At 46.8% G+C, this 108,818-nt stretch overlaps 26 protein-coding genes across 26 annotated transcripts; 12 read left to right on the forward strand and 14 right to left on the reverse strand.

The window, feature by feature from the left end:
• Positions 1-5,109: 5,109 nt before the first annotated feature.
• N7458_008737 (uncharacterized protein) lies at positions 5,110-6,159 on the reverse strand (the record flags this gene model as incomplete). The annotated part of the gene is made up of 3 exons (XM_056912119.1): positions 5,110-5,319; positions 5,413-5,451; positions 5,950-6,159. Coding segments are annotated over 3 exons (459 nt in total), but the record flags the coding sequence as incomplete, so codon positions are not given.
• A 1,250-nt stretch (positions 6,160-7,409) lies between these two features.
• On the reverse strand, positions 7,410-8,985 carry N7458_008738 (T6SS phospholipase effector Tle1-like catalytic domain-containing protein; the record flags this gene model as incomplete). Its single annotated transcript, XM_056912120.1, has 4 exons — positions 7,410-7,753; positions 7,830-8,308; positions 8,350-8,749; positions 8,805-8,985. 4 exons carry the CDS (start codon positions 8,983-8,985, stop codon positions 7,410-7,412), a joined length of 1,404 nt encoding a protein of 467 aa, XP_056760969.1.
• Positions 8,986-10,058: 1,073 nt separating this feature from the next.
• On the forward strand, positions 10,059-15,105 carry N7458_008739 (peroxidase/cytochrome P450 family protein; the record flags this gene model as incomplete). Its single annotated transcript, XM_056912121.1, has 14 exons — positions 10,059-10,149; positions 10,208-10,809; positions 10,873-11,037; positions 11,096-11,204; positions 11,260-11,349; positions 11,401-11,743; positions 11,794-12,485; positions 12,536-12,624; positions 12,686-12,747; positions 12,809-13,285; positions 13,344-13,851; positions 13,930-14,178; positions 14,225-14,501; positions 14,561-15,105. 14 exons carry the CDS (start codon positions 10,059-10,061, stop codon positions 15,103-15,105), a joined length of 4,299 nt encoding a protein of 1,432 aa, XP_056760970.1.
• Positions 15,106-26,020: 10,915 nt separating this feature from the next.
• N7458_008740 (uncharacterized protein) lies at positions 26,021-27,625 on the forward strand (the record flags this gene model as incomplete). Its single annotated transcript, XM_056912122.1, has 4 exons — positions 26,021-26,197; positions 26,225-26,251; positions 26,324-27,373; positions 27,431-27,625. The coding sequence occupies 4 exons, from the start codon at positions 26,021-26,023 to the stop codon at positions 27,623-27,625; spliced, it is 1,449 nt and encodes a 482-aa protein (XP_056760971.1).
• A 19,539-nt stretch (positions 27,626-47,164) lies between these two features.
• Positions 47,165-47,686, reverse strand: N7458_008741 (nuclear transport factor 2 family protein; the record flags this gene model as incomplete). Its single annotated transcript, XM_056912123.1, has 1 exon — positions 47,165-47,686. One exon carries the CDS (start codon positions 47,684-47,686, stop codon positions 47,165-47,167), a length of 522 nt encoding a protein of 173 aa, XP_056760972.1.
• Positions 47,687-48,852: 1,166 nt separating this feature from the next.
• On the reverse strand, positions 48,853-49,368 carry N7458_008742 (uncharacterized protein; the record flags this gene model as incomplete). The annotated part of the gene is made up of 1 exon (XM_056912124.1): positions 48,853-49,368. One exon carries the CDS (start codon positions 49,366-49,368, stop codon positions 48,853-48,855), a length of 516 nt encoding a protein of 171 aa, XP_056760973.1.
• A 1,572-nt stretch (positions 49,369-50,940) lies between these two features.
• Positions 50,941-51,534, reverse strand: N7458_008743 (GNAT family N-acetyltransferase; the record flags this gene model as incomplete). The annotated part of the gene is made up of 1 exon (XM_056912125.1): positions 50,941-51,534. The coding sequence occupies one exon, from the start codon at positions 51,532-51,534 to the stop codon at positions 50,941-50,943; it is 594 nt and encodes a 197-aa protein (XP_056760974.1).
• Positions 51,535-55,024: 3,490 nt separating this feature from the next.
• On the forward strand, positions 55,025-56,398 carry N7458_008744 (uncharacterized protein; the record flags this gene model as incomplete). Its single annotated transcript, XM_056912126.1, has 1 exon — positions 55,025-56,398. One exon carries the CDS (start codon positions 55,025-55,027, stop codon positions 56,396-56,398), a length of 1,374 nt encoding a protein of 457 aa, XP_056760975.1.
• A 3,005-nt stretch (positions 56,399-59,403) lies between these two features.
• Positions 59,404-61,128, reverse strand: N7458_008745 (sugar porter family MFS transporter; the record flags this gene model as incomplete). The annotated part of the gene is made up of 3 exons (XM_056912127.1): positions 59,404-59,760; positions 59,811-60,924; positions 61,034-61,128. The coding sequence occupies 3 exons, from the start codon at positions 61,126-61,128 to the stop codon at positions 59,404-59,406; spliced, it is 1,566 nt and encodes a 521-aa protein (XP_056760976.1).
• A 1,277-nt stretch (positions 61,129-62,405) lies between these two features.
• On the reverse strand, positions 62,406-62,732 carry N7458_008746 (uncharacterized protein; the record flags this gene model as incomplete). Its single annotated transcript, XM_056912128.1, has 1 exon — positions 62,406-62,732. The coding sequence occupies one exon, from the start codon at positions 62,730-62,732 to the stop codon at positions 62,406-62,408; it is 327 nt and encodes a 108-aa protein (XP_056760977.1).
• A 3,562-nt stretch (positions 62,733-66,294) lies between these two features.
• Positions 66,295-66,969, forward strand: N7458_008747 (uncharacterized protein; the record flags this gene model as incomplete). Its single annotated transcript, XM_056912129.1, has 1 exon — positions 66,295-66,969. The coding sequence occupies one exon, from the start codon at positions 66,295-66,297 to the stop codon at positions 66,967-66,969; it is 675 nt and encodes a 224-aa protein (XP_056760978.1).
• Positions 66,970-68,349: 1,380 nt separating this feature from the next.
• N7458_008748 (uncharacterized protein) lies at positions 68,350-68,844 on the forward strand (the record flags this gene model as incomplete). Its single annotated transcript, XM_056912130.1, has 1 exon — positions 68,350-68,844. One exon carries the CDS (start codon positions 68,350-68,352, stop codon positions 68,842-68,844), a length of 495 nt encoding a protein of 164 aa, XP_056760979.1.
• A 30-nt stretch (positions 68,845-68,874) lies between these two features.
• Positions 68,875-69,822, forward strand: N7458_008749 (uncharacterized protein; the record flags this gene model as incomplete). The annotated part of the gene is made up of 3 exons (XM_056912131.1): positions 68,875-69,271; positions 69,490-69,629; positions 69,694-69,822. The coding sequence occupies 3 exons, from the start codon at positions 68,875-68,877 to the stop codon at positions 69,820-69,822; spliced, it is 666 nt and encodes a 221-aa protein (XP_056760980.1).
• Positions 69,823-70,288: 466 nt separating this feature from the next.
• On the forward strand, positions 70,289-71,107 carry N7458_008750 (peroxiredoxin family protein; the record flags this gene model as incomplete). Its single annotated transcript, XM_056912132.1, has 5 exons — positions 70,289-70,338; positions 70,430-70,542; positions 70,631-70,794; positions 70,857-71,003; positions 71,072-71,107. 5 exons carry the CDS (start codon positions 70,289-70,291, stop codon positions 71,105-71,107), a joined length of 510 nt encoding a protein of 169 aa, XP_056760981.1.
• Positions 71,108-71,453: 346 nt separating this feature from the next.
• On the reverse strand, positions 71,454-72,887 carry N7458_008751 (uncharacterized protein; the record flags this gene model as incomplete). Its single annotated transcript, XM_056912133.1, has 1 exon — positions 71,454-72,887. One exon carries the CDS (start codon positions 72,885-72,887, stop codon positions 71,454-71,456), a length of 1,434 nt encoding a protein of 477 aa, XP_056760982.1.
• A 1,767-nt stretch (positions 72,888-74,654) lies between these two features.
• On the forward strand, positions 74,655-75,827 carry N7458_008752 (sugar phosphate isomerase/epimerase family protein; the record flags this gene model as incomplete). Its single annotated transcript, XM_056912134.1, has 1 exon — positions 74,655-75,827. One exon carries the CDS (start codon positions 74,655-74,657, stop codon positions 75,825-75,827), a length of 1,173 nt encoding a protein of 390 aa, XP_056760983.1.
• A 656-nt stretch (positions 75,828-76,483) lies between these two features.
• Positions 76,484-78,231, forward strand: N7458_008753 (FAD-dependent oxidoreductase; the record flags this gene model as incomplete). Its single annotated transcript, XM_056912135.1, has 6 exons — positions 76,484-76,635; positions 76,693-76,850; positions 76,908-77,366; positions 77,423-77,546; positions 77,598-77,909; positions 77,970-78,231. 6 exons carry the CDS (start codon positions 76,484-76,486, stop codon positions 78,229-78,231), a joined length of 1,467 nt encoding a protein of 488 aa, XP_056760984.1.
• A 411-nt stretch (positions 78,232-78,642) lies between these two features.
• Positions 78,643-79,644, reverse strand: N7458_008754 (NAD(P)-dependent alcohol dehydrogenase; the record flags this gene model as incomplete). Its single annotated transcript, XM_056912136.1, has 1 exon — positions 78,643-79,644. The coding sequence occupies one exon, from the start codon at positions 79,642-79,644 to the stop codon at positions 78,643-78,645; it is 1,002 nt and encodes a 333-aa protein (XP_056760985.1).
• A 1,084-nt stretch (positions 79,645-80,728) lies between these two features.
• Positions 80,729-82,516, forward strand: N7458_008755 (putative MFS transporter; the record flags this gene model as incomplete). Its single annotated transcript, XM_056912137.1, has 6 exons — positions 80,729-80,894; positions 80,952-80,977; positions 81,032-81,317; positions 81,365-81,779; positions 81,836-82,303; positions 82,357-82,516. The coding sequence occupies 6 exons, from the start codon at positions 80,729-80,731 to the stop codon at positions 82,514-82,516; spliced, it is 1,521 nt and encodes a 506-aa protein (XP_056760986.1).
• Positions 82,517-83,121: 605 nt separating this feature from the next.
• Positions 83,122-84,793, forward strand: N7458_008756 (MFS transporter; the record flags this gene model as incomplete). The annotated part of the gene is made up of 4 exons (XM_056912138.1): positions 83,122-83,338; positions 83,389-83,742; positions 83,817-84,087; positions 84,142-84,793. 4 exons carry the CDS (start codon positions 83,122-83,124, stop codon positions 84,791-84,793), a joined length of 1,494 nt encoding a protein of 497 aa, XP_056760987.1.
• A 261-nt stretch (positions 84,794-85,054) lies between these two features.
• Positions 85,055-87,854, reverse strand: N7458_008757 (Zn(II)2Cys6 transcription factor; the record flags this gene model as incomplete). Its single annotated transcript, XM_056912139.1, has 4 exons — positions 85,055-86,056; positions 86,128-87,540; positions 87,608-87,635; positions 87,706-87,854. 4 exons carry the CDS (start codon positions 87,852-87,854, stop codon positions 85,055-85,057), a joined length of 2,592 nt encoding a protein of 863 aa, XP_056760988.1.
• A 254-nt stretch (positions 87,855-88,108) lies between these two features.
• N7458_008758 (uncharacterized protein) lies at positions 88,109-89,538 on the reverse strand (the record flags this gene model as incomplete). The annotated part of the gene is made up of 2 exons (XM_056912140.1): positions 88,109-88,940; positions 88,976-89,538. The coding sequence occupies 2 exons, from the start codon at positions 89,536-89,538 to the stop codon at positions 88,109-88,111; spliced, it is 1,395 nt and encodes a 464-aa protein (XP_056760989.1).
• A 764-nt stretch (positions 89,539-90,302) lies between these two features.
• N7458_008759 (uncharacterized protein) lies at positions 90,303-91,799 on the reverse strand (the record flags this gene model as incomplete). The annotated part of the gene is made up of 6 exons (XM_056912141.1): positions 90,303-90,728; positions 90,806-90,919; positions 90,981-91,075; positions 91,150-91,289; positions 91,378-91,604; positions 91,662-91,799. The coding sequence occupies 6 exons, from the start codon at positions 91,797-91,799 to the stop codon at positions 90,303-90,305; spliced, it is 1,140 nt and encodes a 379-aa protein (XP_056760990.1).
• Positions 91,800-95,899: 4,100 nt separating this feature from the next.
• N7458_008760 (uncharacterized protein) lies at positions 95,900-97,768 on the forward strand (the record flags this gene model as incomplete). The annotated part of the gene is made up of 3 exons (XM_056912142.1): positions 95,900-95,933; positions 96,037-97,255; positions 97,279-97,768. The coding sequence occupies 3 exons, from the start codon at positions 95,900-95,902 to the stop codon at positions 97,766-97,768; spliced, it is 1,743 nt and encodes a 580-aa protein (XP_056760991.1).
• A 422-nt stretch (positions 97,769-98,190) lies between these two features.
• On the reverse strand, positions 98,191-99,600 carry N7458_008761 (uncharacterized protein; the record flags this gene model as incomplete). The annotated part of the gene is made up of 3 exons (XM_056912143.1): positions 98,191-98,721; positions 98,750-98,914; positions 98,971-99,600. 3 exons carry the CDS (start codon positions 99,598-99,600, stop codon positions 98,191-98,193), a joined length of 1,326 nt encoding a protein of 441 aa, XP_056760992.1.
• Positions 99,601-100,861: 1,261 nt separating this feature from the next.
• On the reverse strand, positions 100,862-102,211 carry N7458_008762 (putative C2H2 finger domain protein; the record flags this gene model as incomplete). The annotated part of the gene is made up of 3 exons (XM_056912144.1): positions 100,862-100,996; positions 101,062-101,400; positions 101,459-102,211. The coding sequence occupies 3 exons, from the start codon at positions 102,209-102,211 to the stop codon at positions 100,862-100,864; spliced, it is 1,227 nt and encodes a 408-aa protein (XP_056760993.1).
• Between the last annotated feature and the right edge of the window lie 6,607 nt (positions 102,212-108,818).

A 108,818-nucleotide genomic window follows, 5' to 3' on the forward strand; every position in this document is an offset into this window, starting at 1 on the left:
TTAGCAATCTAATCTACTAATTAGTAGTTGAATATATTAATAAGTAGTAGTTTGGAGAGAGGGCAAAGCGATTTATACGCTGTTATCTTGATAGTATCCCCTACTACGATAAGCTTACTTCCTCGCGCGTGGAAGGAGCCTATACAAAGATTAAGAAGGAACTTCGGAGCTTAACCGGCGATATTCTTGTAGTAATACAGGGAGTCTCTCGAGTCGTTTCCTATATAAATTAGCAGGCTTTCTACTTAATCTAATCCTAAATCCATCGATACCTAGTCTCCTTTCAAGTCCTATTATTACGTGATCTCCTTAGCCAGATCTCTTATAACGCAATTCGAAAGGTCAAAATCGCCTAGGATCAATATCTCCGTATAGGGAAGGCACTACCCCCTTGCACTAATTACTAATCGCGCTTAATTAGTATCCTATATAATTATATGATTAAAGATCTCTTCGAAAAGGGTAATCCTCTTCTCTAATCTTACTTTAACTAACAACACTAGCTACACCTTCTAAATCTTCGGACGAATCAGGCAAATCAGGCAAATCAGGCAAATCAGGCAAATCAGGCAAATCAGGTAAATCAGGCAAATCGGAAGGCAGGAAGAGGGCTTCGTATCAAAGAACCGAATCGTGTAAAAGGGATTAGGCGGCCGAAGTTACTAGAGACTGTTAAGCGTTTTCAAAGATAGGGAGGAAAGTATATCACCGGTCGGAACTCTAGGGTAAAGAGAAGCAGAAATACCTACGTTTCTATAGATAAAACCATAGGAATTGTGGTACTACTGCCTTCAAAGAGGCCCGATATATCGACAAGGTAAATGCCTTCGAACTGGGAGAAGAAACTTAGGCAAGGGGGTGGCGCGCGCGGTCGCAAGGCAAAGAGATTAGTGCTGGTAGAAAAGGATAGGGAGAGACAGGCAAGGCAGATTAGTAAGTAGCGATTTGGCCAGAAACCTAAGGTATAGATAGGTTATATGATTAGCCTAGTAGGATAGATTTTAAATTCGATTTGTGTGGGTCATGTGATCTCTTGTGTATGAATAGCCTTAGGAAGGAGAGGATAGGTAGTCACGTGGTTATATGAGTATCCTAGCAGGAAGAAGATAGAAGGGAAGGGGGGGATTCTATGTGTAAATAAGAAGAGATACGTAGTTGAATTCGTATTAAACCGTTCTGACGGCCTTGGCAGGAATCAGGCAATAATGCAGAAATCAGGCCGAAATCAGGCCGAAATCAGGCCGAAATCAGGCCTCAGGGTGTGCCGCTAGTTTTCCCAGGGGGTATGAACAGCATTACCCTTTAAATATAGCTTATACAGACAAAGATTTAAGCCCTACGTATCGTTATTTCGGATAACGCAGACTCTCTTTTAAATACATGTGGGCGAGTCTTCAAGGATAGTTTGGGCCTACTTTGTCTCTGGTATATCATGAAGAATATTGAGACTCGAGTTCGGCCGTTGATTTTAAAAAAATTACTCCTATAGGGCCTTCCTAATCAGGAAGTTTAGACGAAAACTATCTAATTATAGCGAAATGCGAAGGCTAAATTCATATAGATTGTCCTAGAAGGGATAGAAGATAGGATAGAAGCTAGGAAGGCCTCTTTTCTAGAAGACCTAAGCGATCCTATCTACTAATCGGCTATTGAATATATCGAAAAGTAGTGGTTTAGAGAGAGGGTAAAGCGCTTTATACGCTGTTATCTTAATGGAATTCTCTATTACGATAAGCTTACTTCTTTACGCGTGGAAGGTGCCTATACAAAGATTAAGAAGGAACTTCGGAGCTCAACCGGCGATATTCTTGTAGTAATAGAGGGAGTCTCTCGAGTCGTTTCTTATACAAATTCGTAGGCTTTTTACTTAATTTAATCCTAAATCTATCGCAAGCCTGTCTCTCTTCAAGTCCTATTATTCTACGATATTCTTGGCCAGGTTTCAACTAGCGCAATTCGAAAGGTATATAATACCTAGGGTGAATATCTTCGAGCAGATAAGCTACTACCCCCTTGTACCTAATACTAATCGCGCTCACTTGGTCTTCTATGCAATTATGTGATTAAAGATCTCTTCGAAAAGGGCAATCCTCTTCTCTAATCTTATTTCGACTAACAACACTAGCTACGCCTACTAAATCTTCGGTATAATCAGGCAATCGTTAGGACTAATCAGGCAATCATAAGGACCAATCAGGCAATCATAAGGACTAATCAGGCAATCACAAGGACCAATCAGGCAATTATAAGGACTAATCAGGCAATCGCAAGGGCAAGAGGAAGGGCAGGAGGAAGGCTTCGTATTAAGGAACCGAATCGGGTTAAGGGTATTGGCCGGCCGAAGTTGCTAGAGACTGTTAAGCGTTTTCAAAGATAGGGGGGAAAGCATATCACCGGTCGGAACTCTGGGGTAAAGAGAAGCAGAAATACCTACGTTTCCATGGATAAAACCATAGGAATCGTGGTACCACTGCCTTCAAAGAGGCCTAACACATCGACAAGGCGAATGCCTTCTAACTGGGAGAAGAAACTTCGGCAAGGGCGTGGGGCTCGCGGTCGTAAGGCAAAGAGATTGATGATGGAAGAAAAGGAATTAGAGAGACGGGCAAGGGCGATTAGTAAGTGGCGATTTGGCCAGAAACCTAAGGCTTAATAGGTTATGTGACTAGCCTAGTAGGTAGAAGATAGAAGGGTAGGGGGAAGGGGGACGGGGGATTTAGTGTGTGAATAAAAAGAGATGCGTGGTTGAATTCGTATTAAACCGTTCTGACGGCCTTGGCAGAAATCAGGCGATACGGCAGAAATCAGGCCGAAATCAGGCCTCGGGGTGTGCCGCAAGTTTTCAGGGGAGGTGCCAACAGCGTCACCCTAGATTAAAACAACCGAAATACTCGCTAATAGACTCATAAAACGCCTACCTAGCGAAAAACACCACGCTTTTGTTAAGTAGCTATATATAGAAGTATCCCTATTATATTAGGTAATTACCTACCTTTCCTTTCGTCTTATTTAGCTCTTACTTTGCTCTTACCTATTATCTTATATCGAGAGCTAAGGGGGTATATCGGTATATATAGCCTATAGGCTAGATATATATCTTGAATCCTACCTACTTACTAAGTATTCCTATCTTGCTTACCGCTAGGAAAACCTAATCTTGTTTATCTCTAGATTCTAATCCTAGATTCTGATCTTTAACGATCGTGTTAATATTACCCGACTAGGTAAAGGAATATTCAACACTCCAAAATGACCTCGAATATTCTTGATTTCCTTATGTGATATTTACTATATTCCTTATGTTATAAATTGCACTCTGTTTCCTAGTTAGAATGAACAAGTTTGACATCTTTTTTATCCTAGGAAGAATCACCGGATATAGTAGACCATCTGAATCAACCTTCCACTGCTTGATTCTTCTGTCTGATTAGTCGATTGTGATCTATCCTGATTCGTCTCTCTTCTATAATCGTGGTACTAAGATTAGTGCGCACGAACGAATTCTACCAAGGTTTTATGCACTATACGCAATTCTAATAGAGTCTCTATTCTAATAAGCCCTCTTAGACTGCTCCCTAATAGTCTCTTAGGATCGTACGATCCTATTCTTTATAGATAGTAGTAGGTACGAGGGAAAGGTAGGCGTATTAGCCGTAGCCCCGCGTAAGGGCGTCTTTAAACGACATTACCTTAGAACTACCGACGAGTTAATAGTATACGTTGCCGAGCTTAACGGTATTAAAATAGCGGTTACTAAATTCGTTTACTAACTAAGGAACTAAAGGCTAGCAAGAAGCCTAGTAAAAATAGTTATTTTCTCCGATAGCTAGGCCTCTATCTAAGCAGTACAAAATCCTAAGCGATCGTCGGGCTAGTACGTACTCTAGTAAATTTATGACTTCGTCTAGGCCCTTCGATCGAAATAGGTATATTATTAGCAAACGCCTACGTCCGACACGATTCCCGTCGAGATCCGTTAGATCCCTATATACGTAGGCGTTCCTAGTAATAAAACTACTAATATTAAAGCAAAGTTAGCAGTAACCGGAGGTATAGAGAACGGAGCGGATTAACCGACTGCTAGTAATTCGGCGTCTAGTAGGTCTTCTAGCGATCGTGTCCTTCTAGCATCGACCGCGAAGCGCCGTGTGCGGTAGCGTATTAAGGAGAGATAGGTATAAGAGTAGGCGAAGGAGATAACTAGCAAGCCGAACTAGCGGTTAGTGAAGGCTCTAGATAAGAAGGTACTTTAGCTATTCGAATCTCTATCGAAGCTATATACCTCGATTCTGATTTAGATACGATTAATATATATTGTATTAACTACTTCTTATTCAAGATTAAGGCGGTCGAATTAGATTAGTGTTACTATAGAGAAGGGTCTTAAATACTAAGATACGTCTTAATATAGTGCCCGTTATACGCTAATCTAAGGAAGATCTTCCTTAACAAGGTTAGGGCCACTGACCTTAGGGATTCGACAGATTACGATACAATTATATCGCACTCGTAGGCCACCCGCTACGTAGCCGAATTCATGTTACAAACAGGCCTCCTAGGATAGTTCCGATACGTCGAAATCGAACCAGAACCAACAGGCGACGAAAACAACGAGCCAGGAAGACTAGCAGGTACAGGTAGTGAAGACGATAGGTAGGAGGAACGCCAAACCCACGGCCGACGGAGAGGTCGTGGACGAATACATCTACCACGCTAACACGTCAGTTAGCGACGAACGCCACTAATCGAGAACGAAGCAGGAGGATGTGGATGCCGAAAAAGAGGGAAAGCAGAGATGGAGATACAGAGGAGGCAGCAGGCCACTCTAAGGGTGAATCGAGGGATATATCGTGGGATTAAGGGCATTGCGGGCGTTTTGATACTGTTTTCGGGCTGATTTTATATGGCAAGACGCCTTTTTCCTATGTATTTACTGTTTCATGCGCGGGTCTGGCGTTCGGAATACTCTTGCTTCCGCCGGAGAAAGCGCCTGCATAGCCATTACGCCACTAGTTAGGCTGCATCAGGTTAATAGAGTGTTGTTTGATTGATTGATTGATTGTACCGGTTCCTGATATGAGCGAAGTAGAGCACTCCAAATCGGCTCACGAAGTCGCGACTATTCGTATAGTGTTCGATATACCGTATCACCTTGCTCCTTAGGGCTAACTCTCCTCTAGAGTTAGCTGACCTAAGCGCGGACGCCCGAGTGTATAGGTTATTGAAGTGGTTTGCTGCACTAGTAAATGTGTACACTTCTAGTTGATTAAGAAGATTATGCGGTACTTCATCGAGAAGCCAGTCAATAACTAGCTCACCCTAGATTCCTCCGTAGCTGTGAAGAATAATGACCACTTTCTTATACTTGTCGTCCAAGAGGGCTTATTTAATCACCGGGTAAGCCTATCGAACATCTTCTACTAGATAGGTAAAGTCGCGCTCGATCAAGTACTAGATCAAATCAAACACGATCCCTTAGCTGCTATGAAAGACGAATTAGTTAGAGTGTGTTCACTTATGTTAGGCGTATCGAGCTCACGTAGGATTGTGAACGCCAACGACCTCTCGACCAAAAGATTTAAGCTAGTTGATCGATGTTATCTTAAAGGCAACGTCACCTACCTAGAAATTTATTAGTTAGCGAAAATAACACTCCATAAGAGAGTCCTGGATAAGTCGAGGGATTATGATTAATGTAAATAATGTCGTACTCACCTAGCCGCTACCCTATTAATAAAGACCCAGTATTCATTAGTGGGAGCTAAAGGGCGTTTGACAGATTGGGAGATTAGAAGTCTGTTCCTCCTATTCAGGTACGTGCAGATCACAAAATTTACCAATATACCACACATGAAATAGGTGACAAACGTTATAATTGGCAACATTACACCAAAAAAGAAGGGAGATTATGAAACCGAGCTAGCCGATAATAAGTGCTATGTGAATAACTAGTATGATAAGGTTCTCGCGGGTACCCCTAAGCTCGTTTCGGCTGCTTAGCCGCGATAGTCTCAGCGGGAGGAGAATCCTAGGGGCATACCTAAAGCAGCGAAAGCCGAGAAGGAAATCGTCCCACAGCAGGTTCATTAGAGAAGTAGTATAGCGAAGTGGGTGATTCTCACTACTGCCGATCTGGGAGGGTCGGAATTGGAGGAGCATTATGTGGGAAAATGCGATTGTGGAGTTGTCTGATTGTTGTAGCGTAGGGCGTTGTCCTTGCGGCGAAATATTTACAGATTCGATAATTAGTTTTCCTCACTCGTGAAATGGAACAACGAAAGTGTACGCCAGATCTGGAATACTATCTAAAGTCTCGAATGCTCCGGGGCTCACATAGCCCGTGATGTATGAAATCCAGATTTGCATCGATCTGCATACCATGACCTTGCAAGACAATGATATCTCAGCACCGACGTCTCGCAAGACCTCTTCCTTGAATTGGATAGTGGAATACATGGTAGAGTATGACCGCGTGCGGATCATGGAGAGTTTGGCGCTGTACGTTCATAAGGATGGCATTTGTCAACACAGTTCCCCGGAGAACCATGGGTCGAGGACGACTCAAGGTAGCGCCCGCAGCAGATTTTTTCGCTGGTGACGCACCACGTCGGTAGCTGTCGACGCCTGTCATATCTCATATCCGAAAGCATCTGGCTACGGTCCATGGATTCTGCTGCATTACCAATCATACAAGGGATGGTACAATACGTACTTTGTACAGTAGTATCGCGTTCAATCGCCGGGAAAGCCGGGGAGAAACCGTGGAATGACATTCATCGCCACGGATTCGTCACTACTTCCAATTGAGAATTCGCCATTGGTTAAAATGTGCGACACGAGTGTCTCCACAGACAGCTGGTCCATGTAACATGCAGCTGTCGATAGCTATGTCAAGTGGATCTTGGCGGCCCGTCGGTTCGGCCCTTGCGCTTCCGTTGCAGACCCGGGCGGTTCGGCTTCTTAGGAATGAGCCGTAGGAATTCTAATGTCGGCAATTCTATAGGCTGAGAACTCGGCTCTGATAACATCTTCTGGGGTTTCTTTGTCCGTCGCGCTTGCCGTAATTACTAGCTAATCAAAAGGGTGTTTGTTGCTTGTCTTTGTGGTGCCCAGGTCCCTAGCAGGGGATGCCACCATGTCTGATCGCAGATCAGTGCAACCTAAGGCTTCGAATCCATTGTCTACTATGTGTGCTTTAAAGTTATCTTTGAAGTGACAGACGCAGTAATATTTCATGTAATCAATCAGTTCACGCAGCTATTAGTACTATAATAATACCTATTGACGCAGCGAATCCATTCCACCTTTACATTCTTTGCGCCCGTGTTAGCAATTTGCTTCCTTTGGGTCCTACCAAACATCTGAGTGAGAGATTCCTTAGAAGACCGTTTTCGACACTCAGCCATGGTTCAGCGAGTTGTCTTGGCTGGAACTGGCATTGCATTGCGGAGAGCACTCTTGGTGTCATCTGCAGCGCTGTCTTTGGAGGCGTTTGACGCTTGATTAGATAGTCTGTTGCGCAGTTTGCTCCAGGTGTAGGTGATGTTCGCGACGTTGGGCAAATTGGGGTTGTCTCCGCCTCTGGGAGGAATAGACTCCTTGTCCAGAATGCCCGCTTGAATCATCTCCTTGACACTTGGATCGATGACAGCATCACTGGGCAAGTCCCGTGGTGCTCCCAAGTTTGGAGGCAGACGACGCGGGATCCATTTGCCATTCTCCAGCTCAAGGCGGGTGAAAATTGGCAGGATTTCTGCGGATGGTATTTTGTTAGCTGTCTAGACCCAATTGAAAAAGAAGGAAAAAGAGCAAGAAAATGGAAATCATACCAAGGATCCACCAAAGTAGAACCATAATGAAAGGGGTACCATGACCGAATCGGAGGGTATCATGGGGTTGATTGGTCTTCCTCCGAAGTGAGAACGCATCAGTGCCAGGTTCCTCCTTTCCGGGGAATGCGTTTTCAGCTTTCGATACGTCGTCCACATTCAGAGTCTGGAATTGCAATTTACTCTCCGACCCCTCGAGGTTGAGCACCTCTTGAAGCATCCAGTTCAATACCGAGTCGGAAAGTAAATGCTTTTGGCCCTTTTCGAGTCCATAACCACCGCCGATGTCGCAGTGGTTACCGGCAAACCAGACCTCTTTAAGGTCAACAGGTGGGCCATTCGGATCAATGTGGAATAGAGCTGGCTTAAACTTCAGCCTTCTCTCATGGATGGCCACGGCATGCCGGATGTATCGTGCTGGTGGGTTTGCAATGACCTTGTAGGATTTGCGGAAAAGCGGAATTTCAAATTGACCCACACTGTTGACACAGTCGAAGAGGCCAAGGAAGTGGATTCCAACATTTGGCCGGCAAAAGTCTTGTTGAAATTCAACATGTAAGCCTTTAGCTTGTCATCCTTTTCAGTCTGAGGATCATTGCCACGAGATTGTTGGAAGTCGCTGAATGTATCCCAAGCAAATTGGACCATTTCCTCGTTTCCCTTCGATAGGAGACCAAGATCATGTATCATCTCAGCGAGGAACCGGGCCGTATAGGCGCCACGAGAAAAACCGAAAATGTAGATGTGGTCTCCCGGTTGATAGTAACGCATGACGAAGTGGTAGCCCGCCAAAACATGCTGCTGGAAAGAGGTACCAACTGCCTGGTCGACTGTATTGATGATACTTGACTTGACTTTGGGCAATATCTTCCCGCGTGTCGCACTGTTACCTTGACCTTTGATGTAGGTACCAATCCCCGCTGCCCAAGTGCTTAGCTAAAAGGATACGAACAAAAGACTGAGTGGGAAACTCACGTTGGTAATAATGGAATTGACCTTCCTTGTGTCGATCAAGCATCTGGTAGATCTTCACAATATTGGTGTCTGACTCATTGCCCTGAAAGTGGTTCCCGGTGCCATCAAAGCAAAGAATAATCCGGCGTGGGCCAGATGAAGCATTGGTAGAATTTTCAGTTTCGTCGGTTGCGTGAGGCATAGTGGGCAAGTATGGGCTTCAATACTGTGCCAAGTTGGACTTTGGTATTTGAACGAGAAGAGATCTTGGAAAAGGGTAAATTACAAATACTAGAGAGATAAAGGGAAGCCATTCCATCCAGTATATATGATTTGCCCGAGAAAGAAGTCTCTGACCATGCATATGTGCACAAGCTTTGCATGACGCCTAAAGACATGACGACAGGCCCCATTTGGTGATATTTTTACCTTTTTGCGCACCATCATTCCGTTTCCAGCTATGTGAACCTTAATGATCAAGCGTTGAAAGAGCAACACAATCTGCTATGATCCGTGCATTATCAGCTAGATTGAAAAGTTGAAATAGAACAACAGTGCCAGGGGTCGATGATCCTAGGAAACGCGGAACTTTCACATGGCGGGCTGCGAATGTGACATAATAGTCAAAAAATCAAGACTTGGGATTTTTGCAGCTCAAATCGTCTGTTCGAGACCTTTATAAGACGTAACGTCGTTGATATCACTGGCCTGTTGCATCCCTGCGTTTGCAACCCTCGAATCTTGATCAGCACCATGGTTGAGCCCTCCAATGTTTGTCCATGGGCTATGAGATCATCGATAATCCCTTTGGAGTAGTCTGGTAGGTGGATGATGAAGCTCAACACGAGTGAATAATGCTTAATTTTGTAACATCTGGTCTTCTATTGGCTTGGTAGTTAGCATGTGGAGTTCGCTTTGGACACTGGTACTATGTAGCATCAGAACGCAAGCATCGTCCCCAGGCTGTTATCGCTAGGAAAAGCCGCAACTGTTTATCGTCGACCAGACGAGGATTTTCCTGAATATTGCCAGAAAGGAAATGCCGCTGCGACCCAATGTTGGTGATGTCTTGGATCCATGACCAAATGCATCATTGTACGTCGAGGTAGAAAGATATCTACAGTCACCATGAACATACTTAAAGTTACAACCTATGTCCATTTTAAAAAAGAACTTTTCAATTCAAATTATTGAAAGGCTCTTGAGCACCTTTGATTCTTCCAACTCTCTGTTAATAATTGCCACTTGACATACCCTATCACAATCTCCCCCAAAATGGGACTTAGCGAGGCTATCTCCAAGGCATCCCCAGGATCCTCTTGGAACCCTCTGAACTGGGCTCCAAGTCTACCTTCTCCATCCAAGAGTGAGTATATGATATCATCGAAACACGGGACCGGCCTATGCTAACTCGTGAATTGAAGTTTCGCTTCCTGGAGTCTCTTCCCTTCCTGGATTGTCCTCGATCCCCGGGGCCTCTCTCTTCGGAACCAAGGATCAAGCCTGGTTTAAATCAATGCTCACAAAGTTTGGTCTCAGTGGAGTTTTGGCTACGGTTTTCAGTTTCTTCCTTTATGCCGCTTACTTGAAGTTCGTCAAGAAGGATGACAAGGGCGCCCTGGACTTGCTCAAGGACAAGGTTTCCGAATATGTCAACAAAATCCCTGGAATCGGCATGCTTAGAAAGGTCCCTCTCCTGGAAAAGCTCATACCGTCACCTGAAAGTTTGATATATGTGCCTAAAGGGACACAGTCAGCTTTGAGTAGTATTTCTGGAATCGCACCTGGCATAGCTTCGAAGCTCAACCCGGCCAAATGGAAGAATTTTAACAAGAAAAAGATCGCCGAGCAAGAGGATGATGAGAATTATCAGGCAGGAGAGCCGTACGGTGATCCTACTGCCATGGCTACGGGAATCGCCACTGATCTGAAGTCTATGGGACTCAAGGGTGGGTTCAAGGACCTTCGCACACTCTTTGAGGTGGCCAAGACCAAGGGAAAGCCTATCAATGATCGGGATATGACTGTAAGTACAAGTGTTGGAAGATACAAATGGGGTGATGAACATGATGCTCACCATTTATTATAGATGGAGAAGATGATTGCAATTGCGGCGTCATTGCCCCGTACCTCTAAGGCGCGAGGCAAACTTACTAGAATTATTATCGACACCCTGTGGAAGAGCTTGCAGCACCCTCCTTTGAGTTATATGGGCAATAAATTCCAGTACCGAACCCCAGACGGAAGCTACAATGTAAGTTGGCTATTCTATTAAGTTTCTATGAGTAGATTCATTAATAGCTATGATACAGAACCCCCTTCAACCTGACCTGGGTAAGGCTGGAAGCCCATATGCGAGAACAGTCCCCAAGATGAAGTACCTGCATGGTGTTCCCCCTGACCCTGGTCTTCTGTTTGACTGTAAGTTATTTCTCCTACCATCGAATTTTTTTATAGCCACGCTGACATCTCCAAGTGCTCATGGCTCGTAGCGATGATACCTTCAAGGAGAACCCAGCTGGTATCTCATCCGTTCTATTCTACCATGCGACGATCATTATTCATGGTAAGAATCAAGGACAATAGCCGTAAGTTCGGCGTTTACTGACATTTATAGATTGCTTCCGGACCAACCGTGTTGATCCTAGTATCTCGGACACCTCTTCTTACCTTGACCTCGCCCCCTTGTACGGTTCAAATCTCAAGGACCAGCTGAGCATTCGGACCATGCAGCGTGGTCTACTCAAACCGGATTCTTTTGCTGAGAAGCGTCTCCTTGGACAGCCTCCTGGTGTCAATGTGATGCTTGTCATGTACAGCCGTTTCCACAACTATGTTGCAGATGTTCTCCTGAACATCAATGAAAATGGTCGCTTCACTTTGAGACCTACCAAAACGGAAGAGGACAAAAAGGCAGCTCTCGCACAGCAAGATGAGGACATCTTCCAGACTGCTAGACTGTATGAATATTCCTCAAACGCAAAGCTTCTAGTACTGACCATGGATTTAGTGTTACCAATGGTCTCTACATTAACATCTCTTTGCACGACTACCTTCGTGGCCTCACCAACACCCACCACTCTGCCAGTGATTGGACCCTTGACCCCCGTATTGAGGTGGGCAGAATGTTTGACCCCGAGGGTGTCCCGCGCGGCATCGGCAACCAGGTCTCTGCTGAATTCAACCTCCTGTACCGTTTCCACTCTGTCATCTCTCAACGCGATGAAAAGTGGACAAACCAATTCATGCAGAAGATTTTCCCGCACAAGCCACTCGATCAGCTCACCCCTCAAGACTTTGTTGAGGGTCTTTTGCGCTTTGAGCAGAGCATTCCCGAAGACCCAGCAGAGCGCACCTTTGATGGGTTGAAGCGTGGTGCGAATGGCAGCTTTGACGACGCTGAGCTTGTTAATATTATGAAGGAGAGTATGGAAGACCCTGCGGGTCTATTCAACGCCCGAATGGTTCCCAAGGCCCTCCGGATGATTGAAATCAGTGGCATTATGACTTCCAGAAAGTGGAACCTCGCGTCTTTGAATGAGATGCGTAGCTTCTTTGGACTCAAGCGCCACGACACGTTTGAGGATATCAACCCCGACCCTCAAATTGCTGACCTCATGCGCAAGCTCTACGACCACCCTGACATGGTTGAAATGTATCCTGGTCTGTTCCTTGAGGATGGAAAGCCCCGCATGGACCCTGGTAAGCAAATTTCATCCACAACCGTTGATATCTGATAATTAATGGGTTAGGTTGTGGCGGTTGCCCTCCATACACTGTTGGTCGCGCTGTTTTCAGTGATGCTGTCAGTTTGGTGCGATCTGACCGATTCCTAACTGTGGTAAATGACCGTGGATCGAACATAAGACACCCAGAGAAAAAAGTGCTAAAAATGGCTATAGGACTACACCCCTTCAAATCTCACAGCATGGGGATACCAGGAAGTCCAGCAGGATTATGATATGTAAGTACTATTGCTTCCTATCTGTACCCACAAAATTTATTGACGTTTCCTTTACCCACAGCCTTGGAGGATCGATGTTTTGGAAGTTATTCCAGCGTGCATTCCCCGGCTGGTTCCCTTACAACTCGTTGCACTGCACACAGCCAATGTTCACTCGCAAGATGAACGAGCAGATTGCACGTGAAATCGGAACTATTGACCAGTACACTTTTCAGGACCCATCGCCTCCACTTACTCCCAACGTAGCCACCAAGTACTCCGCCGTGACTAAGATTCTGAGTGACCAGAAGAACTTCCGCGTCATCTGGGCCAAGAACCTCAACGACATGACCCCTGGCAAGAAGTACGACTCTTACATGCTGGGTGGTGATGCTGCTGCGAATACAGCTCAGAGAAACTTGGTCAAGGAAATCATGTTTAGCCCGCCTGAGTTTATGCAGCTGCTTTCTCAAACATCGATGCATGTTGGCAAGGAGCTCTTGGATGATGAGACTCTCAGCCTCGGCAAAGATTTGAACCAGCTTGATATTATCCGGGAGTAAGTCATCCTTTATCGCCAGTATCTTTTGAAAATGTGATTACTGATATGCCTGTAGCATTGCTATTCCTCTGAATACCCGTATCATGGCCGATCTTTTCTGCTTGGACTTGAAGACCGATGAGAACAAGGGAGGTAGTCTAAACTCTACTGAGCTTTATACGTACCTTATGGGTGTTCGCACTTTTGGCTTCAACAACTTCGATCCTGCTCTGGCATTGCGGCGCAGAAAGGATGCCCATGAAGGGTCTAAGGTTCTGACTGAGACCACCCTCAAGGTTATCTCGGGTGGATCAAACCCAGTTGGCGACGCCCAAGGAATCGTATCCAAAGCCACTGGAGCCATTACCGGGGCTGTGACTAGCATCACGTCAAAGATCCCCTTCGTCGGTGGCCTTTTCAGCAAGGCCAGCAAGAAAGCTGAAGCAAAAGCAAAGACTGGATCTTTGAGGTGGTATGGCCAGAATGTCGTCAAGGAACTTATCTCCGCTGGAAAGTCTCCAGAGGAAGCTGCCGACATTTGCTGGTTGACTGCTGTCGCTGGCGTTGGTGCGCCAATTGGAATGGTTTGTGCCCACTCTACTTCCCCTTGGTTCTATCTTTGCATGGAAACAACTTGTCTCTAACATGGTAATCTCCTCTAGTTTGCCGACGTCTTGAACTATTTCCTACAAGAGGAGAACTCGCAGCACTGGGAGGCAATCCAAAATTTGTCTTCAAGCTCGGATCCCGAGTCTGCTGACAAGGAGCTACGGAAATACGTTCTTGAGGCCCAGAGACTTACCAGCAATCAGCGGGACATCCGTGCCTGTGTCAGCGAGACCACCGTTGATGGAAAGACTTACAAGCCTGGTGATGTGGTTATTGCTCTATTTGTAGGGATACCAAGTCCGGTAAATGGATAACTGAAACAAATGCTGACTATTATACTCCGAGTAGGGCCCCGCATGCAGGGACACTGATGCCATCCCTGAGCCGGATCAGTTCAAGCTTGACCGGCCGGAGAGCGCCTACATCCACTTAGGCTACGGGCCTCACGCCTGTCTCGGGCGCGAAATTGCCATTACCTTCATCAGCTCCCTTGTCAAGTTGTGCGGCAGTCTGAAGCACCTTCGCCCCGCTCCTGGTAAAATGGGAGCTCTGAAGCAGATTCAGATCAACGGCGACAGGGCGTATCTCAACGACAGCTGGTCATACTTGACCACCGACCCAACGAGTAAGTTTTGCTCCTATGCGACTACCCAGAGTAGAACTGATACTAACATATTCTTGTAGCCTGGAAGGTTCACTTCGATGGCGTGGGAAAAGGCGTATTCCGCGCTCCTAAGCTCGCTGCTGCTGTTGCCAGTGACATCAACTACAATGCTCTGAAGAAGCAGCAGGACGAGTTTATCAAGAACAAACTCTCCAAGCTCATGCCCAACGGCCCTGATGCGTCGCAGTACGCTAATGGCACTGCTGACCCCACCAAGCCAGCGACGTACAGTGAAGCCGTTGGTGCAACTGTCCCTGTGCCCAATGGGGGTCCCCCAACCAATGCCGTTGATCAGCAAAGCAGCATGCCAGGCTATCAAGGCCTTCCGGATGGTCAACCGCAACAGCAAACTTCCATCAAAGAAAACCCCGGCCTTTTGAACCGAGCCATCAGTGACTTTGGTGAAATTAACCAGAAGACAATAGGCACTGCTCACGAACTCGCCCACGGCTTCGTCAACAGCGTGCCCGGAGGAAGCTCGGTTTCACAGTTGACTCACGGAATTGCCCAAGGCTTCATCCCTAGTTCCGATGGTGCTTCTGGCAGTGCAAGCGAGCAGATATAATAGTCGAATGTGGGAGGGGTGTCTCATATGTGACCAGGGAAGCAAATGCAAACTAGATCTCGCGGGATCAATGCAATTTCGGATCGTTAGGGCGATTTCAGGCTCCTATACCATTGAAAATGACTCTGGGCTCTTCTTATCTCGAGCATCCAACTTGGAGCTCGAGCTCACTGAAACCCGCTCTGATTCCTTCTATTTTACTTTACAGAAATGAAAATAAATACCTTGAAAGGTAATGATCCTCGCCTTTGATGACAACTCTCTATATACTGACCTAAAATTTGCCCCAAGATGATGCCTCGGCAGTTCCAAAGCTCGACATGGGAGGTTATAGTCCTTGTTCAAAGTTGAATCCATACCTCCATAGGAAGGAGGACATGAGAGCCAATAGTTGGGGTACCAGATATTCAACAGAACCTAATGTATCGTCGCAGAGTCTTTATGTGATGATACAGTAAAAACCAATCACAGCCAACACAACGTCACTGAGATCATTAATATATTCATAAGATTAATCAATACGATCTTAATGATATCAAATCAACAAGAAACCAATTATAAGATTGTTCAGTACGATCTATATAATCTATGTTGATACCATGTGACCATAATAAGGTTCCCCGGATCTCAATGGAAACTTTATCATCCAAACGGCCAAACAGAACCAAAAGCTACATGATCTCATAAAACTTTACAAAAACCAATTGATTTCATACAGTAAATCATTTGGATATAATCAAATCACTCATATAATATGCGATCTATATCATCACGACGGTCAATTACATCGTACAATTAAGCAACCACTAATCAAACAGCTACTACATAAGATCACTATGTATCTAGACCTATCTAGAACGATTATATGTAAGAAACAAGTTTAATAAGTTTGTATAAAATATTGATTATAAGTATGCCCTGCTTTCTCTACGAAGATCTGATTATTATGTAGAATATGTAACAAGAGATTCAATATAATTAACCAAGCTTTAGTCCTACCTTACTTTTCTCTCATATTATCTTTATGATTCTAAGCCGAATTGATTTTATTCTTCCTATTCAATCAAGGAAGAAGATCGATCTATCTTATTCAATCTTCTTCGTTTCTACCTACGCAGCATACAAGCTTGCTCATAAGATGTTTAATTGTTTGATTTTGGTCTTTACTAAGCTATAGACGCCTTGCTATTCCATGCCCTATTAGGGTATCATTAGCTTCATAATTATGGTTAGGATTTCTTACCCAGATTTCCCATTAATTAGTATTAAGAAGCTTCTTTGCATAAAGGCGGAATAGGCAGTTCATCCGTCTAGTACTTGTCTTCCGGCGTTTTGCCCCTTCTAGGGCATCAATATAATCATAGAATACACCGCGTCTCTGTATACAGTCACTAAAATCGATACTTTCAACAACTATCTCCAGAAGGAGATTGAAACTAAACATGCGGAGGCCGCGAAGTGGCGTATGGAAATCAGTAGACCTCCGCAATGAGCTGTGATCAACACAGGGAAGACATCGCGAGAATGCAAAGGGAATACGAAGAAGCTCTAGCGAAAGTGTTGTGATGAAATAGAAGAGAGCATAGCACAAATGCCGTGGCGACTCTGGCAATCTAGTCACCAAGCTGTACGCGCGAGAGCCGAATGGAGAGGATCCATGTCGAAGTCCAGTCTCTTCACGTAACCATGATTAGTTCTCTATGAGCAAGCTGATACAGTATAGATTGTATGCAACGGGTGGGCTAACCTGACCAGAAGGAACCAGTTGCATAAGAATATATGAAGAAATTGCATCGATTGAAGAGCGAACATATTGAGACCTCGAGGTATATTAAATATCTCTAATAAACCCCCCTCTCCTTCCAGGAGACTAACGACGTATCAAATGTATATGGAGTAGACAGGTCCATGCTACCTGTGAAATCTAAACTGAAATAGAAAAATCAATGAGAAAGGGGGCAGTGATGCAGCCAATCAGAGATATCATAACTATCCACTTCCGCCGTCTCAGGCAATTATGGGCTGCTTATATATAGTCGCTTCATCTAGTTCCTGCCATGTCATTGGTTTAGACACCGAGGTTTTATAAGTTGTTTCGTCCTTTATACTCCACTAATGTCGTCCTTGTCGTCCACAAACCCCACGTTGAAAGAATGTATTTCGCGAAGAAAATCCATATATCAGATTTTGTTTTTATTTATCCTAGTAAAAGTCCCAAGCGATCTTCTTTCAGCTGGCAAGGTATTCATTCGATTTCGGCGAGAATCAAAAGAACGCAATCAGCTTGTTCACCTATGCAAATTCATATGGTTGTTTTAACGCCACAGATTTCCTATTGCACGTTTTCCTAAATATTAATAATCTGAATGGGATACTGCACCTTTTTCACCCTTGGTCGACCTTTACTTGACCTCGGGATGAACTCTATAAACAGTATATCGCCTTAGGATCAAACCTTGGCTTAAAAAATATCATAAATACAAAGGTAGCTTCCAAGCAAATCTAGTTGTTGATCTATATTAGGGGCAATCGAACATTCCGGACTTGTGGCAACTAAGTGGCGTTCCCACTTTAAGCTCCAGAATTGCCCGGAGACTAGACATTTACAAAGTCTATTTGAGGCCCTTCATTCTAAGTAACATGATCTAGATAGGAACTTCATGGATTTTATGGATTTTATGCAAAATATCGGGCTTAAAGAAAGCCTATTTAGACCTACTTTTTGCGCCCAACCAGGGCCCTGAAGATGTCTACTGGAGACAAGATTTTGAAATCTTGCTTCATCAGAGTTTCAAAGCCCCGAGGCTAAGGGGATGCGGACGGGAGTTTTGGTAAGTATGGTACACTAGGCTCAAGAATCGATTTTGCGAAAAACCGGAATTCTATTTTTCGGTGAACACAGCTCAAAATAGATTTCTCAGCTAATATCCGTACTGAAGCTGAGATACCCACCTATCTCCTCTCCAACTTCCCTCTTATAGTGTATTAGCTCTATCTTCGTCCCAGAACGGGCAATACTGATCCGCTGCAAACCACATGGTGCTATCGTGAAAATATGGATGATGTTGCACCATCTTGAGGTCATAACTTGGTTTTTCTTGGTATGTTCTGGGCCGTCCTTTGCTGCCCCGTAGACGATCACACTAGCTCTGAAATAGAAGGCTTGTAAGACGTTAACGATAGGCCGGATAAGCAACTTAGGGAAGGAAAAAGAGAAATTTCCGAGAGGTTAATACCTGCCTCCCTACTCGGGTCCCTCGGGTGTTATCACGACCCTAGCTAGACCCTGCATCAGCCGTGGCTCTTCCTGTGCTCCCCAAGACTCGATACTAATAAAATTGGTCTGCAACCCTCTCTCAATTTGGATTATATACGGTTAGGTTTAGAATATACGATTGAGGGCAAATAGATATATAATACATAATTCATCATTAAAAGGTGTAAATTATGTTGTACTTTATAGTAATATAACAAATAAATATTTTGACGGCCTAAAATTTGGATATCTTACTTTTTCTACTTGTAATAGACCATACTAACCTTGTAGACTAGGGTGATAGTTTGTCACCACGTATATGAAAATTCAAATAATTTGCCAAGACCGGAAGCTACGATACATCCTCGGAAAGATTTGAAATTAAAGGGTCATGGTCTTTGGCATACGCAGCGCCACTATGAAAATCAGCTTTATAACTAGCACCCTAGGCTACATAAGTTTGTGCGCCCTATACCATGACGCAAGCGAGAAACATGAAAAGGGCGAGCTAGATAGCCGTAGAAAGAAGTTAAGCAATCCTGTCATCTTAGCGTCACCCTCGTTTTAATATACCTCATTTTACTAACATCATCAAAGATGCGACATCTGTACTCTCAAGGCTTCTAACTAGCTTGCACACTTTCTCGTACTTTTCTTTGCCGTACACAGGTTCACTTAGAGTCATGAATTTTCGCCTCACTCCTCGCTCCCAATCGAAAGGACGTTCCTTCTCTCCTATAGGAAAGATAATTTCATCCTCAACAACCAGCCTATCTTTGAATATTACCCTTAACTTAGATTCAAGAGCCACGTAAGACTCCTCGATATCACACTGAATTTTCCCGCATAACTCTTACACCCCCTAGTCGTAGATTTTCTCATAGATACTCCATCCCAGTTGCTCCCCGTAGAGCTATACTGCAGCAGTCTGAAAATAGGAGCTAAACTAGGCGTCGACTATACATCGCGGATTTATCTTGTTAGGGGTAGGTATACCTATAATAGGAAAGCAGGATTTCGGCAAGCTAATCAAGATTTGCTCTAGTATGCTATGACTCTCGTACTCCTTGCGTATATTTGCCACCATTTCAATTTGTCCATGTGTCATCCTGCAGGCTGGGAATAGTTTACAAGCCGTTTCAAGGAATATCCAATCGCGGCCTAGGCGATCTAGCAGTCTTGAACCATCGGCGTTCTCAGAATAGCTATGAAGCAGTCCGTATTTGCCCTCAATCGGCGTTGTGGCTCTAATAACCCCTGCTAAGGCTAGTGTGACGCACAAGAGTGCATCATGGGCTGTAAACCCTGGATGTAGACGTTTATTCCAGGTGCCATTCTCCAAGAATTGCATAGATCCGGCAGCTTTTGAGACCGCCAGGCCAAACGCATCTTCCACAACCTATTGCGAGGACTGTCGGAGCTTGCACACAGCTGCAATAGAGCCGTATAGGCCAACTGTGCCCGTGTTATGAAAACCTCGAGGATATCCACCGAGACCTAGCGCATTTCCGAGACGGCAGGCTACTTCATACCCCACTACTAAAGCCAATAACAATTCCAATCCTGATGAATGTAGCGTCTCCGCTTCAGCCAACGCGGCTGAAATCACGCTGCTGCCTAGGTGCAGAACTGCTATCCTATAGGTATCATCAAAGTCGTAGGTATAGCACCAGGCACCATAGAGCAGGGCCGTATATTATGGTAGAAATACCGAGCCTTTCGTTATAACAGTATTTTTCCTGCCTACTGATCCCGCGAAACTTTCGATTGCCGAAAGGAATTTCTGACTAGATTCCGCGCCAGCGGCTAAAGCAGAAACTCCGAGGTAATCCAGAAACAGCACTTTGACCTTCTTTACAACGTCAGAAGTAAGTATCTCTAGTATGGCTGATGCAATAAAAAAGGCGAGTAGCTTTGTTGGAGATCTTTCGTCCGTATCTAACATCTCTTTCCTGTGACCTGCAGATTTCATATCGCTGATCATGTCTTATTCAGACTTTATTCTCAGTTTTAAGAAATCAAAGGTGTTAACTTGAGTATCAGAGCTCTATGGAACGCAGAAAATTGAGAAAGCTTTATGATTTATAGCGGGTACTCTCTTGCGTTACTCCCTAAGATGATATAGATACAGGTAGCAACTAGAGCCACCGACTACTATTTTGTGCGGCTAGCGTTCGGTCCGAAAGTTCTGAATTCGGATATAATTCTTTTTCCGTAGCTATTAGTTCGGTCCTAAATCGGCGAAAGAGTATTAATACCCGACATGGGTTAAAGCCGTGTAGCCAAGTTCGAAAATATTTTGCATCAATCCGCTTGACTATACAAATTCTTTATGGTTCTTCGGGTTATGCAAGAATACGTTAATTAGGTAAGAACGGCTGCAAGAGACTATCGAGAGACTAATCATTAGTTCTATCTAAGCAGTGATGTCCGTGTACCCTCGTTACCTTCTAACATTCTTGAGCCGTTCATGAATAAACTTCTACAACATAGAAACCAGTACCGGTCGCCAGCCTGTGCAGCCGCTGTTGGGGTTAACACCTTATAAATTACGATGAGTTATATATGCGGCTATTCATTATTATGATTATCATCATTATCATTATTACTAGGTATCAACGGTCTTTGGAGCCACAAAGCCGATTTATGGTAAATCCGGACTGTTGCACAACTACTAAGACAATCCAGATATCTTACGATCGAAATGTTACTTAGGTCACGATTGAATATTCCTAGAGACAGACTGCAAGCTATCCCCGGCCTGCAGGATAACACCGGCTATATTGAGATAGTTGTAAACATACACGTAGAGCACGAGGGTCATAGTGTACTAGAGTAGGTCTGGATTAGCTTGCTAAATTCGTACTCATCTATTATAGGAGTCCTGGCTCCTAATAAGATCTATCCACTATACATCGTCGATACCTAATTTAGCTCCTACCTCTAGACCGCTATAGCATGGTAATAAGGGTATCACAAGTTAGATAGGCGATTTATATAACTCGGGAGTGCAAGAGTTGTGTAGGCGAACCAGATGCTAAATCGAGGAATCATAACCTAACCAAGATAACGGTAACGTTCAAAGACGTGCTGGTACTTGAGGAAGAAATTATCTTCCCTATAGGAAAGAAGGAAGTCCCTTCGATTGGAAGAGACGAGTGAGGCGAAAGTTTATATGTCTCAGTCAGGCTATCTATAGCAAGGAAAGTTCCTAGAAGGTGTGCAAAACTTATTGGAAGCCTTGAGAGTACGGATTTCGCATCTTTGATGATGCTGCTAAAGTAAGTTACTTTATGCGTAGTAGACTATATAGCTTTTTCCGCCGTGATACAAGTCATGTTATTACTAGCAAAAGAACGTGTGTTTTGAATTTCCGTAAAGCAAGGGACACGCTTACGGGTATATATAATCAATACCATCTAAAATTTCGCGTTGTTAATACTCTAGTTTCTCAATACTATCCGGCTTATATTCCTCCACGTTATTTGGTTACAAGAATTATAGAAAGATGAATCGGCAAATGTTCCACCGGCCATATATCATTCACTATCTAACCCGAGCAATTTGCCCCTTCTATCTTCACGAATAACCATTAATAGCCTAACAATATAATATTTTAAGACTGCAAAAGCTTGAGCTATCTAAACCACTTAGTAACAACTTTTCCGACTTTCTCAGTTGTTACCTTTTCGTCACCTCCCTTCTTCTCCTAGACAGCGTTACGCCCTGTGATCTTAATTCTCCTATTACTCCATTCTTTCGATGTTGGGGTATCTTCTAGAGCATAGGCCATTGTAACACCAGCCTTTCTCAAAACTGGACTCTCGTCCAGCAAAGTATTAATAATAATATCATCATTCGGAACGCAAAAGTAGAATACGCCACATCGATTATGGCCTCTCTAGTCTGCTGGAGGCTCAAAGACACGGTAAATCGCTGCTTTGAAGTAATTTCCAGTCTACCACAACATAGTCTCTCCGGCATTTACAATGATGGCCCTAGGAATATATTCTATATATCTCCATTCCGAATTGTTGTCGTAGTCTCGAACCTGAAGGGATGTTATAGGCTGACTAAAGAGGAAAGACAGACTAGTGAAATCCTAGTGTCTACCTAGCCATATTCCCTTAGTCTGTTTTCTCTCTTCCGTAGTATACTCATCGAAATATTCCATATATCGAAGCCAGGACTCGTTATGTTTCTCGTAACTATGGAGTCTGACGAAGAAGTCCTCGTCCTCGATCTCTAATGCGATGGCAAAAAGGCGTAAGATCTTGAAGAGGATCTCCGTGTGCATAAAGTCGATAAACCGCCGTACCTCGCCTTGGTACGGTAACAGGGTAGATAGCTGTTCGCGGAGCGTTATATCTCGGTAAATATTGAAATTTTCTACTCTGTCTCGAACACCGCCTGAGGTTCTCTAATGACTATACGGTTTGAAGCCGTGGTATAACCCTTGTTCGATCATAGGCGCAATATACCTTTGCTTTTCATCTATGGAGGTATTAGTAATGACGTGATGCCCGATGTCAACTTGCCGAGTGATCTCTTCCTCACTAACTCCATGATTAATGATGGTGAAAAATCCTTGTGTCGTTATAGCGTCGTGGATTTTCTCAGCCAATTTAGCCTTAGCCGCGGGACCTTTATTATACTCGTTGAGATCGATGCACGCTAGTTTGACAAAGTCAAGTGTTTCTTTGGTAGGTTCTACTAGTATAAAATGCTTCACCGCAGCTAAGGTTTTAGTGTCTATTTTGAGTCACTGTACCTCTAGGTAGATATCTAATAGGCGTTATGCTGGCTAGTGGAGGTATTCTGTAGTAGATACTGCTATTACTAAGCGGCTGTTGACAGTAAGCTTTATTTAAATTTCCTCCACAAACCACAATTATTAGAAGCAACATATTATTTAAAGCGATTTCGGGTAACAAGGGGGACAAGAAATGGATATACCGTATATGTTGTACTTTTGCATTTTGTCGGACCGAATTCGGCAATGCTAGAGGAGCTTAACTACAGCCGATTTCGCACCGGTCGAAATCATGTCCTATCCTAGCTGGATCTTCTAGAGTTCAGCGGACTCCTTCGGCTACCTGGTGAAAGCGAATTTATACTATACAATTACTACGCAAGAGTCCTAACACCCCTCGAGATACGCCTACACTACCGCCCGTACTAAGGCTCTACCGCCTATCAAACTGATCACTAAGTCATGGTATATAGCGCCTAGAGTAGATGAGGAACCTACTGAAAATCTAATAGAGAATTTCAAGGATCATTTTATGGTCAAAAAGGGACTTTTTGGCATAACAGTTATGCTATAATAGCTTCCTGGTTAATCATATGCGGATATTTCGACCGGCAGAATATTATGTAATATTCGGGTGTGGGGGCGTTAGAGCTTATGCGTAGTGACTGTATTCGACATTCGATAGTGGCCTGTGTGGCCGGCTCGCCCGTGAATTATATTAAATAGTGTAGTAGGGGAACCGCTGACGGGTGCTTAGTAGCCCGATTTCTTAGGCGGAACTTGCTTTGTTGATTTAATCGTGTCGTTCTCTTGTTTGGCTGGTTTGTATCGTTTGATTGGTTTGGTTTGTTGATACAGAGGATCTTGGCGAAAGGCCTTATATGAGATAAGAGGAAGAACCCTTTAGAAGGAAGGATACGCTTTTTGATATTAAGATTAATATATATTCTTTTATACGTACTATTTAAATATTAATTCTATTCTATCTTTCCTATTATCTTCGAATACTAGTTTCTTAATATCTAATTAGCCCTTTTAGGATTCTCTTTTATAAGACCTAGCGTCTTATTTAATTTAGCCTTCTATGTATCTTCTTCGGCTATGCTAAGGGTGTCTTTCATCACCCTAATCTCCTCCTAATCGCCTATTTCTCCCGTATCTCGACCTGTCTGTTCCGCCTAGACTGCTATTGCGCATCCCCTCGTTTACTAGCTAACTTATAACAGGACAATTATAAATCATTTATAACAAATAAATTAATAAAAGGAAAACTGCTATTTAGCCCACTTTCCCCGCTCGCTATAGGCCGTTATTCCAGATCTAGTATGACTTGAATTCCCCTATTTCCTCGCTCCTAAACTAACGCTTTGTCATGCTATGTATCCCGCCAACTATTCGTTCGGTCCAGACCTGGACCATTTTGGAATAATTTGTACGACCTATACGCTGAATATGATTTTTAACCACTCTCTTCTCTTATTAACTCTTAGCTTACGCCGCCCTAGCACATCCGCGACCCATTTCTTCCCCTCTCCTCGGTCCCTTAGGTACCATGAAGGCTGTAGGTGAACACTTCGCAGTTATAGCTCCTGTCAGTACGCGCAATTTCAAATGCCTCTAGGAGAAGTATAGCAAAGTTAGTTTACTTGAAAAAAAACCCCCGTATCGAGCTATGCGCAGTGCTTTGACGGTTTATTCGCGGACACACACAGGCGAGAGACCGCATATCTGCTGTTATGAAAGGTGTAGTAAAGCATTTTCAGATGTGACCTTCTTCGAGCTCGGCGGGTCTCCTTTTATGCTAGCGAATTACCCGCTATAGTAGCGAATGCAGCTATTAACCAACCGCTACGGAATACATAGCTTCTCGATTCTAGGACCAACGTCAACGTGTGCAATGACCGCACAAGATTCGAGACTTTCCATAGAGCTAGAAGGACGATCAACCTCGGCTAGGGCTCAGCGATAGCTACTGGTTTTGGACGAGCTAAAATTCGCATTACCGATGATAAGGGCAAGATTCGATAGGAATCATCCCCGAAGTGTGGTATTCAGCCGAATTCGCCACTAATCTAGTCTCTATATCCGATCTAGAGACGAGAGGTCTCTATTTCAACAGCAAGTTGCCCGGGGTAACCAACGAAAGGGACGAGATAGTAGCCCTTTGTACGCGGTATATACGATTGTACGTCCTCGAGACGGATAATCCGCAGGGAGTTGCATTAGCCGCTTCATACGCTGCGAGCGTAAGAAACCTGGCTAAGCCAGTAAGCACTGAGATCTAGCACCGAAGATTGGGTCATCTATCTAATCAACGCATTGAAAGACTCGCAGAAATGGTCGATAGCATCGAGATTGAGCGAAGATCTAAGGAAACTACACTGTCAAATCCTGAGATATGGGCTGCATGTCAGCAGACTCAAGCCTAGCGTCAGATTTCGCGACGATCAGCGGAAAGATCAAAGGTCTACGGCAAGTTTGGCCGCATTTACTTTGACGTTATGCAGGTGGAACCTGCATTCAATAGCCACTAATGGATTACCCATCTTTACCTCGAGGGTATACGATTTCATCTGATAAAGACCCATAACACCAAAGATAGCTACAGGAAGGCAGTACTCGATGCAATTGCAACCTGCCGGAACCAATTCGGTATACATATACGAGTATTCAAGAGTGATAACGAGAAATCGCTCGATATAGCCTTTGCGAATTAGCTTGCAGAAGAAGGGATTGTATAGGAAACCAGCGTGGTCGGCACACCTAAACAGAACGGGTTTATCGAGAGAGCTGGAGGTGTTATTATTAAAGTCGCCCGAGCGTTACTCATTGACGCGAATCTGCCGAAAACACTATAGCCATTAGCAGTAGAAACAGCAGGATATATCCTGAATCGGACACTAACCATGCTCCAAGACGGTCAGACTGTTATCCCATGGGTAGAAGCAATGTCGGCCAAATCTGAAGAGCAGATTCGGCCAAACCTTGCGAACCTCCGCATATATGGCTGTGCAGCATGGGTGCGCGACCGTCACCTAGCCAAGAAAGATAAGATGGCCTCGAGGGCTCAATTGGGTTATCTGGTTAGTTATGTAGCTAGTAATATCTAGAAGATCTGGTTCCCTGCCACGGGCGTGGTACGTCAGGAAAGAGACGTTATCTTCGATGAGACCAGAAGATTCGATGGGATCGAGGGCTTACCAAGCTAGTTAGCAACGATTCCTACTATTGATCTATGGCGTATCGCTCCGAAAGAGGTGGAGTATGAAGAATCTTCGGATGAAGAGAATATTCGATATCCTCGGCGAGACCCCGAATCACTATCTAAGGATGCCGGCAAGCCGTCCCCCGCGAAGACGCCTGAACCAATATTTTGGCCGATACCAGAGAATACCCCGATGCTGCCTATTGGGCAGGAGAGAACCATTACAGAGGTCCCCGGGGCATTCCCAGAAGAACCACTCGAAGGCAGTGACACTGCATTCCGTCCTCCTGCTAGTTTAGCTGAGGGGGTAAGGATACCAATATCAATAGCTGAGATTGGACCAGAAGACCAGCTCAACAGCGAACTGTATGAGGCTATTCAGACGGATCCACTAGAAGGTTATCGAGAGAGAGGATCGATAGCGCCTAGGGATATTTCGGCAACGCTCACAGAGAGCAATATCGTGACGGGTAAGCGTACTCGAAAGCGTCCGAAGCACTTCGACGCGATGATTGCGACCAAATACGGAGAGCAGGAAGAGGACTCGCATGAAGGCCTTCTGTTAGCCTTCAAAGTAGCAATGGCCTCTTTAATAGACCAAGATCGACTCATGAGAGACGACCTACTACCAGAGCCGAAGAGGAGGCAGGAGATGCTTTCCCATCCGCATCACGCAGGATTTATCAAGGCAGCCGAATTGGAGATAGAGACCTTGAAGAGAAAGGGCACATTCGTCCAAACTGAACGCCCAAGAGACCGTTCGGTTCAAATCTTGCCATTGAAATGGGTTTTCGCATATAAATTCGACGAGAACGGCCTCCTAACGAAGCATAAAGCCCGAATCTGCGTTCGAGGAGACCTTCAGAAGGTTTCAATGGATGAGAAGTACTCGGCTACGTTAGCCGTACGCACTGCCAGGTTCGTCTTTGTATTAGCAGCACATTTCGACCTCGATATGTCACAATGGGACGCGGTAAACGCATTTTTGAACAGCACATTGCCTCAGCATGTGTATGTGGATCTGCCTCCTGGCCTATACCCAAATCATCGAGGGGTATGTTGGAAGCTGTTGAAACCGCTGTACGGCCTGCGAAATTCGCCGAGACTATAGCAGCAAGAAGCCTCTCGAGTACTCAAATCCCTCGGTTTCTGCGTGGTTGACGAAGATCTCTGCCTGTTCGTTAGAGATGGGATTATCATAATCTTCTACGTTGACGATTTGATTATGTTGAACCACAAAGGTCAGAGGAAAGAGGCTGCAGATGTAGCCAAGAGCCTTAATAAGGCATGGGAACTTGCTCAATAGGCGAAGCACAGTGGTTTTTGGGCATTCGCATTCTCCGAAATAGGGAGAAAGGCCTTATTTGGCTGTGCCAGGATGCCTACGTGACGGCGATGGCGCACAGGTACAATTAACCGAAGGCAAGAGACTCGATTCTCCTCCAATAAACATCGCATTACTGAAACCCTTCGAGGGCATGGCTTCGGATGACAACGATGGGAGTATCGTCCAAAGTGGGCTCTGCCTAGTATGCAACGACGATTACTAGGCCAGATGCAGCCAAAGCGACTGCCTTCCTTGCGCAATTCCTGTCGAATCCTTCACCAGAGCTCTTGCATGCAATTGCCGGTGTAATTGCTTACCTATACCACACACGGTGGAGAGCCATCTGCTTCCATCGAACAACTAGCGATTTGCCTAGTGTTGAATTCTCTAGTGATGCCTCATACGGAGATAATCATGACAGGAAGAGCTCTGCGGGCTACCTGTGCAAAATCTTTAGAGGTGCGGTTGACTAGAAGGCCGCTAAGCAGAGAACGGTGACGACCAGTACTACTAAAGCCGAATTACTGGGCGTATCGGAATCCGTCAAGTCCTTCTGCATGTGGCTTCGGATCTTCGACAAGGTCAATTTCTCTCTATGTCACCCTCTCTCTCTCCTATGCGATAACAAGCAGACTGTGCAGCTGTTAACTAAGGAAGCACCTCGATTGAGAACGCGCTTAAGGCATATTGACATCCACCAGCATTGGCTGCGTCAAGAAGTGCAAGCCGGAAGGGTGCCAGTTGAATGGGTTTCAACCGAGAACATGCCCGCAGACGGATTAACCAAGATCCTACCTCGCCAATCGCATGCCAGATTCGTTAGGCAGCTACGCCTCGAGGATATTGAGCACTTGGTTGACCGGTAATGGCAGCAAAATCTCATGGAGGTTTTGCTGAGGGGGTGTGTCAAGATTGTGGAGTACTAAGTGTACATGTCTATCCATTACATGGACCTTTCCTTTGTCGGCTAGATTGCCATTTTAGTATGTATTTCATATGTATCTGGCGGTACCGACCTGGACACTAATCAGGTCTCTCGAATACTCGGGTACACCGCTAGGGGACAACTCAACATTGCCCCTATTGTTTAGGAGTTTCTTCTTCAATCAGTCAGTCAATCAATCGAGTAATCAACTGATTCTTCTGATTCCGTTATCTCCTTATTGGCTATAGGCTATACCTCCTTCATACAGTATCTTATAACTTCGATAGCATACTAGCTATTGAATTTGAATGAATTTCCGAGGTTTCTGCCTCGCAATATTAAAAGTAGGCCCTAGGGGGCGGAAGTACCCAAGGTCAAATACTTGTGGAACACCACTGTACAGCACGTCCCGAAACCGGTGCGACCACGTACACAATCTCCAACCCGAATGCCAAGACACACTATACTATATGTAGAATAGCCCCGGAATAGAAATGTTCCTTTATAACTGTCCTCACCTGACGCGGACCTTCAAGACTTTTGATTGTTTCAGAAAATAAATCGCTTTACGTATAACAGCCCTGTGTCCAAGTGGCACCTTGCTCTAATAAAGATGAGCTGTATGAATTCTCTACGTTAGTCATATCAGTATGCTTGCTAAGAATCCGTGTTGACTGACTTGGTTACAGAGGGTCCAAATGTCGAACCAACTTCATTTCGTTTCCTGGACTTACCGTTCGAGCTTCGAAGCCAGATAATCAAATTATCAATCACCAACAATCTTTCTTAACTAAAGAAACAGCGAGATATTCCTAGGACCGGATTTGAAACAGAGCCGCATAGTTTCACTATCAGTGCCGCAGGTCTCCAATACTACCTCCTCATATCTCTAGACCTTTTCTCTATCAGCAGGCAGATACGGCGTGAATCGATGGCTATTGCCTTCTATAATACCTCGGTATGTCTTCAGGTCGAGATACCTCGGTATAGTGGAATAAGCGAAGTAGCTACGTCAGTATCTAGAAACCTCGACGTGTTGAATGTATATCCTCTACTATACGACTCCGCACGAGATATCACGGTTATCTTTCAACCGGAGCCTGCTCATACTAGTGGCCCATTTATGGAGACGAAGGATAGGGGCCCTACCCTTTCCCTAAGGGACCGCCTAACCCTCTCAGTTATGATTGGACTAATCTATTGTGTTAGATTCCCAGTATTTGCTTTAGCTAAGCTGGCTAGTTTGGTGCATAGATCTGTACCTTTCCAAAAGAGGCACGTTGATCTTCAGGCTCTTATTAACACTATTGCACTTGGCTTTAAGAGTCGCAAGTCCCTAAAAATCATTCTATATTTGAACGACTTATATCTTCAAGATCTCAGATTATTCTAGATTTGTTTGAAGCGCCGTCTGGTTCTATCTCACTGGAGGAACGTTGGATCTTAGTGGAAGACCTTTGTGAACGGTGGCAACACCCTAATGTGCAAGAGCGTATGATGGAAAAGTACGAGGTTGAGTATAAGAGTCTTGTCGAGGCCGCCACTCAAGAAGCTGGGCATAAGCCCCTATTGGCTGTCTGTCTAAGCCTGGAGCAATTTGAGGGGTACGATGATGATGATTTTGACAAAGGAGGGTGCGAGACGATTGGGAAAAGACGAAGAGTGTGGCTAGATTAATGCCTATGAGTTCGGATCGAGACTACAGCATTTCCGGTTGGAACAGCATTGTGTTACCTAATATACAGAGGGATGCTATTTGTTCTAGATAGGTTTAGAGGTCCTAGATATAATTATTACAAGCTAAGACGTAATTTAAAATATAGTTCAATTAAAGGAAGACGAAATACGTGTCTAACTAGCAGGGGTATTTTAGATAAACTCCAAATACAGATTAGTATAACTTAGTATTAGGGTTGGAGAATTAATCGGAGAGCGTAGGTAGTCGCACCAATTTCGGGACGAACTATACTGTTGCATACTTTACTTCTAAGCAATTGAAACAAATTTGATCAAGAACAGGAATCTACAATGATTATTATCGGTCAATTACTAGAGAAACTTTGTCTATACCCTAGACGAGGGTGTTTGAGCCACAGCAACAGACAATTTGCTTAACCTCCTTATCGTGCTCGATATTAACCCCAAAAATTTACGACTTCTATCTAATTATCTCACCGTGTAGGCTTTATTCCTAGCCGTTCGGTAGAAAATAGGGGCACGAAATTGAAATAGTATTAGAGCGGTCAAGTAACGGCGAGCTTGAGATTAGCCCGCAGCTTACCTGCAACAATTAGAAGCGAATTAGAGGGCTTTATTAAAATTGTTAGCTCCTAATAGCAAGTATAAAGGGAAATCATATTCTGATTTAATTTCAAAGAACTGTAGAGCGAAATTCTGAAGAAAATAAAAGACAAAAACCCGCAGCGGAATAAAGGCTCCCGTATTGCCAGCAACATAGAGTTAGACTATTAACAACGTTCCGATCTCTTAGTCCGAGTCCGAGTCCGATTTCTCCTCCTTATCTCCTAGTTCCTCCCTAGCTTTTTTGTAATGTTCATATCGTGCATAAGATTGCTCTTCTAGCTTGATTCGTTCTTCCGCGCTTATTTTCTTCTAGCCTTTCCTCTTTTTCAACTCTTTGAAGTAAGAATTGTAGCTGAATCTTTGAGGCTGGCGCCTAGCTTGCTTTCCCTTACTCTTGTCCACACTCATAGAACTTGTCCTACGAGTGGTTTTAGGTTGTATAAAGAGCGTATCATGTTCCGGCACAGTAGAGAGCTCGTCGTTAGACTCTATTTTGATAAAGGAATAACCAGGCTGATTAGGGGTTTCAAGCAGCGGAGACTCAGCTTTAGTAATATATGAAAACGGATCTTGCGTAGGAGACAAACTACGTGACGCTTCCCGGCGTTGCTTGCCTGCTGCAAACTCCTCTAGAGGATATAGCGAAGGTAAACGTTCCTAGCCTCTTCTACCTAAATAACTTAAATGTAGTGCCTCTTGGCCCTTCTATGCGGTAATGATATTGCTCGTAGCTATCACACGACCTATGAGCCGGATAAGGTCTGACCTTAGGATCTAAGATGAATGCCGCTTGGACAACTTATCTAGAAAATCAATATTCACAAGAAGCAGTTCTTGATTATCTAGGTAAATGTTTTTCAACTTGATTTTGATCTAAGTTTAAGGGGCCCGCTTTCTTTCCTTCGCCGGATCTATTAATTTAATTACGCTTCCGGTGATCCCTATTATATTCTTGCTAGTATACCGAAAATCCTTTCCTCCTCTATCGTTTTTGACCTTAACGAGCGTTATCCGGTAGTGTAAGAGGTTTAAAACCCTATTAGTACTAAAACCATTTATACGCCGGAACCGATAACTCGGCGCGCTGCGAGGTCCACTATAGAGGATAAAGAAGCGACTTCTTCTTTTACCCCTAAAACTATCGACTATTCCGACCTCGCTACTATCAAGGGTTATAGACCGAAAGTCTGCGAATAGCGGTTCGAGATCCTTATCTAAGGATTTTAGCTCAGGAGTATCGGACTGCGATAAAGCTGAAGACTTAGTATTAGTAGATACGCTTAGAGGAGCGTTATTTATATCTATATCTTTAGGTTCCGGCATAGCTTGATTGTTTATCGCTTCCTGTAGGTACTCTAGTTTAGACTAGGCCTTAACTAAGAGCTCTTTATCTACGGCTTGTGTACCGTCTAGTGTTTTATCTTAGATAGACGCTTATGCGTTCGCTACTTAAGCTTTAGTAGAGGAGAGATCTCTATTCGTAGCCTTTTTCAGCTTCTCTATAGCCTCGTTGTTAGTACTAGGTTTCGAAATACCTGCCCCGCTTCTTATTAAGACTATAATAAGAATACCTAATTAAGAGAAGCATGATCATTGCTTCTAGATACGACGGAATCTCCAGTATTTATAACTTATCCCGGCTCTGTATAGAGGAAATAGTTCAAGCATCAACAAGCTTATAATAACTGTCTATCTCTAACTAAAACCTTTAGAGCTCATATTAACAACCCTACTAGCTCTTAGGAAAAGATTTAAGGTACCGCCTTATTTTCGTGATTAATATTCATTCAAGGCATAGTAAAGATAGAAAAATATCAAACCGCAGCGCGTTTAAGACTCGGCTTGTCGATATTTATTCCCTCCTTATATTTATAATCGAGCGACTTGCAAGCACTATAGGGAATACAGCTTATATCCACCAACTTCACGTCCTTATTATAAATTAAGTCACTATATTATATAGATCGTTCGTAGGGAAGACTAAAAAATAGCAAACTCAAAGCGTGAGGTCCTTAACTTAGTAAAGAATATATATGCCAATCACTCAAGCAGCTCTATACAGGTGTTTCAACCGTAAGCACAGCTTTACTTGACAACTAGCTACTACATTGCAAAGAAAATAGTGAAGCTAAATAGCATAAGAGTCGCCTTCAAATATCAAAAGCCTTCAGCTCGATACCACTGCACCGGTATTTTCCGCTATATTTAGACCTACGGCGGATCGCTACTTGTTTGAAAATCATACTCGATAGACTGTACTGTAATTTTACGCTAGGTGTGTATAGAAGAATAGTGGACCTACAACATACGACTCTTAGATAGCATCTCAACTGATTATTAGTGAAAGGAGGCTCAATTTTTGAGACGGAAAAGAATACTATAAGACGCTTTATAGGGGCCGCGCGTGTCCGTTAATGTCGCCCAAACCCGAATTCAGAATCATGTTAGGGAGCGTGTTTATTAAGAGATATTATATTGGCCAGTAGTAAGCACAAATATCGCCTACCGTGAAGTCGGATACCGTCGTCGGTGCTTAAGCTTCTATTACCGCGCATACCACTATTGAACTCGTCGGTAGAGCATTCTGCTGCATCTGATCGATCTACAGCTCTTGATAATAGCCAAGCTACTCAATCTACAAATAATTGACGGACCGATCATTAGCTGATCTTATAACGAAGATTTGACGATGACCGATTGTACTTCCGTTTAATTGTTCTGCCGACCTACCTTTTCACCACCCTCTCTTTTGACCACCCTCTCTTTTCACCACCCTCTCTTATCAAAATCGCCCTACTATAACCATAACGGAATCATTTCTACGACGGTATTAATTAGATTCAAAGCAGGATTGATACACAGCAATATCGACAGAGTCACGTTTAGTAAGTAAAAAAAAATAATTATAATAAAACGTGATTAAATAGCGAGTCGCCTTAGTGCGATCGGAAAAATTAAACTAAACATGCCTCCAGGACGAGAGCTGATCCTGAATTCTTCCATCTTCAGGTTTGAAATCAACGATGACAATACCAAGGATTTAGGCTGAAATCGTATTACGTAACCGATTTCACTCGCTTCTATGCTCGAAATGCTTGAATTCTGGCTGAACGGCGTAGCGGATTTAAACTCCCTATACCCTGCTCTTTCCTGGGCCTAGTTCTCCTCATGCCAGCCTCTCTCTTAGAAGGTAGAAGTTTGTTAAAATCGGTAATGTAATCTTTGACCTGAATTAGCTTTCCTATACTCTAGATATTGTTAAAGCACCTACTATCAAGCAAGGAAGGAGCCACCTTCTCAATCACTTCGCGTTCGACCTAGAGGCTAATGTGCAGATCGAACTGATTGGCCCTATCCACACTTGGTTTGGCATCTGAAACCAGGCAAACTTTTAATACCTGACTGTTTGTTGTGTTCCAGGTGACTTTAATTTCGCATATCGACCAACCATCCAGCCCCTTATCAACTTTAATAGGTCGAGGCAGGCTCTATCCGTTGAATACCTATAGCAAACTCTTTTTGATTTTGGCCTCGTTCACCGTTACGATCCCTTCAACAAAATACATCGTTATATTTTTGACGATCTTGTAGCACTAGATACAAGATATCATCTTCAGAGGAGCCACGATATCCTATTTTTCATTAGTCGTCTTGCTCAAAAAAAGATCATACATATCAACGAATATGCTCACTATAGTGATAGTAGATTGAATCAGCCTATTTTCATCTGGACATTTAAATTATCAAAAACAAGAACTTCAGGAGTGCTCCTTATATAGGTTGAAGTTGAAGTCTCAAAGAGTGGGTAACTAAACAAACTTGCTTACGTAAAAAATAGCGTCCTGCGAGCGATAAACTAGTTCCTGAATTATGAGGACAAGGATATTAATACCCGCCGAGCAGTCAGTAGCTACATAATAAAAAGTGAAGCGTTTATTGCTCGGCGAATATCTGGGACACTTACCATAGCTGTATTCCTAGACGAGTAGCTTGACCCGAACCCTCCTCCTATCATTAATCTATGATAAGATAAACCAAAGGCCCCTAGAAGTAAGCGTTAGCTAGGGAGACACTGAAAGAAGATCTGACTAATACCTTGTCCATGTTATAAGAGGTATTTGTCAAAAAATCATGCGAGAAAGCTGAGTGAGGAATTTGCGATAATATAGTTGCTCTTTTTCTCCGTACAGGGTCCACAGTTATTGGTTCTCTTAATCAAGACTTTGATATCAGTCAAGTCTCCCAAAATATTCCAAGGAAATAATCATGATCGGTAGCGGGTTCTATTCTTTCCCGTTGAAGAGATGAATGGATAGAGTTGGATTTAATATATTAAGCATAATATAGAGCCCACTCGTTGAAGAGATGATAGGGAGTGGTTGCCCTTATATAGTACAGTACCAACATTATTAGGAAAAGCCGCAGCTAAAGGCATGATCTATAAGATTTCTTTGCCTGTAAGTTCTCTAGCGGCTATTGAGCATACTGTAACCTGCTAGAGAGGAGTTAAGGAAATCACTAATAGTGCACGGCAATGTCGATAACGGCGCAACGGCTCGAATAAAGGGAAATATCTATCCCACAAGTTTATCGTTGTGTGTTTACAATTGCAAGGTTGACTAATAGCTATAGATTTACGGAATAGAGAGTAAATTAGAGAAATTTTAAGGGACCTCTAATAAAGCCCGTTAAAGCTTTCCCCGAAGTCTCTCTAGCTACATAGTCGTTTACAAGACGAGTTAAGGGAAGAGAGACTATAGAAGAAATACATAAGAGAACACAGGAAAGAGCGAGATCTGTAGCCGGTGGAAGTCTGAAGACATAGAAAATAGAGTCCGTGTAATAGACGGTGTACAATACTACATCGGGCAACGCTAGAATATGTATTCTCGGAGTATAGCCCACCGATGATTTATGACCGTTAGATCTGATTCTCTCCCCGTCCCTTCAAGTCTGCACTTTCGCGCTAGGAAAACATAGCTCCGAATTGTTCATAGCCATAGCAAAATACAGAGGATTTCGAAAACAGTTTCTCCCCCAGACATATACGCTTTCTTTCCCAGCGCCCCACCCTGATTACGCTAATCTGAATTCGGCTAGACAACGCCTATTCAGGGGGGGATCTCGAGTAGGTCTCTCGGAAAGAAAGCATATATATCTAGGGGGGAAGCTGGTTTCGAAATCACATATTCCAGATGCTAATAAACGCTGACTGTACATGGCCCACTTACCTCTGTTCCGACAGATCCAACTCTCTAAACATTAGTCTAACCTTGAATAATTAACTTCCTACCCTACTATTTTTCCGACTACGTTACTAAGTGTTCTAGTTGTCTTTCTATACCCTCTACCTTAGTACTCTATCATTCGCGCTAAATACTAAAGCCATCATTACCAGAATATAATGCATCATTCCTCTATTCGCAGGATTAACAGTGCTTTTAGTAGCAGCGTAGAGGTAAGTGAAGACTAGACCCTCGTCTCAGATCCCGTAGAGCGCCGACGTATTTAAAATCGTATTACGCAACGAAAATATCGTGAGTTCCCCTCTAGCGCCTATCTAAAGTAGAAGTCCATTTTCAATAACTGCCCAAAATGGCGGAAGCGACGACTGGATTTAGAGCACCGTGCCGAAGATCCTACCCCGCTAGAAGAGTGTCACGGCGAATATAAGGCGCCTAAGCTTCATAGATCTCGCTTAGGCTAAGCGCGAGTCAGCAAAGTTGTCGAGAACGGAGCCGACTTAGTGTTATCTGTAGCGACCGAGTCCCTATTCCGGTACAACTATTATGTGAATATACAAGATAAACGTATTCAATAACCGGCATCGTCATCCTTAGCCTTTTGTGAACCGGCATTGCCCCTTTATAACGCCTATCAATTCATTAGTGACTAATTTCCCGTTCATTACTCAGTCTCAGGCTCCTATAGAGATGCCTCGTTCGTCGATTATAGTGGGGCAGTACTAGTCCTCTTCCTAGTGATGAACGCATCGTTAATAGGCTACGTATTATACAATAATAGAGGAGATCGGGCGGAGGCGAGATTATCTAGCATAAGCTTCGCAACAATAACAGGCATCGATTCAATACGCCAGTCACAAGTATTCAAATACTGTGGTGCCTGATCCTTGCTAGTCTAAGAATCTAAAAGATTAACTAGAAAGTTAGTTGATGCTTCGCTAGACTTATCTTGAAGTATCTAATATCTGTACATATATGTCCTCTTATATCTAACGGCAGGCCCTATTGCCCTTTGTTAATTTGTTTGTTATATAAGGCAAACCTGAAATGCTCGCGTCAATTCATTTGCGCCGTATTTATTAGTCTATCGTCACATAACATATTATAGCCATGAATATATAGCAATCGCTGTTCTCCGACAGGTCAGTCTGATATTTTACACTTCAGGAGAAGTGAAGAATGCTATAGGTAAAATCAAATTGCTTATAAAGTTCTAAAATTCTAAAACATATAATTACAAAGCAAAAACCCTCGTCTTAAAGCCTTATTATTATACACTTCTTCCGGATTGCCTATTCTCGGAGAGTGGAGACTTATTTAATATCAGAAGAGGCTCTAGGGGAGATATATTTTCGAAGCCCTTCATACCGCTTATCTTGGTATATAGTATTCTTAATTAATACGTGGCTAGGACCGACCTTGATTATAAGACATAATTCGCGGCTATAATTTAACTAATATCAAAAATCGGAAATAGTACTATATACAGTGATATTCTTAGTAAATAGAAACGTCGTATTTTAAAGCTGTGTCACTCTATTAATATAATAGTACTGTACTAGCCATTATGAGAAGTCTGTCTTATGCAATTTAGGATTTAGTTCTCTTAATAGTATAGTATAGTATGAGTCACGAAAAGCTTCTGTGAATCTTTTAATAATAGGCTAGATATGCTCTTTGATCTACCTTGTTAGTTCGGCGGATCTGGACTGAGATAGTCGGCTTTTGTTTCGTCTTCGCTCGACGCTACTTTTTTTGTTGAACGCGTCGTTCTCTAGAAGTCTCGCTCCGTAAGTAAGCTAGGTACTAGAAGGAGGGAGCCCTAATAGGTTAGCCTCTGCGAGCCTCGTGAAAAGCTAGATACCTACCACTTGAGAGGAAAGAAATATCCAAAATCCGGCTGTATCTGCTGCTAGCTAAAATATTCGCCCCGTTCCTCGAAGATGGATGCCAAGACATACATTAGTATCACACATCTTGCTATATTCACAAGCTTTTTTTATTAAATTTGATTTCCGGCGTATTGTTTCTGACGATATAGTCGTCTCTTAGTAGCAGAGATACTTGGTCGGGAACCACGCCTAGTTGCTATTTCTAGAGTGAACGACTAAGTAACGGTGAAAATAAGATTAAATTCAAATAGAGGTAAAAGGATATTATATACTTTAGCCGGTCGTACTTATTAAGAACAGTCGTTGAAGATATCACGCGAGATTGGAACAGCCACGTGCATTGTGTAGGGGTCTTACGGACGATTCTAATTGCAATAGAAAGTATTGGCCAAGAGTTGGGAGTCCGTTGAAATTTTGTGAGAGCGTCTTACACCAAAGTTTATGCCAAGTTACCTTAATTTCATATATGACGGTAAGATGCCCACAAATAGAGATATCTTGGACAGGTAGGGTAGAACATGAATAAGTTCGACGGAATTAGACTCCACCGATGTGGTTAATAATATACCGCACAAAAATGATATAAGCTTGGTCTTAATGACTTCTCAAACGGTTGACGCAGCAGAAAATAGTGATCGATAACTCTACTAATACTATAGTTGAATGTATGAATGTATCCGAATATTAGAGGAAAGAAAGAGCCGGTGGCACGTTAAAAGGTAAATTCCCTGATGGTATTAGTGGACAGTGAAGTTAATAGCCACCGAATTGGAACAAGACTACGCCTGTAGATCGGTACTTATAGAAATTTAAGTCGCGTACAAAGGCCGAGAATCCATTTTCTTAATCTAACTTCCCATTCATTTTCTTCTAACTACTCTCAAGGATGGCACCTATGACTAGTCTCCCTCTAGTAGTTACTATCTTCCTCTATATCGCGGTAGCGATTCCGTTCTCTAACTAGAGACAGCCTTCTCTTCGTCTTCTAACTAACGTAGTTGTCTCTACCGAAGTAATAGACAGACTTCTGCTGATAGTCTTTAGAACCTTCTTGCTACACCGCTCGAACTTGACGCTTGGATCGCACCGAACTACGAAGGGAATAGTTATGCTTTCACTAACTTTAGTGAATCTGTGCTCGCACGAAATATCTCAAACGCTATTGTTGCACGAAGTTTCCGTCTGAATAGAACTCTTGTAGGGCAAGAGCAGTTAGATATCTCCGTGACTAGTGACTACGCGACCTAGTATCCCGACAAAGACCAGCTATCCTATAATAGCTCCTTATGCACGAGATTTTAGCAGAGTTATTATAGAACGAATGGCACTATAGCCTGCCACAATACGCCACTATTTACATATCACCGCCTGTGGAATAACCCGGGTCTACCGAAGCGATAGCTAACTTAGATTTGGATCAAGTATCTTCCTTTTCTTTAGTAGAGCAGCATTAGTAGACGCTTGTGTTTTCAACGGCCGCCTCGCATTCAAGGTAGACAATAAGTATCTACACGTCTGATTAGCAGCAATAATAAAAGAGAGGCTTTGCTAGAAGCTAGGATGGATAGTTAAGCAAAGCCTTGAATCTTACAATGAGCGCGAGGGAATTTCGCCTATCGGCCAAGATCCCCGGCGAGTCCTGGCCCCTAACTAATTAGGTAGTAGACCGGGCTTATAGATTAGACAATCTGGATAGTGTTTCTTAATTATTCTTATTCAAATAACTACCCTGCTTCGAATACGAGGAGCCTTATTCTATTAGTTAGACGATCTTTTCTCTAGGTAAAGATCTGTAGTATATCGTTCTAATGAGATCCCAGGTCCTCGTCAACCAGGGAAATCGTAGACCAATCAGCAAAAGGGCAAGGAAGGCAAGTCCCACTAGGCCAAAAGGTCTACCAAGACTTCTGAATGCTCAGAAGTCTTGTACGCGGTTTATATGCCATGATCCGCTCCGGGGATCCCACTAAAGCTCCTCCGGGATAGCTAGGCCGTGTTTAAATATATTCGCCTAGAAATATAGGTAGAGCGGGCTATAGAACTACCTGCGGAATCTCCTATCGTGTTTAAAACCTTATATACCCGACTAGCCTTTTTACTATTTACTTTCTTATATCGGTTCTCTCACGAAACCACAAAATCTATAAAACATTATAGGTAAGTATCTAGTATACCTACCTAGCCTCTCTAGTACTCTAGCCTAATATATTTACTAGGATATATACTGAATAGACTACTTTCTATACTAGAGTATATATTATACTCTTAAAAGAGCTAAAGCCGGATCTAAGTATTAAAGGTTCCGATTAAATATATCTTTAATTATAGATCCTTTAAAAAACTTAGTTAGCTAGCTAGGCAAGAGGATATTAGTCTAATTAGACGTACTTAAAGTTCGATATAGCCGTTTTTGTATTAGCTCTAAGTTTACCCGAGGAGAGCGCTTCTCTATAGAAACGCCGTTCCTTAAGCTGGTTTTTGAGTATCCTATAGGGACCGCGGTAGAAAGGCTTATAAAAGTAGTAGCAGAAGGATTCTAGGTACTTTCGGTTTGCTTATACTAAACGTTCGACGGTACCGACATTCTAGGGTTAGCGGCAAATATCCTTAGAACGTATTAAATTTGATACTAGAATCTTAAAAACGAGATTTACATATATTCAGTATAGCAGGGAGAAAAAGGACAGAAAGCCAAAGGCAGAAAAATGTATATCGCTCAGAAAGAAGAATAGTACATCCTATAAAGAGACTCTTATTGAGACTGGATTGTTAGTTAGCATAATTTGGGCGTATAGATAGTAATTTCGGGTCGACACTACATAAGTTATGCCCAATTTCATCTTTTCGGAAATGCCCTAAGAGAACGAGCAGGAAATTTGAGTTCGTCGTTGAACCACATTCGGCTATTATCTTGACACCCACTTAGAGATCTTTTTCGTTTAGAAGCAGGATGAAAAAAAAACCTCACTTAATAACTTGTCGGATTTGAATTGCAGGATTGCAAATCCGGCCCTACAATCTAGATAGATCTTTCGAAATGCATACAGCTATGGAGGCCATCATTCTCAAGTTTTTATGCGACTACCCCTCGGGGGACTGGGTAATACACGTTAATATAATTAGTCTGAAGAGCTAGTAAAAAAGAAATTACAAGATGTTCAAGCTTCGGAGACCCGAAGATCATCGCCGATTTATTCCGAGCCTACCTAGTCCCGGGCGTAGTTCAGGCCAAACCCAAACTCACTCAGCAACTTTTATAGAGCTATATCAATAAGCAGAGGACCAAGAGATATCAAAGAAAAAAATATAGCAGGGAAAGACCCGGTAGGCAGGCATCCTTGCCAAATTTTGCTCCCTTATGGTAGTCCTCTCCGTGGACTAATCAATACAAGCCCCGCTAAATAAGATTACTGCATCAATCATAGAAATGTTGATAATTAATCTGTTCTAGTTCTAGGTCTAAGTCAAAAAAGCACCGTGCCACGGCAGACGCTGACGCTAAGCAACATAAGCGATATATACTTGTATTCAACCAAATCCTTCCTAACAACTACATAAAGGCCCTAGTAGATGGTAAGGATCAGCGTAGTCTACAAGAGCGGTTTCCGATTATTCGTATTAAGCGACGACCCCTAGCTTCGTATCAATTCAAGAAAAAGAAAAGAAAATAAATATGTCAAACTCAAACGTCGGTATTACCAAAGTGGGGTTCGAAAACCTATAAGATAAAACTCTAGCTCGGGGTTCCTAACAAGTACTAATCCGGTTATGGTGTATAGGACTGGAGTATAGTAGACGACGTTGAAGACCATCTACAATAAGCGTAAAGTTTAGACCCCCTCTCGGGACCTACTCCCTGACCGCCTAGGATAGTCACGTACTACTTTCCAAATCTCGTAGAGAGGAATACGTAGAGATGTATACAGCACGATATTATCATGAGATATTAGCAGTCTACCAACTTTGGTGCTTCTAGAGCCTACTGGGTTTCGGGAGCTAGGTTTCTGAAGATTGATCGATATCGTGAAGTGCTAGTGTAGGCAGAATATTATATAATAAAGTCAATATAGGTCCTAGGGTGTCCAAACTTTTGCATAGTCACTGTAGCTTTAGCTATTACCTAGAAGATCCGTATGATCTATAGGGCAGGATTTGCCGAAAACCCGGAGTTCCGGCCGTTAATCTGGCAGATTCGACCTCAATAGAGCCAGTTCATGAAACTAGGCTCCGAGGATCCTCTAGTTAGCAAGTTCGAATCCTACTCCGTAGGTCGCAGGTTCGGAATGTTCGATTAACTGGGGTAAGAGTTCCGGCGAAGTCTCCACCGACGAGACAGTCTGGTTTAAATCAAAGCTACTTGTGCAAGTTTGACTTCCCTAAAGCGGAGGCTACCCTTCCCCCTCTTTTGCCACTAAATACCGGTGCACTGCTTTATCGGCCCGACGTCGAGTGAATCTCAAGAGCAAGGCTTCAATGATGTATTATTAAGGTACAGTACTAATAATTCGAATAATGTTGGACACTTTTAACTTTTGGAGACATATTATCCTATGATATACTTTCCTAGCCCGTATCTCGGGAAAAACATATCCACTTTCAAGGAAGGCACCGACCTATATCACGATTCGTATATATTTAGCTTCCGGGAACTCACTGCCCGGGTCTCTAGTAACCTAGGTAAATGTACCAACAGCACGATCAAACTCCTTTGATAATATTATACTATGTCGAGCCCTATTCCTCTATTCTTAGAACTTCCCCTGCGTAATGGTGATCCTCCTTACTCGGTCTAGGGACTTTATGGCTCTAACGATGAGCGAGGAACGCTTAACCGCCTGACTAAAGATATTGTCCTGCAGGCGAAGGAAGAAATCCAAACAGGAGAAATAATCTCGCTGAACTTACCGCTTGATGCACTAGCCAAGAGTAATATAATTGGCCGCCAGGGGTTTGAGATAAAGCAATACGCCAAACTTCCCCGGATTGTTTGCGATAACGTCTGGACTTTCAACAGTCAAGGCAGCACGCAATAGGACGGTCTCCGCTATTAGGCAGATCAAAAGACAGGACAATTCTACAACGACCGAACTCTGGACGACTTCTTCAACGAAGACAAATCCATCAGATCAAATATGAATAGAATTCAAAACTAGGAAAAGACCGGCATCGTCGGGCGAGGTATTCTTCTTGATTTCGAGAGGTAGCGACGTGTCAAGAAGATTGATTTTAACCTACTTCCCTTGAGTCTATATCCAATCACTCTAGATCAATTGAAGGAAGTTACAAAGTTTTAGGAAACTGAAATTAAATTCGGTAATATCCTTTTCATTCGAACTAGGTTTAACCTAGCTTATCAGAAGCTAAGCCTAGAGGACAAGGCTAAAATTAGCACACTCTAGCAGTCTAGTGGAATTGTGCAGAGTGAGGAAATACTCGAGTAGATATAGAACAACTTTTTAGCGGTTGCTGGTGATAGTATCACTTTTGAAGTTTGGCGTAAGTGTATTTCGAGGACCCGCTATAACTCACTGCAATATCTAGTACTAATAGGAGAGACAGCATCTAAACAAGACTAGTATATACACGACGTTCTGCTGGCTGGATAGGGAATACCTCTCGGAGAACTATTCGACTTAGAACGGGCAGCAGAGTATTGTGAGAAAATCAATCTGTGGTCCTTTTTCGTGAGCAGCGAAGTATGTTCTATCCTTCTCGGTCATATAGTACATTGCTAACTTGTTCCAAAGCCTTGTAATATACCAGGTGCGGTCGCTAGTCCGGCTAATTGTTTAGCTATTTTTTGAGTTTTGGAGGGCTTTTCCTTCCCGAATAGGGAGTAAATAGATTTGTATCAAACGGTGTTTGCTAGGTTTAATCCTAAGCACAGGAAAATAGCAAATTCAAAATATCTAGTAATACTAGTAGTGACTATTAGGAACTAAAGATCTTATCTCCTCTAGACCTTAGTAACTGCTTGCCTTAATAGTACCAACAATCTATGCCTTAACAAAATATATAGTACCTCTGAAATTATTTACCCGGACCTATCACTAAGTTGGACCCCGGATTGAGGTACAAGTGTGATGATTATTGTCTAACTATACGAGTAAGCAGAGCTATCTATAGTCAATAATACGTAAGTGCTCCTGAAGTTATACTATGAGCGAGAAATTTAGAGCCTCAATCTATAGTCTTCCTCAAAAACAACGTAGGCACATTGCAAACCCCCTTTAAGCCGTTAACTCCCTATTCAGTCTCGATATCAGCTTCCTTTTGACTACACTTTGATCTACATATTTCCGGGCGAGTCGATTAGCCGTCTTAAGGCCATTAAATTTAACACATAATCCAAGGTCTATCTAGGTATTTCTGGCATGAAAATAATATCCTTTTCTGATGATTGTGACAGTAATAGTATAGTTACTCTCCCATTTTCCTAGCAGAATAGTAAATAGTGTGATGTGATTATGTTGGGCAAAATTACGGGCTCTTCAATAACTTTACGAAGAACTTGTGATGGCCGGTCAATGACTGTTGTGATGATAAAATACTCTTGGAGACATCTCTAGTTCGTCTTCAAGCAACCTGCAAACCCTGAGTCTTAATGTCACCGAAAAAGGTTTTAATATGCTTAAATAGCGTCATATTTCTCAGTCGCCCATAGCTATCCCCCCAGTGCGAGCCATCCCCAAAACTATAAACACGTGGATAGGCACATATTTTAGTATAATAAACCCTCATTGGACATTCCAAGACATTTAAAACAGCTGATTCATTCAGATAAAATACCTAACTACTGTTATTATCACTAGCAATTTTGGTCTCTGTCAAGGTCAACTAAAATATTTTGCTATACTACTATCGAAATTTAGCTAAATGAGATTATATCTTTAGCCTTTAGGCCTATATTATTACCCGACTCGGTATTGAAAGAGTCAATCCGGGCTTAAGGGGTAGTTGTAGTTAAGTAATCAGCCTTGTTCTAACCAATGCCGAGGAATCCCATAAAAGTTTTTCGTAGGTACAGTCTTTTATTACCTTGAATTAGCCTCTCCTGGGCATAAGAGCAACTAGGATGTCTATTAAATACTAAAAGAAAGGGAAATGTCAAAAGTCTATGTACTAAGAGAGCATAATAAAAATGTGGAGTACCTTCGCAACATTTTGAGTTTTAGCTAAACTGATTCTATCCAAGATTAATATTCTCCTATCTCAAATATCCCCATAATGTCGGCGAATTTCAACCCTACTGCCCTTTTTTCTTGCACTAAACGACTGCATTCAAACTTTGCAGACTCCCTGTAATCGAAAGCTGAGAAATATCTCTCGGTTTAGCTAATATCGAAAAAGAGTATCACGTCACAAAGGTGTGAAAGGGTACGATGTCATTGATGACTCAACTATGTGAACGAACGGTGTGGATTTTACTGCCGATGGAAAACGAAAATCTCCCGACACAACACCACCGAGTTATCCGACAAGTACTGTATAAAGAATGCCTTGTTCTTGTTGTGGTGAAGCTACAGTACGATACGCCGATACGAATCTATTCATATCAGGATCTGTTCTTCCCTGACCGACCAAGATACAGTATTCTATATAATCGCTACCAGGAAGTTTTGAGTCTTCTCCCGTATGGTAAGTTTACTATGTTATCAGAATTGCAAGATTCAAGCAACTCTCTTCGTACTCGGATAGAGGAGTTAACTGAATGTTCCCTTACAGCTAAATAATCACGGGAGGAAAGTTACGTATAACTACGATCTCTTAGTATAAGAGATGCTCCTATAGTATGAGCTATTTCTCCTCTTAGAGTTCGAATCTTATCGTATATATCTATAGTATAATATCCTAGATAGTCTTTAGCTTTAAAGACCCTCGTCAATAATAATAGATATCCCGAGTAGAGTTAAAGAGACGCTCTATCCCTAATCTAGTTACTAGGATTAATATATGTTGGAATTGCGTCTGGTGCATAAAGCCGTAATAGAAATCGTTCGTGCGCACTAGTCTTAGTGCCACGATTATGGAAGAGTGACTAATCAGGATAGAACACAATCGGCTGATCAGACAGAAGAATCAAGCAGTAGAAAGTTGATTCGGATGGTCTACTATGCCCGGTAATTCTTCCCGTGATAAAAGAGATGTCAAACTTGTTCAATTTAGATAGTAAATAAGGCAGATTTATAACATGAGGTACATAGCAAATATCACATGGAGAAATCAGGAACATCCGAGGTCATTTTGGAGTGTTATGCGTTCTCCAGCCTAGATAGGCAATGTTGACGAGATCGTTGAAGATCAAATTGATAGATCAGAGAGGGGTAAACAAGATGGTGTTTTCTCCGCGGTAAAACCAGTAAGATTGCTTAGCAAGCAGGCAGAATTCAAATTGGCTAGTTATCTGGACCCACAGGCCACATATGCCGACAGATTGTATAGCAGATTGTATAGCAGATTATATGCAGACTATATGCAGATTGTATGGCAGATTGTATGGCAGATTGGTTTGGGGCCACGCGTAGAGAAGAACACGCGTTGATGACTTAGCAGCTAGTGGAACCGTAGTATCCAATAACACTTCAAATATTTTAGTCTGCTAATCTACTGGCTAATATAATACGCTAATCGAAATGCGCTAAATGGACTTCCGGGACACACTAGGGGATAATATAGAGTAGGATTTAATATAAGATATCTCTTAGCCCGGGCCCTATTAAAAAAGTTTACGGAATTTCAAAAACTCACTATACCCTATCTAGATATCCTATAATCTTGAAATTAGATATATAACTAGATTTAATATAGTTTAGAACTTCCTAAAATTTTAGCTTGATATAAAGTCCGGAAATAATTACACCTAGCCTACGAAAAATTAAATCTACCTAGCCCCTTCCCCACTTTTTTCCCTTTTCTTAAGAAAACCCTAATTCCACCTAGGCTAGGTGTATACTCCTTTTTGTTAGGGTTCTGAGAATATGTTTCAACTGGAATCTACCCTGGCCCTTTTAACAGATAATAGAAATCAATTTCTCAAGCACTAAACATAATGCAAACCAAACTGTCAATTTGAAAGCGACACAACGCGATGCACGTCGATATGGTATGCTTCGCAGAGGCTTTATAACAAAAAGACCAAGTGCGTACTTCTGAATCAGAACATGGCAATTGGGTTGATGGAGTTCGCTGGCCTGAACTGGATAACATCCCAATGTTCAACAATACAAGTCCCTTCCATGCGATAAATATCTGCGAGAGCGGCTGGTTCTGGATCTTCATTCACTTTCACGTGCGCCAGGCCGATATTATTGTTAAAGTTCGATGACAGGATGGTCATATTTGCGAAAGGAATGATTTGTGATAACCTCGCAACAATAGCGTCACGGTCTTGGGTATCATCTGGGTCGTGTTCGATGACGTTGAGATCGACGTAGGTTTCGAAGGCCTTGCTGACATTCTTCTCGCCATACAATGTTTCGAGAAAATCTGCAAATATTTTTCCTTGAAGTCTCTCGTCTACTTCGTGCCCTGGGCAATATTTTTTTTGCAAACAAGCTTCGACATAATTCTCTTCCGTTGGGTCTGTCGTAGAGCAAGGCAAATGCACAGAATATTGTGGGCTCACAGCGAAGGCCAATGGGAGCACAATGAAGAGCACAAATCGGACTAGATGCATGCTGTATTGACGTGTAATAGGCGTCTCAGGGCTTAAGAGGCAGTGGCTCAAGATAGTTTTGTAGTCAGATGCTATAGTTCAATCAACAGCGCTAGGGGCAGATTTAGAGGCACTTATAGGGACCTGTGATTCGGATTTTTCTGGATATGTTCAGTTAAATCTTGTTATTGGGTGATCATGCTACATTATTGTTATGGAATGGTGGAATTGTAACCTGTCAATACCAATCAGCGATCTACATAGTTAGGTCACTAAATGGTACCCTAACAACCCGGGCCTTTTATCCACCAATCATAAACTATACAATCACAAACAATACTGTACATGAGAAAAGAATCTCGGTAACCCTACGGAGATATTTGATTTGAATAATTTTACTTGTTCCCAGGCTCGGCACATTCTTTAGTCGCATTTATACCTAGAGAAGGTATACATATCCCCTCGAAACCTGGACAACGTTGTTGTATTGCGTCGGGACTGACGGCAAGCCAGGGGTAGGTGCTTCTCCTAGTACGTATTTGACTTCTTTGCTACCTTTGTCTGCGCCTGCATATTGTTCGTTCTTATTCAAAGGTCTATGTAATGGTTAGACTTAGTCAGCATTCCAATATGACAGCAGGCTTCCGAACATGTCAAGATCATTCCACGCTTCTGATTCACGCCCGAAGTACGCAGCCGCTGACTATGGCAGCCATTGAAATGTGATAATCCTATTATTCCCGCGTCTGTATGAGTCCAGGACGGTGAGGTGAAGGTATATAGTGCAATAGCCAATATGATAGATCATAGGATGACCTAACCGAGAAATAGTGGGTGAAGAGCCCTAGACACGATAATATTTTGGCCAATGGATACAAAGAGACAACGCAAAGTCCGACGTCGTGATCTATTCGCGTCCGTGACGAAAACTTAAGTAGATCGGGATAGCAACACGAATAGGTATAAGCCCTTGTTTGTGTGCATTTGATTCTGCTATCGAACATGTATACTACTACTTTCATTGAAGATAAGTAGAGATAACAAGCCATATTAAATAATTATTATGAATTCCACGTCGCAAGCTGAATTATACGAGATAGATAGCATATAGATATTGTAGCTTCGGCACAATAAACCTCGCAGTACCTTAACGACGACATCGGTAGATGATTGCCCCTTAACCTCGACTAGCACTGTGTTTCTCCTCCCTCGAGTTGCCAGACAGGACCAGAAACAGCACCTTCATCAATCTCACCACCGGCCTTCGTGGCCTTAGGCACTAAAGCCCCGACCTGAGTAGGGCCTCCTGAGATAGGGTCATATCCCTGGTTAGGAGGGGTAGGTGGCTCATCGTAAACGACCGTGACATTGGAGGGTAGATTAAAATTGGAGTACAAAGTGCAAGTGCGGCGTGTTCCCTCGTCGTTGTACTTCCAGACGTAGGTATCACAGAAGCCTGGAGCTTTGATGCATTCCTCGATGCAGGCACATTCGTCGTTGACATTCGGGGTGACTGTGGTGAGGACGCCGGTAACATCGTAGCCTCTAGTGTAGCGAACACAGCCCTTATCCTGGGTCTTCAGATGTGTGCAGATTTTCTTGAGGCCTTCGTTACCCTTTTCGGGGTCGCCATCGGTCTTGAACGCGGTAGCCACATCACTAGTAGCCACAATACAAGCGATAAATGCGATGGTGCAACGCATCTTGTAAAGTTTTGAGAACAAGGAGTAGATGGGAAGTAGAATCTTGTAGAGTTTACAAAGTCCTGGATGGAATATAATTATCCTCGAAGATTCCGTAAAATCTGGGGAGCAACTGCGATATAAAGACATTGGCAAAGAGGACGTATGGCTGTTGAAAAAATAAGGGGGATGGAATGCCGTTCGAGGGCTAGGAATGAGAAACCGGGACACATTCTTCCCCTTCTCGTTGAGTTCCACGGACTAAACCCTACAAATGTTTGTTGAATGGTCGTATTTTGCAGTAGCATGGGTTATATAAACTTTCCCTCTGGAATCTTACTGCTCTCCAATTTTAGGAGTTTACTTGTTTGCTACTTTCAACACCCTTTGCTTAGAACCTTCTAGCTGGCTAACCACCCTCGGCGGTATGTTCATATCTTCTAATATACACATCTCTCCACGTCCTCCTTCCCCTAGTTCTTGTAGGCTCATCAGTTATCACGTGAAGTTTATCGGGACCTAGTCTTGCAGAGTAGTCTTAGTGCGGGCAAATCAGTAGCCGTTTCCCGTGTCACACTAACTGCGCGGTCTACCAGGTAAGGAACTATACGATGACACGGTTAGCCGTATGATGATTCCGGCTCTCTTCCTGAACGTTCTGCTCAGCGACCTCGGAGACCGTGCCTGCGCATCAGGAGTTCACGCGATAGTGCCAATACAAAGCACCCGAGAGTTTCTTGGTAATTATGTATAGGAATGTTGTTTGTCTGCCAAAATATGGCCTAAATCAAGAGCGCAGCAGTCGAGCCTAGTCTACCTTTAATGCCTCACCAGCTAGCCTTTAAAATGACATGGAATAAGCGGGCTGCATAACACTCGATAGATACAAGCAACCGAAAGCTACCACTATTAGGCACGCAAAAGATGGCGCATTAATATAGCAACCCCATTCTCTCGGGGTTCTACTCCGGTCTTCCTGCATTTTGGTTGGTGATGCCTTTTATATGCTGCACTCGAGCTTTCACTTTTTCCCGGATTACCCCTCTATATGTCAAAAGATCTTATTATCTCTGATAGAATTTCATTTCAATCTCCCACTTGCTTTGTCTAAGGGGAAAATATAACAACTTTAATAAATCAGAGCTGTTGGGAGGCGTAGGTTTTAGAGTACTTAGCGGCGTATTTTAACGCTAGCACAGAGGGAGACAGGAGATGTTCAAATGGGAGTATCGGAAACTCTAAATCTAGAATTTTATGATCTTCAAAGAAGCAGAAGACATGCCAACGACAGTAGTCATATGGAGAGCATCATCACTCCATCCGAGCTCCAACTGTGCTATCGTTCTCGTGTCGAGACTCGCTGGGAGAGACTAGCGCACATACTCCTTGCAGATATCCCATCACTTACACGAGGAGCTAGCATCAAAGAGCATCCATACCAAGTGCAGAAATTCGGTTTTGACGGCTAGTCATTAAAACAGAATCCACGGATCTTCCTCAGTCGGCGAGATCTCCAGATTTCGCGAAGTATAACATGCATTCTTGGGTGCCCCAGGAAGGGGGAGCTTACCTAGCTTCTAGAGTGCCTGCAATTTAGGCTACGGTCGTACCAACAACATGCCTAGTCATCCGAAACCGAAGACTAGTTCGAAGAGACGCCTCCATCCAAGGAAGAACATAATCTCCCGCGATAGACTCCACGAATTCGAACCCGCACTTCCGCAGAACTCTGATAGAGGCTTCATTCTGGGCATCGCAGTAGGCCTCAAAGATATCAAATTGTGGCTTTTCTTGCCAGTATAGCTGAACAAAGGCATTCAATGCTTCGGTCGCAAATCCAAAACCCCATGCCGATCGATGGAAAATGAAGCCCACTTCGGGGTTTGGCTCTGACTTCCAAGTTCCGACCCATCCAAGAAAGCCACCCGGCTGAAGTACTGGATCAGATTCGGAATCGTTTTGTAGCTCATCGATCAGGTTGATATTGGATCGTAGTAACACGGCGTAGTTCTCTCCTAGGGGATTCACATCAAGCAGTAGCTCCGACATCCATTTTTCGCTAGCCTCGATAGTTTCGCAGCGGCCGTGGGGACTCCATCGGGTCGCAACAGGATCTGACCAAATTGCGTGGTATCCAGGGAGATGATGAGCCGCCAAACGGACCAGTTCTAAACGAGCTGTATGCATTGTGGAATCAGAGAACAAGGTTGTTCAACAATGATTATGTGAAAAAAGAGAAGCTTCTGAATCAGTCGGATTTGGAGAAATCGTGCTGAGACCTGCTAGGGTGATCTCCATTTATAGCATTCTCCTTTTGAGATGAAAAAGCAATTTTCAAGTCAACGCCCCAGTCGGGGTCCGCTTTTGGAAGTTCAGGAGGCTTTTGGCACTCGCCAAGCCCCTATTGAAAGTCGGAATACTGCTTAGTAAATCATACTGCGCACCAATCGGATATCAACAAGTCTAAATTGCTACGATGCCCCTTTGCTGGCAATTTGTATGGGCAAAAAGATGACTAAGCTAGGCGGGTGTTTAACTAGTAACGTAATTCCCGCCCGAACCGCGCACCCGGCCGAGTCGCGCACCTAACCAGACTACGGAATTTCAAAATTAATTATCTCCATCAAAACGCATTGAATTTACTCCTGCTGACGATTCTTACAACGGTTGATCTTATGGCCAATCTCCCAGCACCCACTACACCTAGGCGGAGCCCTAGTAGCCGGCCGATCTGCCTGAATAGGCAATTCGCCTTGCGTATGCGATTCTACCACCGGTGCTTCTTCTGGCAAATCTAGCTGCGCAACTAGCTGTAGGCCCTCTTCAACGGTCAAACCCTCTTGGCAGGGTATCCGCTTATGCGACCGATTGCGCTTCTTGACGATCTTCTCATTGGCTGCGCGTAGATTCGCGTTATCCTGCATAGCTAATGCGAGGGTGTGTAGCGAAAGGTAGTGGCCCTTGAGAATCTGATCTACCACTAATTTGAACGGGCTTGGAGGGCTTTTTGACCGCCGATCTAGTAGATCCTTCATCATACTAGCTTGCTTCTGTAGCTGAGCTACCGTTCTAGGCGTTTTTGGTGTGAATTAGCTAGAACTGCTGCTTGGCCGGCTGTTTGGTAGTGACGGAGTTCGTAGAGAGATATTAAGCTTCGAAAGCACTCTTTCTGCATCTATTAGCACTAGGCCACTAGCTGCGAAGCTATTTTGAACAGTGCTTGATTGGTAGGCTTCCTGCCGCGCGCGTTGGTAGTCTTCTAGGAAATCGAATTTATCGATATGATTATATCCCCGACGCGCAAGATCGCTTACGAAGCGACCGTACGCGCGCTTTAGCACGCAAAACAGCCAACATCTAGTAGTTGTAGTAGATGCGATAAATGCGCAGGCATACAAAGAGGTATAATATCGTTTTCTGCGCATAATCGGTCGAATTGGGGCGTAAGGTGGCTACCATAGCCATCAAGAATCAAAAGCCGAAAGCGGCCGCGTACGCGCGAATTCGTTGATAGGATAAATAGCTTTTCTAGCCAGCGTAGGCCAATCTCATCGGTAGTCCAGCTATTATTAGATACCTCAAATCGCCAATCGCGTGGTAGATTATCAAACCAGCCAGCAATAGCTACTTTGCCTTGAAAAATCACACATAGTGGTAGCGAATAGCCATCTGCGTAAATTGCTTCGATAGCAGTAACCCATTCGCGATTTCCTAGCTGTAGTATCGATCTCCGACCGTAGTATTCAGCCCTAGTAACTACCTTCTACGAAGATATAAGGCCTATTGCAAAGCCTGTCTCATCAAAGTTGTAGATATCCTCCGCTTGTATACCGTTCTCGTCAATCACGCTTTGTACGGTAGTAAACCAGGCTCGTAGGGCTTTAGGGTCTTCGTTTAATGCACGTTGGTAATCGTATCGCCTAGAGAAGCGTGATCGAATCTCTTCGCGTCGATTTATAAAGGTTGATGACCAATTCTTGCCAACGGTAGGCGGAGGATAGCTACCGCGTGCAGCCAGTAGGATATTAGCCATCTCTCGTACAGTAGCCGGTCTAGGCGCTGCTCCACGTGAATCCATAGAGATTATCCAATCAACAAGCGAATCCTCTTCCAATTGGGTCAATTTATAGCCGTTTGGGCGTATATCAACGCGAGATTGTACACCATGTGCGCGATCGCGTAGTGTTGTTTCAGGTACGCCGAATAGCCTAGCTGCTGCGCGAAGAGATTTGATCTGGCCCTTTTGAATAGCCTGTAGAGCTAATAAGATATTGCCCTCTTGCTTAGCCAATTTAGGCCGAGATTCAGTGCGAATTGGTGGCATGGTAGGTGGTTGAAGATGGTAGGTAGGTAGGAAGACGCGATTTTAGATTAGGTGCGCGACTCGGCCGGGTGCGCGGTTCGGGCGGGAATTACGTTATCTCCTTTTCCCAGGGGTCCACCCATTCTGCTGTTCCGACATTGAAGAAAGAAATGTCACGTGAGCAAACAAGTCCTGGTTTTCACAGCCCGACTCTATTTCCCATTCTTGTCAGCATTATGGTATGGGGTGCACTATTTCCCAATTCCAGCTCGCAAGGGTCCAGACCATTATTTGAGAAGTCATTTTGCGTCAAAGACTGACAGAAAGCGCTAAGATCCATCCAGCACTGCAGTATATGATTGGTCATGTCTGTCGTAGCCATGTGGGCAATGCTGGGGGCTGGAGCCATCGCTCGATATACTAGGTATTCACCCAACGAATTTACAAGACTTCGGACTGTTAAACTATAGACTACGGTGCTGGATTCACTGTCCAGCCTATCCCATTGTAAGACTGTGTTGGGATAGCAATAGTAGGGTTATATACACGCCAGGAGTCAGAAGGCCGTGGGCCTGCATTTCCATCGGCCCCACTTAATTCTCGTCATCAGGCATAGAATCACTGATATTTGTCGGTTGCGTAATATTTTGTGGGCAAAACAGGCGGCGACTCGGCATTTCTTCGGGAGACAGTCTCAATACGCATTATGCGGACAAGGAGAATGGTGATTTTTACCAGAGGTAGGAAGCAGGGTAGCCCATGCCGATGTGGAGCCGATTTGATAGATCATACCCCCTGATAGACCTCTCCAACGTTTCCACCCCCACCGTCTCCGAGCCTTTGACTTTCATTATTTGCGTGAGCTGAACTAACTGAGTTAGTCTCATTAGCTCCTATGGTCTGTTTAGCTTTCTTTTACCCCGCAGAACACGCAAATTGTTACCCAGAAGATCGAAACTATATTCAATATAAGTTCATACCTTTAGTCTACATTGTCTACTCGGTCCCTTGCACTGCTGTAATGCCGGATCTCAGGGCTCATCGGCTCCACATCATTCACATTTGCATGGATCCTGGTCACCACGAAACGGCTTTCGCTGAATTGCAATTTCGGCAGGGAAAACTGTCTAGGTATGGAGCACCATGGCTGACTTCAATGCCCCACAATCATGGGAAATAATTCTTGTCAGGATTCACTCACTATTTCCTATTCTTAGTGGACAATTTGTGTACCGAGTCAGTCAGAGCGGCTGCATTAACATCGGACACATTGTATAAATCAGGAGGTACTTCTAGCTAGATCATCGCCTTATTCTGCATTTTTGGGGGGTCTATAGCCCGCAAAATATGTACATCATCCTAGAGACATCAATTATGTCCTTTCTCATTCTTTTATTTGCAGCTGTAAGCGCAGCCACCATCACTATTCTCGATCCTAGTGACTTTGCGAGTCTAAAATCAGACGCAGCAGATAATGTACTCACTGCGAATTGGGATTATGCGCCACTTTCATATCAGGCATACGCAATCACAGGGCCCTATTTCTACAACAACACGTCGAAGGGGGTCTCGCACAAAACGCTCAGTGTTTCCAAAAACGACACCAGCGTTGTTGTAATCACAGAGGATTCCCATGTCAATATCTCTCAGTCCACTGTGATCAAGCATGGCTATTCCAGTGATTTATACCAATCAAGCTTCTATGGACTGAACGCTGCCGTGAACATAGCTAATGCATCGGTTGCCTATCTTGAGAATATCAATGTGACAGTCCATAATGGAGCCGCCAACATTTATGTTTACGGAAACAACTCATATGCATACATTTCGGACTCGTCTTTATACAGCTCTGGTCCGGTGTCCCATGGATTGTATGCTGCTGGTTACGGTACCGTGGTCGGCAAGAATCTTCGTCACTACTCTGGGGCATACCGATCGTCGTCTTTTGCCGGTGACAGCCCTAAGGGATACGTCTATGTCTACGACTCTATTGCACACACCGCAGGCATTGGAAGCGCCATCTTCTACGGCCAAGGAACAGTCTATGCGGAAAATATTCTTGGCTACGCACAGCAGGCTCCGATTGCTTTTCTGGACGGTTCTCAGATTGACATTCATGGATCCGATCTCACCGCCGGACTACTTGCTGGTGCTGTGATTTTCTCATCTGGAACTCGACAGTCTGGGTCGGAGATCAGTTTTACTAACTGTCGCCTAACTGTCTTTCCTGATGACGCAGCTGGCCTTTGGTTTGGGAACGTGATAGCAAGCGCAAGTCTAGTACGATCGCAGATCCATACTACGTCGGGCATTTTGGTCATTGCGAATCATTCTCAGGTGACCCAGGACTTTAACTACTTTGCCGATTCTACTGCAGCTGCCGATGCTACGATTACAATCTCCGAGTCGTCACTCACTGGGGACTTGGTCGCCTACAATGGAAGCTCAATTAGCTGGACCTTGGGCAACTATTCGACATGGACTGGTACCGCATACTCTGGCTATGGAAATGCATCGTTTTCCGTATCACTCGATGCTTCTTCGTCATGGATGTTGACGGGGAACACGGTCTTGACAAACTTCACTGATGCGGATACCACTCTGAGCAATGTGCATAGTGCGGGATACAATCTCTACTATGATTCTAGTAGCTCTCACAATCGCTGGCTGAAGGGTGCTACGAAGAAGATGCATGGTGGGGGGTACATCAGACCTGCAAGCAAGTTGCAACTCCAAGGATCTCACTAAAGTTTCAGTTAACTCGCACACGGAGGCGACTTTAACTGCAAGTAGAAACTATTATGAGTATTTCAAAGGCGATATTCAGTGGAAGACTTTGGGGAACGGAATATCCGAGAGCGTGTACCTATCCAAAAGGCTTCCCGATCCTTTTCCTAGCCAATCCCTAGATGCTTATGTTGTCCCCAGCTGTTTTTTAAAATCGGTCAAGTTACGTTGAGGTGGTAGAAGTCTGGGCAGCAAAGGTTATGAACCTCCATATTGTTGTTCTGTGATACAACCCTCTAGGCTATCAGATGGCTAGCATGTATGCCTATATTTCGGATGCGACAACGGACAAAGTGACTTATAACATACGTAAGGTAGTGTGTGGGCGTATGCGGCACCCAGCCAGGGCAGACTAGGCATAATTCCCAGAATTATAGAGGATTACACCAAGACTATCCCCTCGTCCGTCCGGGAAGGACAATTAGCGCATTTCAATTAGCGTATTATATTATCCAATAGGTTATCGGACTAAAATATTCGATGTGTTATTGGATATAGGGGCTCCACTATCTACTAAGTCATCAACGCGTGTTTTTCTACACGCGTAACCCCCTACCAACCTGCCTACCAACCTGCCTACCAACCTGCCTACCAACCTGCCTACCAACCTGCCTACCAACCTGCCTACCAACCTGCCAATAAATCTGCCATGGCTCCAAAGAAATCTACTAAGGCTACACGGAAGCGCACGCTTGACGAGATTACTGCCGAATTACCTACTAAGGAAGAACTCTCTCGGCAGCTAAAGCCCTTGATCCCTTCCTCCGAACCTCCACGGCTGCACCTACCTACTAGCATTGACCTAGATAGCCCATACGCGATCTTTACACTCTTTATTAGCGAAGAGATTTTCGATCGTATCAGCCAATCTACCAATGCATACGCGCAGCGAAATCTAGCGAAGCTAGCTACCACTGCCACTACTACTACTACTCGCGCGTGGAAGGATACTACAACTGCAGAGATCAAGGTCTTCTTTGGTATTCTTATTTATATGGGTGTTCACCCTGAGCCACGCATTGATCTCTACTGGGCGCAAGATAGACGAGAAGGACCACTACATACTCCTCCGCTTTATATGACCCTTAAGCGCTTTGAACAGATTAAGCGCTATCTTCATATATCTCACCCTGACGAAGATGAGATACGATCGGAGAAGGATAAGAAGCAGTGGTGGTATAAGCTAGACCCTCTGGCTTTCTTCTTCAAAGAGGCTGCTGAAAAGCACTACCAACCAGGTTCTAATATCTCTATCGATGAGACTATGGTTCGCTGCTTTGGCCGTACGAAGCATACTGTCAAGATGCCTAATAAGCCAATTCAACAAGGTTATAAGATCTTTGCCCTCGCAGAACATGGCTATATTTGGACATTTACATGGAGTAGCCGCCTATGGGGGATCGCGGAGATGTTTAAATATGAAGGCCTTAGCCCTACGGCAAGAATGGTGCTTAAGATGGTCAAGAAGCTTCCTGGCCTAGCTAGTTCGATGGCTAATCTTCCTGCTACCCCTATGAGCAATTCGCATACCAATCTTATAGCCAATTCGATGGCTAATCTTCCTGCTACCCCTATAAGCAATTCGCATACCAATCTTATAGCCAATTCAATGGCTAATCTTCCTGCTACCCCTATGAGCAATTCGCATACCAATCTCATGGCCAATTCGATGGCTAATCTTCCTGCTACCCCTATGAGCAATTCGCATACCAACCTCATGGCCAATTCGCCGGCCAATTCGCCGGCCAATTCGCATACCCTAGCACCCTATATTGTCTACTTAGATAACTACTTTACCTCGGTAGCCCTTTTCAAAGAGCTTCGAGATATTCAATGTGGTGCATGTGGTACTACCCGCCCTCAAAATGGGATACCTTCTCAGCTCGTTGAGCTAAAGGATCACATTAAGACGATCCCATGGGGTACACTCTATGCAGCAGAGGCTGAAGGGGTTCTATGTCTTGCTTGGCAGGACAATAATATAGTCCTTCTACTATCTACTATCCACTCGCCACAGATATACACTCCTACTAAGCGGAAGCGGCCATTACCAACCTCTACGAATGCAGCTATCTCGCGTATACCTTTTGGTGATGAGATAACTAAGGAGCTCGAGATTCCTACTGCTATCAATGACTACAATCACTATATGGGTGGTGTGGATATTGCAAATCAGTATAGGGCTTCTTATGAAATTCATCGAAAGTGCGAGCGTGTCTGGTTCCCTCTGCTTTTCTTCTTTATTGATGCTGCAATTATTAATGCTTACCGCATTCAATATATCTTTAAGAAGCAACAGGGGGATAGTGAGCTATCTAGTCAGCTAGATTTTCGGCGAAAGCTCTACCAGCAGCTCTTTGCCTTTGCACCTTCGCCAGTACCAAGGCCAGTACCTGGTATAAACCACCAGCGAATTCAATTCGATAGGCGAAAAGCTTGTGTGTGGTGTCAGTATAAGAGAGAAAAGGGCAAAAGAGGCCAACAGGCCAATCGGTCAAGATCTGGTTGTTTAGAATGCGGCAGTGTAAGCCTATGTGTAAAAGGGCAGTGTTGGGACGAATTTCATAGAATTAGCTAGTCGATTAGGCCTGATTAATTACCATACTGAATTGTGACCGCGATTAGCCAATTAGTACGCGTTATTCATATACGCTAGTATAGCCTAGTAAAATACGCTAATTGTCCTTCCCGGACGGACGAGGGGATAAGCCAAGTAAACGAAAGTTTCATTGGTATCCAAAATTGACTAAAATTAAAATTGTACGGTTGGTGATGCTTCAACACACCTCTCCATACCATTACCAAAAAGGTGGTCAAGCCACTACACCAGCAGCAGAAAGTCTCATAGCCAAGCGAGCCCAAAATATGATCAAAGGTATCACAAACAGTTTGACACCTCTTGGCCACATTCCCGGGCTTGCGAGAAGGGCCAATCAGCCACCAGATCCATGAGCAAGTGTGCCGCACTACTCCGCATGGGTCGCGGCGGCGGTCTCCTTGTCGGTAGCTCGAGTGCCAGCTTCCGCCTGCAGATCGGCCATCTTCTCGGATTGGAGGGCACCCGACTCGAGCTGGCGAACATGCTGGTACTGAACGGTGGTCTTCCATGGCTTCATGCCTGGGGTGTTGAACATGGTCTCCACATCTTCCAGGGTCTTACCAGCTGTCTCAGGGAAAGCAAAGAAGACGTGGATAGTCATGGCGAAGCAGAACACACCAAAGACCAAGTAGGTCTTCCACTTGATATTCTCAAACGCTGGGGGCACGAAGTAGGACAGGGCAAAGTTAAAGACCCAGTTGGACGCGGTCGAGACAGCGACAGCCTTACCACGCAGACGCAAGGGGTACAGCTCAGGGGGTAGATCCAGCTGACAGGGCCCCAGGTGGGTGCAAAGCTGGCAACGAAGAGATAGGTACAGGCAATGACACCCTTGGCAGCGGAGGGGGCCTCACTCAAATCCCACGATTGCTCAGGAGTGTTGTTGAGACCGCCGGGGGGCGCGGGCTTTCCGAAGCTGGCCATGATACCACCATTGGCAAACATAAAGGTCATCATCAGGGTGGAGCCAACCAGAAGGGGGGTACGTCGACCCCAGCGGTCAATGAAGAGCAGGGCGAAGATGGTCATCACCACGTTGATGACATACTGAATAGACGAGGCAACCAGGTTGGCGTTACCTGACAAACCGGCCATACCGAAGACATAAGTGATGTAGAGCATCATCACGTTCATACCGGTCAGCTGAGACCAGATCTGAGTGAACATGCCGATGTGGGTTCGGTAGATCATGTTGCCCTTGAAGAGATCGAGATAGGAGGCATCCGCATTTGCGCGCTCAAATTCGACCATGTCGCGAATTTCCTGCAACTCCGTCTGCACGAAGGGGGCACTCTTGTCGCCCTTGGAGTGGACCAAGGCCAGCACCTCATGGGCCTCCTCCCAGCGGTCGTGCTTTGCCAGCCAACGGGGACTTTCGGGGAGCAGGAAAACCATGCCGAAGAGGAAGACGGCAGGGATCATCTGCAAGCCCCAGGGGAGACGCCACGCAGCATTTCCAGCGAGGAAGCTGCTACCATAGGAAATGTAGAACATGATCAAGATACCCCAGGTAATGGCCCACTGTTGAGCGCCGACGACCTGACCACGTCGACTGGGCTGTGCCAGCTCTGCCACGTAGACGGGGACCTGGGCACTGAGAATACCCACGGACAGACCGTTGATGAAACGACCGGCGACGAGTTGACCGATGCTAAAGGAGGAGCAGACAATGGCACTACCAATGCACCAAATGACGGAGCCAGTCTGGATGGCCCAGCGACGACCAAGCCAATCAGTCACAATACCCGAGATGAGAGCGCCGACAAATGAGCCACCGGGCATGGCGGCTGAGATCCCACCTTGGGTGGACGAGGTGGGACCACCGCATGAGCCATCATCGCCAAGGCCAGTCTGGTTGAAGAAGCATTTGTACTGTTGAGTGCCGAGACTGTGTAAAAGCGGAAGCGGAAATTGGTCAGCTACTTATTGAGATATATTCGGAGCTCCGAAGGGATGCACAGCTCGAGGAGTGGGTTTGGAATAAGAGAGAGACTCACATGGCAGACATGGAGGCAATATCGAAACCAAACAGTGCACCGCCAATGACGGCCACCGTGGTGATGACATAGATATTCCCGATCACGTAGCCCATGATGGACTGGATGTGAGGGTAGGAAGGCACAGGAAGGGTGTAGTAGTTGGAATCGAAGAAAGGAAGCCCAGAAAGGAAGCCCAGAAAGGAAGCCCAGAAAGGGAGGGGGAGGGAGGGGGAAGGTGGAAGAAGGAGGAAGGGGCAAAGGAAAAAGCAAGCAAAAGGAGGGAGGAGGACGAGAGGCAAGGATTCTTATATACCTGGCAACCTTGCAGTTAGCAACTTCTCGTCCCAAAGTCCCGTCCGAATCAGATCAGCTGCCGGCAAGCATTCGATGGGACTTAATTTGGTTGGCCTACTTTACCGTCTGAGGGCCGAACCAGGGATCTAAACCATCCAACTTGCTGTAGAAATTACTATAGTGTGTAACTAATCGTCCAGAAGCTGTCATCAAAATGGGTTTCTTTCATGTGCTTCGTCGAATCAGACGCGAGATTTCCATACAACGACGGCTACTCAGGTACCAAATGTATATATTCACAATACCGACGGCGTTCTTGAATACTTACATAGGTGATGCTCCGATAATAATGCTGATGCTGTTTATGTCTAGGAAGAAAAGAATACGAGCATATTTGTCTGACTGGATCCACAGTCCAATCTTGGATCCAACGTGGGAGAATACGTCGGGAATACGTGGAGAAGGATACAATGTACAGGACATACATAATACGGGAGAGTCGATCCTCGACGGGAGTATCGTTGCCGTTTGCGGAGATGCGGGGAAGCACCAGACCACCACGCGTCGAGGGTCCTGTCATCAGGAATCAACCTCTACAATCATGACTGGTCCAGAGTCTAAAGGAGGAGTGAGCAGAGCAGGGCTCCTAGCGGGGAATTAGTGGAATTGGGAGAGATATTTTTTTTTCTTTTTCTTTTTTGTTTTTCTTTTCTACAGTAGAGTAGAATCTTGAATCATCACCAATCCAGGAAGAGCCTATGATGATCCGATCAAGCATTCCTGGAATCTTCAACTATACGAGTTATGGAAGAACGCGTATAATTCTTAGAATTCCTCCCGACCGTATACAAGATTACTCTCCGGAGTGCTGAATCTGGAGGGCATATTGATATAACCATCACAACAAGTCACAATACTCATCATCATTCATGAGCTATCACATCCCCAAACGGCAGATGATCTACAGGGTACAGGCTCTCTGGAATATTATTGTTGTTATCGACTCACGCTAACAAGCTCCAGCTTCTTGGTCAACTCCTCCACCTCCAATCAGCAAGCCGTGTCAGCGCCTCGTCAGCCCGTCTCGGGCGGGGGGCTAACCGTTTCCCTCGTCCACTCTGGAGCATCGCAAGGCCGTCCTAGCGCATGCAACTTCGAGGGTCGTCTGGCAAGCCACATGGTTTCCTCGCGTCGGCCAATCACTGCCGAATTGCCTGATTGGGGTCTCGGTCTTTAGGACAAAAACTACAGAGAGTTTAGTAGTGAACCCACCGTTGAGATCCGTGAGTCTCGCGGAATCATGGCAGGACCGATGACTTCGATGGCGTCGGATGGCGTCGAAGATAGGCTTGAGATGGGCTGATGGTGGCGTGAACTCGGCCATTGCTTGCTTGTCACGACTCTCAATGGCCGACCGAGTCATCATGAAAGGCCAACCTTCGGCGACAGTCACGAGTCCATGACCACTGCCACCACCGCACATGTACAGAAGGAGTATGTGGCCAGACAGTAGTGTACACTTTCTATTCGTTCTTCTTCCTCGGGGGGTGGTCAGAACTCCTCCTCCTCCTCCTCCTCCTCCTCCTCCTCCTCCTCCTCCTCCTTCCTTCAGTCGTAGTAATAGTCCTCCTGTGCGGAGTACATACTACTCCCCTCCTTCCGCATCCCCCTCTCCCTCGAGTCCCTCCACAGTCAAACTCAAAAAAACCCACGTACTGTACCCGGCATCCGATCCGTGGCCATGATTGGCGTTGGATTCAGGCATTCCACTGCGTCCCCGCTTTTCCTAGTCATCGAAACGCCCATTTCCCCAGTCCCGCATCCCCAGCGTGAGCAATCCTCGGATAGGCAACTCGGGTCCATACTGTACTCTACGGATCTCCTCCAAAGGGGAGCGGGGCCAGTCAACTCACGCAAGAGGTATCCAGCCAACCGAATCTGGGTTCCCTGGTTCACGGCCTTCCAGTGACCTTCTTTGTCTCCCTTCCAACCTATGAAACCAAACCAACCATCAAGAGCAAACGAACTCGCCAGCGATGGAGCATCGCTACTACTACGGTAGTACTACAGCCCCTACCCGCCCGGCTCTTTCGCCCGTTCTGGTGCAAGGACCGTCTCTCGATCGGTATACGATCTACAACGACCCCCTCAACCAGCGGCCGTGAACCCGGTCAGCCCGTCACTGGTCCGCGACCGTTCGGTATGTCGATGTCCCTGTCTGCCCCTGCCTGGGATTTCACCTTCCGTACGACTCGGTCGGGCAGCCCGAACAACGAAGGTTCCCTCTCCGACTGCAGCGTATCCATATCATTTCCTCCGTGAATGACGAGAGACCTAAATCAATTCTGAGGAATGTCTTGGCTCGTCTCAGAGTCTCCCTACAGCCTCAACCCCATTATTCGGGGTCCACTCTGGAACGCCATACCCAATGATGGAACGCGCCCTCGCAAAACTGACGCCGTGGGGCGCCCTCCCGGCGGGTGGCTCTCGCGGGTGTGGCTGATCAGAGATCTCCCGACGCCACGAGAAAGCTTCAGTTCTGCCCTTCTGTTAAGCTTCGGTTGTCAAATTCCCCCTGGATCCTTGTGGGCTTGGGAGTTTCAGTTTGTTAATGGCTCAATGGTAGACATCCGACTGTTTTCACGATTGGCTCTCTTGTTGAGAGTGCGTGTTCCCAATCGGCCGGTGTAACCTCAAATAACCTCGTTTCCAACACAACCAAACTCGAAACGCGGATCAAGCTGAGATGGCATGAGCGACGGTACTCTGTCTGATGGGCATCTTGAATTTTCCGTACTGCTGTCGTCTATGATCACTGACTCGCGTATAGCTCATTGTCAGTGTCCGAGATCTCTAGAGAGAGAAAGAACCTGCCGCCGTGTGTAAGCCAAATCTCCCGGTCGGGTCAAAGACTTTCAGAATACACTGCCAATCCCAGAAGAGGTGGGCGGCGCAACGCTACTTCCCAATGCTGCTGCGATCCCTGCAACGTAGCCAAGTCTAGATAAGGAAAACCTTTCAACTCGTCGATCCAATACTATCGAGAGCAACTTCCAGCGCCTGGATTTTTTTCAGGCCTTGTAATGGGACCTGCAGGAATCCGAAGGGGTGGGGTATCACAGAATTCGCGCTTCTTTTGCTCTACTCGGGTTTAGTCACATTGAAGCATGAAACATCTATGCGATAGCCGTCTTTCTTCCGTACGATGAGCGCCTGCACTCGGGCTCAACTCACTTGCGATAGTGATTATACATCATCTTTCCAACGCTCTTGGATATGATACGATCTGAATTTCCGATTTATAGATATTATTAGTAGATAATGTCCCCTAAATCCAGATATATGGCACGTTCCACATGCACGAGCCACTCCAATCTTGACCCACAGTTCGTCCTTACTTGCCAGCTGTCCGGTTGACTTGGCCACTCTTCGCGTCTGCAAAACGGCCATGCCATGAGCCTTCGTCTAAACACAGATTTCTCTGACAGGCATATTCCAGGAAACAACAAAACCCGGTAGTTGAACTCTTGGCCACATTCTATTGGCATTCTCGAGCACATAACCAGGCATTGCGATCATCCTTTACTAAGACTTAGCAGTCGCAAATGATTGCAGGCTCTGACAACAAACCAGCATCTCCGCAGATGAGACCTATCTCTGTACATATGCTGGAATATTTCAAATTATGCTCCAATGAAACCCACTTCCTTAAACTGTGATCTAAACATGGTAACTTTGGGTGAATCGCGTCCTTCAAGGTTGCTCGAAGACCTAATTCCAATACATCATTCGATGCAACTGACAATGATTTCTACGGCGGATACCATTTTAAGCGCGATAGCTAAGCTTAGGAGGTAGGTATATATAGAAATATACACCTACTTTCACAATAAATCCTCTGTGTAAAGCTCTTCCAAGGTGGCCTAGACATTTCTATCGCCAGGGTACGGTAGGAGCCCTTGTACGAATAAGGGTAGGTATGCCTCGCTCAAGAAGACACCGCATTTTCTGAACCTTGTGCCTGAAAAGGATACACTGCCCAGTTAGAATGTAATGTCTGCTAATATAACCTACCTCCTGGCGTAAACACCTACTGTGTCAACAGATCAATAAAAATGAGGTGGTGATGGCGATGTTTCCCGGGCTATGGATCTTGAATTTGAAGTATGAATCTGTTCTACGTCAGTATATACACTGCTGTGACAGGCGGATCTGTTGAAGGAAACTTCCTTTGCAGCGAATTCTAACGTAGGCATGTTGACGGTATTGTATTTCCGGTACTCCACTGGATTTATCTGCTCTGGTTTTCTCAGTAAACTCTCCTGTGAAGATATCGGAGTGGGCAAGCAGTACCTCACAGGTCCCTAATGGCAGGGGCCATTTGTCGCTACCTAACGAGATGCTGTATAGAAGACGAACAGGTAAGCCCAAGTCTATGGGGAATAATAATAGAAAGAAAGATAGGCGCAGAAATTGAAGAGACACCGTAGGTCAAGGCCAATGAAGCTAGCTCAGTGCAGAGCGGAACAACTGCCTAAATCTGGAAGATCAGACCACTGCCCAGCAACGCCAAGCCCAAAGCGGATTCTTAGGCTTCGCCCCCAGCTTCATCTTGAGGCCTTCCTTTCGCGCACGATGGTTTCCAGAACCACGATCATACAGGGCAGCCGGCAAAGATGTGGTTGTGTTGATTCTGCCTTAGAAGCTGAAATGGATCTCTTTTCAGCAACATAAAAGCTGCTCCTACCCTCCTCACTGACCATCATTCAGGCCAGCTCTTATCCATCCCCCCCCTCCAAGGCACACCCGCGACGTAAAATCCTCAAAGAGGCCATGGATCCCTCACCACCTCCCTATAGCGAACATACTCAGTACAACCAGAACCATGAAGAGCAAGTTCCTCAGTATGAAGCACCTACTTACCATCAATCCTCCAGCAACTCGAAGACTCTCCAGGAGGCAAAACGGCCAAGTTTCCGCCCACAATGAACGGCTACTTTCAATGGAAGATAACCTCCACATTTCATCTGGGCCCGACCGCGGAACAGAAACTGTTCGCAGCGTCAATCCATGCTTCTGTCTTCGGGAACAAGCCATCCTTGATTCTATATGACGGTCCGACCAAGGAATATCCCATCATGGCAACGCTCAAGGCCGACAAATGGGGTCGCACCAGACCTGTTGACATCACACTTCCTCCACGCCCACACGGCTACGACACGCATGCGATGGACGTGCAAATGGTTCCATCATCCACGAATCATGTTTCCCCGACCTACACATTTGAGACCCAACGGGCAGGAAAGGGTGTTGGGCGGGGGCGATTTGAGTGGCGGAAAACCCATGGAAATGAGATCAAGGAGCTGGCTACTGGTCATTCATATGGTTGGAAGCTAGTATGGCTGTCGGGACCAGTCAACAGCGCCGGTGGGAGCAGAAAAGAACGAGAAATGGGGGTTGCCAGCGATGGGACGGAGATCGTGGCCCTCCTCGCGCACAATGCCTCGTGGAGTATGACGAAGGGGTTTCGGTTTGCCTTTTTGGGAACTGGGCTCACAGGCACCTTTGGCGAGCTTTGGGAGATCTTGACTGTCACATCGGCGTTGCATCTTTGGTATTTGGACTTTCAAGGTGCAACGGCCGCGGCCGCCGCTTCTTGAGTCGCGAACTACACTTGGCCTTTCTCGTTTGGCTAATCCCTGCGTTTCATCCATTCTGTTCTGATCATCTTGGGGCGCTAGATGGACCCTGATCACAGTCTCTCAGTAGTTGACGATGTGAGGGCCCGAAGGGCTTATGTGCGAGTCAAAGGACTTGAAGTAGTTACGTGCCGGAAGATTCGCTTGAGACTGACACCAGAAAGCATGGGTATGACTGACAGAATGTAACAGAGGATGGATAGGGACTGGTCAATCAGCCTGGCAACCTCCAGCTGGACTGGCATGGTTGATATATAGCTTTGGAGAAATGGGCGGGATTGGTGCCCAAATTAGTCTCTCGAATGCCAAGCGTTATGGGAAAAGCTTACCCAAACATAGCATCAAAATGCGATCTTGAATTTTGTCATGGCCTATACGAAGCTTCAGAATTGATGGATATGACCACCCTGGTCTTCTATACGAGATCATCTACACGCTCGATAGGAGAGGAGATGACAATAGATACGACCAACCATCCCTCCTGTATCTGTTCATTGGATTGAAGACGGCGCCAATTGTGGTCATTCCTGGGGCCCTTTCAACATTCAACAGGCTCTAGTGGAATAAAATCTCCATCATCCCAGTCATTGATTGCTTTAGGTCAGCAAACTTTCATGCGCTCTGCGGAGAGAGACTACGAAGGACACTCTATTGCTATCATGCTCAAGGTACCGGGCCGAGACTCGAATCTTTGACAAAGTTCGCCTTCGAAAACGTTCGAGTCAACCCTGAGAACGGAATCTGCGTCTGCCTCGAGGAACACGAGGTGGGGAGAGAGCGGGCGTTGACAGCCACTGCGAGGCTCGTGCGACGCGGGAGAGCGCATCATGCGCTCCACCCAGATCTTCATCGCTCAGACGAAGAAGTCTTGTTCAGGTCCATCAAACCCCTTGGGAAACATGCAGCGTGTGCTGTGCTTTCGGAAAGGTTATGTACTTATTGATATTCGCTTCCAATGGACATCGACACCACAGTCTTCCATTTAACCAAGTCACTCATTTTGACATTATTGACCTCGGCCTGTCTATAAAGGTGGTCGTCCACAAGGAATATGATTTCCCAACCACTCAGCTGGCTGACCTTCGGTCTTCTGTTACCTTCTCTTTGCCAAAGGGTTCTATCATTTGAGCTGCACCCAATTGGGTCCACATCCATTGAAACCGGACGACATGCGACTAGAGATGATGACTTTTCCGTTTCTTGACCTTCTAAGCAGCGAAACCTTTATCTGGGGCTGGGTGAACCATGATACTAGATCCAAATGGAAAAGAAGAAGTACTAACATATCTTCATGCAGGATCTCAAAATGGTCGATCCGCGCTGGGGAATCTGACAGTCCACATGCCTGGAGACGAAGAGAACATAATCTCAATGGAAAAGTTCGAACCCCTGCTGCAGTCCACCGAGTGCACCAACAAGAGCATGACGATGGATTTCAAAGATGAGAGATCTTATCAATATGGCCAACGCCTCTGGCAGTGGGTCAATGAGGCCGATGAACGAAAGTTCATTTTGGTTGCTGGGAACGGTCATTGCGGTTGGAACCAACATCGGTTGCCCTTCGTCGTTTTAAATGTGCGTTTCAGTGATGCAAATAATACGATCACTGTCATTGGATATGGTTCGGACTGGAAGACTGTCGCACATACGTACGAGTTGCTTGTCGGTGGCCATCCTTCATCCGAGAAGCGTGATATCGACCATACCTTCTCCTTCGATTTAAACCACGCTTTACCTATGAGCAGCAAGTCCTTCTCAATGGGCGATTTTAAGTTTACATATGACTGTGATGACTGCGGGACCAAGGGCGAGTTCGACTTCCAATTCGAGCTATAAACCGAGCTCTTCATTCCCACGGGAGTGTCCATGACCCGCAGTCCCCAGGGAGTCTCCGCCAACTCCAACCCTCGTTTGGGGCTCAGTGCCAATTTTACCGGCACGACATCTGACGAAATGGAGCTTGGCAAGATTCCCATTGATGGACTGACCATTCCTGGAGGAATCCTGGATTTAGGGCCCGAGATTGTGTTCAGCTGGGGTTATGCATTGGGTCCGATTGTGGGCACTGCGGGCGTCTCGACGGGCGTGTCCATCGGACTCGAAGACTCGGCAGAATTGAAGATTGACTTGACCTCTACGGATGTGTTCGCAGGTGGCTGGACGCCCAAGGTTATGAAGAATCCGATCAATGTAGACGCTTCCATCAGTGGTGGAATCGAGCTCAATGCTAAGGCTGCTATTGAATTGGCATTGGAAGCGTTAGGTAAGTCCTTACGACTTGATTCGGGCAATAATTTTGTTTGAGCGCAGTAGCTATCTATCGAGTAGATACCGGCTTTGAAATTTGTCTGGACCTGGAGCCCTGAGCTGGAGCAACTCTGAACGTGGCATCGTGTTCGTTACTATATCGACTCATTTATTTACTTGATGAACGGGCAATGACAAGGAAGTTTTCGGCTAATTGATGTTGATCCATGACAGCATCCGGCGCCGTTTGTCCAGAGCACCCGGAAAAGCACCATTTCGGCGTCAAGGTTGCGCCGTCTGCCGGTGTTAATCTGAATGTCGAAGCCTCCGAAGATGACGACGAAAGTGAGCCATTCTTGAGCAAAGCCATTGCTGTATGTACACCCTTTATCCCAATTGAATTCGTACATGGCCTGTGGCTGCTAATGATATTGATAGCTCCTAGTCTCTCACGATGCCTCTCCTTTCCATGTGTACCGGCTTCGGTTCGCCTCCAAACGCACCGGGCTCCCCGAGAAAGACTATAACAAAGGCCACCTCCACCCCTCTGCCACGACCTTCTACTAATTACTCGTCCATCGCCAACCCGCCAACATCAATGGTCTCAGAACTGACTTGGAGTTGAGAAATCAGCCATCCTGTCTAGCCACCACCCTGGACAATGCACATTGGGGAACCCGATCGATGTTGGCTTCTTCGGGGACTGGGGATTGATAACGGATGATGTACGTCTCCGAAAGCTCTCTCTTTGCAGTGAAAATGGGGATGGTGATGATAATCATTGTTTGTGAAGAAACATCGGAGTATCGGCGGACTCCGGTCCCCGGACTGGCCAGTTGGTGGGAAATGCTCGGATGACTCAACCGGACGGGGTGGATGGCCCGCTTCCCGAGGTGTTCAGGTGTCGAGGTGTCGAGGGTGGTTGCCCCGCAGTCTTCCTGCTCAGTTCCATCTTCTTTCTTACTCTTTCGACCTCATTCCTACAACCCTCCGTCTTGGTCGATCAACTTTAAAAAAAAATAGCATCCTCAAAATGACTACCCTCAAGCCCGGTGACACGTTCCCCAGTGACGTCGTCTTCAAGTGAGTACCTCGGTCCCCCCGAGTCTCGGACCCTTCTAGCCATCCCCGCAATCCACCCCCCAGGGCTCCGTTGACCACCCACACCTTGTAGATACATCCCCTGGTCCGAGGAGAGCGGTGAAATCACCGCCTGTGGCATCCCAATCAACTACAATGCCTCGAAGGAGTGGGAAGGCAAGAAAGTCGTCCTGTTCTCTGTCCCTGGTGAGCTCCTGAAATTAGTTCGCATCAAATCGCGTTGGCCAATGGACCAAGGACTAAGGACTAATCACTGAGGCTTCACCACCTCTAGGTGCTTTCACCCCAACCTGTTCTGTCAACCACGTGCCCGGATACATTAAGAACCTGCCCCAGCTCCGTGCAAAGGGTGTCGATATCGTTGCCGTCGTGGCTTTCAATGACCCCTTCGTCATGAGCGCCTGGGGCAAAGCCAACCAGGTGCGCGGAGACGAAATCGTAAGTATCTCTCGACCTTTGTGAGCATATGGTACAATTGTTGACCATTGTTCCGGTAACAGCTGTTCCTTTCCGACCCCGATGCCCAGTTCTCCAAGAGCATTGGCTGGGCTGACGAGGCGTCCGGACGAACTGGTCGCTATGCCATTGTCATTGACCACGGCAAGGTCAGCTATGCGCAAATCGAGACTGAAAGGGGTGCTGTCAAGGTAAGAGGGCCCGTGTTGCTCACTACTCTGCCTACAGATGAGCTAACGTGAATGGACCCAATCTGTAGAAGTCGGGTGCCGACGCTGTCCTGGCGTCGCTGTGAACTAGGACCTTGTGAATGAGGTGCATCTTGCTAGAAATAACACTAACGAGCAGACCACCATGCATTTCTTATCTCCTTGTCCATGATTGTTGCTCACCGAAAGAGCCCATAGATAGAATACCGGACCATCGCAATAGTCGACGTATACCATGATGAATATAAGTGTAAATTCGAAAAGAAGCTTCCAGGCCCTGTTGGAATATGTACGTCACAGGGAAAATCTATATGCAGAAAAATCAGATCATACCCCCGAAGAGACAGAATGCCCCCTCAATCAGAGAAAACAGAAAGAATTTCAAGGGTATCTTGTCGCTATCCCACATAGAGACAGGAGTCACAAAATGGGTCAACGGGCATGATTTTGAGAGAAGGCGCGATCATGAACATGCAGTTCAATCCCAGCAGAATCACAATGCTCGTGCAATGGCTCCGCGGCTTGCATAATCTTCGATTTGATGGTGTCATCCGAGGGGTCGGACGCCGAGGCCCTAGTGTCACCAAGCTCCTCGGCTGAGGCATTCTGAAATGCCCCCTCAATATCCAAGCAGCGAAGGTGGGGGAATCGAGAGTTGCGGTTTTTGAGGACGGTCTGTAGCTGCGAGACAAGTGTACCCACGTGCCGCTCCTCGCATCCTTCGATGTAGAGTGTCTCAAGCGAATGAGGCAGGCAATTGATGAGAGGTGTTGTCGGCTCGGTTTGATATCGGATGTCGAGAAGATTGGTCAGCCGAATGCGAAGCTCTTGGAGGGCGGAAAACTCAGCTAGGGACCCAAACCATTCGTCATGAGTTTGATTTAGTCCAGCAGAGGTGAAGGGATAATGGTCGCCGTAGTGATCAAGCCACAAGGTCTGGAGCGTCTGTTTGCTGCGAGTCAGAGAGCGGTAGAAAGCAGTTGGTTGAAAGCCGTGGGAAGCCAGGTGTGAATCCGAATGCTGATATTTGAACGACTTCAGGTCTGCGCACGAAGTTATCAAGGCTTCCATGCCATGGTTTCCGCTGCTGTGTCGCAGGTCTATGTCGGTAATTGAAGAGAAGCCCGAACACAATTGGTCGGATTGCTCTGCGTCAGAATCTGGATTCTGCGAGGCCGAGGTCGGATCCACAACCGAGTTGGCAACAATCGAACGCAAGGAAGATAACTGAAAGAACGACAGCAGGAAAGATGGCGAGTGTTTATCAGAGCCATTTTCTGCGCTCTCCTGGGCCGCAGGCTGGTCAAGGTCTTCTTGATGATATAGAACGACTTCGCGCAGGTTTTGGAAAACCAGCCGCGGCTGAAATGGCCTCTCGCCATTAATAGCACGTTGCATGCTTCGGTCCAGGCAGGGGGTAGGTGTAGAATATACGAGATGAAGCTGCCGAAGCTGGCTCAATAATGGCAGCGTTAACGCAATCCATGCGTCACCGCGGCCTTTTGCAAGATGCTCTTCCCATTGCGCCGTCTCCTCGCCGGAATATGAAGAAATTTGCACAGTATCCTTCAAGATCGCAGAGTCCCGAAGCACTTCCCAGTCTTCCGAGGCGATGGGCTTTCTCTGCCAACTACTTAGGTCAAGCTCATGTACTGCTCGGGCGAGGGACGGTCGATTTGTGATCGCACAAAGAAACGAGTAAACGTCACGCCAGCTGTTCAACCTTGCCTTCCTGTAAACAAGGGATAGGAAGAGCTCATGAAAGTGATGAGAGATGAATATCAGTTTCCAGCGGTCTCCATGATTCTCCAGATGTTCACCAACTAGAAGAAGGACATCGTTGGGTAGTTGGAGTGAACAGACCATGGTGGAAGGACACACAGTACACTCAGGAGTCAAGCGGGTGGGGTCTCCCACTGGGGCTTCATGTTCTTCATAAACAGTCAAAAGACAGAATAATAATCAAATTGTTTCGGGCATACAAGGGTGATGTCGGAGAGAGAATGGTGAAATCTTTCGCAAAAGGCAAAAAGTCAAAAACTGTGAAGCATCCACTGATAAGCCGCTTATCAAGGGGGGGACAAAAGTATTCGAAGCCACAAAACCGTGCGGCAGAAGAAGCCACTCTGCCCTGAATCGATCCACTGCATTTTCGCTCAGCGGATGATATTGGCTCTTGGTAACGTCGGTGGATGTATCAGCGTATAGGAGGGGCGGTCTTTTGGATCACCACGGGGCGTTGGGATTGTCGGCAGCGGAGCCTTCGGTGGAATTGTGGATGAAATTTCTTTCATGCTCCACCATGCGGTCATCATATTCGCCGCTGGACGGATATCGTGAAACTAAATACATAATCATAGCAATTGATATTATTCTCTACCTGCTGCTCGCGCTGAAATAATCAGAGGACTATGTACAATCTGATCCTTTCCACCCTTGGGTCCGTATGCCAACGGAACAGTTCGATGTACACGATAATTGTTGGCACAATTGGAACTCTTGTATAAGGGCTGCCATGTTGATGGGGAACCTAAAATCTTATATCAATCACTGAGGGTTTCAATATCACTGTCAGTCGTTCATCTTTTACAATTCTAAACTTGATCACATACACTTTGCGCCATTCATCCTCCGGATGTCCTTCCACCTTCGTCATGATCGACCTCTAACGCTGCAAGCTCCCGTCAGGATGCCTTGGCGGCTGAATTAGTCAAGTCTGCCGAGAATCGGCTCCAAATGAAACCCCCATCCTCATTGGCTGCGTTTGGGCACAAGTGGGCGCGACACGCAGTATTGTTCAATTGTTCAATGATATTCCTCGGCACTCGGAAGTGAGAGACATAAGACCCAGACAATTTGGAGATCATTGCTACACCAAATACTGTCCGGAGAATATGTGTAACGAAAGTGCACTCAAGACCGCGATAATGTGGTCTTTTGCTTGGTAAAACGCCTTGCTATACAGAGTGGGCAATTGCACCCATATGTAGTGGTGTTAGTAGCAACTATTATTCGACACCCGTTCTTGGTGAATGTCTGGTGATGTCTCAAGAGTCCGTAGTAATACACAGCAGGAATCAAAGGCCTCTAATGCACACAACATGATACGTGGAACTAGCAAGTAAAAAAGGTCCAGTCACTGTGCCACGACTGGCGGAAAACAGTGAATGAAGTCTCAAGCACGCGCATATCCATTTGGTGGCACAATGTGGCGCTTTCTGCGTATATACGGATAAGGTGTTGATATGGGGATCGATGCACTCGAGCCGGACGAAGAAAAGGTGCAGGTAGTCGCGGCAGCGGTCATCGTAATGGGGGCGATAGTGGGCCTGTGAATGGACTGCATTGAAGAACAACCGTCTTCGGTTTCTCCGTGCTCGTTTCGGTCTTTCAATATCTTGAGCTTGACCTCAATAATGAGTGAGATGCGATATGGTTCTATAAGCTATGCACTTATCCCTGAGAGTGCAGGCATTCCGGTCCCTTTTTAAAAATGCCGGCCTGCGGGGGTGGAGTCTGGTGGTGCGGGTCTATGCGGATATTCGATCATCCATTCACCTGCTCATATAATCGCCGTGTTGACAATCATCAAGCGATGAGCGCAATCTTCCCTGGGTCTTCGAATCATACACTATGGCGTCTATGGCGTCTATGTCGACCTGGCCCCCTTCGACCATGAATGAGTTTGGTATCGCGACTGTGTCTCTTGGAAACTGGAGGGAGCATCGGCTTACTCCTCGACTCGAATCAGCTGCCAAGGCCGGTTACCAATGGATTGACCTTTTTGACGAGTGCTGGGCTGCTTACCTGGAGGAACGTGGGCTCCCTGGTGATCAGCTATGGGAACCAACTCCTGAAAATCTTCGAGTCGCCCGCCAACTAGGTGACCTCGTGAAGTCGCTGGGAATGCGCATTGCTTGTACGCAGCCTCTTCGCCAAATCGAGGGTGTGAAGGACCCTGTTGAACGCCGAGCGACTCTTGACTTGGTCGCCAAACGGTTCCCGTTCATGCGAGCCTTCGACACGGATCTTGTCTTCATGTGCGCCAACATTCGCACCGACGATGGAGTAACCTCTGATCTGAAAACGGTTTCTCGAGACCTTGCCCAGCTTGGCGACATGGCTGCGGCGTATGCAAGCAAGGATGGAGGACGGATGCTGAAGATTGGCTATGAGGGTCTCTCCTGGGCCACGAGAAACACATGGTCAGCCTCGTGGGAAGTTGTGAGGTTTGCCAACCGTCCAAACGTTGGGCTGGTCGTCGATGCATTCAATGTTCTAGCGGCAGAGTTTGCAGATCCTTACAACCCAGCTGGGCATGGGCGCATCTATCCAACTCTAGATGAGTCTCTCGACATTCTCACTGGGTCACTTTCTTCTCTGGCTCGCACCATTCCGGGTGATCGGATTTTCTTTTTCCAGTGCGGTGATGCGGAACTGATGAATCCAGAGACATTCCATCCACCGACTGACCCATCCACCCCAGCACTTCTTCCTTGGTCGAGAAAACATCGCCTGTATCCGTTGGAGCAATCACTCGGGGGATATATGCCCGTGGAACTCGTCGCTGCTGCCGTGTTGGCGACGGGGTATACAGGACCGATGTCCCTCGAGGTCTTCAACACGTCTCTGAACCAGCCCGGAGGCGACGTTGCAAGGGTCCATGCCTCTCGGGGGATTGTCAGTCTTCAAAGGCTGACGGAGGCTGCGAGAGCATTGCCTCCTTTTTGGGAGAGCCAAGCCGATGCACAGCAAGCGATAACCGACGTCTCTCGGCGGTTGCGTGCATCAAGTCAAAGGCTATAGGCTCACTGATCCATAGCAATACGTTCGAAGTATGTATGTAGACAAAGAATGCCTCTATACCACGAAAACTGAATGCAAATGATTCTTTCGAACCAGCTTCGAAGTTACGACCAAGATCCATAAAATGGGTCATCACTTCCCTTTTAATCAGATACCAAATGTCAACTAGTGGATCTCCCGAAGCCTTGAGTAGTCGACCGACTAGGAAATTTTGTTTCGGTGTTACCAATATTTTAGCCGTCAATTTTCGTGCGATAATCATTAGATATAGTAAGCATTAGGTACTATCCCACCATGACATGAAGCAGGATAGCATAGAATGGTTCACTGGGCTGATACCCCGCCGTATGAGCAAATCGATTTTCCAGGAGATATGCGCCTCAGGGGCCTTCCTCTTGACGGCTTTTGGTTTATCCATTTACTTCTAGAGACGGCCTGGTGTGGAGAAGGTGAGATCCCCCAAATAGATTGTCTCTCGACTGATCAATATGTGGGGATAGGTCCATCCGGTCACTTAATTTGTCCGCCGACGCCGAGGCCATACATCAACCAAACTGGGAGCAACGTGACTTTTTATAAGTACTTGCAAATCTCTCAAGGGCATGATTAACCAAGATAAATATCATTCTTTGATATAGTTTACTGGAGCTTATACAATGGATGCCCTTGAAGTCGACGTTCTGGTTTGTGGCGGAGGCATGTCCGGCCTTGCGTGTGCTGCATTCACCGCGGAGGCTGGGGCCAAGACGTTGGTGGTAGAGAAACAAGGAACCATTGGCGGATCTTCGAGCCTCTCTGCGGGCATGTTGTGCGTATACTGCCCTCTTTTTACTGCCTGCGACTTGTTGACAATTTCATAATGCAGCTGGGCACCACACACCTACGAAAAGCTGCGGTCTTGGGTGCCAGATGGCGATCCTGCATTGCAACGCACATGGTTAGACGAGTATCTCCCAGCGGTACAATGGATGCGTGAAAATGGTATACCCACTGCGAAACGATTTGACGGCATTATGACTATTGGTAAGCTGTGTGTTGGTTGATATTTTTTCGGACTCGGCCGTACTAAAACCGATTTAGGAATCGGATTTCCGATCCAGATCCCTGTGCTCCACAAGTCTCACCAGCAGCGTATTGCGGCCAGCGATAATGGATCTAGGATCCTGACCAATACATCTGTGGTCAAGCTCATTCAAGCAGATCCTGTGGTGTCTGGCTCTCGTGTTAATGGCGCCATCATATGCGAACAAAAGCCCGGGGAACCCGCCACGTATTACGAGGTGAAGGCCAAGCTAGTCGTTTTGGCTACTGGAGGTTTCCAAGGGTCTCCCAGCATGACAGCCAAGTATCTTGGCCAGGGTGGTGACAATATCTTCGTGCGATCTAATCGCGGCTCTGTGGGCGACGGTCTCGACTTGGCTATCGCAGCTGGAGCTGGTACAAGCAGAGGTCTGAACACCTTCTATGGGCATTTGTTGGCAGCCCCTGTACGAGCCGAGGATGTAAGTCCACAGGACTATTTACCTTTGGCTCAATACCGTAAGCAATTCCATGCCTTTTAAAGATGGAAAAGTCCGGCGCTGACCACCCATTAGAGAGCAAATACTGTATGCTTCTGAACGAATCCGGTCGCCGTTTTGCAGATGAGACCATTGGTGATGAGATTGTGAACCAGTACTTGGCCAAGCAAGAAAAGCGGCGTGGGTTTTTATTGTTCAAGTGAGTACCGCAGATACGGGAGAGGCATTCCGTGACTAAATTGGTTGATAGTGAGAAAACCCGCCTTCAGCACTGCATGGGAGCACTTTTCCCTAATGCAGGTGATGTTGATCGATTACAGAAAGCTCGCGAATACGGCTGCAACGTTGGAAAAGCATCCACGCTGAGCGAGCTCCTTGAGACCCTTCGTGGTTGGGGCGTTGATCACATTCAAGCCGCAAAGACAATTGAACGATATCATCAAGTTGTGCGCCATGGCCAGAGTAACCTGGGTCTCGAAGCCCCGGTTGGTCGTGTTGGGACTCCTCCGAAGCCGTTGGTAGATGGAGAAGGTCCATTCTATGCTATGGAGGTCCAACCATCGTAAGTCTCTAGCATACAGAACCGTCTTGAGCTTCCCACGAGTCTAAATTATTGCTTCAGTATAACCTTCACCTACGGAGGGATTTCCATTGATACTCACGGTCGCGCTTTGACGGCCGACAAGAGCATTATTCCGGGTTTGCTCGTGGCAGGAGTTGACGCAGGGGGCTTCAGCAACCTGGGATATGCCGGAGGCCTCGCACTTGCCTTTGTGACTGGTTTGTGGGCTGCCCGATCAGTTACACGAGAACTGGGATTGAAAGAGCCTCGTCTGCCAGCTGCCGATGCAAGAGACGCAGCTCCCCTTCAAAGCCGCCTATAGGCATTCGGGTTTTTTGTCTTGTAATCAAACTTTAAATTCATTAGACAGACAGGGGTTGTATCTCGCCCTGGAAGACAAGGCAAAGAATAGGTAATAAAAATTGAATGGCCGAGGATGATGAAATTATCCGCCGTGGCCCATAAGCCCATAAGCCCGTGGGGTCCTCGCTTTGACAGCACCAATTCAACAAACTTTTCTAAATGCGATCTATTTCTCTCAATATCCTTTGCAGAATAGAGCTTAACAGCACCTTACCTTGATATACATTTGAGCGGTTCCATTTGACTACGGCCCAAGAATGGCAGGACTCCAAGATATATTCTGTTTCAGTACAGGAGGTTCTCACGGGTTGTTCATCAATAATTCCTAGCTATTCCTTCTTGTTCAACTTAAGTAATTTGTGGAACTATCTTAGTTTTCCGCGATAAGGACACCACGGTACCGCATCTTGCCTTCCTGCAAGGTCTTGAGGCTTTCCTTGACTCCCTCGAGTGTCAATGGGAAAGTCATTTTGACAGGTTTAATATTGTGAATGGCGGCAAATTCGAGCATTTCACGATGTACCTGTCTTGCACAAACGATTCCTCCTTGAATGCGGAGACCATTCAGCAGCAGAGGCATGTACGGAATCTTCAAGTCGTTTTCATCGACGGAGAGGGGCGAGATCACGCCGTTTGGGGCCATGACCTTCAGATAAAGCTCCCAGTCTGGTTGACTGCTGGTAGTCTCAATCAGATTGTCGAGGGGTTGATGCAACTTCAGATCCTTCGCGCCCTTGGTCGCATAGAACTCCTTTGCGCCTAACTTAAATGCCTCTTCTTTCTTGCTATCGGTACCCGAGAAGACCACCACCTGGCAGCCCATTTTTGCAGCAAACTGAATAGCCAGATGGCCCAGACCTCCCAATCCAAGGATGCCAACTCGAGCTGTAGGACGGACTTGGGCAACGTTGAGCGCGTTGAAAACCGTCGATCCACCACACATTAGGGGAGCAGCGTCCTCGTTGCTCATGTTCTCGGGAACTTTGAACAAGAATGCTTCACGCCAGACAGCGTGAGTGCCGAACGACCCTTGATCAAGGTCTGCAAAGCCATACATCTTGCGTTCCGCACACATGGTCTCCCAGCCAGTGAGGGACTGGCGACAGTGACCACAGCAGTCATGCTGATATCCCCAACCGACTCGGTCGCCTTTCTTCAAAATATGAGCATCGGGGCCAGTTGCTTCGACAACACCGGTCCCTTCGTGACCTAGCACCATATCGGTACCCCAGTAGTGAATATCGGTGCCACAGACGCCGGAGTGCGTAATCCGAATGAGTACATCATCGCCCTTCAGGTCAGGGCGCTCAGTTTTCCCTTGCACGATGCTTCCGTCTTTCGAGCTCTTGAATACGGTGAATTCAACCGGCATGGTAGAAAGACTCGATGAATGGATTTATCAAAAGGAGCCTGTGGCAATTAGTACCCTAGCCGGCAAGGGACTTGTGGCATGCTCGCATTTTAAAGACCGAGTCGTTGGACGTTACGTCACCTTCCATTTGAAATGGAACATGATTGTTACATAATGGTAGTAGTTCTGACCAAAGGGCAGCTTCCTGAAATTAGAGTTTCGATTTCGATCTGGGAGCGAAAAACTATGTGATGCAAATGGATCCGGTGGACTACGGATCCGTTCGGGGTCGCTGATATCATCACTGTTGGGCCGTGGATTTCGACTTGTTGAACATATATATGTACGTGCGATTGTCCAAGAGGTACGAGGAGCCCTGCCAAGGAAAGAGGAATCGAAATTTGAAAATATACTGGTGTTAATTTATGCTTGTAGCTCTGGGCTCAAACTATGATTTCCATAACGCGGGTGTGTTCTCGTTTGTGAGGTCACGCCGTGAGCGCTAGCAGCTTCCAATTCCCGGAGAGTAGCTGGCTCGATTTGGTTGGCCTCACGCAAGTGGCTTTGGACTGAGGTGGCATTATAGAAAGAGAGCACGCTGAATAACCAATTGGTTTTCGACTGAGCGTGAAGGAGAAGTTCTCCTCGGTCAAGACAAAAACCTGCAACCACCGATAGGAACCTTGTTTTCTTTTGCGCCCAGCCTCATACGATTGATCTCATGAAGAGTAAGCCAATGGGCTTAGTATCGCATTGAAGTTACACCACTCCATTCAATCAATGTTTTGAACATCATAAATATGTTATTATTATTGTTTAATTAGCTGGTCCAATAAATCCTTCTTAAAAAGAAGCCGATGTCTACCGAGAATAGCCTTCTGCCTCCACCGCCCGCGCCGCGGCACACAGTGGTCCGATTCTGCCCGATTTATCTAGGCGGTGAAGCTCGCGATATCGGCCATCCCAATCAGGAAGGGCTCGAAAAGTTAAATTTTTTTTTTTTTTTGGTTGTTTACGAAAGGTCGACATTTTTTCAAGACTTGACTTAGATCTTCACGTGAAACAAATATTTAGAGAACCACCCGGCATTCTCGGGAGCGAGGGAATGCTTCAAGTACCCGGTGTTGGCCCCGCCAACCACCCCGCGCATCTCTCCGATAAGGATGCAGCGTTAGCCGTCGTGAGCGATGTGGCTCAGGAGATCGACCCCGTGGTTGGGAAGAGAGTGTTGAGGAAGATCGACCGGTACTTCATGCCTGCGATGCTGATTGGTAAGTTAAAAACTTCACTCGTTGAATATATCGTGATCTAATCAGTTTGTGATTCAGGTTATGGCTTAGTCTACTATGACAAGGTCAGTTAAAGTTGGAAGAAATCTTGTCTAGGACACAAGTTGACCTTCCTCCAGGCAATTCTAGGCAGTGCCGCACTGTTTGGCATGACCACTGACCTGCAATTGAGCATCACTGACTATTCGACATCCCCGCCTTCTGTTGATACATCCCGTCTCAGTTGGGCCACATCTATTTTCTATTTTGGAATGTTGACCGGTCTTTATCCAATGACTTTTGTGTTGCAAAGATTCAATATTCGTCACGTCCTCGGCCCTGTTGTTCTCCTCTGGGCAATTGTTTGTGCAGCCACTGCTGGTGTCACATCCTGGCGAGGATTGTTCGTACAGCGGTTCTTTCTTGGTATGTCTATCTTCTATATTGTGCTACACTTATCTAACATTAAATAGGTTTCATCGAAAGCGTTATCCCAACTAGTTTCATGACCATCGTCAGTGGTTACTACACGCAGGAGGAGCAGGCTCTTCGGCAAGCGTGGTGGTTTTCAGGCACTGGCTGGTTCACCATCATCGGCGGTGCGCTGAACTACGGCTTTGGCCAAATCACCTCTGGATCCTTGGCCAGGTGGCAGTACATTTATATTCTTGCAGGAGCCTTGACATTCATCTTTGGCCTCTGGTGCTGCACCATTCCCAACTCACCCGTATCGGCCTGGTTCCTTACTCCAGAAGAGCGGATGGTGGCCGTGGAGCGATTGCGAAAAGGACAGACCGGTGTTAGATGCCAGAAGATCAAGTTTGATCAAATCAAAGAATCATTTACTGATATTAAAATCTACCTGGTGGCTATTATGATGGCTGCAGCGTGAGCTTTTCCCCAAACAAACTACATTATTCCATATTGGATGCTAATATCACTAGCTACACAATCAACGGCGCTATCTCTGGCTTTGGGCCCTTGATTGTCTCTACCTTCGGATACAACACTCTGGACTCGATCTTATTCCAATTCCCTGTGGGTGGTGTGTGTATTATCTTCATCCCGCTGTGTGGATATATCCCCACCGTTGTTCCCAATACGCGAATCCCCATGCTCATCGCATGCTGTCTCCCTGTCATTGCCGGATGTGTGATGATTTGGAAATCACACTGGGGTTATCACCCTGCCGTCCCGGTCGTCGGTTATGCGCTTACCGGGTTTTTCGGACCGGTTGTCAGTCTGATCATCACGGTTGGCGCTAGCAACGTTGCGGGGGCTACAAAGAAAACAGTCATGGCCGCCACCGTCTTCGTTGCTTATACGGTGGGAAATATCATCGGACCACAACTTGTCAAGAGCAATACCAAGGCTCAGCATTATCCAGAATTATGGACCGGCATGGTGATTTGGTCAGTTCCCTTCTTAATACTTTGACGCTAGCCTTTTGTTAACAAGACTGTAGCTATTCTATCACGATCGTTGCAGCTTTCGCCTTGTATGTTGTATTGTGGAGAGAGAACAAAGCTCGGGATGCCATTGAGCTTGATGAAGTGCAACGCGACAAGATCGCCTTCGACGACCTCACTGACAAGCAAAATCCGTTCTTCCGGTATGCTCTATAAATGAATCAATTCGTTTAAGCAACGGTCTAGTCTGCTCCCTGAAGGCCATCCCACCTGGGACCTCGGATCTCATTCAAAATTCTCCAAACGCGGGATGTGTATGTATTTAGTTCAGAACATAATGATCTTGAACGTGTCTTCATACACCAAGAGATAATATTAGTTCATACTTTCTGACGGTCTTGTTTCGGAGAGGCATAAACTGTCAGCGGGACAATGTCCATAGGAGTCATCTATGTGTCTAGCATCATAAGCTGTCTCGTGATAGAACTCGGTGGCAAGGCAAGAGATGATCGTAGGATTCTTGGATTGTTGAAGAAGCTAAGATCTAACAAGAGGTTGGAGAATCTAAATAGGCAGGATCATGTGACAAACAACCTGTATGTCAAAGATATCCTAGGCCATGCAGATGCAATTCCCGAATCAACCATCTTCCGTAATATTTTGCCCAAGCCCTTTCCCGAGGGCGGGCAATCATTGCGGTCAACAAGGCCGCCCATCCGGAATCTTCAAGATTCCGAATCCCCTTACCCCACAAGAACTTTGTTCTTATATGTGCCACGGACCCTAGGTTTTTTAAATTAATCATTTCACTCAGTTTTAAAATGTCAGAAGAACAGAAGGGTGAAGTATGTGTTCTCTCGGGTGGCTTAGCCATCAGTCGTGAGCCCAGCTTTGAGGTAACGTGGAGGGCTGTCGATAAAGAAAACCCGAGAACCTGGCCAGTATGGTATAGATGCTTCGTTGTTGCCGCCACATCCTTTTCGACCACAATAGTGTATGTTTGCTTCTATCACGAGCGGCAATATCATACCAAGAACAGTCATTAATGTTAACTTTCAGGATCATGTATACGACAATGTATACCTCAGGCCTTGACGGAATGCAGAGTACCTTCAAATCTTCGGAAACCGTTATGCTTCTGGGTCTGACGACGAATCTTTTTGGTCTTGGAATCGGCTCGGCCGTTCTTTCATCACTATCTGAGCTCTATGGCCGAAGGCCTATCTACATTCTCTCCGTCTTTTTCTTTGGCATATTTGTTTTGCCTGTGGCTCTCGCAAAGAATGTTGAAACCATCTTGATTAGCAGATTTCTCAGTGGTTTCTTTGGGGGAGTCTCAATCTCCAGCGGGCCAGGAAGCGTCGCTGATGTGACTAATGATCAATATCGTGCTCTGGCATTGAGCTGTTGGAGCCTTGGAACGATGAATGGCCCTGTACTAGGTATGCTCCGAAGCCTGGATTCGTCGAATACTTTGAATACTTTCTTATGATCGATCTCTCAATGCATTACACAGGGCCTATAATTGGCGGATTTATCTTTCAGTATCTTGGCTGGCGCTGGATCAATTGGATTGTCTTGATCTCTACTGGTGTCTCACTCATTCTGATGTTCATGGTCAAAGAAACATACGCACCCGCCCTACTTCGCCAACGGACCAGGAAACTACAGAAAGAAACGGGCGATCTTCGTTGGTGGTGTCGATTTGACCATGAGCAGACGGGGCTTCAAATTCTCAAAACGAACTTGATTCGACCCGTTAGGATGATTTTCTTTGAGCCGATTTGGTAATCAACATGACCTCCACTCTGCATATGCTCATATACTAAGTGATTGGACAGTGTCTTTTGGAACTTGTATATTGGGGTTGTTTATGCAGTCCTTTTCCTATGTTTCGTCGCCTATCCCATAGTCTTCCAAGAGCATCGGGGTTGGTCCCCGAGTCTTGCAGGACTAGGCTACTGTGGCATTGGGATCGGAACTGCTATCGCAGTGATTTCCGAGCCTCTGATCAGAAGGGTAATCAATTTGCACCCATCAGATCCAAGCACAGGGCGGCCCGCCCCCGAGGCTGCAGCGTGGGCAGTGTGTTTGGGAAGTGTTCTGATTCCGATCGGAGAGTTCTGGTTTGCATGGACGGCTAAATCGTCGATTCATTGGATACTCCCGATCCTTGCAGGGCTTCCATTTGGATTAGGCAACGGGTTGGTCTTTATCTACGCGACCAACTACATAGCTGGAAGCTACACAGTTTATGCAGCCTCGGCCATGGCAGGCAATTCAATCGTGCGATATGGCCTTGGTGGCGTTCTCCCTCTTGCTGGGTCTAAGATGTACCATACTCTTGGGCCTAACTGGGCTGGGACTATGTTGGCCATCATTGAGGTCGTATTGATCCCGATCCCATTTTTCTTTTACAAGTTTGGCCACAAAATTCGACTGAGAAGCCCTATGATCATGAGAGACATAGGGAGGGGAGTATCTAGCAAATGACTAGAGACAAGGCAGTGAGACAAGAACCTAGTTTGGGTAGTCGGAACCTGGCAATATTGACCATTGAATGAAATCTCTCATGTTTCCCTTGGCACATATGATTCTGTAATCTCCAGCTCCGGGCAAGATAGATATGCAAGGCTTTTCAATTTCTCGTCTCTCATGATACCTTAAGCATTGGCATTTTGATCCCTAAAGAAGCACGGCTTTCATCGGACCGGCCCGCATCCTGCGACCTTCGAAGGGTCCCCCATGGAATGATTAATCCCACACAGGTAGGATCTGCGAATCGAGGCCATTAGAAAACAACGATTGAAGCCATTCCATTCCACCGTTGATGATTTGTCCCGGTAACGGAGCGTCTACACCCATTTCCGACTGCATTACATCGTACATCTGCGACGAACTGGTTCCATGTTCATGACCACCTAGATTCTCCACATCACTTCTCGTTCCAAGTTGAGCTTCTGGGTGATTCCGGCTGTGTGCTGTAAGGTGTGGGAAAGCATCTGGCTTATGAGAGCTGTCATTCTGCAGAGCTGGATGATTGTTGCCGCCCAAGTTCAATATCGAGATGACGGCTCCAGCTCTTTCGTGCGTGGTTCTAGTCCCTTGGCAATTCTGTGCATCTGCGATGGCTGAGCTCTCTTCGATTTGCGGCACTGGCGGGTTATTATTAAACTTGTAGGCGATAACCTGACTATGGCTTCGAGTTCCCATTGAGGTTGCTGAAGCAGACTGGGGCAGCTTCACGGTTGATTTAACCATCATACGGCGCTCGGAAAGGCTTTTGTTGATATTAGAATTTGGCTGGGTCAAACCATCGGTGGGCAGCTGAGCAAATGTGCTGTCTCCAAAGCGGGACGTATGGTCTAGTGCTAAATCATTTGGGCTCAAAATAGCATCTGCCATTTGATTCAGCTTCCATACTGTTTGGATCATTTTCCCAGACATCCAAGTCTTGCGACAATGCTCTCTAAGGGATCTGGCAGCCTTAAGCGTCAGAGCCCCATAAGTACTTTTGAAGGAGGGCTGTTTGATGATGAGGCCAAGTGCAATGATCGTGGCACTGGTCAGGTAATGCAAGAATGGAAATGTGTACTTGGGATGTTCTTCCGGTACGTTTCTGAAGTCATCGATAATTCTTTGGGCCAGGCGCATGCAGATGACCTCGTTCTCGATTGCTTCAGGTGGTGGGTTGTTATTATATCGCTCTTTTTGAAGCATGGGCTTGCGGATCAAAAGATATAGCGAGCACCACCTCTATCCATCTTTATTAGCTCGAAGTCGATCGCAAGTAACGAAGTAGCGCTGAATTAACTTGATAGACTCACGATACGCATCATGAGATGCTGCTTCACCTGCCACCAAGCTAACCCTGCACTATCATATGTATCTTCATGATTTAAATTATGGGTAAATTCCTTTTGAAGCCCCTTCTGCGACTGGGTTGCCAGGTGCTCAAGATACTCGTTGAGCAATGGACTTGGGGTTGACTCAGATGTAGTCGCCCCGTAGAGGGCTTCCCACACCTTTCCGACGACCTTTGAATAGCTAGCCATGGCTATGAGGTACGGTACTGACGTAAGAGTTTGTTCGTTGCTTGGAACATTTACGTTTATCGCAAGCTGAGTCGTCTTGTGGGTAGTCAACCATTCGTCATTGACGTTCCTAGGTAGTTCCACGTCGACATTCACATCTTGGATGAGGAAAGGACGGCCGGTTTCGATGGCCAGCCTTCGGTCCAGCAAGTAGATGCACCACCACAAGCGGCGAGCCATTTCACATTGAAATGGAGACATTGCGCCGACAACACTTTCTCTCTGGAGGCCGAGATGATGCGAGTGTGATATTGCAAGCGCGAGTATTTTCTCGGCAGATCCGTGCGCATCGAGTCGAAATAGGTACACTACCATCATGATAACTGTCTGTAGAATAAGGATTTGGTCCGCGCATTGCCGGAATCCGTCAAGCAGGTCACCGAATATGTCCCTAGCAGCGCTGTATAAACTCCAACCAGCGGAATAAGGACCTCCATCACCTTCGAAACGCGAGGATTCCACACATCTTCCATTTGCGATACCAAGTAAAACCTGCGCGGTTTGGACTCGGTGAGCGCCGTGCTCTTGCCGATCTTTAGACTGGCGATTCCAACTGCACTTCCAAAACTGATCATGAAGTTTCCACAAGCTAGGGAGGTGAAGAAATGGCACAAGGATATGCACCTCATCACAAAATGTATGCATCAGCCTATCCCATTGTTGTCGTTCGGGTACGATGCGATGAGCATCCAGCACTTTCTGAATGAAGCTCATCTGTCGCCCTGATGAATCGTCGATTAATTCGTTCGGCGACGGCGTGAGACGTGATGCAAATCTTTGACGTGGCGACGCAGAGCGGAGTCTTTTGTATTGCACGCCCATCTGCTCAAGTCGTCCCTCCACAACAGTGAGATTGTGCGCAATAGATGTCTCACCAGAGAAGGTCGGGACTTGTGGCTGTGGACTCCGATCTCGACTGCTTGATTCGAACTCTCCGCCCACCTTCTCTGGTTCACCAGGTCCTTGATCTTCGGTGCCTCTCACTAAGCCCAGTTGACGCTCTACCCGACTCATTCGAGGGACCAAATCCTTGGATTCTGCAGATATGCGTTCGGCAGCTCGCCATCTTCCCCGCATATCTGTACCCACTCGCTGACAGTCACGTCCTTTAACTGTACAAGCTCGACAGGGAGCATTTCCATCGCACTATAAAGAGTAAAGGGGGCAAATATCAGCGGAATTCACGTCGACACCTCTGTCTCTTAGATCTTACTTTAATTTTACGTCGCTGGCACTGAACACTGTCACAGAAATGTCCTCAGTTATCATCAAGATTCCAATTAGGCCAGATCGGGGGGAGGGGATGCTTACCATGCCTTCGAAACGTATTTCCCTCTTTTCGCTCGCTTGAGTGAGGGCTGAGCGTCATCTTGGGGGCGGCCTTCGTTTTCACCTTGAGATGTGTGTCGCCGAATACTCTCGGACTCCCGCTCTACCTCTGCTGAGCCTGCACTTCTCATTGTGAGCTATGATGGAGAAGGTAAGTAAATTCCGTGAGCTCGCTGACGGAATTAGTGTGGGGAAGGCTAGTGGATCCGCGGAAGAAGCGGGATCTTGACTTTTTGGGGGCCGGAATTTTTGACCAGCAAATTAGGAAGCGAGGAATTGGCGAGAAATGATTGAGAACAGAATCAATTCGAGAATAGACGATAAGTTTCTTCTGGGCTATGGATGGCTTCCGCTTTATCAGACAGTCTCGGTCTGTAAGATCGCACTAGCGACTAAATTCAAATGCCCACGCCGTACTAGCATCAGTCTGAAAGATCGGGAATGTCAACGCATCACCGAAGTATGTGTGCGAGACAATGCCACGATCACTCGGGGAATCCACTTCTTCAAACACAGACGTGCCCGCAAATCCCCAAGTCTGAATATCAACCGTGCCTTCAGATGGAAGCCCAACAGCACTCATTCCCTTGACGGTAATCTGCCAATTGCCTGCCGTAATCCGTGTTCCTGACAGAATGCGAACTTTGTCCGAATCAACTGTCGCATAGACATCAAACAGGCGATCTCCGGTGCCGGAAGTTTCGACACGGTGTCCCGTCATGTTCGCTTTGTAGTACTTATATACCTGGAACTCAGGGGCCGGTGCGTAGTCGGTCGCATTATAATCGGTCGCATTTGATTTTTTCGTCAGGAGATTTGCCATGAGGTCGTGCAGAGTCCATCCACTGAGCCAATTTCCACGCAGCCCCAATGCATCGTATCTTTCTAATCGCGAAATCCACCATGCAGCTCCAGCAGGGACTTGCTCGCCGTAATTGGCGTACTCGTTGATGTTGATTTGGCGATCAGGAAGACCGAAAGTTTTCAAAAGCGTCGCAAGAGTGCCGTTTGTGTTCTGAAGGTCATTGTCCCAATCACTTGTCACACCTTCCAGATGGTAAGAATATTGCTCTGGAATGGTTTTGTTGCCCGCGATCTGAGCCAGCCAGTTGCTCCACCAAGTGTTTCCAGGCACCGGACGGAAGGCCAATGATGGGCCGGTGATCTGGACAGTGTAGAAGCTAGGATCCTCTCTTTGCGAACCATTTGGATCAGCGCTCGTCCAGTGGAAGATTTAGAAGCTAACACATACCGAAGCAGCTTATGGGTACGAATGTACAAGTCAATCCACTGCTGCTGACTCCGTTCCCAGAAAATACTAATGTCGGGTTCATTCCAAATGTCCCAAACTAGACCCTTCAGCGCATTGTTTGCCTTGAGGTCCTTCATCAAAGTCCTGACAAACAAGTCATAATCCGACCAGTCGCCTCCATCGCCAGGCCAAACGGTCGAAGAGTTAGCATGGTCGGTTCCCCATACATCGTGCGGCAGCAGAATAAAGTCTGCACCATACTTGCGACAGGTGCGGTAATTTGATAGCGTCGATTCCAAGCGCCCTTTGTACTCTGTCATTCCCCAGATCCAGCCTCGCGCTGGCGCCTCGAGCTGTGCGCCTCCAGCGCGACCATAGCGGAATCCTATATCGGTGTACCAGTGATCAGGGATTTGATTCGGCGTATCAGGGATGCCATAGATGAAACCAGACGCCCAGTGAACCGGCTTCCCTTTTGACACGCTGAGGCTGACGGTGGCTGTAATGTTGTCCGCTGTCACCAAACCAGCGGTGAGGAGAGATGCGAAGATACTCCACAACATGATGTCGAAGTTGTTTCTATGTTGATGGACTTTTCGTTGTGTTTTTTCTTTTTTTTCCGTGAAAGGTGCAGATTAAGCTGCCTTTTATCCCAACTCCGAGCGTGCTGCATCCCACATCTTCTCCGCAATTCTCATATGTTGTCTCTGTGGCATGTTGTCCATTCTCTTCTGTGTAAATGAATTGTGGGGGGAAATGCGGAGCTCCGGGGACTTTGCAGTTTATGTGTTTAAGGAACGGGTGGAGAGAGAACCCTGAAGAGGTGGCGTTGCCCTTTGCGCACTATGCATAACGTTAATCTGGTCATAACCATATATTCTCCGGCGGGGGCCACAACATGTTAGAGGGTCCTGTTCCTGTTCCAGCATTATTCCGGTGGATCGAGGATATCAACGGATCGAGTGATAGCACACGCTTACTAAAGTTCATCGCTCCTTTGATCACTCAGACATATTGTCATCACGATCTTCTGCGGTGAATATGGCTTCGCGATGGATACCTTGTCACGTTGGTATTCTCGGGCTACTCGTATAGATCGCATTATACAATCAAGGTAGAAAGACTTGAAATCAGTTTCGCGGATAGAAGGAACCCTCGTCGCACCAGGGTAGAACTGAGAGGAACACACTTACACCATGGTTCAATTTCAAGAGCAACAATCCTCACGAGCACTACGCAGTCTGCAGGCTCAAGCAGCTTCGACCGCCTCCATAAACACAAGAAAATTGACTAGCTAGTGTATGCCCATATTCATTATTTATCTTATCTATATCCGAGAGTCTTTCTCAGCACTGTGAACAATCGTTTCATGGATCACTTTGATGCCTCCACCATGACTAGTGTGGCTGGTCGCATCCCAGTCCCCCTCGCCGGCAGTGCATGTAGGTGGTTGCTGGCGGGAGGTTGGCAGTATCATCTGCTCATCACTAATAGTATTCCACTGCGTATCACCTGGGATGGAGAGTGGATGGCGGAACTTCTTGCGCCTCGCGTACCCACTGGCATCGCCATCTGATAGTTGGTAGGCTGGATAGCTCTCAGAACCACCGCCTCTCGAGGTAAGATAGAGACCTGCACGACGAGCAAAACGACGGAAGAGCGGGTAGATCATTGGGATATTGCCGATGACCACAGCGACGAAGGTTTCTCGACAGGCCCAACTGCCGGCTTGTTCGGCACCATTTGCACCAGCCTGGGACAGACGGTGTTTGAGTTAATATCCAAATTAATATCCAAAACTGATTCGAGGGGTTGGGAGGGTGTTCTTACTGTCACAATCAAGACGCAGCGTAGAATACCAGCCATCATGACGAAAAGACCGCCGCTGAAAAGAACAAGGAGCTCAAGCTTTTCGCGCCAGTGAAGACGAGCCTTGAAGAGCATCTGGATAGCATTGTGGTGAGTTTTGCATTGCCATCGAAAGTTGGAAGAGCGATTTGCATACCGGAGCAGGGATACTAATGAGGTAGAGATCGGTCGCAACGTTCAGCACAACTGTAACGTAGATGTCGATCTTTGAAACGGCAGGTTGACAGATATCTGTCCAAATTCCCACGGTTAGAGAACTACCCTCCCATCTCAAATCCGGCCAATTTTGTTTTCTTTCCACTTACTTCCAGGGTCCGGATAGATCTGCCAGTTCTTGTGCATCGGATAACAACCAAAGAGAATGGAACAAATGGTAGCAATGTAAGTAGCGGCGATCAAGCCGTATGCGATGTGGATTCGAACTCGCATGTTGATCAAGCCCGCTCTATGCCGTTGTTAGCACTCTGAACAGATGGAAGCTTCAAACGCTGCATGCTCTCGAGTACAAGCGAAGCGTTTTCCGGGGATCTTACGTCAAACGAGAGTAGAAGATGGCCATGCAAGTCTTCAAAAGCCATAAAAGCAAAGTATACAGAGACCAGCCGGTCACCTGGACCTTTGAGCCTCCCACGCGTAGACGATATTCCTCGGAGTGGGTAGACAGTTGCTTGCGTTGTTCATCTGTCATGGCATTGTTGGCAAGGCCTTTGAACCATGCCCCCACCATGTATGCAGCGCCGGTTTCCAGCCCGTATACCACCTATGTCAATCAGCAATGCTTCCAAAGAGTGAATCGTATCTGTAGGTTCTCACATACACAAGCCAATAGCATCAGATAATCGTCTGCCTGGAAGTTCCTCGGTCCTACCATGATCCATCGAGCTATAGTGCGGAGAGCAATGATCACAATGGCCACTGCCAAGAGTGTGAAAGCCTCCGTGACAAAGTCACCCATGGTGGATTCGGTGTTTGCGGGTTATGGTTTGTTTGCTGAATGCCCGGGAGAACTGGAGAAAGAAGGCCTCCGGGGGGGTTCATTCAGATAAAAGAAAGACAACGACACCCAAACCATCTAAGGGAGAGAGGGAAGGTAGGGGTGTGTGAATAGCAAAGCAGGGTAAGAAATAAGACGGGCAAATAGTAGGTGACTATCTCTGTGACTTGTGGTTTCCCCCGGGAGGCCCTCTGCTTGTCATTGGAACCAGGCCAGACAACAAAGAAGAGAGCCCGCAAAACGGTCGACTTATAAATGCCCAAACTCCAAAATTGGGAAAAACAAAAATCAAGACAAGAGTGGATGAATCAACCGTCTCCAAGCCGCCAGTGGCGGGAGAAGAGCCAAGAAGCTGGGAAAAATATGGCGTACGTTGGAAGCAAAGACCCATCCTGATGGAGAAACTCTGACACGAGCTCGCCTTCTGAGTGGCCGATTGACCAAGAAGACACTGATGGATACCCGGCTAGCGGCAACGGTTCCGTTCATGACATTTGTCCTACCGATGACAGTTGTGACTTTTGACACAAGTCGATTATCGGGCTTCTCCCTGTCCCCACTGCCCAAACGCCCCATCGGGGAGGATGGTCTTACGGTCCAGACCACATTTGTTGCTCTGCTGCAAGCTTCACCTTCGCTTCCGGCTGGCGGGTTGTTGGTAAAGCCAAAAAAAAAAGGAACCGCTTGAAGCTCCACTGCTCCCCTGAGTTCAACACGGAGTTTCCTCATGCAGCAAAGACGATCGGCAGTGGCTAAGCCTGTGGAAAGTCTCGTAGGTGTTCTGGGACTATACGGCGACTAGTCAGAAAAACACTACTACACCAATACACTCTGTACTCCGTCCCTGTACTCCGTGTTCCATACCATGCCCTACATTTAGGCTGGTGCGAGTCAGGAAGACGTGCCCATCCCAAAAGGTTGAGTCTGTCCAACACTCCAGTCAGTTCTCTGCTGCATGATTCGGTTACACCGACAGGGAATGACTCGCCGGATGGCTGACCTGGCAGGCCATTTTCTTTGTCTGCCACCAGAACAACTCACCAACTCTGCGAACGCAATGACGCAGTTACAAACCCTGGTTGTAACGATGGGATCTGTCAAAAGCCGGGTCAGTTATAATTTTGATGACCGACTTTCTTGGTGGCGCCGCGGTACTCGCTAATTCATGTGTAATCAATCAATCGATCTTCCAGTCGCTCTTCCTCTCCCGTCATAAGCGTAATCGACTGTACTTACTCTCCAAGGGTATCAGCATTGCCGATCTGCCTGTCGGAGATTGCATCTTGCAGAGCACGTCCAGAATAAGATTAATCTAGGCTCCCAGAGAAGGTTAATCGCAGTCTGCCAAACACTTTTGCCCATCATGCATTGGGAACCAGTACAGAGTGGATGCCTATTGTTGTTCGTTGATTGACTATGGAGTCGATCAGTTGCAACTTGCTTATGCCTAAACCTATCTTTGTGTCTATCTCTATTTTTGCTTTTGTCGCCTACGCTCCGAATCACTATCTTCCTACTAGAATAGTGCGATTTTTTTCATCGGAGATTGACCGCAGCAGAATCCCAGAGATAGTCCAGCTTCTATCAATTACAAGTTTGTTTTGTTCCGTGTCATTTTCTTGCTATATCCTGCCATGCCTCCTGTCAAATTAAGGGACAATGATCCTCGGTCTCGCCCCAGTAGTAACCAGGGTTCGCCGAGTCGCTGACACGTTTTCTGGCAGCTTTCTTTGTTTAGGCCCATCGCCACCAGCCCCGGGTCAGTTCCATGTTTCAAAGCACGGGAGGGGGGGCGGGCGCTAGGCCACAAGTACGAAAACAAAAACTGCCATGGAGTCATGGACCAGAACAACTCTGTTTACCTTCTACAGTAAGTAAGTTCTGACAACAGCGAATGATGGCCGCTGAGTGTGTTCCAGTAGGTCCAGGACGGAGGAGCCAATCCGCTCGGTCCGGGCGCCCAGTGGGGCTGGCAGTGGATCGCGATGCAGCAAATGGAGAAATAACAGAATCCCAATCCCAGTTCTGCACTTTTCCCATTTGTCTTGATCTGCACCGTTGCGAAAGTTCTTCGATTGTCCCTCTGAGTCCGTCCTTGCGCGCTAGTTTGGACAGGAAGGGATTGACGAGGCGAACAGAGATCTCGCGCTGCACTAGTGACGGCAGCATGCAACCGATCGGACGGGCAGAGCATCGGACATGGCGCTATGTGCAGTAGCAGGCCGCTTGATCTGTTAAGTCTTCCTGATGCAAAGTTTATCCAACTTCATGATCACCATTGAAAGACTGGAGATGTGGGGGTCCAAGGATTGCTCCAGGGGGGACAGACTGCATAATGCTTGATTCTCCGACCGGGGCATTTCAAGGTTATTAACGGATGGATTAGAAAAGAGTTTATCATTATGACCAACGAATCATCCATAAATCATCCAGATTAATCAAACAGCAAACGCGTTCGTTCTGCTCATCTTCGTTGGGTTCCGTTCCACCTTGCGAAAGATTGTTCTGGTCCGCCAGGTCAAGAACCACCAGTTACGTCGTCCGTAATGGAGGGAGCTTTCTTCCTTACTTAGTTTGACTTAGCTCAACGCCCATGCCCATCCTAACGGAACTCTCGTGTGGCTATTCATAGGGTCAGCGAGCTTTGATTTCCTCCAGCCGGGTTAGGACTCCATAGTTCTCGGGCTCTACCGGAAAAAAATACAGGATCAGAAAGGTTAGTGATCATCGATGCGGCCTGGACGTGGGCCACACTAGACCAGACACGCTTTGACCGCAGGAACCAGCAGCCCCTAGCGCACGTCAAACGACGGAGGCAGGTTTAACTTTTGGCACCAGTCTGTCGGGCGTGACAAGATTGCAATCACCATCATCAAAAATAATTCGAATTCTAATCTTAGGCCCAGATGATAGGATGAGTGGAGGAGGAGGAGGGTAGGAGAGAAGTTGTGGTTCTTTGAATGAGCTCGAGTGCGTGCTCTTGGACAAGGCCACCTGCCAGACAGAGTATGGAGTATCGAATACTCCATCCAGAGTACTATATACTCTGTAGAGAATGTACAGGGTATGAAGTACAGTATTTCGATAGTTCAATGGACGAGTCACTGACATTCACTAGTTAGTCAACTCCACTTCGGACCAGCTGCATGCCAAGTCGCCGGCAACGAGGAATGCCCCTGACGAAAAGGGATTTCTTATGAGGAGTTCACTATCCGGTGGGAGCTTTCGGACAGCTACTAAGTTGCTGTATTTAGTTAGCTACAGTAACTACTAATTGCTTAGACCTACAGTCAGTGGGAAATCCGAGGTGGAATGCCGAGTCAGTCTTTTTGAGTTGCGAATTCCGGAGTACAGAGCCTCCTATAGTCCGATCAAGATCCTCTCAAATTGACGTCCAGCCGTGCGCATTGATGATTGCTTCTCCTCTCTCCATCTTCGCCCCGTGGTGGCGTTTCATGAAAGCTACTTTCTTTGACGCCCATGTCCAGCTGCTTCATACCCGAGGTGGATACAAAATTACCAACTTTGGTGGTACTAAGTTGGTTAGCCCAAGCCCTAATCCGCAGTTACGCTTCATTTCCCCCGGTAATTTGGCCAATCTGTCCTCTTCACAGGCCCACTCCAACCGTAGAGGCCAAATAGGAATAGGAATTGGTACCACCAATTCCTTCCGAACTACGGAGTAGCGTGTCTGGTTCGGTGGGCTGGTTGGCTGATCAGTGGCTGTCTCGGTCCAAACAATAAGAATCCATTCCGTCCACCAGCACTGGCAAGGCCTCTCCAGGACTGACTCCGCGGGCGCTCTTTATTTTGGTTTAGCTGCCCTTCAATTGCTAGATGAGAGGAGGTTGGGCTCAATTCCTTAGTTCTCTCTCCTTGGGGTCTCCGCTCGCTCGTTCGCCCTTCAATCGTGCTTTCGTGCTCCATCACACTTCCCTTGCAGGGATCCCCCCGCGCCAGCGAGTCAGTCCAGTCGGTCGCTTTCTTTCATTCAAACTTATACGGTCACCAAGTTGGTGCCCTCAATAAACACATCCGAGCTGTCCCAAACATCCTCAAAAATGGAGAGCGTGGACTTGGTCGTGGTCGGCGCAGGTGAGTCAAGCTGCCCCCGGAATTGTAGTGTTTGGCGCGATCAGCACCACCTTGGATTGTATGCGACTGGTTGGGTACTAACGGAATGGTAACTCTCACCCAGGATGGAGTGGACTTGCGGCCATCAAAACTTACCGCGAGGTGAATCCCGATGGCAATGTGCTCCTGCTGGAGGCCGCCGACTCCGTCGGTGGAGTGTGGGCCAAGCATCGCCTGTACAAGGGTCTCAAGTCCAACAACATGCTGGGCACCTACGAATTCAGTGATTTCCCCATGGATGAGGCTACCTTTGGAGTCAAGCCCGGGGAACACATCCCCGGTGAGATCGTCCAACGCTACCTCGAGGCATATGCCGAGCGGTTTGGCTTCACCGATCGCATCCAAGTCGGCCACCGCGTCGAGAGCGCACAACACAATCTGGACGGAACTTGGCAGCTGAAGGTGTCGCACGGGGAGGAACTGGCGACCATTGAGACGAAGAAGCTGATCGTTGCCACGGGCGTCACATCGCAGGCATATCTGCCCACATTTGAGGGTCAGGACGTCTTCGGAGCGCCCATCTTCCACTGCCGGGACATGCAACAGCACGAACCCGAGACCTTGAAAGCCGGTGAGCGAGTCACCGTGTTCGGCGGTACCAAGTCCGCCTGGGATGCGGCCTACGCCTGTGCGACGTCCGGGATGCAAGTCGACTGGGTCATTCGCGAGTCCGGACATGGGCCAAACTGGATGGCGCCCCCGTATGTGACGCCGCTGAAGAAGTGGCTGGAGAAGCTGGTAACCACCCGACTCCTGACTTGGTTCAGCCCCTGCATTTGGGGAGATGCCGATGGATATACGCGTGTGCGCAGCTTCCTGCACGGAACGTGGCTGGGCCGTAAGATCGTGGATGCCTTCTGGGCCGTACTAGCCGACGACGTCGTGCAGCTCAACGGCTTCAACAAGCACCCCGAGGTGAAGAAGCTGCAGCCATGGATCAGCCCGTTCTGGATTGCCTCCTCGCTCAGCATCCTCAACTACCCCACTGATTTCTTCGATCTCATCAAGGATGGCACGATCAAAGTACACATTGCTGAGCTCGACCACCTCTCCGATCATATGGTGCACCTGTCCACCGGCGAGGAGCTGAAATCTACCGCTCTGATCTGCTCGACAGGCTGGCGCGCTACTCCCAACCTGAAGTTCCTTCCGGAGGGCATTGACCGCGAGCTCGGCTTCCCCTGGAGTAGTGACCCGTTGGATGAAGAGATGGTCAAGGCAGCCGACGAGGAGATCCTTCGTCGATTCCCCCGTCTGCGCGACCAGCCTACTCCCAATCCCAAGTATAAGCCTCTGAACGAGCAAGCCGAGGCGGCAGCCCCCACCCATTCCGACTGGCACGCTTCATGGTGCCCCTCTCGCAAGTCAAGGACCGATCACTCGCGTTCATGGGCATCACCATGACCATCAACACCACCATCATCGCTCAGACGCAAGCCCTCTGGATTGCCGCATACTTTGGCAACCATCTCACCCCGACAGCCGTGGAGCAATGCCCAGCGGCCGTCCGTGCGGCTTCCGACATCAAAGTCGAGGATGATGCGGAGCTCAACCTGGCCTGGGAGACTGCGCTGCACACCGAGTTTGGCAAGTATCGCTACCCTGGAGGCTTCGGTCGCCGCAATCCTGACTTTGTCTTTGACGCACTTCCCTATATTGATCTGATGCTGCGGGATCTTGGTCTGTCGCCCGGGCGTAAACAGGGAATGCTGTCTCGATGCCTCAGCCCTTATGGTACGGAGGACTACACTGGATTGGTGGAGGAGTGGAAGGCAAAGACGTCGGACAAGCCGTGAGAGGCTGCTTTCGTTTTGAAGGACCACTAGCTTTGCACTGTTATTTTCACCTTCGCGCTGCCCGCGAGATACCCCATTTTTATCGCTTATTTACTCTGCAGTTTGAATGACATATAATATTCCTTCAGGATGACTCAAACTTGGCTCTTACTTTTGCATTTGGATGATGAACTGTTCGTCTTTCAGTTTAAGCTATAGACATTCAACGACTCGTTACAAGCACGCTTGCTCGCGGGGTCTCTTCCATATGACCAGAAACATCTCACTTTCTCCTGGTAAATCAGGTAATCATTGAAACGACTTGACATTCAACTAAATCACCCGTACCTCCTCGATTTCCCAACCTGAGTTGAAGTGAAGTCATCCGGGATCTTTGGATACCCATCTTCCTCGAGGTCAAAACGATGCCAAAATGACTAGAGTTATTCTGCAAGGACAAACTGCTCAAAAATAGCGCTGCCAGTCAACACAGACTCCGCATCACGCGCTGTGATTGATGAACACCCAGCGTCACACGCATTTTGGCTCCGCTCAGCTTCAGATTGGCTGACCTCGCCAGTCATAGTTCCTGCCCATCGGAAGTAATATTTCCCATCCCCTGCAATGCGTGTTCCGGAGACATTGGCTCTCAACCAACCTTCCTCTCCGAGGTCAAACTGCAGATGAAATCCATCCGGTATATCACCTGCTAGTGGTGGATATCGCGCGCCGGTTTCAGGGTCTCCAATGGGACGAACAGTAAGCACAGTCGAGTTGCAGGATGAAACCAGCACTTGCCCATCGCGTGCGACATAACTGCTCACATAGGTCGTCTGGGACGGATCATCCAACGCCAGATAACTAAACCAGACGACCGAATAAGGGCCGATCTGGCCGTGGCCCCAGTACCAGCTCTGGACGGATTCTGCAAAGGGTCGATCCGACCAATTCTTTCGAATTTTAGCGCGTGGTCTCTGCTATTATATCGTTTATGGTTCGTACCTTGTCGTGATAAGCAGGTCCTTGGAATTGTAGACGAGAGCCCTTCACGTTGATATCGACTTGGCCCACTGCGTTGGGCTTCAAGGCCGCCCATCCGATATGAGGAGCAAATTCCAATGTTGTTGATTCGGATGTAATACCACATGGCAAGTGAGGTCCCAGTGTCTATTGCCGCGATCGGTCACTAAACAATTATTCTGAAATGGCTCAGACAGACTCACTGATGTCAAACTGAATCGGCCTTCTACCTGCAGCTTTTCCGACGAAATAATCACTTCATACGCAGATAAATCATCCTTGAGGGCAGCCCAGCTAAACCCAGTCGACGACCAATTCCCCGAACTAGGCGAACTTGCGCCCTGTCCGCCCACAACCGTAGCAATAGTGGCAGGCACATATTCTTCCAAAATAGTCCCATTCGCAAACGAAATCCAAAGATACGCAATTAGCACCGATGACTCATTCGATGGAAGCCAGGGGAACGCGGCCGCAGTAGCCGTGAAGAACGTGACGGTCAATGACTCGCGCGGGTCCTGCGCAGAGACAGCATCAAAGTACCACCAGTCAAACACGGACGAATTGAGGATACTAAGCTGAGGAGAGTCCAAAGTCAGCAATGCCTGGGTATCGAGCTTTGACCCCGTCGTGGGAATGTCAAATCGGACACGCGCAGCTCCATCCTGGACGTGGCTCGGGATAACGTAGGTCCAGCTGTGAGCAGTCGAATCGAGAGGGACTTTAGTTCTGGTGGTGACGGTCCTGCCGGGAAGTGCGGACGCCTTTCCCGCAAGGATGCTGGTAATAATTAATCCTGATGAGAGGACCCGAGTCAGTGACGCCTCGAACAGCATGTTGTGATGTATATCAAACAAAGAAATGAGCCGAGGGGGCGTTGGAGGACCATAAGAAGTATCGATATCGAACAATGAAAAATAAGCGAAAGGTTAAATGAGATAGCTAGGAATTGAGTTAGCTAAAGTGAGCAACAAAATATAGCTAGAAGAAAATAATCTCTCATGAAAAAGACTTACAGCCTGTCCAGCCTGCTACTAAATACTTCAACAACAGGAGACATGTTTGCGTGCCTGCAGGTCTATACGGTAGGACATAGGGGACTACCCGAGACATGATTTGTCGATGATTCTCCACTGGCGAAACAACATGCAGTAAGATGTCTCTGCGGAGGAACAGGGCCACTAACCTGACTCAAAGTTCACAAACCATGTGGCCAGCAAACCGCGTGGAACTCGGATCGATCGCGGCGCCACTTCCTCATTAGGGGTCCAATAGAGTGAGACCGCGTTTTGACGTAGGCCCAAGCGTTGGAGAGAGCTTGGCTGTCAATGGTGAGATGAGAGAGAGGTAACCCGGGTGATCTGGATCTGTCCCATTTGTATCGCTTATTCAACATGCGTGGTTTCATGTTGCAGAAGTGCGATGGGGTGTTCTGGAACGGGATTCGTCGCAAAGATACGATCGTACTTCTCCGGAACCCAATTCGGTACCCTGGGCTGACCTAGGGCAATGCCTACTTGGGTCGTAGAATATAAATCAAAAGACACACTCAGCACCAGAATGAAGGCAGCAATTGTCATGGAATGTGGAATGTCAAATGATTCATGCACGGAGATTGCTATATACCATCGAACACCGTGGACTCGCGGTCCATTCCCGTAAAGTCAACAGTGAAATCAGGGGCTCGCTCGGTTCAAATCACAGGAGAAAAGAAAAGAAAAAAAAAACGACAGTACACACGTCACACGTCAGGCTAGAAAAACACAAATAATCAAACAGATCAAAAAAAGAGACAATATCAACCCATCCCAAGATGCCCAAATCACACACCCTTCGCCGAGAAACATGTCGAGCGGAATAAACACAAAGTAAGCGGGAAATAAAAAGGTCAATCGGGCAAGATCAAAAAGATCCCATCAAGAAAAGAAAGAAAGAAAAAAAAAACACCCTCCGACTCCCAATACCACTGTAGGTACACGATCCGTTTCCTCTCCCCCAGGATATACATACACAGAGAAGGGGGGGTTTCAATGTAAATGAGGAGTCGAATGAGATTCATGATGCCACAGGGATGCAAAGCGTAGTCAACGCATACGCCTAGTTACGCCCATTGATCACGGGGCTGCCGTCTTCACTTCGGCCGTCGTTTTTCAGAGTGCCATCCGTGCCAGTCTGATTGCTAACCGCGTCCGAATCACCATCTTTGCCGCAGCCTTTCACCAGGATGTGTCGCTGTGAACATCGGAGTTAGCAAAATGAACATGTAGAGTTGGATTCTCGCATTTCGAATGACATACCTTCAATGCGTCCTTGCGCGAGAAGCTCTTATCACAATGGGCGCAAGGGAAAGGCTTCACGGCCAGATGAATCCGCTTATGACGCTTCAGGTCATGGTTACGGTTGAAGCTCTGGGGGCATTGATCACACTTGAAGGGTCGGTCGGCGGTTGGACCAGGAAGATGGTGCGCTGCGGGGTGCGCACCGTAGAGATGCTGGGTGTTGGCGATATGTCCACTATTGAAACCAGGCAGGATCCCCGATTGCATTCCTCCCATCATCGACATGGGACTGTTCGGGCTGTGGACGTTGGTCATGATAGGACCTGACATGGCGGGGAGAGAATACGACGGCCAGGGCTGGCGAGGGAAGGTCAACGGAGGCTGACCACCGGGACTTTGTAGAGGCATGCGCGACCCGGGGTGCATGCCAAGGCCTCCATGGCCCCCGAGGGGGATTGGGCCCTGCGTAGATGGGAGAAAATCCGGGTTGATGGCTGGGATTGGCGTAGAGGGAGTGCATTTTCTGGTTGTAGGGGTCATTCGATGGCAGAGATGCGGTCGATGCGGTGTGACCGGAGTGATAGAGACCCATGGTGACGGAATGCGGTCCAGGGGCAAGAGTGGTGGGCGCGGGTAGGGCTTGCGAGAAGGACGCCATTGGAGGCGCCTCATAGGGCTGAGACAGTCCGTCTGTCGTGGGAGGCGAAGTCACTGGGCCGGAACGAGTCACACCCGATGGCGAGAAGGAGCTGCGTCCAGAATAAGCCGCATTGTGCCCCGAGACCCATTGACCTGGCCCGGCTCCTGGGGCTCCGTACGGAGTGGTGCCAGGCCAATACGCCGGGGGCATATCCGAGGAAACGCCCGATGAGGGCGGCAAGGAGTGAGAGTTGGTCCCCGTTTCCCCCGATTGATTCGTCGCGGGAGGCGTCAACAGGTTCCCCACGCTCACATTCGCCGGGGCATGCGATAGGGGCGGATGATTGGAGTGCTGGGTTTGATATTTGGGAGCCGCCGTGCCCGTCAACCCAAATGGCGGCGGCGGTAATTCAAAGCTGGGCAGCGTCGGGGCTGCTGGGCGACGGGAGTTTATCGGCTGGGAAGTGAGGTGATCCAACGCAGTGCCCATGCCGGGGGCAGGTATGGCGGGAACAGTCAGAGCCGCCATGTGGGCTGAGGGATCTCGCGGGCCGGCGTACAGGTCGGCGTCGGACAGGGAAGATTGCAGATGGGGGGGGCAAGGGCCCAGCAAATGAGTTGACCGGGTTCAACGTCCAGTCTCGACCACCAGGATGGGCCCCCGAAGGGCTCGAAGGATCCAGGAGGGGCGAGCTGTTGATCGCTGGGGGTCGCGATCGGGATGAGAAGAGTCGGGCCGCGACTCTAGTCGATCTCTAGCCGCGTGTGGGGGGGTTAAGAGAAGGGTGGAGGAGGCGGCGAAATGCGTGCGACGAGGGGGAGATCTGGAAGCGTTTGTGTCGCAAAACGAGATTCCGGGACTTGCGATGTTGGTGCTCGGAGGAGGTGGGCGCTTGTACACCTTTGGGGGGGTGCGCGTCGCAAGCTCAAGAGCCGAGAGATGAGAGCGGGAGAGAGAAGAGCGGGGGGACAGCAAAGGTTAATTCAGTCGCGAGGAGATCCGCGCAGCCGCGGGAGAACAGGAAGAGAAACGAGATCACGGTCGAGGATAGCGCAAGTGGTGCATGATCTCTAGAAAGGAAGAGTCGCGCGGCTCAAACTATACAGGAAGGGGGAAGAAATCCAAGCCAAAGCTGGAGACGGGGAAACGTCAGAATCGAGCCAGTCAGCTCAGCCGTGAAGCTGCTTGACAGTCGCAGAGGGGAGAGAGAGAGAGAGAGAGTCGAGTAGAGAGGAGAGGAGAGAGGAGAGAGTTGAGGCGAATGGGGAGGGAAAGGACAAGCCCGTGGCGTTGGGGGAGGCGCAGAAGCGTGGGGGAGGAACAGGAGGAACTGGGGACTGATGAAGGATGAATGATATAGAACGAGGTTATTGGGGAGAGTCGACACAGTCCTCCGGCGGAATTTCAGGTGTTTCAGTTGGTCCGGGTTGTTCGGGTCCAAGAGTCGACGAGGCAAAAGGGAAGAGAGAGGGGGGAGAGAGAGAAAGAGAGAAAGAGAGAAAGAGAAAAGGGAAAAAGGAGGACCGAAAAAGAAAAGGTGCGAACAAGCGAGCAGAAGAGGACGAGGAAGAGGCAAGCTAGCGGACCGGTAGAGCGGGTGGGATTCAGGGCAAATAAAGTAGGAGACGAGCAAGTCGACGAGTAGGGTTTTTCTTTTATTTTATTTTCCCAGAAGAGTATATGGCGGAGATGGGTTGAGGGAGGGGGAGAGAGAGAGCGAGAGAGAAAGACAAGAGAGAGGGAGAGGGAAATAAAATGAAAAATAAAAATAAAATAGAATTAGCATGATATGGGACAGGCCCACGTCCACGAGATGAGAGAGCGCGAGCGAGAGAGGAGAGTCGTCCAGTCCAGTCCAATCCAGTCCAGTCCAGTCGTCGTCCAGCGACGGAAAAAAAAGGTAAATAACGGGGGCACCCGAAAGAATGGAAGACAAGACAGAGAGAGAGAGAAAGAGAGAGTCCCAGGAAAAAAAAATTATGGAGCCACGGTCGGCGATGGTCTGGCCAGCGTGGGGAAGACCAGGCCTGGGACGGGGAGATGGAGATAGTTAACTATGCACTATCCGATGATTATGCTTCCTGTTGACTACGTTAACTTACTTAGATTATTCTGCATTCGACAGCTCCTCGAGACCAAGTCGTAAAGGAGAGATGCTGAGGACATGGGTATCGTCGCGTCATAGTCAGACGGTCATCTTATTGGATTGCCATTATTGCTATATTGCCATAGGATCATCCGAGTATCTCATTCGTAGTCCTTGTCCAGAGGAGGGAGGGGGGTGCGGTCCATGGGATCCATCGTTTTTATACCGAGTACGATGGAACATCTACGTATGCAACTGCAGCACTATTCATGAACACACTCCAGAACCTATCAAGATACCGATAGGTTTATACTTGGACGACCTGCAGACGAACTAGATCTATCCCACGAATACGCGAAACAAAACCAAAACAAAAAAAAAAAAAAAAAAAAAAAAAGAAGACAAGATGGGGTCCATCAGCATTCGGACAAGGTACTCCTCCCCAGACGCATACGAGATATGAGCATAAAAGGATGACAGACAGAAAAGAGAAACGAACCCCAAAGTCCGTCTGACTGTCGACCCGTGGGGGGGGCAACGACCAAGAAGAGGGGCAACAAGACAACGTGGTTGACAGGCCCGAATCGACCTACCGCGACCCAGAGATAGGACCCAGCAGACCACCATCCAATAACCACACTCGCAGCCGAGACCGTCTGGACCCTCCTCGAACCAACACTGTCCCAGTCAATCGATTCAAATCCAAAGCAGTCCTGGACTTCTTGACTCCCAGTCCTCGTAGTCCTAAGTAGTCCCTTGGCACGGCTAGTCCCCTTCTGGAGCTCCTGCTTGCCATTCTCCCCTCGCCTATCCGTCTCTGGTTGGCCGTTCCGACCTGAAATCGAGATCGTCTCTTGTATCACTCGATCGCGATCGCCACTGGAGGACAGAGGTGGGGGAGACTCTACTCTGTTCTTTAAATCTGTATAGATACAGACTATGATTGACACCGTTCCAATGGAAAAAAAAAATTGAAGACCAGGTCTCATATTTTCTTCTTCGATTTCTTTTTTTTTTTCTACGTACTCGGCTGAGGTCGCTCTGAAAGCATGCTCAACCTATTTTGGACTTTTTTAAATTAAAACCTGGGAAGGGGCCCGGGGCCTGTTTAGTGAGAAAGCAAGCGATTGGGAGATCTGAAGAGAGGGTGGGAAATTAAATACGGTAATCTTGACGAGTACCTCAGAACAATTGAAAGTCATAATATAAGAATCATCAGACGAGAGGGGGGCAAATAATCCCGAACATCCAGTAGAAGCTCGTCCTTGATAGGTGACCGCGAGAAAGCGAGAGCGAGAGAGAGAGAGAGGCTCCTGGTCTTGGACTCTGGGTATCTTTCGTTTTTTTTACCCTTTTCCCTCCTTGCGTCCCGACTGATCGTGTGAAAAAAATAAAATAAAATAAAATAAAATTCAGAGTCCGCAATGGTTGGCGCTAGCGTAGGGACTTCCGGAGACAAAATCTATTCTGGTCCACTCTCCGGCTTTGGCCCGGCATCGAAGAGTGTACTGTACAAGCTACAGTACACTAAAATGATCATGAAAGACAAGCGACCGATAGAGAATGGGCGGAGTACCGGAGGCAGTATGGATGAGGAAGAAACTCTTGGGGAAGTTGTTCTCTCGTACTCCGTACAGTACCGTAGTATGGACCGGCACTAAAACCAAATCGACGAAACTACCAAACTATGGGGACTTTGAAGAGAGACAGATACTGTACAATAGAAAGTAGAATAGAAATTAAGTAGAATAATCATCCAGAGAAGGGGAAGTCGACTCGGTCCCAGCCAGTCACATTTCACGTGAAGATTCCTGCCCAATGAACCCACCCCCCATTCTCCTCCACCTCTTCCTTTTCCTCTTTCCATATCATCCTCCCATGGGAAACACCAATCGAGCGCGTGTCAGGAGGACGCACGGACTGGACCCGGAATGGCCAGAATACGAGAGCCATGGGAGGTCTGGGGCGGCTGCGAGCAAAGGGTAGAGACAAGCGAGCTGTACGGCCCGCCATTCGCTACAGCAAACTGGCCTCCCGCACGCGAGTGCCAATGCAGTTTAGCGCCAGTCATTCAATTCCCTTCATGCCGGGTCATCTGCAAAGCTTTTTTCGCCCCCAACAGCCGAGGGAAGGGAGAGAGGGACGAACTGGGAGGCGAGATACGGTGTACGAAGGGACGGAGGACATACACAGAGGAGGAGGAGGAGGAGACGGAGGAAGAATACCCAGACCTGGGAGATAATTGGGCAAGTTGAGGAGAAGAAAACGGAGAAAAAAGAAACAAGTCGCTCGGCAGGGGACCTGCGTGATTGGTCCCCGGGTTCCCCGATGCCTCCTTCCGTCGTGGTTGCTGCGTCTATTGTCGTCTGATATTCCTTCAATGCCTTCAATCCCAATGAGGATAGAATCCGGAGAATGATCCTACAACTCCGTAGGGATACTACTGGAGGTCTGTCTGTCTTTCTGCCTTTTGTTGGGCGATGATTACTCTGTTCTTCTTAACGGTCTTATTCATTCTTTGGGTCGAGGGTCAGGTTCCGTTCGACCAATTCATTTGTACACGTTGGCAACTCATTCATGTTCGGCAGATTCCATGTCCCAAAGGATATACTCATCCAGTCCATACAGTTATTGGACTAGTCCATTGGGTGGCCAGGACATTATCCACGTCCCGTTAATCTAGAGTCTCGAGAATATCTCCGAGTATACAGAGTATTACTATACTAACTATTCATACTATTTTCATTCTACTTGCCTAACCCTCTAGATACGATTTAAACCATGTCCTCCGTACTGTACAGTAGCTAATTGAGTATGTACTTGGTAGGATCTGTACAGGATGCTCGCATAAAGTTCGCCTCTGGGGTCGCCTAGTCCCAGTCACCAGGATCCCATCAACCGTGGCACTCATTGGCGGTGCCCCAGCCAAACAACCATAAAATCTCCCCAATCGCCATTCGCGCCAACGGGTTGGGTCCGGTCTGGTCGCCGCGGCGCGTGTGATCGGGGTGGCGTGCGGAATGGCTCACTCCCCCCTTAATAACTGGGTCCGGAGTCCTCCACACGAGTCACGGCGCCCGTGCATGTCCTGGTCGTTTCCACGGACCAGTTACGACGGCTCTCTTTCGGCCAATAGGCGGGTGGCGATGACATTGGCTTTCCGAAAAAACATGCACGGACGCTCTTTGACAGATGCTCATGGCGAAGCTAAAACGAGAGGAAGGTGGAGGAGAGGCAAAAAGAGTTGCCTGGGAAAGGTTAATGGCCCAGGCCCTGTCGATCGATATACAGAGTGAGTATTTGATATGTATGAAGTAGAGTATTGACATCACTTGCCACTGTCTGCTCGCTATGGGGGTGCTCGATACGGAGTTACAGAGTGCGCTTATTGGCATGTACGACTTGGAAAATATACACTGTAAATTCAGTGGTACCTATAGTGGAGCCTCACGAGACCGCTACGATGAAGACTCTCAACAGAGGAGAAAGTTTAATCGAGCATAGAGGGAGGCTGAACGGGAGTCAGCTGGGAAAGAAATTCGGCAGTGGAAAAGGCGAGAATGGGAAAGAAGGGAAATGACCCATTAAGCTAACGCCCCCTTCGTTTCCAAACGCTCTTTATTGGTGAAAGGTTGGGAGAAGATATCCGGCCTGTTTATTGTTGACTTCGCTTCGGGATGTATCCTCCAGGACGACTTATGGACTGCAGGGGGTCGCGATCGGGCCTGCAGTCGACATTCTGCCTCTAGTCCATTTCGTCTCCGGTCAAGCTTACAATCAGTATTAGTCTGATCAAGAACCTCGGAACTGGGACATACTGTAGTAAGACGAAATGAGAGAGAAAATCAAATTACATCAAACTATCCCGTAAGACGACACAATAGTACCAAGTGATCACGAATCAGGACCCAAGGAAAGTTCCGAAGGTCGAACAAGAAAGACCCCCTCATTGAAAGTGCCAAGGTCACATTCTGAGTAGTAGTCCACATGCCACCGCGTTGTTGTCTTACAATTTAGTCCCCCTCGATAACGAGCTAGCGAGATTGGATGCGGAGGAGTAGGGCCGGCGACAAGGAACAGTTGCAAATGGCCTCCGTCGCGTCCGGATTGACTACTACAGTAGGAGCACTAGTAACTCCCAGGGTTGTCTTTAAAGTCCATGACAACAGGACTGGAGTGAAATAATAATGGGTGACTTCGTGTACTTTGCTCTTCCATGCTGGCATGCCCCGTCTAGGGTAGATAGTACGGAGCCCCGAGCATTCAAAACGCGAAGTTGTAACACTTGCGGCGTAATGGACTTGACAGTTTCCCCCCCCCCACCTTTAACGTTGTTCTGTTCTGCTCTTGTAAAATGTACTAGTCACCCGCCCGTAAAACCGATGCCCAAAGTTGTAATTACCACTATTCATCTTTCTCATAACATTAGCTCCTCCTGCCTTCTAACGAGACAATTCAGGGCATCAACTGGCGAATAAAGCCCTATCCTTAACCTTCCCCCTCCATATCGCCACCACCGCCAGTAGTCTGAGGCGTCGATCACGGCCGCCTCAAGCCCTGAACCCAAGATCGATCGTCTGGGGGGTTCTCAGGGGAGCCACCACTGCACGACAATGGTTCGCAGCCGATTTGCCGACGATCCCCAGCCCTCATGCAAGGCTTCGGGTGGGTGCAAATGTGACAGCACGCAAGTGGATCCAGGACGGGAATGGCTCTGTCGCGGGTACACTTGGAGTCGTTCGCCGGGTGCTCACTGTTGTCGTTTGTTCGTCGTGCTAGGCACAAACCATGCGATCGACGTCGGTTCGTGCCGACGTGGCTTCGGGGTAAGGCGTTCACGGCGTCCAAGCCAGACGCCCTGCTGGTCGAGTCAAAGTCCCTGCTGGAGTGTTTCGCGCGGAAGTTGACCGAGTCAGCCCTGTCGGAAAAGTCGGCCACATCGGAAGATCTGCATTCATGGGGGAATAAAGTGTGTAAAGGCTAACAGGAATGCTGCGCGGGCCGAGACTCTGAGTGCAGGTGAACTATACACTGGACGTTCTATTCTGC

The sequence above is a fragment of the Penicillium daleae genome, assembly GCF_028827525.1.
Source record: "Penicillium daleae strain IBT 16125 chromosome Unknown utg000008l_segment0_segment0, whole genome shotgun sequence".
In the NCBI taxonomy this organism is placed as follows: Eukaryota; Fungi; Ascomycota; class Eurotiomycetes; order Eurotiales; family Aspergillaceae; genus Penicillium; species Penicillium daleae.